The 144,179-nt window shown below is 38.4% G+C and overlaps 4 protein-coding genes, 2 long non-coding RNA genes and 1 pseudogene across 33 annotated transcripts; 5 read left to right on the forward strand and 2 right to left on the reverse strand.

The window, feature by feature from the left end:
- Nucleotides 1-6,646: 6,646 nt before the first annotated feature.
- Nucleotides 6,647-24,296, reverse strand: LOC114316258 (transposon Ty3-I Gag-Pol polyprotein). Of its 18 annotated transcripts, none has more exons than XR_014365492.1 (6): nt 23,944-24,080; nt 23,670-23,818; nt 22,635-22,795; nt 22,386-22,427; nt 21,377-21,478; nt 6,647-12,774 (listed from the first exon to the last, which is right to left on the reverse strand). XR_014365492.1 is itself a non-coding variant. In XM_082922794.1 (6 exons), the coding sequence occupies exons 1-5, from the start codon at nt 24,006-24,008 to the stop codon at nt 12,526-12,528; spliced, it is 666 nt and encodes a 221-aa protein (XP_082778920.1). In that variant the 5' UTR covers nt 24,009-24,080; the 3' UTR covers nt 6,647-12,395; nt 12,493-12,525. The 18 variants fall into 18 exon arrangements, 13 of the variants coding, with proteins under 13 accessions (XP_082778920.1, XP_082778917.1, XP_082778914.1 ...); XR_014365491.1 differs by having other exon boundaries at nt 21,377-21,487; XM_082922794.1 differs by lacking the exon at nt 21,377-21,478 and having other exon boundaries at nt 6,647-12,395; nt 12,493-12,774.
- Nucleotides 24,297-24,822: 526 nt separating this feature from the next.
- LOC114316308 (uncharacterized) lies at nt 24,823-40,118 on the forward strand. Of its 7 annotated transcripts, none has more exons than XR_014365497.1 (7): nt 24,823-25,111; nt 26,690-26,770; nt 27,780-27,889; nt 38,050-38,103; nt 38,279-38,429; nt 38,597-38,610; nt 39,737-40,118. XR_014365497.1 is itself a non-coding variant. In XM_082922801.1 (7 exons), exons 1-5 carry the CDS (start codon nt 24,955-24,957, stop codon nt 38,413-38,415), a joined length of 531 nt encoding a protein of 176 aa, XP_082778927.1. In that variant the 5' UTR covers nt 24,823-24,954; the 3' UTR covers nt 38,416-38,429; nt 38,597-38,610; nt 39,737-40,118. The 7 variants fall into 7 exon arrangements, 5 of the variants coding, with proteins under 5 accessions (XP_082778927.1, XP_082778928.1, XP_082778929.1 ...); XM_082922801.1 differs by having other exon boundaries at nt 27,780-27,881; XR_014365498.1 differs by lacking the exon at nt 38,597-38,610.
- LOC114316257 (Surfeit locus protein 2 (SURF2)) lies at nt 24,846-89,582 on the forward strand. 4 transcript variants are annotated; one of them, XM_082922797.1, is made up of 6 exons: nt 24,846-24,864; nt 83,178-83,428; nt 87,652-87,749; nt 87,969-88,271; nt 89,173-89,221; nt 89,325-89,582. In XM_082922797.1, the coding sequence occupies exons 2-6, from the start codon at nt 83,193-83,195 to the stop codon at nt 89,401-89,403; spliced, it is 765 nt and encodes a 254-aa protein (XP_082778923.1). In that variant the 5' UTR covers nt 24,846-24,864; nt 83,178-83,192; the 3' UTR covers nt 89,404-89,582. The 4 variants fall into 4 exon arrangements, with proteins under 4 accessions (XP_082778923.1, XP_082778924.1, XP_082778926.1 ...); XM_082922798.1 differs by having other exon boundaries at nt 24,850-24,868; XM_082922800.1 differs by having other exon boundaries at nt 24,852-24,858.
- On the forward strand, nt 39,214-41,160 carry LOC114316307 (elongation factor Tu, chloroplastic-like; annotated as a pseudogene).
- Nucleotides 89,583-97,336: 7,754 nt separating the features above from the next.
- LOC145823218 (uncharacterized) lies at nt 97,337-98,441 on the reverse strand. The gene is made up of 2 exons (XR_014365503.1): nt 98,200-98,441; nt 97,337-97,640 (listed from the first exon to the last, which is right to left on the reverse strand). It is a non-coding gene; the product is annotated as an uncharacterized LOC145823218 (long non-coding RNA).
- Nucleotides 98,442-107,401: 8,960 nt separating this feature from the next.
- LOC145823219 (uncharacterized) lies at nt 107,402-109,384 on the forward strand. The gene is made up of 2 exons (XR_014365504.1): nt 107,402-107,536; nt 109,063-109,384. It is a non-coding gene; the product is annotated as an uncharacterized LOC145823219 (long non-coding RNA).
- Nucleotides 109,385-137,829: 28,445 nt separating this feature from the next.
- On the forward strand, nt 137,830-143,271 carry LOC114316256 (E3 ubiquitin-protein ligase RGLG2). 2 transcript variants are annotated; one of them, XM_028262916.2, is made up of 12 exons: nt 137,830-138,291; nt 139,346-139,673; nt 140,421-140,505; nt 140,587-140,727; nt 140,818-140,931; nt 141,042-141,139; nt 141,245-141,324; nt 141,445-141,550; nt 141,665-141,792; nt 141,879-142,062; nt 142,418-142,474; nt 142,737-143,271. In XM_028262916.2, the coding sequence occupies exons 2-12, from the start codon at nt 139,407-139,409 to the stop codon at nt 142,815-142,817; spliced, it is 1,341 nt and encodes a 446-aa protein (XP_028118717.2). In that variant the 5' UTR covers nt 137,830-138,291; nt 139,346-139,406; the 3' UTR covers nt 142,818-143,271. The 2 variants fall into 2 exon arrangements, with proteins under 2 accessions (XP_028118717.2, XP_082778932.1); XM_082922806.1 differs by having other exon boundaries at nt 138,061-138,291; nt 139,207-139,673.
- Nucleotides 143,272-144,179: the final 908 nt, after the last annotated feature.

Genomic DNA, 144,179 nt, shown 5'->3' on the forward strand with positions numbered 1-144,179 from the left:
ACACATAGAATAATTTGGACAATCCAAAATGGCAATGGTCATCAACAACAGACCCATTTATATCAATTCTTTGTGTTCTTTGTAGATCCCATTTATATCAAATCTTGGGTTTATAAAATTATTCCAGAGACCCAGAGACCCAAACACTAGAAGTAGAGCATAGCCCAGAGACCCAAACAATCATTATCCAAAATGGCCATTTTTCCCAAGAACACAAAGAATAATTTTATAATCATCATCAACAACAAACCCAGAAAAAAAGGGGAAAAAAAAAACAGAGAAAGAGAAAGAAGCAAAAACACAAATAATACAAAAAATAAACCCAAGAATTGATATAAATGGCATCTACAAAGAACACAAAGAATAATTTTATAATCATCATCAACAACAGGCCCAGAAAAGAAGGAAAAAAAAAAAAGGAGAGAGAAAGAGAAAGAAACAAAAACACAAAGAGTTGGATCTGGATCTCTTCCCACAACATGGGTTTGTTGGTGTAGATTCAATTTTAATCAACATGGGTCTGCAGCACAAAGAGTTGTCGTTTTGGTATCTCCATTAATCAACACACAGGATCAAAAAACCACACCACAACCCCCCCTAATTTCAACTTCTTTAATTTCAAGTTGAAGAACTAAGCATCTGGAAAGAATTCCTAGAGAGGGAAACTATACCCGAGAGAGAGAGAGAGAGAGAGAGAGAGAGAGAGAGAGAGAGAGAATGCTTCTTGTGGATTGATTGGTGTTTGGGTCTCTGGGCTATGCTCTGCTTCTAGTTTGTGTCGTTAGATAGCCATCTTCTTCCCTATTTCTCTCTGTTTCTGAGTTTGTTTGTTTGTTTTGTTTTTTTGTTTTTTTTTCATGAAAAGTTGTTCCAAAACGACGTCGTTTTGGGGTGCTACAGGAAAGGGCCGCAGATAAGGGCGACGGAGGATCCAGATTCATTGTGTTGGATGATTAGAAAACATAAGGTAACATATTGAATGATTATTGGTTAAAAAATACAGACATGTGGTACTCTGAGAACATTCTATAATTTCTATAATCTTACACATTATTAAAAATAATTTGAGCAAGTGAAATCAATTAATACAAAGTATAATGAAATGAAATGCGTATACATTAGTACTCTAAATAATTTGAGCAAATGAAATCAATTAATGCAAAGTATAATGAAATGAAATGCGTATACATTAGTACTCTAAATAAATTTTTAAGTGATGTTTTGCTCATCTCAAGCATTTTTTTAATATCTAATTCATATGGATGTATATCGGTTTTGAATTAGACCATAACAAAAAAAAAAAAAAAAAAAATTGCAAAAGAAGAGAGAAATATATATATATATATATGTATGTATATTAATCTGCATGTTAAAACTTTAGAACAAGTTTATGCTTTATCTAAACCTCATAAAACATGTCAATTATTTGATGCTCACACAATTAAACGACATTTAAAATCTGGTCACAATTTTATTCATTTAGGATTAATTCAAGTTGAAATCAACCCATTAACTCCACAAGGTAAAAATGTTTTGTTATGTTTACGTGATGTTCGTTTTCTTGATTATAATGATAGTTTAATGAGTATGATGGTAACTGGTCTCCACAAAGGACCCGTTCATTTTAATTATTTTCCTGATTTCACTTTAAGTTTACGTGATCCACATATTTTAGATGCATTAACTTTGAATATTCAATTAAATGGTTCATTTACAAATATGAAAGATAAAGTTCATAATATTGCTTTAATTTATCGTGTTCATTATAAATGTATAAAAACTAATTTAAATGTTCAAGCTTTACATAAAAGTCCAAAGGATAAAACTTTATTAATTCAAAGTAGTAGTAATGATATTAATATTAATACACCCCAAATGATTGAATGGAAAGATATAAATCTCCCTGATCAATGGATTACTACTAATGAAAATTACAAACCTAATCAAAAACAATTTACTAATCAAGATATCCAAGATGTTCAACAATTCACTGATGGTTCAATTCGTATTAAATTTAATCGTAGTCAATCTTCTAGACATAGTACTTCTAATGTACCTACTGATACTAATATTGATGATGACATATTTAATACTTTTTTATTTTGGCAAAATAGTCAAATCAATCTTGGCCAAACTTTTGGTCAGACTTCTCATAGTCAATTAAAAGGAATTGATAACTCTACCACTTCTCAAATTAGTAAACCTGTTTATTCTACTCACACACATGTACCTAAAGATGATGATGAATCTCATGGTTCTCCTACTCAAACTGTTTTTGAAGTTATACCTCCAATAAATCCTCAATTAATGACAATCAAGAAATCCTTTGCTCCTGATCTTGATAGATTACTTATTGAATTTAAATCTATAGAAAATAGAACTAAAAGACATGCTTATCGTTCTAAATATGATTCTGCTCAACAATTCAGAATAACTAGAAAATGGTATGATTTTATGATTGAATATAGTATGGAATTACCTTTCTTTGAATACTTTGAAAATTATTACAAAAAAGTTAATACAATCACAAAACACAAATGGAAAACTTCCCCTAATACTTCTATTAGCTCTAGTCATCCACCCTTATCTAATATAATTATTGAATGTCAAGGTTCTGAAGTCCCAGCCTCTCCTTTTAAGTTGCCAGACACTGACCCTGAAATTAAAAAAGTCATTGAACAAAATAATTATACTAATCAATGTTTAAAAACCATTGGTAAACAACTAGATAAAATAGAAACCAATTTAGATGATTATTCTGCTAACCATACATCTACTAAAACAACCTTAGATCAACCTTTGCTTAATTTACCTACTAATCGCTCCAAACGAACTAGTTTAGTTACCAATGATAATTCTACTATTAAAGCTATTGAACAATTATTTACTAAATTATCTACTACTGAAACAGCCTCTCCATCTAAGGATAAAGGTCTAACTGTTTTAAATTAACAACCTATTACAGATACTATATCTAATCAATCAGAAACTGATACCACCGACAATGAAATAAATCAATTAGCTCAACAATTTCCATCCTCTAATCTTAATAAAATACATTATCCTAAAGTTAATCCTCAAACTACCAAAAATTGGTATTCTTAACCTACTCCGCTTGATCTCCAATATGAAGAAACTAATCTCAACAATTAATTTTCTGTCTCCGTTAAAAAGTTATATGAATGGAATATTGATGGTCTTAGTAAAGATCAAATCCTCCAAAAATTAAATCATTTATCTATGGTCTCGAATAGTTATCTTAGTAATTACCTTGATTATTCTCAACCTAAAATTGTTTCCTTAATCACCTTTGGTTTTACTGGTATGCTCAAATCTTGATGGGAAAAATACCTTACTGAAGATCAAAGAGAATCTATTATTCATGCTAATCAAAAAGATGAACATGATTTATCTATCTTTGATAAAACTATTGGTTATTATCACCCTGATGGGATTAATACATTAATATATACAATAGTTAGACATTTCATTGGTACCCTTACTAATATATATTCTCGCATACATGATCAACTTAGTAACCTTACTTGCCCTACATTAAGTGATTTTCGATGGTATAAAGATGTATTTACCTCTCGAGTAATGTTAAGAGAAGATTGTACTAAATCATTTTGGAAAGAAAAATTTATTAATGGATTACCTAGTCTTTTTGCTCATAAAATTAGAAATGTTCTTAGTCAACCTACTGGTGTTATTGAATATGATAATTTAACTTATGGTAATATAATTAGCACTATTCAAAAAGAATGATTAAAAATGTGTATTGATCTTAAACTTAGTCAAAAAGCTACCAAAGATAAACATAAGACTAAATATGAATTAAAAATTTTCTGTGAACAATATGGTCTACTTTCGGTAGCACCCTCTCGTTGCAAATCACATAAATATTCCAAAAATAAATCATCTTACAAATACTCTAATAAATACAAAAAGAATTATTCTCCTTCCAAATCAAATGATAAATTCTATACTAAACCCAAAAAGAAATATTACAAAAAATCACATCCAAAATCTAAATCTAATAAGCATATAACATGTTATAACTGTGGTCAAAAGGGTCATTATTCTAATAAATGTAAAGAAAAACAAAAATTAAAAGATAAAGTTAATCAACTTCACATCAATGATGAATAAAAAAATCAATTATATGAAATCTTTCAATTAAACCAATCTATTAGTAATTCCTCTTCTGATCATCCTGATACTTCCTCTGATTATCATTCACCCAGTGAAGATTCTGATAATAATATTGAATTAGGTTGTAATGATGTTTGTTGTAAACCTGTTAAACAAATTACTGTTCTTACTAAACAAAATCAAGAAAAATCTGCTCTTATTGAATTGATTAGTCGATTGGATGATCCATAATTAAAAAAGAAATATACTGATAACCTCAAATCCTTATTAATCAATCCTGATAGGAAACCTAAACATGATAAACCAATAATTAGTCTATCCAAAAATTTAGAAAGATTTAAAAATAAACAAAAAGAAATTACATTACAAGATTTACAATATGAAATCAATCAGATTAAACAAACTATTAAAGATTTACAGAATAAAGATAGAGTTTTAGAAGATGAAATTATTACATTAAAACTTAATAAAAGTTTAGAAAATTTCCATGATAACAATAATGAATCTCCTAACGAATCTGAACATGATTCTGATCAAACTAATCCTGATAAACTTCTGTTTGATAATAGATTACACCAATCTCAATCTCCTAATCTTGAAGATAAACGATTAAATCTAATTAATAAAATTCATATTCGAAAATGGTATTCAAAAGTTAAAATTGTTATTCATAATTTTGAATTAGATGTGATTGTTTTAATAGATACTAGTGCTGATTTAAATTGTATTCAAGAAGGATTACTCTCTACTAGGTATTATGAAAAATGTCATAAAAAGTTAACATCTGCTAATGGTAGTAAGATACATATTAAATATAAATGACCCAAAATACATATCTGTCAAGATAATGTTTGTTTTAAAACCTCATTTATTTTAGTCAAAAATATGACTGATAAAGTTGTTTTAGGAACTCCATTTATATTTTTATTATATCCATTTACTACATCTAGTGAAGGAATAACTACTCATGTTTTTGATCAACCTGTTACTTTTAAATTCTTATCTCCTCCTGAAATGTTAGAATTAAATCAATTAAAATATTGTTCTATTTCTCACACTATTAATCGATTAACTCGTCACATACTTTTCCTCAAAGAAGAAATTAATTATAAAAAAATTGATCAACAATTAACTGATCCAGTTATTATTTCTCAGATTAATGAATTTCAATTAAAATTAGAAACAACTGTTTGTTCAACTTTACCTACTGCATTTTGGCATAGGAAAAAACATGTAGTCACATTATCATATATTAAAAATTTTAATGAAAAATAAATTCCTACTAAATCTTGACCTATTCAAATGAATCATGAATTACTTGAAATGTGTAAAAAGGAAATCAATGAATTATTAAAAAATAGAATAATTAGTCCAACTAAATCACCATGGTCTTGTCATGTTTTTTATGTTAATAAAAATGCTGAATTGGAACGAGGTGTCCCTCGCTTAGTCATCAATTATAAACCATTAAATAAAGTGTTAGAATGGATCCGATATCCTATTCCTAATAAAAAAGATTTGATTAAAATACTCAGTCAAGCTATCATTTTTAGTAAATTTGATTTAAAAAGTGATTTTTGGCAAATTCAAATTCATCCTACTGATAGATATTCAAATGGCACTATGATATTTCTGATGATGTTGTTTACCGCCAACATTCTGTTAAATGGTGGGATAAATTCACAGTGCATCGCATTGTTAAAATTGTCCAATCTGAATTCCCAATTAACAAGCATGCTCCTATTCCTGCTATGGTTAAAGCTCAGCAGAACCTAACTGCTTCAATCACTCAAGGAAGCCAACTTCCTACAATCAACCTTGGAAGCCCCTTATCTAGTGGTCCCAAGCCCAAATCATCCAAGTCAAAGAAGAAATCCAAGGCTGCTCCTCCAGTCCAGCCCAAAACTGATAAATCATAATCCAAGGCTAAGTCCAAAGCTCCAACAGTACCGGCTCAGCCCAACGATCAATCCAAATTAACCCGATCAAAGCCCATGGTTAAACCTGGATCATCTAGCGATCAACTGCTGCAAATGGCCCGTCTCTTAATGGATCAGGCCCAAGCCCAATTAAAAGATGAACCGTTTGAAGATGAACCTCCTGCACCGGCCCAAAAGACCAGTTTAGAAGAAAGTTCAGACAGTTCAAACTCCTCTAAAGAATTAACTAATCAAAATCCATATGGACCCGAATTTCAAGATGCACAAGATCCATATGCATAATCACCATTGGATTCCATATAGATATAAATTAGTTTCAATCAATACTCTTTTGAGAAAAGCTGCCAATTTGTATTGATTCCCTGATCACATGTCTCCATCGGAAGTAATGAATAGTAAAAAGTCACTGTTCACTTTTACTGTTCATCAATCAACAAAGTCAAAAGCTACTTCAACTTTTGTCAATCAACCGAAAGCATCCAACATCCTGCTTTTGTCCATGTGCTGCCAGCTGCTCTCATGATCAACCAAATCACATGCTACATAGTTCATTTTCTTTTCTATATAATGTAATCACTTATTCATTTGAAATCAGAGTTGGATTCGAAACTATCTGAGTGAAAACCAACACTTAGTCAAATAATTAATTGATTGAATGTATTTGCAAGCAATCCAGTGTTACTACATATACGCTTGTTAAACAATTGTAAGTTATTTTCTAATAAAATATTTTAAATTAATTTTTGTAAATTAATGTATTTTGTGTGCACATTATTCTGAATTTCCATCTTCATTTCTGTATTTCCATCTCTGCGCTGCTTCCCCTTATATATATATATATATATATTTTTTTTTTTGTGCTTAGAAACGCCCGAAGGCTACAGAGAAACATCAACAGAAAGTAATTCTGAGAGAACAGTAAGGGGATCTACAACCTAATCAAAAGGAAAAACACCATGAAGATAAGCTCTTGATAGCCAGTAAGCTACTCCGTTGGCTTCCCTTGGAATCCAAGCAAATGAGGCTTGTAAGGATAATCCCAAGACCTGAACATCATGGTTAATAGCAGAGCAGTCCCACAGAAGGACAAGCTCAGAAACACACAATGCAATCACTTCTTTGTTGTCACTTTCTACTTGAATATTCGAAAGACCCAGAGATTGGAGGAATAGATAAGCCAAGAGAATAGCATGTGCTTCTCATTGTCTAACCGAAGAAGAGTAGATAGTGGAGACTACTCCATCAACAAGCTTTCCTTGGTCATCCCTTAAAATAACAGTCATTGTCGTTCTGCCATCATAAAGAGAGAAGCTGGTGTCACAATTAATCTTCATAGAGCCAGAAATAGGTCGAACTCAACTGTAATGAGAGTTATCCGAAGGAAAACGTTGTTGAGAAGTCGCTTTAGATTGACGCAGAACATGTTAAACTTCCCACCAAGAAGCACTGGCCCGCCGAACGACCTGCTACGGGTTTACACAACCATGGTTGAACACCCACGCATTTCTGGCTTTCGAAATACACCAACCAACCAAGACAGCTCGACTCACCACCTCCCTTCGATCATGATCATTTGAGCAAGTTTGCATTAAGGAGACGGTCCACTGGAGAGCTGAAACAATTGGGTCACTCCCATTCTGGAGTCCCAGATTACACCCAAACCAAATAGCTCTCGCCCAACTGCACTGGAAAAGAAGGTGTTCAATGGACTCGGTACAATGTTGACAGACAAGGCAACATGGAGAGGGAGCACATTTCCGACGAATAAATTTTCTTTGGTCGCTAGTCGGTTGCTACAAACCTGTTACCACAAGTTTCAAATTTTCGAGGGTATCTTTAAAGATCAAATGAATTTCTAGAAATTCTTAGGAGGAAGCTAAGAGGTAGCTTGCTGCTTGGAGTTTTTTTTTTTGCCACCTGGTAACCACTTTTGACTTCATAAATGCCTTTGCCAATGTAGTGCCATATCAACGTATTATCTTGGCCCGCCACGGAGATGAGAATGGCAGAAATATTCTTAACATCCTCTTTGTTGACAATCCCCATTAGTTTTTCTCTGTCCCAAATATTACGATTTTGAATGATTGCATCCCCAACCCATTGCACTTGGCACCCAACTGGTTTCAAACTTTGAGGAGTAAAATGAATAGAACAAGGAATCCATTAATCTTTCCAAAATCTGATAGACTGACCATTTCCAACTTGCCACCTAAGGCCTTTACGAAGAAGGTCTCTCTCTTGAATAATGCTTGACCAAGCCCAAGAGGCCCTTCTCCTGAGGCCAGCTGAGAGAACATCCGAAGAAGGATAGTAGAGTCCTTTCAGAAATTAAGCACAAAGGGAATTGGGATATTTTAACAATCTCCAAGCTTGTTTTGTTAGAAGAGCTAGATTGAAAGCTTTAAAGTCTCGAAATCCCATTCCCCCTTGGGATTTGGCTAAAGAGAGATGCTCCCAACTCGCCCAGTGGATTCTTCTGTCCTCCAGGTCTCCAACCCACTAGAAATTGCTCGTATAAGAGTTAGAGTAATCGCTAAATTTCTTTAGGAGAACAAAACACGACATGGCATAGGTTGGAATTGCTTGGACCACTGCTTTCATAAGAGTTTCCCTGCCGATTTGTGACAATAAGCTTTGCTTCCACCCTTGCATTTTCTGAACAGCTTTGTCAATGAGAAAGTTATAAGCCTTAGGCTTTGACTTACCCCAACATCAAGGCAAACCTAGGTATTGAGAAATCTGTTGGTTAGGAGAAATACCCAAGAGACCACAAATATCTAGACGTACTGGAACAAGAGTGTTGGAGGAGAAAACAATCCTAGATTTGGCAAAGTTAATGAGTTGACCTGAGGCTAGGCAATACGAATCCAGAATCTGTTTCAAAGCTTGACATTCCGTCACATCCACCTTAGCAAATAAAAGTGCATCATCTGTAAAGAATAAATTGGTTAAAATAGGGCTGCTGTGTTTGATTTTGAGCCCCATGATACGCTGGTCCTAGAGACTTTTGGTCAAAGAAACAGAGAGGGCATCAGCCACCAGTACAAAAAGATACGAGAAAAGAGGGTCACCTTGCCGTAAGCCCCAAGTGGGGAGAAAAGAGGTACGTTTCATACCATTAGTAAAGACAGAGAAGGAAATTATCGTAACAATTGCCATAATCCATTGAATCCATTTTGCATCAAACCCCATCCTGACTAAGAAGGTATATAAAAAATCCCATTGAACTCTATCATATGCCTTATTAAAGTCCAGCTTCATTGCCATTACACCTGCAGCCCCACTCCTCTTAATTTTTAAGTGATGAAACACTTCATGAGATACAATTATATTATCCTGAATCATGCAACCAGGGACGAAAGTCGATTGTTGGGGAGAAACCACTAGTTGAAGGACAGGTTTGAGTCTATTTGCCAAGATCTTAGTAATGATTTTTAAATTAAAGTGCACAGGCTGATGGGGTGGTATTGAGAAAGCGTTACTAGGTTTGGAACTTTAGGTATAAGTACTAAGTTAGTGTGATTCTATTCCCGAAGAAGATATCCATTCTCAAAGAAACTCCGGACTGCTTTGCACACGTCTGCCCCGATGACATCCTAGTACTGGTGGTAGAAAATCCTAGAAAAACCATCCGGACCCGGAGCTTTCAGATGACCCAATTGAAAGGCTGCCTTTTTTATTTCAGAGTCTGACATAGGCATGGTGAGGTTGAAGTTCATTGTAGCTGTAACCGATTGTCTAACCCCTTGCAAAGCAATGTTCATATCCCTTAGAGCCGCACTCTGGAACAGATTAGAGAAATAATCTAAGAGGTAAGTGTTTATCTCCTCATCTGTAGTCAACTAGTGCCCATCATCATTCTGAAGAGTAATTAACTGATTTCACTGCCTTCTTTGAGTAATTGATGCATGAAAAAAAGAAGAATTATGATCACCATATTGTAACCATTGGACTCTGGATCGCTGGTGTAAAAACATCTCTTCTCAAAGCATAGTGTCAGAAAGTTCATCTTGAAGAAAACGCTGGGCATTTGTGTTTTCCTCAGAAAGGGGGGAAGCTTGTATTCTAGCCAATTGCTCTTTTTCAGAGAGAGGATTTTAAGTTTGTTGTTGCCAAATTCACCAAAACTCCAAGCTTTGAGTCCCACTCGGCAAGTCTTGAGTTTTTGACAAAATCAAAACATTGGTGATCTCGAATGAGACATCTGCCAATGGTCTTGAATAACAATTTTGCAATTTAGGGAGCTAGTTCACATTGATTCAAACTTGAAAAGACGAGGAACTCTATTTGGTGGAATACAGGTATTGAGCAAGAGTGGGCAATGGTCCAAGCGAATATAATATCATGGAACACTTGTGCAAATGGGAATAACTCTCTCCAAGCCATAGTGGAGATAACCCGATCAATGCGCTTCCGGATAATACTCGTCCCCATATGATTGTTCGGCTATGTGAAAGAATTACCTTTTAATTCGAGATCCATGAGAGTGCACTCATTCATAACAAATTGAAATTTTTTGATTCTGTGTAGATTTGGCATGGACCCCCATTCTTTCTCCAATATTGAGCCAATCTCATTACCATCTCTTGGAGACTTCTCATGAAAGGTACTAGGGACCTAAGATAGCAAATCTATTGACTCCACCCTTTCAAAGAGCTCATCCCGAATCTCCACATTGAATAGGCCTTAGGGTTCAAGCATACTAGCAGAGTTCCTTTTAGGCTTGGGAGGTCTACCCACTTTACCCTTTCTAGCTTGAGGTTTTCCAACGATAGGCAGAGGGAAAAGAAATGGGGGAGGAAGTTGATTTAAGGGAAGGTTCAGATCTTTAAAAGACTCATGGGCTAGCTTGATAGTTTTTGTGGGGTGTGGGCTAATCAAATCCTCTTCATTGGCCTTTCTTTTTAAAGATAGTCCATGAAAAGCATTAGATAGGAAGTGGGTTGGAAGTCCTTTACACAGGGGTAGGGCTTTTGGTGAAGAAGTTAGGCTAGAGGAAAGGCTGCTATCCAGCAATGGGCTTGGGCATTTAGACACGAGTGAATGTGGGCTGTATAAGGAGTTGGGGCTATCCTTAGAAGGCTCAGTAACGTAATAGGCTGGCCCAGATTGGTTAGGCCCAATCTTAGTGATAATAAAAGGTAGAGGTGGTGGTAAAGATACCTTAGATGGTGACAAAAGATGGAGATTTGTAGGTAGTGGAGCGTGCTCCTTAACCCCAGCTATATCCCCTATTGTTCCACGTGGCGGACATAGTGGCAACTTAGCCTGGACAACCTGTTTTGTAGGAGGAGAGAACGATAGTGGCAATCATGCACCATTACCCGCAGTATTGGTTTGGCCAATCTCCGGCTCTGCCCTCAGGCCCTCCCTGCTCTCCGATTGAGCGTTAGAATTATGTCGGAGTAACGAACATAATCCAATTTGTCACGACCCAAACCTGCCGCTATAACTTTAGTGTCGTAACCAACTACTAATCAAAGATTACTAAAGGCCTAACTAAATAGATTAAATAAACGGGTCTAGCGGATACTAATTATAAAATAAGAGTAACCGTCCAATGAGCTGTGAAAACTTTCATGAGACCAAATGACCAACTCCATATATACATAGATTAACATATACATCAAGTCAGAAGAATCCCCAGTCTCAATACATGCAAAAGCAAAATAAAACTGAACACAACAGAGGAACGATGCGCGAAAGGGTGAATACCGGTCACCTAAAAACTCTGACAGATGGGAACCTTATAGTAAGGCATAGAGGTTAGCTTGACAAAACCAAAGCAAGGTCGACGCCACTATGTCATTTCCTAAACTGGATCACCTACATAATATATCAAAATATGAGCTAGAGCCAAGTGAATAACAATTGCGTAAAGATGTTCTAAATGATGAACATAATGTAAAGCAAATTACATATTGAGCAGGTTCTTATTACATATAGAAAGCATAATATAATACGTGGTACATCCATAAGCAATAAGTACAAGCGGTCTAGAAGACCAAATAGGCGGTCATGAAGACCAAAGATCAGATATGATGGCCATCACTATGGTAAACAGGAGTCCCATGAATTGGAATTGACAGAGATCTTTGTAATCATGTGCACAGATGCTAAGGATGCCAGGATAAACAGTGTAAGCAAAATTAGAATCATCATTCATAAATATAAGAAAACATATCAGAACAAAGCATAATTTTACAGTAGGAAAAAGGTACTTTAAATTAAACATATCTTTATAACAGTGTTACTCACAGTTGGCTTCGTGATGCAGGTGACTGGAACGTGGCTTTTGACCTACATAGACAGATATAAGCGTAGCACACTTAATTCGCCATATAACCAGCTAATTAGTTTTACTACTTAGGAATTGATTGCTCTAAATGTCTTTTACTTTCATTTAATGCCCATGCAGTGTAAATGGACGTCAATTACGGATGCAAATCACGCTAACGGAGGCCTGGGAGTGGGGTAAACAAAGTAGAAAAGTGAAACCGATGCTACCAAACAGTTGCATGTGCAGGACTTTCTCTGCACGTGCGCTGCACGTGTGCCACCAGGTGCTTTCTATGCAGAATGCTCCCTGCACCTCCCCTGTTATCCGCATGTGTGAGCTTGCCCGCCGTACGTGCGGTTCTGGGTGTTCCAGAACCGTATTTCTGTTTTGTTTTATGAGCTTCAAACCACCAAAAATCAAACCCAAATTCAATCAAATCAAAGGCTAAAAGTTAAAAAACATGGTGTATAAACAATTACCAAGTTCAAACGAAAAATAGAACTTTAAATTCAAACTCAAGTTCCACAATCTCACAAACAACTTCAAGGTTAAAGAGAAAACAAAACCTGTGCATATGGAAATTCTATGTTTCAACAAAACCATGGAAATCTAGCTTACAGTCATGTAAGACCAAGTAAATGAGCTTGAGTAATGCCATTCAGGCAAGGATATGGAAGAATTCCTCCTGTTAGGGTTATAACAGAACTTATACTACCCAACTCCTCACTCTCTCCCTCAATTCCATGAATTCAAGATGAAAATTCATTCTCATGCAAGAAATTAGAAAGAACGCTTACCTTAATGAGTAAATTTGATGAAGTTGCTTCAATTTCTCCTCTTCTCCTTTACCTTCCTCTCTTCTCTTCTTGTTTACTCACTCAAACTCTAGAACACTTTTTAACACTCCCAGGTTCTCTCTCTCTCTCTCTCTCTCTCTCTCTCTCTCTCTCTCTTATTGAGTTCAACATATATATATATGAGTAATGATTCATCCCCCCTTTTTCCCCCACCCCCTTTGACCCCCTCTCTCTCTCATTGGTTACCTTTTCTTTTTCTTTTTCTTTTTTTTCCCGCTCCTCCAATCACCCCCTGCCACATAGCAAAGGGGGTGAAGGGGTGACCCCCAAAAGGGGGTCCCAAGCATTATTCTATATACATATCTATATCTAAGTTACTTGACTTGGATTAATTAAATAAGAGCCTCGTTACTTGAATTACCTAGCTAATTAATTAAATTACTACTTGACCTAATTAAGGTGAACTAACTTTATTCACTATTCGTTAATTCATAACCCTACGATTTAACGAATCAGACTGGTCTTTTTCATAAATGAACATATCTGTCAACAAACATGATGCACATAACACATAAATAAGCATAATGCATAGATAAATGTATAATTAAGATTAATCATAAAATTAACGGCTAAGTAAGAGGTGGGAGTTATAGTCTCTCTCCCTTAGAACGTTTGGTCCTCCAAACTCAAGTACCTTCTTCAGTGAAGAGTGCAGGGTCTGATGGAAACAGTTCAAGGTATTTCTCTTGCATATCCACTTCTCTTTCCCAAGTTGCATTTATGCCACTGTGGTTTTGCTAGTCTACCTGTACTTACGAAATGTCTTTATTCCTCAACTTCTTAATACGACGACTAATAATCTGGATGGGCCGTTCTGTATATGTATAGTCATTACTCATAAGTATCTGAGTAGGTTTAATAACTTGTTGAGAGTCTAAAATAGATTCTCTTAACATGGAAATATGGAAAATGTTATGCATGTGTTCCATATCCGGAGGTAGGGCTACTTGGTACACCACTAGACTTAGTTTCTTAATGACCTCATACGGTTCGATGTATCGAGGTGCTAACTTACCGTTAGTTACAAAACGAGTGTGTCCCTTCATTGGCGTAAATTTGATAAAAACATGGTTTCCTCCTTTATATTTTCCTTCTCGTCTACGCACGTCAGCATAACTTTTCTGTCGACTTTGTGTTGTTTTTAATCGCTGCTGGATCAACTTCACTTTCTTTGTAGTCTCTTGCACAAGTTCGGGTCCCAATAACAGTCTATCTCCATCCTCAGCCCAACAGATAGGTGACTGGCATTTCCTGCCATAGAGAGCCTCGCATGGTGCTATGCCAAGACTCGAGTGATAACTATCGTTGTATGCAAATTCAACTAATGGCAAATATGTCTCCAAGTTTCCCTGAAAATCTAGCACACACATATGTAGCATATCCTCTAGTGTTTGTATCGTCCTTTCTGATTGGCCATCTGTTTGCGGATGATATGCGCTACTCAACCTTAATTCTGTTCCCATTATTTTTTGCAAACTTTGCCAAAATCTTGAAGTGAACTTTGGATCTCTATCAGACACAATCGATACGGGCACTCCATGCAATCTCGCAATCTCATTCATATACAGGGTAACCAGTTTATCCACGTTATATGACGTTTTGACAAGCAAGAAATGGGCAGGTTTTGTTAATCGGTCTACAATTACACAAATAGAATCCATACCTTTATTAGAGCGAGGCAAGCCAACCACAAAATCCATTGTGATATGTTCCCATTCCACTCCGGTATTGGTAATAGCTGAAATAATCTTACGGGTCGTTGATGTTCTGCCTTAACTTGCTGGCATTGCAAACACTTGGATACAAATTCAGCAATTTCCTTTTTCATTCCCGGCCACCAAAAATTCTTCTTTAGGTCTTGATACATTTTTGTGTTCCCCGAATGGATAGAGAAATTGGAACTGTGGGCTTTTTGGAGGATCCCTTTTTTCAAATCACTGTTGTTTGGTACACATAACCGTCCTTGAAATTTAAGTGTAGCACTCTCAAAATTGAATCCCGGTCTAGGTTTAAATTCCCATTCATCTACTATTTTCTTGAGGAACTCATCTTGCAATTGTTTCTTTTTGATCTCTTCAACTATTGCCAGCTCATGCAACACTGTTTTCTGTCCAGTGAGTAAACAAGCTAAGTTTCCCATGAATTTTCGGCTAAGGGCATCGGCCACCGTGTTAGCTTTTCCAGGATGATACATATTTTGCAGATCATAATCCTTTATCAGCTCTAGCCATCTACGTTGTCTCATATTTAGCTATTTCTGAGTAAAGAAATATTTCAAACTTTTGTGATCCGTATACACCTCACATGTAGCCCCATACAAGTAGTGACGCCAAATTTTTAATGCAAAAATCACTGCAGCTAGTTCCAGATCACGAGTCGGGTAACTCTTTTCATGCGGTCTTAACTGACGGGAAGTATAGGCAATCACCTTTCCGTTTTGTATCAACACGCATACCAAGCCTATATAAGAGGCATCACTATAAATGGTAAAGCCATTCGTTTCGGAAAGTAAAGTGAGGATCGGCACCGTTACAAGTCTTGTCTTTAACTCTTGAAAAGCTTGCTCTTGTGGTTCTGTCCATTCGAATGATACTCCCTTTTGTGTCAATTGAGTGAGTGGCAAAGCAATTTTTGAGAAATCCTTCACAAATCTGCGATAGTATCCAGTTAGGCCTAAGAAATTGCAAACTTTTGTCACATTCGTTGGTCTCAGCCAATTTACAACAGCCTCTATCTTTTGTGGATCAACAGGGATAACCTCTTTCGTTATCACATGTCCCAGAAACATCGCACTATCCAGCTAAAATTCACATTTCGACCATTTAGCATACAATTTTTTCTCCCTCAATGTTTGAAGAGCAAGTCTTAAGTGGTGTTCATGTTCCTCCTTGCTTTTGGAGTAAATTAGGATGCCATCAATAAAAATCACAATGAATTCATCAAGGAACGGCTTAAAAACTCTGTTCATTAGATCCATAAAAGCAACTGGTGCATTAGTAACCCCAAAAGGCATAACGAGGAATTCATAATGACCGTATCTTGTTTGAAAGGCAGTTTTCTCCACATCTTCAGCTTTAACTTTTAACCGGTGATACCCAAATCACAGGTTAATTTTAGACAATACTTGTGCCCCTTTGTAGTTGGTCAAACAAATCATCAATACGTGGCAACGGGTACTTATTCTTGATTATCACCTTATTTAACTCCCGATAATCAATACAGAGCCTTAGGATTCCATTCTTCTTCTTAACAAATAACACTGGAGCACTCCACGGAGATGTACTAAGCCTGATAAATTTCTTATTCAACAATTCTTGTAACTAAGTTTTTAACTCTTTTAACTTGGTAGTTGACATCCGGTATGGGGTCTTGGAAATTGGTTGCGTACCCTGTGAAGCCCCTGAACTATGTATTCACTTTAATGACCCTAATGTTTGAATTATTTTCTTAAAGCCCTTCGGTTACTTGAATTAATTCGAATCTTGTTGGTTAGCATTACTATTTTTTTTATTTATGACAAAAACAAGAATTTCCCTAGCCGGAATAAGTTCCCTAACCTAATTTAATTCTACATAAGTTACATGTATTTAACTACAAGCCCTCACTCTTTATTTAAATTCAAAACTTACCCCAAACTAATACTTGTACCTTGTACACCTTGAAGTACCATCAATCATGTAATATATATATATATATATGTATACTAGTACCTAAAATGATTAAAATAATAACCCATCACACTCCCCCAAGGTTGGCCACCCTAGAGAATAGAGAAGAGCCAATTTTCAAGATTCATGATGAAGATATTCTAGGAAACCCAAACCTAGTACCATAGACCTAGGTTGCTAATTCCAAAACTAGTTCCATTCTAACTAGTATTGACCTAATCCTTGAGTAAGCCTCCCAAATCATCCCTACTTCCTTTAAAATTTCAAACAAATCCTAACCTTTCCATCCATTTCCAACTAATGGGCTTTTAGGACTTTTCCCCCCCAAAATTGCCTATAAATACCAACCTCCCCTAAGCTTGGCAAGCACAAACACCACACCACACACACACATTCGGTTAGAGAGAGGGAGGAGAGCAAGAGAGAGAAGTCAAGAGGAGAGAAGGAGGAAGAATAGAGCTTTCTTGTGCAAGCTTAGTAGGTAAGCCACAAACACAACCTTCTCTTTCATTTTTCATTTTTTTTTAATACATGTTTCTAAGTGTTCTAAATAATGTTTTCAGATCTTTTATTACTGAGTTCTCATGTTAAAAATGCTAAGGGTTGAGTATTGATTCCATCTCTCTTGTATTTTCCCCATTTTGGCACAAAACCATTTTCTTTTTGTACCAATCTCTCAACTTTTCAAGGGCACTCTTTCAAACAAACTTTATGAGTTAAACATGTGATAGTTAGCATATTTTCTTCACAAAAGAAATGAATCCTTCCCTTGGTAGAACCCATTTTTCATAAATCTTCTTGTTTTGGGCAAAGCGCCCTAGAACCTGTTTTTGCAGCCCACTTCCAGAAATTCTAGGAAAATGTACAAAATTATTCTGGACCTCTATTTTATGTCAAAAACTTCCTTAAGGTGTTATCTTTCAACTAAAATTTGTTTCATCGAAAAACATTAAGCGGTTTGCAAGAAAATCAATTTTTCGTAACGGTCGACGGATCTGGACAGAACCTGGACAGCGCTGGAATATTTTCTAAATAACTTAAAATTTGAAAAAGCAATCCCATTTCCGAAAAATGTTCTAGAAACTAGATCAAATCCTCTACGAGCCATAGGAAGGCCGAGTCCGGTGAAAGGTCTAAAATAGTCTTTACATTTTAATCTTTATGCGATGCTAAATTTGGAAACTGCGATATGTGTGGATGTTTTATGCCCTTGAGTTCATGAGATTGCTTATTAGCTTATGATCATATCTTGGCATGATATTATATGTGTTGTGGTTATGCTATTTACCTTTCTCATCTTAAGAATGCATGCTTATATGGATATTATTGTCTTGTAAGTTGGACTAGGCTTGTTTTAAAACATTTAATTCAAACGGGAAACCTAATGGGGAGGGTAATGGGTTTTCGAGCACTTGAGTAATGAAAAGATGAGAATATGTGATATATGGATTGTTGGGATGTGTTCCCTATTTGAAAGTTAAAGCCTTGCGCAAGTGGTTTTTCGGAACCCTTGAACGGAACGGTTGTATTCGGACCCTAGGTGGTTTGGAGTAAGGAGGGATTCGGGCAAGGCCCTATTTTACCGTCTCTTTTGAGGCCCTGCGGTTGGCGCTACACGGTACATAATCTTTGGTAGGCATCCGAGGTTAGGTCTGCAACAAAGCAGCAAAAGAGGGAGCATACCGAATAATAAGCGTCCGATTCTTGTGGTTGGAAGGACGAAATCTCTTTGGGGAATTTCTAATTTGCTAACATCTAACTTAACCCTTTATTTATTTATCGAAGTATCATGCTTTATTACTTGATGTTATAATTGTGATGTGTATTGGACTGGAAAAAAGGAGTAGGGTGTGTGTGTGTTTACTGGGCATTCAAAGCTCACGGCGTATCATGCCAGGTGACGAAGCGGAACTCATAGCTGGAGACAACGAGCCCGAAACTTTTGAAGACTTTTGGCTATCTTAGAAAAATTAGAAGTTTCTTTTTGGATGTTTTGTAAAGACTCATTTGAAGATTTAAGCTTTCTTTTGGGATGTAATGTACTGGAACCATCTTTTGAATTATATACATATTGTGGTTGTTATGTATTTATATTCTATGTTTGAACCTTACTGTTGCTTATGAGACCTTGTGTCAATACTTTTTAAGATCTGTTAAAAGGGTAGTGCGCTGTCTAAGAAAGCTGAACTTAGAAGGGAGGCTAATTTGACTCCTCCGGCTATTTGGGATTTTACTTGGTTATTGACCATAGGACTCATTAGTGACTCTTCCTTGACTACAACCTATGGTGTAGAATCGGGGCGTCACATACCCGATACTATCTCAATAGTGAACTTAATTTCTCTATCAACTAGATTCCCTGGCAAATCATCTGGAAACACATCTGGGAACTCTTTCACCAGAGGAATGCTATTCATACTAGGTTTAGTTGTAGTTGGTACCATTAACACAGAACGTAAAAATCCTTTACAACCCTTATTAATCAGTCTATTTGCTTTCATGGAGGAAATCAAATATGGAGATATGACACTATCTTCATTAAATGTAAATTCAGGCCTTTCAAGTAAACGAAACACAACTTGTTTAGTTGAGCAATCAATTGTAGCACAATATTTTGCTAACCAATCCATCCCCAAGATTACATCAAAATATGCAATGTCTAAAGGTAACAAATTTACATACAAACTCATGCCTCCAATAATGATCTCACATGCAGGATACATGGATGCACAGATCATAGCTCTTCCCGCCAGAGAGGTTACAACTAATACATATTTCATTGGTTCCAAGGGTCTAAATAATTTTGGAGCAAAAACATAGGACACGAAAGAATATGTAGATCTCGAATCAATTAACACATAAGCATTCTGAGAACAGATAGGAAGAATACCTAACACAACTGTCTTTGTAGTTTGCACATCACCCGGTACCAATGCAAAAACCCATTCTTGCTTTAGAGTTTCCTTCCCCGTAGCTACTTTCGAATTTACTCTTTGTGTTGACACTGATGCAGTTGAGCTAGCCCTAGGCTAGCTTGTGCTTTGGGACACTAAAGGGAAATCCTTGATTATATGGCATGTTTTTCCACACCGGAAACATGCGCCAGAAATCATGTGACAAACTCTCTTATGTCTTTTCCCACACTCTGGGCAGATGGGTGTATCATTTCCTTGGCTTGCGCTAGTAGATGATCCTATATTCTGCCTCTTGTTCGGTGGAGTGTTGAAGTTGTTCCGACCCTTCTTGAAATTAGATCCCGATTTCTTACCCTTCCATTCAATCATCGGTGTCTTTACTTGTCTTAGTGCAGCAACATTCGTCTCAGCTACAATGGCTCCATCCAAAACATTAACATATTTTTCTAACTTGAGTACATTAATTCGATCAAGAACCTCAACATCCAAACTGCCTTCAAACTTTCTGGCTTTCTTATAATCGGTGTCTACCATATGTGGCGCATACTGCCCAAGCTCTATGAATTTGGCTTCATACTTTGCTACTGACATAGTACCCTGCTTTAGCTGCTCAAATTCTATTACTTTGTGGTCTCTCACACATTGTGGAAAATATTTTTCATAAAAAACTTCCTTAAACTGTGCCCAAGTCATGGTAGTTTGTTGATTCCGGACAAGCATCCACCACCTTCTCGCTTCCTCTTACAAAGTAAAAATTACTAACAAGACCTTTTGCTCTTCGGTACATGGGAATACTTCGAATAACTTTTCAATCTCCAAAATCCAAGCTTTAGCTTTCAACGGTTCAAGGCCTCCCAGAAAAATAGGCAGTTTCAGTTTGTTAAACTTCTGTGTTAGGGTAATAATGTCACCATTGTTAGGTAGCTCCACTAGAATTGGTAGCAGAGGTGGGGGTGGAAATGGCTGTCTCTGTTGTTGCCTTAACGTTTCTGTCAATAATTCTCCCATTCGCTCTAGCTGGTCCATTCTTGCATCAGAAGACTCAGATGTCTTTGTAGGTCTTGTTTATTTTATTGGTCTATAGGTAAATAGAGTGATAATAAACATAGGACACATAAAGTTCACACTTGTAGTATTAACACACAAGCACATCACAACATACCACACACACTCACACATGCAGACAACAATGTCCTACTTTCCTTTCTAGGACATTTTTATAACTCATTTGGACGTGTGTGTGCGGTACAACTCGTATCCTGATACCACTCTGTCACGACCCAAACCTGCCCCTATAGGCTTAGTGTCGTAACCAGCCAATAATCTAAGATTACCAAAGGCCTAACTGAACAGATTAAATAAACAGGGCTAGCGGAAGTTAATTATAGAATAAGAATAACCGTCTAATGAGCTATGAAAACTTACATGAGACCAAATGACCAACTCCATATATACATAGATTAACATATACATCAAGTCATAAGAATCCCCAGTCTCAATACATGCAAAAGCAAAATAAAACTGAACACAACAGAGGAACGATGCGTGAAAGGGTGAATACCAGCCACCTCAAAACTCTGACAGATGGGAACCTTATAGTAAGGCACAGAGGTTAGCTTGACAAAACCAAAGCAAGGTCGACGCCACTATGTCCTTTCCTAAACTGGATCACCTACATAATATATCAAAATATGAGCTAGAGCCCAGTGAATAACAGCTGTGTAAAGGGGTTCTAAATGATGATCATAATGTAAAGCAAATTACATACTGAGCAGGTTCTTATTACATATAGAAAACATAATATAATACGTGGTATATCCATAAGCAATAAATACATGCGGTCTAGAAGACCAAATAGGCGGTTATGAAGACCAAAGATCAGATATGATGGCCATCACTATTAGGGGTGTGTACGGTGTGGTTCGGGCGGTTTAAGAGTAAAATTACAAACCGAATGGCGGGTTAGCGGATTGGCGGATTGACAAATTGCGGTTTGGGCGATTTTTGACGGATTGAACAATATTCTAACTAATTATCATACATTTGCATAACATATAACACTAATTTGTATAATATTTTTTAGATATATAACACAAAATAATTTTACATAATATGTTTCATATATATAACCGCTAATTTGTAATAAATTTCATACTTTAAATCTTTTTCACACTCATTTTTACATTGATATTTCATTGAAAGTTAAAAAAATTATATGTATTAACTTTAGCAGAGCGGAGCGGTTCAGTTGGTGGATTATAAATTTTAAAGTTTAAACCGCGGTTAGCAGTTCGAGCGGTGCGGATTGATGCGGATTGGTGCGGTTTTAGCGGATTGGGCGATATTTTGCACAGCCCTAATCACTATGGTAAACAGGAGTCCCATTAATTGGAATTGACAGAGATCTCTGTAATCATGTGCATAGATGCTAAGGATGCCAGGATAAACAGTGTAAGCAGAATTAGAATCATCATTCATAAATATAAGAAAACATATCAGAACAAAGCATAATTTTACAATAGGAAAAAGGTACTTTAAATTAAACATATCTTTATAACAGTGTTACTCACAGTTGGCTCCGTGATGCAGGTGACTGGAACGTGGCGTTTGACCTACATAGACAGATATAAGCGTAGCACACTTAATTCGCCATATAACCAGCTAATTAGTTTTATTACTTAGGAATTGATTGCTCTAAATGTCTTTTACTTTCATTTAATGCCCATGCAGTGTAAATGGACGTCAATTACGGATGCAAATCACACTAACGGAGGCCTGGGAGTAGGGTAAACGAAGCAGAAAAGTGAAACCGACGCTACCAAACAGCCGCATGAGCAGGACTCTCTCTGCACGTGTGCCACCAGGTGCTTTCTATGCAGAATGCTCCCAGCACCTCTCCTGTTGTCCATATGTGTGAGCCTGCCCGCCGCACGTGCGGTTCTGGGTGTTCCAGAATCGAATTTCTGTTTTGTTTTCTGAGCTTCAAACCACCAAAAATCAAACCCAAATTCAATCAAATCAAAGGCTAAAAGTTAAAAACACATGGTGTATAAACAATTACCAAGTTCAAACGAAAAATAGAACTTCAAATTCAAACTCAAGTTCCACAATCTCACAAACAACTTCAAGGTTAAAGAGAAAACAAAACTTGTGCATATGGAAATTCTATGTTTCAACAAAACCATGGAAATCTAGCTTACAATCACGTAAGACCAAGTAAATGAGCTTGAGTAATGCCATTCAGGCAAGGATATGGAAGAATTCCTCCAGTAAGGGTTATAACAGAACTTATACTACCCAACTCCTCACTCTCTCCCTCAATTCCATGAATTCAAGATGAAAATTCATTCTCATGCAAGAAATTAGAAAGAACACTTACCTTAATGAGTGAATTTGATGAAGTTGCTTCAATTTCTCCTTTTCTCCTTTACTTTCCCTTTTCTCTTCTTGTTTACTCACTCAAACTCTAGAACACTCATTAACACTCCCAGGTTCTCTCTCTCTCTCTCTCTCTTTCTCTCTTTCTCTCTCTTATTGAGTTCAACATATATATATATACATATCTATATCTAAGTTACTTGGATTAATTAAATGAGAGTCTCATTTCTTGAATTACCTAGCTAATTAATTAAATTACTACTTGACCTAATTAAGGTGAACCAACTCTACTCACCTAGTCCACTAGTTAATTTATAGCTCTACGATTTAACGAATCAAACAAGTATTTTTCATAAATGAACATATCTATCAACAAACATGTTGCACATAATATTTAAATAAGCATATAATGTATAGATAAATACATAATTAAGATTAATCATAAAATTAACAGCTAAGTAAGAGGCAGGCGTTACATAATTCATTAATCTGATGCCGGTAAAATTCCACTGGTAAACCTATGTTTCTGGCCACCCCAGTTCTCATCTCTAGACCATAACCAGATTGACGACCAGCCTCTCGGGACACAAATTTACACGAGTTTTTGTCATGGCCAATTCTTCCACTGTCATAGCAAAAGTGAGAGAGTCTTTCATACTTGAAGGAGATCGAGATCTCTTTCATCTCTGTTGATCTCTTAATCTGTCTTTGTAACTTAAACCCCCTAGGTAGAGAAAGTGTGATATTTACCTCCACCCAAATTCTGAGAAAACTACGAGAGAGTATAAGGCCATCATTTGGAGCTTCAATCCCATTGAGTTTTCCAATTGATTCCCAATTATCTATCGATTGCGTCTCGTTATTTTATCCATGGGAAGACCATGGACCTGAACCCAAAAGGCACAATAAGTAAACTCCATCTCAACTATTGTTTTATCAACAGTGAGTGGTTAAAGAACCAGAAGGTTACCCATAATAGACCAAGGGGCTGTTTTCAAGATCAAAGCTCTATCATCTTCATTCTGAAAACGAAACAAATAAATGTTATCAACCTAAGAAGAGATGGTCACCTCAGCCTAGTTTTCCAAGCGCCAAGAATAATACGAGAGACCGCTTGCTTGTTGAGAAGTTTTGGGACCAAAATCTTTCCAATCAGACATAGATTCGAGTTGTCAACACTCTCATCCATGCCTTCTTCCAACTCAATGGTGAAGGGATCGATCGGCCATTGTGTGGTGTCCGCCATAAGAAAAAGATAAAATGGAATTAGACTGAAGAGGCCATACAAGGAAGGGTTGAAAAAGAAAAGATAAAATGGAATTAGACTGAAGAGACTATACAAGGAAGGGTTGAAAAAGAAAAGGTAAGTAAATATTGAGCAGACAGAGAGTGAGAAAGGCTGTGAAAGTCGAAGGTAAGAAAAACTCAGAAACATAGGGAAAACCAAGGATAAACCTATAGACTATACTCGTTGGTAGAAAATCTCACATCTAGAGAGAGAATTTGTTTACACATATTGAGAGAAATAATTTAATAATATAAAAGTTTGTGAAAAAAAAGGCGAATGTGAAATTTTATTTACGTAAAATATGAGGGTGTCAAGTACAATTAACTCTACAAGTATGTTGCCCTACTGAATAGAGCGGTGGTGTTGCAGAGACGAGAGAGAGAGAGAGAGAGAGAGAGAGAAGAAGGAAGAAGAAGGAAAGGGAAAGGAAGGGAAAAACATACCGGGGAGGCCGAAATTCAAGAAGCTGGAGAATGGGAGGTTCAAATGCGTGGAGATTGGGCATGAAGTCCCTTCTCACGCCAGGGACTCGTACGCTCAAAGCAAGCGCTGTTGGATTGGACTCATTGACGCCGCTTTGGCTCATAATAAGCCCCCTCTCAACACGTTCCACCAAGACCATCTCGTCCGGTCTGTAAACCCCTCTCTCTCTATCTCTCTCGGTTTATTTAGGGTTTATATATCATCATGCCAAGGTGGATCGTGGCTTCTGTTCAATTAATTTTGGGGTTTTGAGTATTTGTGATTAAAATTTTTTTTTATTCTTTTGTGTGAAGATTGAAGAAGTTTGTATTATTTTGTGAAGAGATGGGTTTATGTTAATTTAGGGGTTTTGGGTATTTGTGATTGAAAAAAAAAATTATGTTTTTGTGTGAAGGTCTGAAGAAGTTTGTATTATTTTGTGAAGAGATGGGTTTATGTTGATTTAGGGGTTTGGGTATTTGTGATTGAAAAAAAAATGATGTTTTTGTGTGAAGGCTTGAAGAAGTTTGTATTATTTTGTGAAGAGATGGGTTATGTTAATTTAGAGGTTTTGAATATTTGTGATTGGAAAAAAAAATTATGTTGTTGTGTGAAGTCTTGAAGAAGTTTGTATTATGTTGTGAAGTGATGGGTTTATGTTAAGTTAGGGTTTCTGGTATTTGTGATTGGCAAAAAAAAAAAAAAAATTATGTTGTTGTGTGAAGCCTTGAAGAAGTTTGTATTATTTTGTGAAGAGATGGGTTTATGTTAATTTAGGGGTTTTGGGTATTTGTGATTGAAAAGAAAATTTGTTTTTGTGTGAAGTCTTGAAGAAGATTGTATTATTTTGTGAAGAGATGGGTTTATGATTGTTTATATTATTTTGATACAGGCCAGATTGATGATTTGAACGAGTTTCTAGGTCTGCTTGTTTGGATGAAAAGAATTTATGATTTTTTTTTTCTTTTTTTCAATGTTGGGGTTGGAGGAAATTCATTATTATGGTATCCATTTGTTTGCAGAGAAAGACAAAGAAAACCTCAAGGAATATGAAACTTTAGAAGAATTTTAGCAAGGTGTTTGGAGCCAAATTCTTTTAGAAATAGGATTGCAAGATGGGCAAGGAATTGAGAAGGAAAACTCTTTTAAGATGATGATGCCCTTGTTAGCTAGTAGGCAAGTTACAAGAAGCGGTGGTTGGGTGGGTAATGGGTTTAGATAAAAAATTTACTAATTCTAGTTCCTGTAAAATCCAACCATTTTTCATGAGTTTTTTTTTTCCCCTCATTCAAATCCCATTATAAATTCCTTTGATTTGAAACATATCAAATTCCATTTTCAAATGCCAATTCCACCACTCAAAACACTCTTTTAAGTTTATTTGCAAGCTTATTTGAGCTAAGACTAGTTATTGCACTAGCCAATTCGGCTTTGTTGGGTTGTGACTTTTTGTCTTCTTGGGTAATGCGTAAATAAAAATTTCTAAGATTTGGTCTTGAGTATGTAATTATTCTTCTATTTTTTTTTAACAATTAAATAGAGTAAATGATATACTTTATTTTAAGAGCTTCAGCATAAAGGCCTATCAAGCAAACGGAGCATAAAAGAAAAAGAGGAAGCCATGACTAGAAAGTGTTTTCTATACAAACATGAAAGGCTATTCAGTATCAGCCTTTTCAGTTTTTTTTTTTTTTTGTTTTTGTTGGGTGCTGATTTTAATCCTTTTTGTGTGGCCTTGTAGCTCAGAGTTGATCTGTACGCTAACAGGAAATATTGTCAATAAGTCTGAGGAGCACATCAATGGAAAACGTTTCCTCAACATGTTAGGTTTGTAATTATTTTCAATTTACCTTCTTTGTGCTCTCTTTTGTTTCACATTTTCATACATTGGAACCCTTGTAATGGATTATGGATGACTTGTGAAATCTATATATATGTTCGTGTATTTGAAGGGTGCCCTTTAAAGATCCAAAATACGGAAAATAGGGCGCCTCTTAGAAATGATTGCCAGAAAACGCAAAGAAAAAGACACTCTAAGCTTGCTGCTGTATCAAAGATATTTTATCTAAAACACTGAGACTGTTATTGTCTCAAATAGCTGTGTGATGAGCAGACACCTTAGGTAGATAGTTCAATTTACTTGTTTTAGGAAATTGACAATTTGCATGTGTTTTTCCCCCCCTTCTTCCTTGAGTTTTTTGTTTTTAAATTTTTTGGATGTCTTTTTTTGTCATCCCCTCCTTCCTTCCTTTCTTCTTCTTCTTCATTTTGCTCTTGCCAAAGGTATTGGTGGGCAACATAGTGGGAGGTAGTTAACTTTGATGGATGATTAGTCATTGTTACTTAAACCATGGCAACACTGTATTACTGTTCTCTGATGTACCTTGTAAATGTTGTTTCTCCTGAGGGCAGTAATGAGGAATCCATCAAGAGAAATTCATATTGGACTTAAATAATCTTTCATTTATGATACTATACGCATGCTAGATGCGCTGATAGCTAATGCAGTGAATATGTATTTTAACATGTGATTGTGTTAGTTCTTTATTTATCAAAAAAAAAAAAAAAAATGTGATTGTGTTAGTTCTCATGTTGCTGTGTTAAACATTAAGCTAACTACTTACATAACCAAGTAAAATGTGGCACAAAAGGAATGGTGTCTGATCTTGATCACTTGTACACATGGCCTAGGTGAAGGAGTGAATGAAATGCACTTTTCATGCCTTAAATTCCAATGCATCCTTGGTGTTGTTCTTTGTGAAGCTTCCATGCTTTAAGCTCATTCTGCTTTCTTTACTCTTGTTTAAGTGTTAAATTAGGTATTATGTTCATGCAGAAGGTAATGAACAGAAAAAGAAACGAATGAAGGCTGATTCAGATATCTCAAGGCCTACTCCATCAGTGCGAAACGACCTAGATGCTCTTGCTAGTCTGAAGGGTGAACAAGTACTTATCAAGTTCTGAAGTGATTTATTTTTTGCATTTGTTGTTCTATATCATGCATCCAATTCAATTTTTTTTACTTGACTTATTCTTTAGGCAGTCCTAGTGTAATCTTTTACGCTGGAGGAACATTACATTTCCCTCCCTAACGTCTACTATATTTCTCAGGTACACTAAAAGAATTTTCACTTTTGGCGACTAAATTTTTAGTCGCCAATAGTCAATTTTTAGTCGCCGAAGGGCTTTAGCGATTAAATTTTTTGGTCGCAAAATTAGTAGCAGAAGAGTAGTCAGGAAAGCTAATTAGCGACTAAAGTTATTTAATTCGCCAAAGTATTCATTTGGCGACTAAATATTTAGTCGCTGAAAAGTTGGACATTAAATTAAATTAGATCCTTTTCGGCGACCAAACTTTTAGTCACCTAAAGTCCCACCTTTTTAGTTACTAAAATTTTAGTCGGCAAAGAGTTTTTTTTTAGCTACTAAAATTTAGTCGCTGAAAGTCCCCATCTTTGGCTACTAAATGTTTAGTCGGCAAAGAATTTCTCTTTTGGCTACTAAATATTTGGTCGCCTAAAGTTCTATATTTTTGGCTACTAAAATTTTAGTCGGCAAAAGTGTTTATAATTTAGTTTTTTGTTTTTAGCTACGCAATATTTTAGTCGCCAAATGTTTGATTTTCTTTTGACTACTAAAATTTTAGTCGCTAAATGTCTTTTTTTTTTGCTACAAAACTTTTAGTCGCTAAATGTCTTTTTTTTTTTTTCTACAAAACTTTTAGTTGTCAAATGTCTTTTTTTTTTTGTTATAAAACTTTTAGTCGCCAAATGTCTTTTCTCAATTTCTTGTTAACTACTAATTGTTTCGTTGCCAAAAATATGATAATATGTTTTATCGCGAAATTATAATTTCTCCACAACCTGTCTATATACAATGCAACCTGTAGTAAGTATAAAAACAAAATGATACATACTATAAATCATTCCACAATCTGCATCCATATACCAAAAATAAATAACATTAAATATCAAAGTCCATACAAATCAACTATTGTGCAAACTAAAATAATAATTCTATACAAAATATATTATATAAAAATCAAAGCCCTCCGTATACAAAAAAATACATTTACTACCAAGCGAAATTACCATTTGGCATGGTACAAATTACCATCATAATCTGTACCACAACAAAAGGTGATATATGTACCACGATAAAAATTTTCTATGGACCATGACAAAATGTCCTATATGTACGCCGACAAATGGTATACATGTATCACGACAGAAGGTGATCTATGTACCATGACAGTCATTATCTGTTGATTGCCAAAAGTTTTCTGTATTAGTAATAAAGAACTACACAAAAGCTGAGGACGACAAAAGTACTATATTAGTTCTACACAAAAGTGAAAATTCTTCTCCATACACCAATATGGATTATCCACAAGTCCACGCAACAAAGCCATCTACCAAGAAAAACAAAAAAAAAAAAATTAGAATTGGTTACAAAATATCAATTCAGTTAGTCATGTGGAACATGTTCTAACATGCATTTAAGGTAGAACAATCGAGAAATGTCTTTTTGGAAATAAAAGAAAGTATATATATATATATATGTATCATGCAATATTTATTCCAACCAACTGCACAAACAATGTAATTTGTAATTTCTTCGTCCTATAAATATATAAAGGCAATTATTAGAATTTGTAGATGTTATTTTAATAAAGTTATTGCTTTTTAAACTAAGTGTTGCAAGTTTTTCGACTAAGCGTAAGGCGTATTCGGGGGGTGTTATGAATTTTTGCCCCTGGAAAGCCCTTTTTCGAGTAAGTTTAGGGCGTATTTGGCTCTAACTCCCAACCTACGGGTCCGAATTACGTTCCGTCAGTTCTCACAAGTCCTATTTGTCATGGGGGAACTGTCCGTGTGAGCCACACGGTGGTTTGGGGGCTGTTATGAATTTTCGCCCCCAGAAAGTCTTTTTTCGACTAAGTTTAGGGCGTATTCGGCTCTAACTCCCAACCTATGGGTCTGAATTACGTTCCGTCAGTTGTCACAAGTCCTAGTTGTCATGGGGGAACTGTCCGTGTGAGCCACACGGTGGTTCGGGAGCTGTTTTGAATTTTTGCCCTCGAAACGCTCTTTTTGGACTAAGTTTAGGGTGTATTCGGCTCTAACTCCCAACTTACGGGTCCGAATTACGTTCCATCAGTTCTCACAAGTCCTATTTGTCATGGCGAAGCTATCCGTGCGAGCCACACGGTCGTTCGCGGGTTGTGTTGAATTTTCGCTCCCAGAAAGTCCTTTTTCGACTAAGTTTAGGAAGTATTCGGCTCTAACTCCCAACCTACGAGTCCGGATTACGTTCCGTCAGTTGTCACAAGTCCTATTTGTCATGGGCGAACTATCTGTGTGAGTCACACGGTGGTCGGGGGTTGTTTTGAATTTTCGCTCCCAAAATGCCATTTTTCGACTAAGTTTACGGCGTATTCGGCTCTAACTCCCAACCTACAGGTCTGAATTACGTTCCGTCAGTTGTCACAAGTCCTATTTGTCATGGCAAAGCTATCCGTGTGCGCCACGCAGTCGTTCGGGGGCTGTGTTGAATTTTCGCCCCCGAAACGCCCTTTTCTGACTAAGTTTAGGGCGTATTCGGCTCTAACTCCCAGCCTACGGGTCCGAATTACGTTCCGTCAGTTCTCACAAGTCCTATTTGTCATGGCGAAGCTATCCGTGTGAGCCACACGGTCGTTTGGGGGCTGTTTTGAATTTTCGCCCCTGAAACGCCTTTTTTCGAGTAAGTTTAGGACGTATTCAGCTCTAACTCCCAACTTACGGGTCTGAATTACGTTTCGTCTGTTGCTACAAGTCCTATTTGTCATGGCAAAGCTATCCGTGTGAGCCACACAGTCGTTCGGCGGCTGTGTTGAATTTTCGCCCTCGAAACGCCATTTTTTGAGTAAGTTTAGGGCGTATTTGGCTCTAACTCCTAACTTACGGGTCCGAATTACGTTCCGTCTGTTGTTACAAGTCCTATTTGTCATGGCAAAGCTATCCGTGCGAGCCACACAGTCGTTCGGCGGCTGTGTTGAATTTTCGCCCCCGGAACGCCCTTTTTCGAGTAAGTTTAGGGCGTATTCGGCTCTAACTCCCATCCTACGGGTCCGAATTATGTTTTGTCATTTCTCACAAGTCCTATTTGTCATGGGGGAACTGTCCGTGTGAGCCACACAGTGGTTCGGGGACTGTTATGAATTTTCGCCCCCGAAAAGTCATTTTTCGACTAAGTTTAGGGCGTATTCGGCTCTAACTCTCAACTTATGGGTCCGAATTATGTTCCGTCAGTTCTCACACGTCTTATTTGTCATGGCGAAGCTATCCGTGTGAGCCACACGGTCGTTCGGGGGCTGTTTTGAATTTTCGCCCCCGAAACGCCCTTTTTCGAGTAAGTTTAGGGCGTATTTGGTTCTAACTCCCAACCTATGGGTCCGAATTACGTTCCGTCAGTTCTTACAAGTCCTATTTGTCATGACGAAGCTATCCGTGTGAGCCACACGGTCGTTCGAGGGCTATTTTGAATTTTTGCCCCCGAAACGCCCTTTTTCGAGGAAAGTTTAGGGCGTATTCGGCTCTAACTCCCAACCTACGGGTCCGAATTATGTTCTGTTAGTTGTCACAAGTCCTATTTGTCATGACGAAGCTATCCGTGCGAGCCACACGGTCGTTCGGGGGCTGTGTTGAATTTTTGCCCCCGAAACGCCCTTTTTTGAGTAAGTTTAGGGCGTATTCGGCTCTAACTCCCAACCTGCAGGTCCGAATTACGTTCCGTCAGTTCTTACAAGTCCTATTTGTCATGGGAGAACTATCCGTGTGAGCCATACGGTGGTTCGGGGGCTATTATGAATTTTCGCTTCCGGAAAGTCCTTTGTTGACTAAGTTTAGGGCGTATTCGGCTCTAACTCCCAACTTATGGGTCCAAATTACGTTCTGTCAGTTCTCATAAGTCCTATTTGTCATGGCGAAGCTATCCATGTGAGCCACACAGTAGTTCGGGGACTGTTTTGAATTTTCGCCGCCGGAAATCCCTTTTCCGACTAAGTTTAGGGCTTATTCGATTCTAACTCCCAACCTACAGGTTCGAATTACATTTCGTCAGTTGTCACAAGTCCTATTTGTCATAGGGAAGTTGTTCGTGAGAGCCACACGGTGGATAAGTGATTTTAGTTCAAATAAGAATCTTAAAGGAATTATAAAAATAACCAAAACTGACCCAAAAACACTAAAGAAAGTTGTCAGAGTAAATAGATAAGTTTGAGTAAAAATTAACACATGCACGTGCACACAGATTAACTACATGGACCAAGCACATGACAAAGTACATAAACTATCTTAAAAGGCTTCAAAATTGCATATGGTTTATGAAAGATTAATCACAAGGACCAAACATGTGACGATGTATCACATAAACTATTTGTGTCTGTGTTGTGATATAAACATTCAAGTATTGAGAAAAATGAAGAAAATGAGGAAGGTGTCCCCACCTTTATGTAGTTTTAGGAGATGCTTTATGAGTTAAGCTTTATGTCCCCACCTTTATGCTTTATGAGATGCTTTAAATCAATATTAATAAATCAGCACATATTGTGATGCTCATCTATCCATTCTCAGCAAATGAGTTAAAACCTACAATAGGAAAAGGGAAGCTGCCTATGGAATGACTTTAACAAATCCAAGGTGAACTTAGGTGAAATGCAATAACAGAGGATCTTAAAACCATCATAAAAATTCTACCCATAATCTAAATCCATTGGAACTTTCAATTTGTCGACATATATTCCAAATGATATTATGAAGCCAATAATGATAAATAAGAACAAGAAAGACCCATATGGCAAATCAGAAGACTACAAAACCTAGGATTTTCATTGAGGATGCAAGGTGACTTCTATTAATTATGTGTAAAATAACAACCAAACACACAGATGAACCAAAATAACAACCAAATCAAAATTCTAATTCAAATGTAAATTATAAGCTAAATTCTAATTCACACCCAATTAACTAAATCACAAAAAACCCAGATATCCAAAAAAGGAAAATCACAACCAGTTGAACTCAACTTAATGGGAACTTAAGCATCTTGAACAAGTGAAATTCAATGACAACACCTATTTTCCTTGAGTGAGAACCATTCTACTAGTGAATTTGCAAATCTGCATGTATAAAATTTGGTATTTGGCCACCTAATTTTCAAACTTATTGACAAGTATAAAACTCCAATTGATGTGTGTCTCTATTCGTAACATGAATGTTCCAAACATGTACCAGAAGGCTCAAAGCATAATGAATGAAGAGCATTACTGAATATTCATTCACACAGTCAATTATTATGCTACTAACAAGAAGCTTATGTTAAGATTAAAGAAGGAATCTAGTGACACAAAGATGAACATAAACTTGGAATAAAAAAGGTGAACCACCACCAAGAGTAACAAATGGACAGCAAGATGAGCAAAAGAATGCTAATTACTTGAGTCTTGAAAAATTGGAAAGAAGATGCTTAAATAGTTTATTTTCAAACACTACTCCTTAATCTTATACATATCCTAACTTCTTTACAATAGCACCTCAAATTTGACAGATGCATAAAGCAAATTTTCTGACAATTTGTAGATATAGATATGTATCGTCAACTAAATAGTTCGACAAGTTCTATGGAAACAAAAGAACATTTATGCACATATGTTATTAAGTTTGAAAGATGTAACATCATCAACCATTATACTGTGTGCGCGCTATAATTACAGCAGTGATTTTAAAATTTATACCATACGGAACCAAAATGTAAACACCATAATCACCGTAGAGTCGCATTCATTAAAAGAACAATGTTTCAGAGAAAAGAAAGAGCATGGAGTTTATAGCCAATTATCTGAATAAGAAAAAGGAGAATCTAAGTCTTTCAGGTAGAAAAATTACTTGAGCACTCACTTTGGAAGCTTCTTAACTCCTTGTGCCTCCCGCGGCCTCAGGGAATCCTGTAAGCATTTAAACTTATGCTTAGATGATTCTAAAGCTGATGCTATAGCCAAATAACTTCGTCCATTGACCTTCTAGAAAATAAAAATCCCAAGGAGATAGAAAAATACTTGTCAAAAAAAAAAAAAAAATCCAATAGTACAAATGAGTAAATGAAACAACTCATGAGTAAATTAACACTCATGAAGAAAAAAAACCAACCTGATAAGAAGAAGAGGCAGTCCCAAAAACAAAACCGTTTGGAAAACTTCCTCTATTGATCTGTTTCTGTTGTGCCAAACATGTCTCTAAGGACCCCAAAACCACCAAAACATACTTAGGTGATCAATTCTAGCAATCCCGATCAAAATTCAACACATAACCGAACAGAACAATTCAAATAACAGAATTGATGAAAGAGGGAAATAATTAACCAATTCAAAATCACGACAGACATCAGGTAAGAGAAGAATTGGTGAATACGTTGATCCAAACCCTAGAAGTAGATTCAAATAATAAAATAAGAAGAAACAAAGAGAGAGGAGATTTGAGAGAGAAATGAGGAGAACAAAGAGATTACCAGATAAAGAAGTTGAGGGAGTTCATACGGTAGTTGGAGGTCTCTTCTTTATGATGAGAGTACTAATAAACAACCATAAAATTCATTAATTTCCAATAAGCATCAAATGATGAGAGTACTAATAAACAACCATAAAATTCATTAATGTCTAGAATATGATTTTAAACATCCAAAAAAATATCTATGAATCAGTCAAAAATTCCAAAATATTGAGAGTACTAATAAACAATTAGTTCAATGAAATAAATTGACTTGGTCAAACAAGCGAACTGATGTCATAAAGCTAGATTCATATAAAGCTGAAGCAAAAGTCTAATAGTTTCAATACTAATGGAGTGACCTTTGAGAACCACTTGCTGGAATAGGAGCTGAAGTGCTTGTACCACCTATAAAGACAACGTGCATCCAGTCCAACTTGAATCGAATCTAAACAATTTCCAGCCCATTAGCACCATTAGCACGAAATTTTTTTTACACTTGAATAAAACCTAACTTCAATCAGATAAAGAAGTGATAGAGGTAGGGGTAGCAATCAACATTTTCCATGCACCACTTCTACCATTCTGAGCTTCACTACTCATTTTGAGAAACAATATATATGCAAGGAATAGTACAAGTATCAGAAAATGAAGAATGAACACAAGTACAGAACCAAAATGATGCACCAGTTTAAGAAGAAAATCACAATCATATTTGCTTATGATTCTAATAAAAGAATTATCACCCTAAAATCCTTATTTCTAGCTAACTACAGATGGGGTATATTAAGAATGACTTCAAATATAGCAAAATATGTAAGCAAGAAATTGATGTGATACTTTTGAATCTCTTGGTCTAACGCCAACTGCTTTGTCAATAAAAGGTTTGACACCAATTAAAAAGAAGATTAGCACATTTACGTTACGTGTGATTGGATGGAAAACATTTTCTGAAAAAAAGGAAAATGTTATACATAAATGCATATTTTATCTCATTTTCTTATTATTGAAATAAAATAACCAAGGAAAGCTATCCTCCAAAGTCCATAGTCAGTCCCTTTGTTTTTCCAAAAAACAAGCCCCAAGTCCAAAATATATATATATATATATATATATTAAGGAAATCTTGACTCTTATCCATCAAATTAAACTTAATGAAATCCATACATTAATACACAATAAATCAAGAATGAAGCCATCTGCCAAGCGACATAACAAACTCCATTGCATATTACTTGGAAAACTTGGCCACTTTGCAATAGAGATGGGTTTGGTGGGGGTTTTGTGGTTTGCCCATTTGAAGCCAATACTAATTTCGCTTCTCGAAGTGTTTTTCTTTTTTCTTTTTTGAATGAACCCCTTCTTGAAGTTGAAAACCTAAAATTCACAACCAAAAAAAAAAAAAAAAAAAATCACACATCAAACAAATTACAATCTAACTTATCATACCTTGAACAAAATTAAACCCTAAGCAACGAAGCATAACATGAAAACAGAATGGGAACCCATGGCTTGCAATCTATCTAATCACTTTAACAGACTGAAATCAACCTTTAATTGAACCACAAAGAGTCCAACAAAATCAAACAATTTACCTGAAAAAATTACATAAATTTGACCATCTTTATAAACACAGAGACACGAGTCTATGGATACATCTATGCAATAGAGAAAAACTTACCCTATAATGTGAAGGAAGATAAAGTCAAAACCCTACGGTGGAGAGATTTAGGGAGAACCAGAGCAGATCAGCAATGAATTGTTCGTCATCACGTCGTTGTTCGTCGATTTGGGGATACAACAAGTGGGAGAGCGATAGTGAGAGCGAGAGAGAGCGCGAGACTGAGAGGAAGAGCGAGAGATAACCTGGTATTGCGGTGGTGGCAGTGGCGATGTGCGACGTCGAATGCTTCCCGGTGGTGAGCGCTGGCGGTAAGGTGAGGTGTGGTGGTGACTGATGTGTGGGAGAGAGAGAAGCATTTTGTATTTCTAAACAGAGGAGAATACCTGGGCAGGCAACAAATATCTCTTTATTTTCCCACCATAATTTTGGCACCTTTGGCGACTAATGTAAAATTTTGTCAGCAAAAATTAAAGTAATAATGACTAAATTATTTAGTAGCCAAACCAATTCTAACAGCGACTAAAATGTTAGTCGTTGAAAGTAGACATTTGGTGACTAGTTTTTTTTGGTCGGACAAAATGAATGTACCGTGACTAAAATTTTTTTTAGTCACCAAAACTTTGTATTTGCCAACCAATTTTTTTGTCGCCAAAGGGTTACTTAACAGCGACGAAAATATTAGTCGCCAAAAGTACTATTTGGCGACTAATTTTAATTTTAGTTGGGAAAAACCAATATTAATGATTAATTTATTTTTTTTTTGGGCCTAAAATTTGGGCTAACAGCGACCAATCAAATTTTTAGTCGTTGAAACTTGAGTTTTTACCGACTAAATTTAAATTTAATAAGCAATATTTATTGATTAAAATATTTTAGTAGAGATATCTTGAACCAATGCCGACAAATATAAATTTTATTCGCCAAAAAATGTACTTTCGGTGACTAAAATTTGATTAGTCACTAAAAATGGTCGCCAAAGGTGCGATTTGTTGTAGTGGTAGCAGCTAGGGTCACACAAGAAAATGCTGAGTATGATGAGTGGTTTGTTGTTAAAGTTATTCATTTTGATAGGGAAACTAGAGAGTAAGTTCACTTTCAGTTCCACCCAACATAAGATTGTGCTTTGGATGCCGTTCATTCTCCTGCACCCCTCCTCTCTCTCACACACATGCACGCACGCCTTATCTTTTTTCTTTTTAAGTTTTTGTTTTTTGGACCAAGGAATATGTTTGAAGTTTAATCTGATAATCTATGAAGCATAAATCAAATTGTTCTGTTGATTTGGCCACCAGACGGGCTGGTCTAATATGTTTTGTTGAGAAAGCAATGACTATTGCTTCTTGTTATTGAAGTGCAAGTCTTTGATGCAAAAATGGGTCAAATCCGTGAATTTATATGGTCAAATTCGTGAGTTTTACACGGGTGGGACCTACAGCATATGGCACAAGCTCCCTTCACATGAGACAGCTCATCCACGTTGGAAGACGAGTGTGTGTGCCATCTTCTAATAGAACCAAAGGCTTTTAAGCTTTAGTGCATTGCTGATGTGGGATAGCATTCATTAGGATGAGGCTTTTATATTGACATGGAAGCCTCACGGAATGGAGTAGCAACAATGTGGAAAGTTTTAAAACAAATTTCTTGCATTTTGCAAATTTGATACTGGATAAGGTTTTTGGGTTCACCATTGATTGTATGTTCCAAATTTGATGCACATATCTTGCTTTGTGGCTTAGGTGGTGAGATGTCCTGTCATGTTTGTATACACCGGAAAATATTATTTGTTGTTATTCTCTACAGCCATCCTCCTATAATAGGTTCTCTGTAGTTTTGTAGGAGGAGAAAGAGCTATAACGTATGTTGGAAGCTTAATTGTGATGGAACAAAATGAAGAACATGACTGTTTTATTTTATCTTAATATCTATTTAATCATTGTCTAATATATCTTTATATACAGATTTGAAGTACTTGATGAGGAGCCTGGTGATGATGAAGAGGGTGGCGGCCAGAGGTAACTTTTGTTGTGACTTCCTGGATTGCTTTAGATTGACTTCTTAAATTCAATAATCAGAAATATTGAGGGTTTAGACAATGCATTTTGTTTCTTACTGTTTACTTGATCAAATGTGGTTTATTACGACATCTGAAAGATGGATTTTAATTCTTTATCGAATTTCTAATTTCAGAATGTACAAGCTGCCTTGGTCACATATTATACCTTTCCCAAAGCGGAATGATCCCTCTGGTGCTCGAGATTTCCCTACTGGGAAACAAGTTTTGGCTGTGTATCCGTCAGCAACTGCATTGTATAAAGCAACTGTAGTTCAACCTCGCAAGGTAAACAGTTTGTCCATGTGTTTCGGATCCAAATTGTGATTTGTTGTTCTTGCATTTGATTCTCCGGCTTCTTTAAAATTTGAACCTGGTGGTGCACGGCCGAACTGACCACTTCTTGCATTTTGCATGCCACATGATGTTCTCGACTATTTTTCATGAATTTTCAGAGGAGGGCTGATGAGTAAGTGGCTTCCTCTTTTCTTTTATTTGAATATTACACACACGGGAATAATGCATTTTTGTGGCATTTGTGAACCAAATAGAAATGCCAGATGATATAATTATTTACAGTTGGTTTGGATTGGGGAATTTGGAAAGAAAAAAATAAATAAATGCATTTCTCTTTGTTCATATCACTTGTGTTTTGGACTAATAAAGAGGAGAGAATTATTGTGAATTGGGAAGAAATAGAAAGAAAACAAATTCTCTTAAAATTCTCATTTTAAATCTCTCCAAAATTGGAGAGGTTGGAGAGAAAAGTAATCGATAGAATACTATTTTTCATAATACCAAAACTGCCCAACATATAGAAGAAATAGAAAAGCTGACACCTATAAAAACATATAAAAGATTATTTTGGTAATATAACATGAAACAATTTATTTTCTTCTCTCATGAGTTTAACCAAAAAGAATTCATTCTCTTTTCTCTCCTAATTGAAGTAATCATTTCTTTTATTTTCTCTTCTGTTCTTCCAAACAAAGTGTAATTGGGTAAAACAGTGAACTATTTTTTATCCCGATAAGTTTTATTTAAACTTTTGTTAATGATAACATGATTTAATATGCTGAATAACAATGGGATCTTGAATGTTTGGAAAACAATTAGTGATATAATTTCCATGTGAGTTGGTATTATTAGGGGTAATGGAGCTAATCCCAGAAATTTTGGGTGTGTTTGGTTTGGTTTTGAGAGAGTTGTTTTTAAAAATTGTTTTGGAGAGAGTTTATAAATTTTTTTGGTTTGTTTGGTTGTGTATTTTGAAAGTAGTTTTAGAGTTTGGGAGTTTGGAATGATTTGATATTTTGTTGTAATTGAGTAGATGTGTGTGAAAGAAAAAGTGATTAACAAGAAGAGATGAAAGAGAAAAAGTGATTGATTAATGTGTAAGAGAGAGAAAATGATTTTGGAAATTGTTTTGGAAAAATTACAAACCAAACAAGTTTTTTAAAAAAAATTTCCCAAAATCACTCTACAAAGCTAAACCAAACATACCCTTCGTCTTCATGATGGATGTTTGTGGGATTTGTAACTTAAAAATGCCTTTGAATATGGTTGTGATCGTAGTTTTCATGTTGTTGTGGCAGTTATGTCTTGGAATTTGATGACGATGAGGAGAAAGATGGATCTTTGCTACAAAGGATTGTACCCTTCCACAGGGTCGTAGGTCTCCCAGAAGGGCATTGCCAGTGAGAATATATATATACATATATGTTGTTCAAATGTATGTGTAAGTTTGAATTTGTTCCACTGTATTGTGCGCCGGACAATTTAGGTGCCCTATGCATTTATTGGTGTACTTTCAAGGATACTTTCATATGTATGTGTAGCACTCGAAAAGTTGCTAGCTTATTGGATATCCCCGAAGGGACAAAAATTACTAGCATATCAATTGCTATGAATATTGTACAAAAAATAATTCCCGGGAAAATATTTTAAAATAAGAACAAATATAAATGTGTTCCTTTCTGTTACTCTTTCAATTTACAAAATAAATAAATAAAATAATATAGAATTGTTTAAATTTTCTCTCGATGAATAGTTTTGAGAAAAGTAGTAATTATGCAAATTAAGGGTTAAGATTAAGGGTAAACTTTAACTACATCAAGAACGTGATCACTGGTGCTGCCCAAATGGACAGTCTGATTCTCGTGGTTTTGGACACCGACAGTCCAATGCCGCAAACGAAGGAACACATTTTGCTTGCGAAAGAGGTCGGTTTAGGGTTCGGAACATTGTTTTTTGGGGTAAACAGGACCAAATTGATGAGAAAGAGCTTCTGGAATTGGTCAAATTGGAGGTACCCAACTTTTATCGTCTTATGAATTTCCTAGAGACGACGTTCCGATTGTTTCTAGTTCTGCATTGTTAGCTTTAGATGCATTAATGGTAAACCCTAATATAAAAAGGGGTGATAATCAATGGATTGATGGAATTTATGAATTAATGGACTCTGTTGATAGTTATATACCAATTCCCCAAAGACAGATTGATTTGCCCTTTCTTCTCGCTATTGAAGATGTGTTTTCAATTACTGGGCGCAGGACAGTGGCTACTGGGAGGGTTGAAAGGGGAAAATTAAAGTTGGGGACAATGCTGCCACTGTTGGGTTGAGAGAGACTAGAACTACAACGGGTTGAGATGTTTCAGAAGATTCTTGATGAAGCACTTGCTGGTGCTAATGATGGGCTTTTGCTTAGGGGTGTACAGAAGGTTGATGTTCGGAGAGGTATGGTGTTGGCTAAGCTGGGGATGATCACGCCGCATACTAAGTTTGTTGCAATTATGTATGTATTGAAAAAGAAACAAGAGAACTACTAATGTTACCGGGAGGATGGCTTCAATTATGAATGACGAGGATGAGGAGTGGAAGATTGTTATGCCTGGGGATCGTGTCAAAATGGTGGTAGAGCTAATTATGCTTGTGGCATGTGAGCAAGGAATGAGATTTGCTATTAGAGAAGGTGGGAAGACTCTGGATGCTGGCGTTATCTAGTCCATTGTAGAGTGATTTTTCTTTCAGCATACAAATTGAGAGTTTCATTTGAGTTTCCCACCTCCATGTTCAGTTACCGTGACAATTCTAACACAAACCTGTTCTGTTTTCTTTTCTTTGTATTCTTGATCTTTATTCTTGGTGATAGTTTTAAATTTAGAAGATACTACTTTCTGTAACAAAATTCTGGTGGCATTTTCGCTTGCTTTTGATATAGTTTTTAAACTGGATAGGTTTCTGAAGTCTTTTTTGTCCATGTTTTCTTCCTTCCAAATTCAAGAAAATAATCTCTATTAACCTACATTATACGAGCTCCAGGTTTTGAATTTGATTAAAATATGCCTGAGGATTTGGTATTGGTGGTTCTGACATGAAACCATTATGAATTTGATTACCAATCCAAAAGTTTGCAGCCCAAGAATAGTTGATACCATCCCAGCTGATGATTGTTGAAGGATTTGAATGTTAAGAGTCTTCGACAATACAACTTCTCAAGTGGATTAATGGTTAAGCTACCTATGCTGACAGGTTTATCACTTTGCTTCTTGTGAGAAACTGTTGGCTTTTTGGCTTTCGAAGGTTACTTTTATAATTTATGAGCGTGCCAGCAAGGATCAATCAGTCCTTACAGAATTGTAATTGCCAAACAATTATTTAGACGATTGTGTTATGGTTCTTTTGGCCTCAATAAAGAGGACTTTTACTAGTGGCTTACTGGTAATTTGACTTCAGAGAACTTGAGCATAAGAACAGTTAAATAAACTGAAGCATTTCATTAGTATGAAAAACTTACAATGATCTTAGTTCCGTAGAGAATTACAGCGGCGATATACTCGAAAACTACTCCTACAAATGAAGTGCAGCGCAGGAACTTAAAGTACAGAAATATAAAGGACAGGAAATAACACTGGAATATGTAAAGTAATTCTTTAGATCTTTCTTCGTCCCTTTCTCTGAAGTCCTTCCTGCTATTTATACTTTCCGAAGATAACCATCGAATTGTACTTCAAACCGTCGAACTGCTTCTCCGTAATCGCTGATCATGCTACCTTATAAGTAGTTCCACTACGCCTTCACTTGCAGTTAGGCTTTCCCCCTATATTCGAATTTGAATGTGAGCAACCGTTGAAGCCACGTCGCCGTACATCTCTTTGTTGATCCGCTACTACTCAGATCTTATAACAACCAATATTAACTGCCATGTGTATGATCAGGATCGAAGACCTACCTGGTCTCCCCATATTACCCTTACTTTGCCACGCGTCGAATTGTCACTGGTTAGCACAAAATGTGTAGCCAACATTACCCCCCGCACTAATATACCCAAGACTTGGTGATATTAGTGGATCAGGGTCCCTTTTCCCACGTCTTAGAATGTGCATGGGTTTTGCATCTTCCCAGAAATGCAACTGTCACTCACCATCTGTATTAATACTCTCGTCTTGATCCTTTAAGTACTTTCACTGTCTTATTATTCGAACAGACTGATACATTTCATGGCCAAATTAATTCTTTCCTCCAGTGATGAAGCATACGAAGAGTCATATGTCGATGCTATTTCTCATCGAAAGCATGCATTTATTAGCCACCTTTACCCACCTTTCTATATTCAGGTCATGGACGCCTTTGCAAATTACCGACCTTTGGATTACGAACACATTGCTCTTAATCCTTCGATTCAGAAGGCTACAAACATAGACATAAGAATTTTCCCCTCTGACCTACCTTTACCGTTCGAACAATCTGCTTTCAAACCTTTGATTCGGAAAATTACAAATATGGATTTGAGCAACTCTTCTTCGCAAATTTCTGTATGGGATAAAGCTGCAACTTCTTCCTCTTCTGGGGGTTCTGACTGGACAAGCTGGTCAGTACCTGAGACTTATGATTTGAAGAAGCGAATCAACCACCATTTTGTTGAGTTCACTCACCCTTTAGAGTTTCCTTCCTATACTCAAGTTCAGTTGTTTATCCCTATGTGCCCATTGACCATCGGCGTAGTCTGGAGGAGAATCTTCTTGTAGCATGGTATACATCTTCCATGCCTACAAAGATAGTGCACGTTGCCCCTCGCCCAGAAGAAGCACAAGGGTATAACCCATCATTCTTAGCCCAGAAGGCGAAGATCTGTTCTTCTGACTGGCTTGATTATATTAATGCCTTTGTTCCTTCTGCTCCCGTATCATCCTCGAAAACAGAAGCGTCCACACCTTCTTCTTCGTCTCCCGAAATTGAAGTATGCATACCTTCTCCCCTACCAATTCTTTCCTGGACAAAGAAATTGAAGATTGCCCTATCCATGGAGAATACTTTCCACCTTATAAACCTCTACCTCCTCCTACCCCAGCTGAGCGGAAACAGGCTCAACTTCTGCTTGCAGCCTTCTCTCACTTGCCTTTTAATGTACTCGAGGACGAAGTCCCTCTCAAGAACCTTCGATGGGCTTGTGATATTCTGACTAGGGGCCATGTCCTTAATCCTCTTGCTCAGGCAGAACTTCATATGTTTCTGGACCAACTTCCATTGCTCCTTTACTGGCATCGAAATTTTGTGGCTACTACAAATCTTTAGACCAACTTTCGTCCCTTCGAATTCATGCTCAGTACGAAGCAGAGAACTTTATTGAAGAATTCAATGATTTCCAGAATAAAGATTCTGCGTATTGGGATGACTTAGACATTGATGAATTGGAACAAGGATTAAGAGAAGTGGCTTTCGAAATAAAGGCTGAAGAGCTCTACTATGAAGTGAGAGCACATCAACTTATGCAGCCAATGCTAGAAAATTTAGAAGATAGAATAAGGAAAGAACAAAAGTTCATTGATCATTGTTGGACTAAATTTCATGATCTTGTTATTTATTCCATTCCTTATTTTTATGAGCTCGAGTTCATACCGAGATAGGGTCAGCTGATATAATCGCTCTGATCTTAATATAAACAAAATTCTTTTTCATTTGTCTTTGTTTGACCCTGTCTTCACTTGTGTTTTCACTTGTGTTTTAAAAGTCAACTCAGAGCTTCGAACTTCGAACAATTTCATCCTTTGAATCTGGACTTAATTGTTTTAAATGAAACACTAAATGAGCCAATTGTAAACCTTTCCAATTTGTGGAATAAAGTTTTGGCTGACTTTCAATTGGAAACAGTGCTTTGAATCTAGCAATCTTACACTTAAAGCCTGTTTTGACCATAGCCAACATCTAGTCATTGTCATTATTGCTTTTGATGTTTCAAACACCAAATCTCATCCTTAAAGAATCTCAAGTTTTGCTTCGAAGGACATTACCTTTGTTAAAAAACCTAAAAACAGGTCTTTAAACTCTTTTAAGTGAAATAAACACTCGAGTATTTTTATATTTTGGGTATGGCAACCTACTTCGAAGCTGGATTCTCTGTTTCGCAGCCGTTTAACTCGGCTTCGAAGCAAAATATCTTACTTCGAAGCTAGTCTTAACAACTGGGCTTTGTTTTTCCCTCTAAAAGCATCAATATTGAAGGAAGCTTTTGTATTCATACTTTTAATACTTAACAGCTCATGTAATATATTTTCAAATGCGAGGGCTTTAAAAACCCTTTTATTTCGTGTTCTGAAATCACTTGCTCTTCTAATCGCACAAACCCCTCTTATTACCGATCGCCGGCTTCTCTCTACTTCCTTTCTCGGTTTCATTGTCGAGAAAAACATACCGTCAATGGCTTCTCCTTCAGTATCAGTCGTAGAGCGTACGAGCCCATCTGTGGCCCTGAAGAGGATTATTGATGCAGAATGCGAAAAGTACAAAGCTGGGGAGAAAAGCGCTATTGATGGACGCATCTTTGTCCCTCGTCGCCATGTGCAGTTAGACTACGTGCTTGGGCCCATATTTAAAGAGGTCCTTACTGAGCTCCCAGCCCTGTATCCCCGACTGGAAAACCAATGTCTTCTCTATGAAGGTGGTCTTGACTGGAGGAACTGGAGGATAAATCGCCCCCACCGATGCTGGCCCACGGTGAGACCAGAGTGGCAAGAATGATATGATCGAGTTATTCCTTCTAGGACCCTGGACCTTCAAGAACTCTGCCTTCTCGATGCTCTCAGACTATCTAGGGTAACTATTTCAGAGGACCCTTTCCTTGTTCCTGTTGCCCTATGTTTTTGGAATCCTGTCTTTAACTTTTTCCAATTTAGATGTGGGATGATGGCCCCTACTGTTCTTGATATTTGCCATTTACTAGGACTATCTCCCATTGGCACCCCTTTTGGACCAAATTATCCTGATTTAGCAGTCCCTTTCTCTCTCCCCTCCCTTAACTCATCTTATAGTGATTTTGCTAGGGCTGAGAATAAAAGAGAGGGCCCTGTGACTGATAGGGAATTCTTTTCTTTCTTACTGTATTGGCTTTGCAAATTCCTCTTTTGCACTTCTTCTCAGAGAATTATGCCTAAATTTGCCCCTCTTGCCAAAGCCTTTGTTTTACAGAAAAAGGTGGCCTTAGCCCCACATGTTCTAGGGCACGTATATAGAGTCTGCTCCATTTTCTGTGAGAAACTCTTAGATGCTAATCAAGGGGGGCCATTCTGGATCCTTCAGTTTTGGCTTTTCGCCTATTTTACTGAATTACAATCCAAATGCCTTAAATTTTCCGAGCCAAACCCTCTTACTCATGGCATAAGGATGGCTAATGCTTCACTTTACCCTTCTACCTTTGCCTTTTACTTCTCTTTCTTTCACCAGCTTCCAGCCTCCCTTTCTACTTACCGCTTTCGTCTCTTCGAACCTTCCATTAGTCCAACTTGGTTGAGGAATTTTTTAAGTGACCAGTCCTGTACTTCACTTATTCACAAGGATATATGGGCTTTCATTCTGATTCCCAGAGAGTTATTTATCGGGACTTTGAACCCGAAGGCCTACAAATGCATTGCTGAACCTTACTGTCCAGCTCAGTTTGCTAGACAATTTGGCCTCACACAAGGGGTCCCAATACCTCTCTGTAGCAACACAAATCTCAGCCTTACCAGAAGGGATCTGAAAGTCCGGAAATCCAGGCTAGAAGAGGCAACTTTGAAATTTGTAGATGACCTAGCCAACTTTGAGTACACCCCTTTCATTCCTCAAGGTACCGTGTTGAAGAGGTACCAAAACTGGTGGGTGACTAACATGGAGATTTATTTGGCCATTTCACCTTTAAACCTACTAACGGTGTTAGATGTGACCAAGCCCAAAGAAACTGGGGTTGTCACTTCTTCCACTGTTTCAGATATAGCACATGCTGCTCCTACTGCTTCAATTTCTCCCAGAGTCACTCGGGCTGCCTCGAAGAAAGGTATACCCTTGTCTCTTCTCCGTTTGTCTTTCATAATGCATTTTGCCTTATCTTTAATTCTTCTTTTGTGGAGGTGGTCAATCACAAAAGAAAAGGAGGCTCTTTGAACTCGAGAAGGGAACATCCAATATTCAAGAGGAAGAAAAGGAAGAAACAGATGAAGAGGAAGAGTTATTTTTGAAAAGAAAGAAGAAAGCGATCGTCTTTTCATCCGACTCGGTTAGGGATGAGACAACTGCCAGAGAGTCGGAAGATGAATTCATCTATTTGGAATCCAGATCGCAGCTTGCAGAACTTGAGGGAAAAGTTGAGAAAGAAATTGAGAAAGAGCAGACCCTGCCAATACAGAGGAAAAGGAAAAGAAAGATGACTGTCTCTCCTTCTGATATGGTCGAAGACTCTGATTCTGAGACAATTTCCAAAGCCATAGAGAAGAGAAAAAAGATGTCTGCTTCCGCTCCTGTCTCAGTTGAAGATACCATCCATGAAGCAGCCGTCAAGACAATAGAGCAAGAACATCCTAAAGCCATGATTGTCTTCGAGAGAGCTGAGAAGAGACGGCAGCAACAATTTCTGAGAGATGAATCTGCCGCTGCTGACATACTATAAAGGGAAACTGTAAGAAGGCAACAGACTGCCAGAGATTACCCCCTTCGTAGTTCCCTCATTATCGCCGATACTTCTGGAGCAGGTAATTTTTATGCTTCTGTGATTTTTCCTCTGTTAGCCTTTGGTATCGAGGTTTAACATTGCCTTACATTTCTTCCCCTTGCAGCGACAACTTCTGAGTTCATCTTTCCGATGAGACCTCTCTCAGTTTCACTCGAGGTAGATCAGATGCAGGATGTAAGGACTACTCAGACCATACTTCCATTTTTAGGGTCTACATTTTCTACACTTTTCTTGAGGCCAAGCATTCCTGCACCTCTTCCTCTTGGTTTGACTCCCTATCTTTCTTACTTGACTCTTAACTTTCCTCAATTTACTTCTTTACCGAGTCTTGCTCCTCTTTCTCCTTCCAAGGAGATTCTAACTACTAACTTGTCTTTGATGGGTACTGACAGCTCTCCAATTCGTGACTTACCACCTTTACCTAGCTCCAGCCCTCCTTCTCTTGATTCATTGGTGACTACGACCATGGAGACCATTAAAGATGCTCCACCCATTTCTCCTATCGCTATGCAATCTTTTGTGTCTCCCATGGCAACTCTCTCTGCGCCCCTCATGTTTACTGATGAGATTGATATTTTTGAAGCAAGATTAACTAGTCTTTTTGACATCACTTCTACTTCTCCGACATTCGATGAGGAGGCTGAGCCATTAGTTTTAGCTGATTCTTTGCTGAAAATTTTTGAGAGCTCTCCTTCCTCCAGCAACCAACCTTCTGTGCCTTTGATAGACTTGGACACCTGTCTGGACCTGCTAATTTCTTTTTCGAGGATTCCCTTCGAGGCTCTACAAAGGCCTATAATTAAAAACGGGTTTCTTCAATGCTGCAAACTTGCTGAGCAGTCTGGTATGGATGTCTCTAACCACCTATCCCAGGCAGCAGCTACCATCGATTTTTACATATGCATCTGTCATGCTGCCAAGGCCGCAGATGAGAAATTGGTTAGAGATCAAAGTTTTGTTTCTCAAGTGCATACTGAAGTATCGACGCTTAAGGAACAACACTCCTCTGCCTCTCACTTCCGAACTCAACTGCTGGAGAGGAAAGCTCAACTCGAAGAGGAGCTTTCTGCAGTGAATCAAGCCTTACTCCGAACTGACCTCAAACTGCAAATCACCAATCAAGGACTGGCTGATCAAAAGAAAGATATGGCTGCAGCTATTCAACTGTTTTCGTCGTTTACCAATAGGAAATCTGTTGTACAAAAACAGCTAAAACATTGTAATAAGTTTTGGGCCAACTTGTGGCACAATGTACTTGACTCTTTATAAAACATTTCCTTGTTTACTATTTTATGTTCTTGTACTCAGCGTTTATTTTATTCCCTGTGTTTCCCAAATAGTTGGAAAATAAGGTTTTAAATATCAGCCATTAATCTTTTGGGGATGCACATAACCACTCAAATCTTTCAAATGGTATGCCCCAAAAGGCAAAACTCTATGAATTTGATATGGTTCTTCCCAGTTAGGTGACCATTTGCCAAATCTATGGCTTCTAATCCCTATTGGGAGTATTGTCTTCCACACCAAATCACCTTCATCGAAGCCAATGTGTTTGACTTTCTTGTTGTAATTTTTGGCTGCTTTCTTCTTCTGAAAGAGAATGCTATTTAATGCCAAAATTCTAGCTTCATCTATATCTTCTAACTCCAAGCACATACTCTGATAGTACTGCTCAGGATCCAACTGGTCTTGGCATCTTACCCTTAAGGATTTAACATTGATCTCCACTGGTAACACTGCATCATGCCCATAAACTAAGGCATAAGGAGTGACTCCTGTGCTTGACCTTGGGGAAGTTCTATAAGCCCACAATACATCTAACAATAAGTTGTGCCAATCTCTAGGATTATCTTCCACAACCTTTTGTATTCCCTTTTTTAAGGACTTGTTAGATGACTCAGCTTGACCATTGGCTTGTGCGTAATATGGGGTGGAATTCACAAGGCTAATCCCAAACTCAGCCACAAAAGACTTTACCATTTTCCCATAAAAAACAGTCCCATTATCGACCGTTATCGTTTGTGGGATGCCAAATCTATGGATCAAATCTTTAATGAACCCAATAACCTCCGTCTGATCTATAGCTTTATATGGTTTGGCTTCGACCCATTTGGTGAAATAATCAGTAGCTACCAAAATAAAACAATGATGCTTCGAAGATGGAGGGTGTATTTTCCCCATCATATCCATGGCCCATCCTCTAAATGGCCAAGGCTTTACTACTGCATGTAGATCGGTTATGGGCACATGCCTTATTGTACCATGCTTTTGACATGCCTGGCAGCCCTTTGCATATTCTATGCAATCTTTAAGGATAGTCGGCCAATAATAGGAATGTCTTCGAAGCAGCCATCTCATTTTTACACCAGGCTGATGTGCACCACAGATACCGTCGTGAACTTCAGCCATAGCTATTAATGTTTCTTTTGGCCCTAAACATTCTAACAATAGACCATCTCCCCCTCTTTTGTAGAGATCATTGTTGTATAAGATGTATTGCACAGATTGCAATTTAACTCTTCTGCTGGCTTTTGAGGATGGGCCAACCAAGTATTGTATTATTGGATGTCTCCAATCCTGTTCCTGCAGATCATTATAATTGATTTCTAGGACCATGTTCCTCTTACTTAAAGGTGGTATAGGTTTTTGGTATGTCGTTTGGCTTACATCCCAATGGGTACCATTTTTACTCTTGAAATTCGAAACTTTCTGCGCCACATCGTTAGCTCTATTATTCAAGAATCTCGGAACATAAGTTACATTTACTATTTCAAATTAAGAGAGTAAATGTAATGCGACGACATAATATGGCAGCATACTTATACTTTGACACTTGAAAATCTCTTTTATTTGGTTAACGACCAATTGAGAATCTCCAAATATGTCAACTGCATGTACTTGTAATCCAATAAGAATTTCCAATCCCACTATCAAAGCTTCATATTCAGCTTGATTATTAGAACAAGCAGTTTCATCTATTCTGAAACCATGTGTGGTTTCTATTCCTTGTGGTGACTTGATTACTATACCAATTCCAATTAGGCCATTGGCTTTCGATCCATTGAACCACATTTGCCATGGCTCGACACTAGCCATACTGAGTTCCATTATTTCTTGACTCTCTGTTTGAGATGGATGGTCTGCCAAAAAATTGGCTAAAACTTGTCCTTTCACTGCTTTTTGGGGCACATATTCTAAGTGAAATTCTGACAAGGCTAATACCCATTTGCCAATTCTTCCCCTCAACATAGGTCTAGATAACATGTATTTAACCAAATCTGTGGTTGCAATTACCAAGACAGTTGTAGGCAAAAGGTAATATCTTAATTTCATTACAGCAAAATACAGCGCAAGGCAAAGCTTTTCTACAGCTGAATATTTACATTCGCAAGAATTTAAAAACCTACTAAGGTAATAAACAGCTTGCTCCTTGCCTTTCTCATTGTCTTGGGCCAAGAAAGCTCCTAATGAATCTTCTGCTGCGGCTATGTACAACTTCAAAGGCTTAACGCCATTTGGTGGCATCAGTACTAGAGGGTTGGCCAAGTAGGCTTTGATTCCATCGAAAGCACTTTGATGCTCCGTTGTCCACACAAATTCCTCTTCATCTTTCAGCCTTAATAAAGAAGAAAAAATTTTAGTTTTCCCTGCAGTGTTAGAAATGAATCTTCGAAGGAAATTAACCTGACGAAGGAACTTTTGTAATTCTTTCTTACTTGATGGAAGTCTGGCTTCAATGATGGCTTTGGCTTTATTCTGGTCGATCTGTATTCCTTTCTTGTGTACTACATAGCCCAAGAAGTTTTCAGATGATACGCCAAAAGCACACTTAAGAGGATTAAGTTTCAATTTGAACCTTCTCATTCTTTCAAAGGCTGCCTCTAGGTGAAACAAATGTTCCTCCATGGATTAGGATTTAACCACAATGTCGTCAATATAACATTCTAAATACCCACCAATAAGGTCATGAAAGATAGTGTTCATAGCCCTCTGATATGTGGCCCCGGCATTCTTTAGGCCAAACGGCATTTTAACCCATTCGAAGGTCCCAATATTCCCAGGGCATCTAAATGCTATCTTGTGAACATCTTCCTCCGTAATGCAGATTTGGTTATAGCCTGAGTGCCCATCCATCATTGATAAAATGTGATGTCCTGCTGAGCTATCCACCAACAGATCTACTATAGGCATAGGATATTCATCTTTTGGAGTTGCCAGATTTAGGTTTCTAAAATTGATGCATACCCTCATTTTGCCATTTTTCTTGACTACAGGTACAATATTAGATAGCCACTCAACATACCTGGCTGTTCTGATAAAGCCTGCCTTGAGTAGTCTAAGAATTTCTTCCTTGACTTTCTGGATCACCTCTGAACCCATTCTTCTTGGTTTTTGTTTGTATGGCTTGAAGTCAGGCTTCATGGGAAGCCTATGTTCCACTAATGACCTATCCAATCTTGGTAGTTCATTGTATGACCATGCAAAACAATCTTTATATCTTCTCAGAATAACCAATAACTGGTCCCTATCAAGAGAACTCAACCAAGCACTTATATAAATGGGTTGTTGTACAGAATTTTCCCCTAAATTTATTTCTTCTAAGGGGTCTTGTATCTGAGTACTTACTGGAACTCCTTCTTTGATCTTCTCTGACTTCGCAGAAATCTCCTTGCTGTGTTCTGCTTCCAGGCTCTTTGATTCCTCCTCTTTATCTCCTCCTCATAGACAAAGTCTGTCCACAAGGTTTCTTCTTCCTGTATTTCTTGGACTTTTGTTTCTATGTCCAATGCACAGTATTTATCAAGGATCAAAACTCTGGCTTGTTGCTGCTCCCGCTTGCAGCCAATCGTCATGACTTCTGTCTCTTGCTCTCGAACTTTCTGGACTATTGACTTTATATCCAATATTGAAAACTTGATTAAAGCCAAAGACCTGGCTTCTGGTGCTTCATCTTGCTGCCTATAACCAGGCATCATTGTCATCTTTAACCACTAGCTCTTCACCAGCACTCTTCTGGACTAAATGCTTCAGGTGTGCTACTTCCTTATCAGCCGTTACTTCGGCTGAGCCATCGAATTCCATCAGTATACTGAGCGGTGCCGCGCCATCAATATACAACTTGGCTTCTGCGAAATCTGCACAGGCTATGAAAGGTTGAGGATCTGCATTAATTTCCTCCGTCTTCCCATTGCCTAGAGCTATTATCATTTTCTGATGCAAAGAGGAAGACACACATTTATTAGTGTGGATCCAATCTCTACCAAGTAAAGCATTGTACTTCGCATTACTATCGATGACGAAAAACGCCGTCATGCAGTCCTTGGTTCCCACACTCAGGTTGATGGGTAGAATTCCTTGGGCCATCTGCTTGTCTCCAGCAAAACCAGCGATGGTTGTACTGGTTGGGATCAACCTGGGATTCCTCTTCCCTAATTTCTTCAAGGAGGATTTCGATAATAAGTTCACCGCCGCTCCATTATCCACCAAGACTCGGTTTAACTGAACCCCATCGAAGAAGGCCTTAATGTACAAAGGCTTAACATGCTGCGTCATGGAATTCGAGGGATATTCGAATGGATATGAGAGGTTAATGCTTACCACTTCCTCGCTCTCATATTCAGCTTCCATTGGGGTAACCATTTCGAAATTATCTTGTACCATACTCGCTTGTGAATCTTCACTAGAGATCGGAATTGGATCAGCTTCCTACCCCTCTTGATTCTCATCTCCAGCTTGGAATTCCTATGGTAGTATGTGTACCATGTTCACTGATACTGAGGGAAACGAGCCAAACTGGATGGCTGGCTGTACCTGTTTCCCCTCTTGGTCACCTTGGTCAATTACCTCAGAAACATCCTGCATGATGCATTCTGGTATTTCATTGCTAACGGGTCCCTTCGAATGATTTTCCTCGGCTGGTTTTCCAACCAGAAATGTTTGCTCGGCCATGAAAGTTTCGAACATTTCTTCTTCCACCATTTCTTTCTTCTGGCTTACGCCAATATCTTCTTCCGTTTCGCTACCACTCTCCATCAGAGCTTTCTCCAACCCTGCTAGACTTTCCTTCTCTCTGACTTTTAGTTCAGAATGAACCTTGGCCAACTGTTCTCTGCTGCGATCCACCTCGTTTTGTGTAACTGGCTTTGAATTATGGTCTGACTTTCGATTCTTCTTTTCTCCAGTCTGGATCAATGATGAACTCTCTCCACTTTCTTTCAGGTCTCTCTGGTATTGGGTGTACCTACGCTGAATTTTCCTCCTTTGTGATCTGGAAATAACGGGGACCATATCTGGTTCCCTCGTTCTTGGGTGTTTCAGCAATACCTAGTTGTTGGGGGGCCACTAAAGGAGGCTTAACCATCCTACTTTGATTTCCAAAATTCCTTTGGGTAGGCATTTCCCTAGGTTTGTTTTGCATCACAAACCAATCTGGGACTCCAAGTACCCACGAACTTACTGACCCAGACGTTGAACTGCCTCTTTCTTCTTTCGAGGTCACCTTCGAGGCTGGCTGTGAAGACAATTGTTTGGCCCTGTCTCCAAGCTTTGAGCCTGATTCAGGTTCTCGATGATGGTGATCATTTTCTGTCCTTCGTGAAGCTGGCCCAAGGGGCCAATTCCTGGCTTTGATCCCAAAACCGGAACTCTTCTCCAGTCTTCTTTCAGAATGACTACTCTCCAACCTGTAATAGTTAGGTGATCTGGACTCATATAAGGGCCTCTTGCCTTTAGCATGCATTCTATCAACTGCAGGCTCAACCACTAATGGCTGCCGCCTAACATTAGCCGGATACGACCTTTTATTATAAGCATTGGTTGGTTTGGGACGCCTCTGCACATCCCTATAATACTGCTTCCCATCGACTGAAAGGCCTTTCAACCACTTATAACTCAGTCTGAACCTGGGACACATTCATTGCATTATGGCTGCCTCTAAGGAGTCATCATCCAGTGCTTCTTCATCAGAGTCTTCCCTCTGATGTGAGAAATCTCGTCCCATAGCTGGTGGACTTCTAAGGTCTTTTTTGGTTGCTGTCTGGTTGGCCACATGCATCTGTACATTGACTTCCTCCAATTCTTTCAAAGACAGGTTCTGAAAGTCTGACATAATGACATTGGCTGCCACCTCTCCAATTTCTGGAAATGGATTGCTATCGATTCCCATGGCTTTTTCAGCTTTGGCTGGGAACTTCAAACTCCCTTTCCGAATTTGTTCTTGGATCCTGTCTCGAAAAACAACACAGTTTTTAGTCGAGTGAGACCAAGAATTATGCCATTTACAATATATTTTTCCTTTAAGTTCATCAAGAGATGGAATTTTAACACCTTTTGGTAACTTAAGGAAGTTGGCCGCAAGCAAATGATCAAAAATGTCATCTGCCTTAGTTAAATCGAAAGAATATTTTCTGTGGAGATCTTTCTTTTTAAACTGCTGGTCAATTGTCATATCTTTATGAATTAATGCTTCACAGATCATAGGCTCTTTTCCCACAATCTCTGCTGCATCAATCTCATAATTAAGATCTTTGTAGTATGACCTATATGATGCATTATTTCGATCTTGTTCCTCTTCTAGTAATGCTTCATATCTAGATACTTTATAAGTCAGTTCCACTAAATCTCTAAACTCTGTTGAATCAAACTTCTTTCGAAGCCTGAACTCTAGGCCATTTTGAGCCAATCTTACGAATTTCGTTTCTGGCAAGATTACTCTACATTTATTTCGAGCCCTCTTAAATCTAGAAATAAACTGAGTAGCCTTCTCTTCAGGCCTTTGACTCAATCTTGCCAAGTCTGCCATGGAAACTTCTGGCTTAGATTGGAAGAATTGGGCATGAAATGCCTCTTCCATTTGCTGCCAAGTCTGGATGGAGCCAGGTGGAAGATTAATGTACCATACAAACGCTCCCCCAGTTAAAGAATTCGGGAATAGTCTCAATTTCATATAGTCATGATTGGTAAATTCACCACATTGAGCGGCAAACCTAACAATATGCTCTACTGTTGATTGGTTTCCGTTCCCATGAAAGAGGACAAAATCTGGTACCCTGAAACCTCTTGGATATTCATGTACCCTATCGACCCATTCTGGGTATGGTTTTCTATACACAGGAGTTTGGACCCCCTGAGCCATTGGCCCACACAACTCCCTAACTATCTCAGTAATTTGGTCCCTAGGGACCATATTTTGTGCCTGCTGAACCACTACTGGGGGAACAAACACAGGATTTGGCGGACAAACTTGTACTTGTGGTCCGCTTGGTCCATAAGGTGGTACATTCGGGACTGGCTGTCCCTGTGGTACAGGCTGCTGTTGGGGGTGTAAGTAACCTCTTTGAGCCTGTCCTACGAAAGGACCCACGAAAGGTGCTGGAACAGGTATTGTATCCCTTCCACTTGTAGGGAAACCTTCCAACCCCCCGTGTATAAATTCGAATAAGGGATTATTGTACCCCCTAGTACCAGGTAGGGCTTCGAATGTTGGATTTGGAACCATTCTTATGCCATTTTTTTGTACTGGGCCAGATCCACCAATTTGCATGGCTTCACTGTTAAATATTGAAGCATTCTGGCCTGCCGCAGGCCTCGAAATGGGTTCGTACCAAGACTGAGGTGGTAATCTTTCATGAGTCTGATTACTGGTTTGACCATTGGAATGTCCATTAGCTTGCATAGGCTGTCTAGCCAATCTTTGTTGAGGGACATTTACTTCCTCCATGTGTCTTACATTTGTTGGTTGGTGGTTATTCATTCGATCTAAAAAGGATACTGCCCACCTTTCCATTGTGTTTATTAATTGCTGTCCCATAGCATCTACTAAGCCACCCCACGAGTTGACTGGCTGGGTAGATGGGACACTAGATGGTCCAACTCTTTGGTCTTGTCCACTATTACGAACAAATGGTATTTGCTCTGAAGTATTGGTCTGTTCGACCATGGGTTCCGATAAAATAGGAGTCTCCACAGGATGTGTTATCACATTATCCTCTGGATTGGATGTCTCCACTTCTCCTTCCACGCCTTCTTCCAATCGTTCGTTCTCTCCTTGTCTCCTACGTTTAGCCATTTTTTAAAGGGTCCCACCGGGCGTGCCAAAAATATATGTTGGCTTTTTGGCTTTCGAAGGTTACTTTTGTAATTTATGAGCGTGCCAGCAAGGATCAATCAGTCCTTACAGAATTGTAATTGCCAAACAATTATTCAGACGATTGTGTTATGGTTCTTTTGGCCTTAATAAAGAGGACTTTTACTGGTGGCTTACTAGTAATTTGACTTCAGAGAACTTGAGCATAAGAACAGTTAAATAAACTGAAGCATTTCATTAGTATGAAAAACTTACAATGATCTTAGTTCCGTAGAGAATTACAGCGGCGATATACTCGAAAACTACTCCTACAAATGAAGTACAGCGCAGGAACTTAAAGTACAGAAATATAAAGGACAGGAAATAACACTGGAATATGTAAAGTAATTCTTTAGATCTTTCTTCGTCCCTTTCTCTGAAGTCCTTCCTGTTATTTATACTTTCCGAAGATAACCATCGAATTGTACTTCAAACCGTCGAACTGCTCCTCCGTAATCGCTGATCATGCTACCTTATAAGTAGTTCCACTACGCCTTTACTTGCAGTTAGGCTTCCCCCCTATATTCGAATTTGAATGTGAGCAACCGTTGAAGCCACGTCACTGTACATCTCTTTGTTGATCCGCTGCTACTCAGATCTTATAACAACCAATATTAACTGCCACGTGTATGATCAGGATCGAAGACCTACCTGGCCTCCCCATATTACCCTTACTTTGCCACGCGTCGAATTGTCACTGGCTAACACAAAATGTGTAGCCAACAAAAACGTAAGGTACGAATCACAACTCGAAGGTTTTGGAGTTCACTTCACTACCCAAGATGTTTTATCTATATGTGGAGTGTCAATTTTATTATATTTGGTGCATAGAGAAGTTGCACCAAATTTCTAACACAAATTTTCAAAATTAAATTAAAAAAATTATGAATTTCAATAGTTGTACCAAACAGAGTAAATATAATTCTCTTTATATTTATAAATATTTTTTTACATATTGTTGACCACAAATTTGTAATTTTATTATTTTTTATTTATATAATTGCAGAACATGTGACACTTTCCTACTCATTTGGAGGTTATTAGAAGTTATGAAATGTGGAAAGATGATTGAGAGGGTAATTTATGATCTGGAATTGAGAGGGTAATTTATGATCTGGAGTTGGGCCGAGGTAACGGCCGAGCAGGTTGAGGGCCCAACGGTGCATGGGGCCGAGCTGATCAACTATCCGCCCGGAAAGGGGCTGCCAGAACTTGGGCCGGGCAGAGTTTGGACTGTGTGCCACCCCGGACCGTACAGAAACTGCTCGGCCAGGAAGTGACCGATCGGACCAGGCTGCTCGGTCCGAGGATGGTCGAAGCCAGACAGACCGAGTGACCGGCGCCCGGAAAGGCGTGGTCAGCCGAGGTAGTTGTTTGACCGGCAGGAAGGCCAATCAAAGTAAGTATCCAGGCTAGGCTCGGCCGGGATGCCGCTTAGCCCGGTCCTCCGTGTGTTTATCCGGTTAGGCGCTTGAAGTATGAAGCATGGTATGACCGAGGTAGGGCAGCTCGGCTGCCGAGCTCCAGCTGTGATGACAGGCAGTTGAGATTAGGTGATGAATGGCATGGTTTATGCTAACAGATGGGATAGCAGAGCCACGTGTCAGGAGATGGCAGGGAGTGGATATGGGGCTCAGTGGGTATATAAACATGTCTGCGCCCCCCATACGTGACACACGAACATCTCTGTAAGGAATTCTTACACTCAAACACTCTCTCCCTTCTCTCTACTCCTCTTAAGGTGTGTGCTAACTTGACCGTCGGAGGGTTTTTCCGGCCACACACCGCCGGGTAGCTCACCATTACTTGCTCACAGGTGATTGGACATCGACGGAGCTCGGAAGAAAGGAATACGGGCTTGCCGGAATATTTGCTCCCCGTACAATTGGCGCCGTCTGTGGGAAGCATTCAGGCAAAACCTTGTCTTCCAGGCTCGTCTGATCGCCGTCCATGGCGAACAACGACGAGTTTCCGTTGTCCGCCATCGACGGAGCCACCCCGGAGTATACTCGAAGGAGAGAGGGACCTCCTGCCGTCCATCCAATGGCTGACTTGGGGACGCCCACTGGAGGACAGTCAGGAGACGCGCGGGATAAGCGTGGAAGGAGTCATGGTCATTCACGGAGTCCAGACGGTCACCGGCGGAGGAGAGACTCGCACGCCAGGCGACTGGAAAACAAGTTAAGGGACCAAGACGCTTTCATTAGGCGGATGGCGGCGGAGATGGAGGATCTTAAGCGGCATGTCAAAGGGAAAGGTGTAGCTGGAGTGGGAGACCACAGTGAGCGCACCCCATCCCGCCGGTCAGGCGATCAGAGTCAGCGACGTACCCAGTCCATTTCCATCACCAGGAGTTACCAGGTTGGTGATTCCGACATGCATGCAGAAAAGTCTAGCGCGCAAGACAGCACCTACAAACTCTCACGTCCGGCGACGACGTCGAGGTACTCTTATTCTGCTCAGTCAGAGGACCTACGGGCAGTGTTAAGGGAGCGGGCTCGCCGGCGCGAAGCCCAGAGAATACCAGCTTTCCAGCGGCTCTCCTACGGGGTTCACGCCAGCGAGGAGGTCGGAATGCCTCCACCCCGCCAAGCAGTGCCAATATTTGAAGATACAGACCTGGCCAGGCTAAGTGCCATCCCTTTTTCCCTGGAAATAGAAACAACACCGCTTCCGGCAGGCTTCCACCAGCCTAAGTTCACGCTCTACAACGGCAAAACCGATCCTTATATGCATGTGAGCCACTTCCGACAGGTCATGGTCGGACATAGGCGAAATGACGGACTTATGTGCCTAATCTTCCCGTCCAGTTTAGGTGAGCTGGGCTTAAAGTGGTTTGAGAGGTTGCCGGAAGGGAGCATACAACGGTGGCATCAGTTGGCCGAAGCGTTTGTTACGCGCTTCAAAACCAACACAAAAACACCAAAGGAAGTCGATCACTTGCTGAGTGTCAAGATGGAACCGTGCGACACACTGAAGGCATACAATTCAAGGTATTGGGAAACCTTCAACGAGATCCTGGATTGCCCGGTCAACCTTGCAATCACGCAATATAAGCGTGGTCTCCCGGTCGGACATAGACTGCGGGACTCGCTTACCATGCACCAGCTGACCTCCATGGGCCAGCTTATGCAGCGCATCAATGAGCACATCCGAGTAGAGGATGATGCGTCAGCTTCCACCGTGAAGGCCAGTCCGGTCGGAACAGACAAGAAGACAGCAGACAAAGTGCACGCAGTTGGGCAAGAGTCCAGCCGCTCAAATGACCGAGCAGAGGAATCAGACCGAGGTTCAAATCGTAAAAACCGGGGTAGAGGACGTCGGAATGACCGGGATGATTACCCCCGAGATGACGTTGAGGACGCAAACAGAAGAATGAAGGCGAGGACCGGCATAACCACGGTCTTCAAGATTCCAATCTATCGCATACTTAGTGAAATCCGAGACGAGGAGTATGTCCGGTTTCCTGCTAAGTTGGGCGATGGACAAAAGGGCTACAATCCGCGGTATCGTTGTACGTTTCACCGGGAGAGGGGCCACCGGACTGAGGATTGTTTGCCTTTGCGATAACACTTGAAAGAACTGGTTGCGGCCGGGCATCTGGACCTTTACATTGATGGCGGCGTGAAACCGAACCAGGCTCCGGTCGATCCCAGGGGAGAGGATGACCGAGATGCACCACCACAAGGAGTTATTAATGTCATCCACGGCATCGTGGAACCGGAGCGTGTTTGCGAACTCCGGGGCATGATCAAGAAGGCAGAGCATATGAGGGAAGTTTTGTCAGTACATCCTGCCATCAAAAGGGGGAAGACAGAAGAGAAAGACGTGATTAGTTTCACCTCAAGGGATTTAGAGCGTATCCAGACGCCGCACAATGATGCTCTTGTAGTAACACTACGCGTCAAAGAATTTGATGTTAGACGGATCTTGATCGATCAGGGAAGCTCGGTCGAGATCATGTATTATGATGCGTTCAAACAGCTCAAACTCCGTGAGACAGACTTGGCTCCGGCCACTTCGCCACTAGTTGGATTTAACTCGCAGCCGGAGTGGCCATTGGGAAAGATTATCTTGCCGGTCAAAGCGGGATCCGTGGTCAAGCAAGTGGAGTTTTGGCTGCTACAAGTGCCTTCAACGTACAACCTTATCCTTGGAAGAGGATGGCTTCACGCCATGCAAGCCGTAGCATCGACCTACCACCAGGTGATGAGATTCCCCTCGGCTATGGAGGCAATCGAGGAGATTTGGGGTGATCAGGTCATGTCCAAGCAATGCTTCGTGGCGGTCAACGGGAGCCGGGCTGCCAAAGGATTCGTTCAAATGATCGAGGGACCGGAGGACCGGAGTGTCTTGGATGATGTTGGCACCAAAGCCGAAGACAAGGCTGTTGAAGAATTGGTTGAGGTGCGGATTGATGCCGAGCAGCCGGACAGATTCTTCTTGCTCGGTTCAAGTCTCTCGGCCATGGAGAGAACCGAGATGATTGAGTTTTTGATGGCGAATATCGAAGTCTTTGCATGGTCGCCCTACGACATGCCTGGCATTGACCCAAGCTGTAGGAACCCACATTTTATGTTCTCATCATGTTCATGAGCATCTGTGTGATTATGATTTGTTAAGTTTGCATGTGTGTGTTGTGATTTGTTTCGCTTGAGTTAATGTGATCCATGCCTTGTTTTGAGGCCTTGTGATTTGTCTAAGTGTAGTATGCTTGTCTTGTTCCTTCCTTGATGTGAAACTTAGGTCACGCTTTGCCTGAGTTATACTAGCCGATGTTTTTCCAAGCCGAGGTCATCCTTAGTCTAGTAGTAGTATCTTGGAACCCCTTGTCGACCTCCGTCCTTGCCTCGACCACATTAGCCGAGATGTTACCTTGCACCCAAGTGATCTCGTCCTGGAGTGGTCTGACCTAGGCCGAGGTGTGGCGCATCTAGGCCAAGATGTGGCACAGCTTAGTCAAGTGTTGTCCTTCCTAGCCGAGGTCATTGTCACCTTAGTTGCCGAGGTCCTTTGTTAGCCGATGTCACCCCTTGCCGGTGTGCCATTCCGTATAGCTTGTTAGATACGCCTTGTTGTTAGCCGATGTCATAGCCCGTCAGAGAGCCCATACCGCTTTGCTTGTTAAACACCCTTCCATCATGCTTTGTCTGGCCTGTCAGCCACCTTTTCAGGTAGAACCCAACCAGTCGCTGCCACGTGTCTCAGCAGAGGGTTAACCCCAGAACCGGGTATAGAAAACTATCATTTGGTGTCATAACCTTGTCTTGTAGAGAGAGAAGCTCTAGGAGGAAGAAAGAGTTTTAGAGTGAGGAAGTAGATCTTCAAGCTTGATTCCTAGAAATCGAACCGTTAAATCCGTGTTCTGAGGTTAGATTCTTGATCTGCTCATGATGTTCTCTATGTTCATGTTGTTGCATTGCATGATCGGATATGATTTGTAAGCCATGCATCGTTTTGAAGCTCGATTTTAGAAAGAGAAAATGACATTCATGTGTTCTTCAAGAAAAGTCTTGTTTTGATCCGAAAGCTTGCATAAATAATCATGTTTTTTGTGTTTGTTTCCGCAAGAATTCCAAGTACGGGTACCCAGGTCCATGTTTTCAAACTCATAGCACGAAAACCCCAGATTTGTGATGACAGATTATGATTGAACATCCATATTTTTCATGTTTTCACACTCATGTTCTTCACGTTCATCAGCAGAGGGATACCCAGAGTTTCCCGACCTCTTTTCCTTGCATGAGGCCCTCGGGAACACACCTCGGCGAGGAGGTGTGGAACCTCGGCCTAGACCTGGTTGGTGCCCAGCATGTCTTCCGAAATCATTTGTGTACATACGAAACTTGTTGAAGGTGCATTCAATAGGCTTTGCCATGTGTTTGTAGGACTTGGGCTTGTCTCGACCCCGACGTTTGAAGAAACTATGTGAGTGGTATTTTTAATAAAGTTATGTTATAAAGTTTTGACAAAGCCTTGCTTCGTTTTAGAAAAGTATTTGATTTGGCATGAATGACTATCCCTATTTGTATATCAAATACTATCTTGTTTTGATGACATTTCTTGAAAGTCCTTAGTTGCAGGGGACTATAATGCAACTGCACTCTTGTCTTGAAAGTCCTTAGTTGCAGGGGACTATAATGCAACTGCACTCTTGTCTTGAAAGTCCTTAGCTGCAGGGGACTATAATGCAACTGCACTCTTGTCTTGAAAGTCCTTAGCTGCAGGGGACTATAATGCAACTGCACTCTTGTCTTGAAAGTTCTTAGCTGCAGGGGACTATAATACAATTGCACTCTTGTCTTGGAATTGTCATCACCCCCTTGTATTAAGTAGATGTAATAACATCCAAAGAACTTGAAAGGCCGGCAATGAACTTGATTTCCCTCTTGAATGTAAAGTATGCTATGTATTGTTTTGAAAGAAATCTTGGATATCAATCATGCAAAACCTTTATTTCTAATATCATTCACTGAGTATCCAAGCTCACCCTCTCTATATATATATGTAGGTGACGAACAAGAAGGCATTGAGGCCTAGACGTGATGCCGATGTGTTTTTTTGGGTGCATTGCCGACATGTTTTGGATTATCATTTTGTACCGTCTTGAAGATCATGCTTCTCGGCTTGTTTTTCATTTGTACTTGTATACGTCGGCTTGAGAAGCCTTTTGGTCAAGATGGGTTTTATATCTCATTTCCTTATTGTATTTAAGTTGTAAGACTTTATAAAGATGTATGTCATTTCATCGGACTTATGCACAGCTCTCATGGACTATTTAGATTCTGTATATATATATATATTGCTTCCGCACTTGTAAGCCCCATATCTTATACTCTGATTGTGTGTGATTCTTGTAAGTCGGCCTTCGGTAATCTCGGATTACTGGCCATCACGGCACCAAACTACTAGGGGCGGTTTGGGGGCGTGACAGAATGGTATCAGAGCACATGTTCCTCGGTATACGTTATTCACACACTTTGAGTCCTAAAGAGCATAGGATGTCCCTTAGAAGAATGTTAGGATTGCATCATGTTGCTTGCTACTTGAAAAGGTGTGCATCATCTCGGCATGAGCATTTTGTTACATCGGCATGATCATGTTCACTTGCATGCACGTTCACTTGTTCATTTTGTTCTAAGTGTCACATCCTCCACACCCCAGCACCATGAGGAGAGGTAGACCTCCAGTTGGCCGAGATCATTCCGAGGATAGGTTGGAGAGACTGGAAAGGTTAGTCGAAGGCTTAGTTCATGAACTGAGACAACCGAGGCCACAGGATACTGGTACCACCTCTACCCAGGCCGAGCAGACCAATGGCCGATATGCAGCTCCGCCTCCACCTCCTCCAGTACCACAAGTGCCTCCGCAGCAAGCTTTGTATGGGAACGACACGATAACCCTGATCAGAGAGTTCAAGAAAATGAAACCGCCAAGATTCCAAGGGGGCATAGAACCAATGAAAGCCGAGGCGTGGGTTTTAGAAATGGAGAAGCTGTTTGAAATTTTCCCCAGTACAGACGCTCAGAAGGTATCTCTGGCAGCGTTCACGTTAGACGACGACGCCCGCAGGTGGTGGATGATGGTTCGAGAAAGTAATCCGGGTTTGACTTGGGCCAGATTCCTGGAGTTATTCTACAACAAACATTTTCCCCTTAGCGTCCGAGACCGAAAGACCACGGAGTTCCAGAATCTGACACAGGGGAACAAGACAGTGGCAGAGTATGATCGTGCCTTTACCGAATTGGCGAGATATGCACCCCATATGGTTGACGACGAATACCGAAAAGCGAGAAAGTTCGAAAGTGGGTTACGTGGACCGATACAAGACAGGGTCAATATGCTCAATATGCCGACATACGCTGGAGTACTGGACAAGGCCATCCTGGCTGAAGCTAATTTAAACCGATACCAGAGTTCAAGTGAGGGTCAGAGGAAGAGACAGAATTATGATAATCGCCGAGTTCCGTTCAATGCCAAGAAGAGAATGAGCACAGACAGTTCCAGCAACTCAAATCAGGAAGGTAACGCCAAGCCGATGTGCGCGAGTTGTGGAAAGCTACATTTCGGGGTTTGTCGTTGGGCAACAGGAGCTTGCTATGAGTGCGGCGAGATAGGTCATCGTGTGAAGGACTGCCCGAAGGCAGGGACCGACAATGGAAAGAGGAATGGAAGCACCTCGGGCTCTGCACAGAACAACAACGTCGGGAGAACACAGGCAAGACAAGGCAGAGTTTTTGCATTGGTACCCGGAGACGCCTAGAATGCCGAAGCAGTAGTGTCAGGTACCCTTTCAATTTGTTCTCAAGATGCATACGTATTGATTGATTCGGGTTCTACGCATTCATTTGTGTCCACTATATTCGCCGAGAAGTTGAATAGAGAATTAGCACCCCTTGATTACGTATTGTCTGTGTCTACTCCATCTGGGAGAAATATGATTGTTACATCCATTTATAGGGCGTGTATTGTTATGATTGAGAGTGTAGAGTTGTTAGTTGATTTGATGCCATTAAACATGACTCACTTCGATGTTATATTGGGAATGGATTGGTTAGTGGCGAATCATGCATCCATTAATTGTGTTACTAAGAGCGTCACATTGAAGACCCCAAGTCAAGCTGAGGTCATTTTCCAAGGTAAAGGAGTAGTACCCCCACCTTACTTAATCTCATCCATGAAGGCCTACAAGTTGATCCAAAAAGGATGTAAGGGTTATTTATGCAGTATACTAAGTGATTTGAATGGAAATATTGAGTTAGCCGACATACCCGTTGTTGAGGAATTCCCCGATGTCTTTCCGAATGAGTTGCCTGGCCACCTTGTCGACAGGGAAATAGAGTTTACCGTGGACATCCTGTCAGGAACACAACCCATCTCCAAAATACCCTACAGAATGGCCCCAGCCGAACTTAGAGAACTGAAATCACAGTTACAAGAATTGTTGGACAAAGGATTTGTTAGGCCGAGCACTTCACCGTGGGGAGCACCCGTGCTATTTGTTAAGAAAAAGGATGGCACACTTCGTCTTTGCATTGACTACAGAGAACTTAATAAGGTGACCATCAAGAACAAGTACCCATTGCCTAGAATTGACGATTTGCTTGATCAACTACGAGGAGCACGAGTCTTTTCCAAGATTGACCTTAGGTCAGGCTACCACCAGTTGAAGGTTAAAGCCGAGGACATCGAGAAAACTGCTTTTCGGACAAGATATGGCAACTACGAATTTTTGGTAATGCCCTTCGGAGTAACCAATGCCCCAGCAGCATTTATGGACTTGATGAACAGAGTCTTTAAGCCGTACCTGGATGAGTTTATCATTATTTTTATCGACGACATATTGATCTATTCCGGGAGTACGAGCGAGCACGAGAATCATCTGAGACTTGCCCTGCAGACCTTGAGAGATAAAAGGTTGTACGCCAAGTTAAGTAAATGCGAGTTTTGGCTTTCCAGCATTTCATTCCTAGGGCATGTGATTAATGAAGACGGTATATCAGTTGACCCCAGTAAAATTGAAGCCATTGTGAATTGGCCGACGCCGACTAACGTGTCCGAGGTTCGTAGTTTTCTGGGTTTGGCAGGTTATTACAGAAAGTTTGTGAAGGATTTCTCGAGGATTGCAGTGCCATTGACACAACTAACCAAGAAGGGAGCAGCTTATGAATGGACCGATGAAAGAGAATCGGCTTTTCAGGAGCTGAAAACGAGGTTAGTCACAGTACCAGTTCTGGTACTACCATCGGCTAATGAGGAATTTCAGATTTACAGTGATGCTTCACATAAAGGTTTGGGTTGCGTGTTAATGCAAGAAGGTAAAGTCATAGCGTACGCGTCTTGTCAGTTGAAGCCCAATGAAAAGAATTATCCCACCCATGATCTGGAACTAGCTGCCGTGGTTTTTGCTTTGAAGATATGGCGCCATTACTTGTATGGAACATCTTGCCAAGTTTTCACCGACCACAAGAGTCTGAAGTACCTGTTCACTCAGAAAGAGTTAAATATGAGGCAGAGAAGATGGCTCGAGCTACTGAAGGATTATGACATACAGATTCAGTATCACCCAGGTAAGGCAAATTCCGTAGCCGACGCATTGAGCAGGAAGTTAGTTGGAAGTTTGGCGTGCCTGACAGCGGTTTCGGTGGAACCGACCATCATTGAGGAAGTGAAGACCAGACAGAGGGAGGATAAATTCCTCAAGAAGGTAATTGATGAATTCGTCACCAAGCCGAGACCGGGATACACTATGGAGAATCAAGTGCTTAAGTTTGAAGGAAGATTGTGCGTGGCCGACGTACCGGAGTTAAAAAGGAAGATTTTGCAAGAGGCCCATAGTTCCAAGTTTGCCATTCATCCAGGGAGCACCAAGATGTATCAGGACGTAAAGCGGACCTTTTGGTGGCCAAACATGAAAAGAGAGATAGTCGAGTTTGTATTTCAGTGTCTGTGTTGTCAACAAGTGAAGGCAGAACACCAGAGACCGGCAGGACTTCTTCAACCCTTGTCAATTCCTGAGTGGAAATGGGAGCACATCTCCATGGATTTCGTAGTGGGTTTGCCGAGGACGCAGAGAGGTATGGATTCCATTTGGGTTATAGTCGACAGGTTTACTAAGTCAGCTCACTTTCTGCCTGTCAAGACTACGTTCAATGCCGACAGACTTGCCGAATTGTACATGAATGAGATCGTTAGGCTTCATGGTGTGCCAATCTCCATTGTGTCAGACCGAGATCCGAAGTTCGTTTCTAGATTTTGGCAAAGTCTACAAGGAGCCTTGGGAACAGAGTTGAGATTTAGCACAGCCTTTCACCCCCAGACCGACGGACAGACAGAAAGAACGATTCAAACACTCGAAGACATGCTCAGACTGTGCGTGTTGGATTTCCGGGGAAGTTGGGAATCGCATTTGCCATTAGTAGAGTTCGCGTACAACAACAGTTATCAAGCCAGCATAGGCATGGCGCCGTATGAAGCTTTGTATGGAAGGGAGTGTAGATCGCCGATATGTTGGACTGAAGTAGGAGACAAAGCTCTAATTGGCCCCGAGTTGGTTCAGGTGACAACTGAAAAGATCAAACTCATTCAGCAGAGGATTAAAACTGCACAGAGTCGACAGAAGTGTTATGCCGACCAAAGAAGGAGGGAGTTAGAATTTGAAATTGGGGACCATGTGTTTTTGAAGGTCTCGCCGATGACAGGAGTTTCGAGATTTGGGAAGAAGGGTAAACTTGCACCCCGATACATTGGGCCATTTGAAATTCTTGAGAGAGTTAACACCGTAGCTTACAGACTCGCTTTGCCGCCAGATTTGAGCCAAGTCCACAGTGTGTTCCATGTTTCAATGCTGAGAAAATACATCCGAGACCCACTGCATGTAATAGATTACTCCGGAGTTGTAGTTAATGAAGACTTGGGCTACGAAGAGAAGCCGATGAGAATTATCGACAGACAAGTGAGGCAGCTGAGGAACAAGTCGATATCAATGGTGAAAATCGAATGGGAGAAACATTATGGCGAGGAGGCCACATGGGAAAAGGAAGAGGAGATGAAAATCCGTTACCCGGAGTTATTCGTAGGACAAGGTGACTTAAGTTTGGGGACCAAACTTCCTTAAGGAGGGTAGACTGTAGGAACCCACATTTTATGTTCTCATCATGTTCATGAGCATCTGTGTGATTATGATTTGTTAAGTTTGCATGTGTGTGTTGTGATTTGTTTCGCTTGAGTTAATGTGATCCATGCCTTGTTTTGAGGCCTTGTGATTTGTCTAAGTGTAGTATGCTTGTCTTGTTCCTTCCTTGATGTGAAACTTAGGTCACGCCTTGCCTGAGTTATACTAGCCGATGTTATTCCAAGCCGAGGTCATCCTTAGTCTAGTAGTAGTATCTTGGAACCCCTTGTCGACCTCCGTCCTTGCCTCGACCACATTAGCCGAGATGTTACCTTGCACCCAAGTGATCTCGTTCTGGAGTGGTCTGACCTAGGCCGAGGTGTGGCGCATCTAGGCTAAGATGTGGCACAGCTTAGTCAAGTGTTGTCCTTCCTAGCCGAGGTCATTGTCACCTTAGTTGCCGAGGTCCTTTGTTAGCCGATGTCACCCCTTGCCGGTGTGCCATTCCGTATAGCTTGTTAGATACGCCTTGTTGTTAGCCGATGTCATAGCCCGTCAGAGAGCTCATACCGCTTTGCTTGTTGAACACCCTTCCATCATGCTTTGTCTGGCCTGTCAGCCACCTTTTCAGGTAGAACCCAACCAGTCGCTGCCACGTGTCTCAGCAGAGGGTTAACCCCAGAACAGGGTATAGAAAACTATCATTTGGTGTCATAACCTTGTCTTGTAGAGAGAGAAGCTCTAGGAGGAAGAAAGAGTTTTAGAGTGAGGAAGTAGATCTTCAAGCTTGATTCCTAGAAATCGAACCGTTAAATCCGTGTTCTGAGGTTAGATTCTTGATCTGCTCATGATGTTCTCTATGTTCATGTTGTTGCATTGCATGATCGGATATGATTTATAAGCCATGCATCGTTTTGAAGCTCGATTTTAGAAAGAGAAAATGACATTCATGTATTCTTCAAGAAAAGTCTTGTTTTGATCCGAAAGCTTGCATAAAGAATCATGTTTTTTGTGTTTGTTTCCGCAAGAATTCCAAGTACGGGTACCCAGGTCCATGTTTTCAAACTCATAGCACGAAAACCCCAGATTTATGATGACAGATTATGATTGAACATCCATATTTTTCATGTCTTCACACTCATGTTCTTCACGTTCATCAGCAGAGGGATACCCAGAGTTTCCCGACCTCTTTTCCTTGCATGAGGCCCTCGGGAACACACCTCGGCGAGGAGGTGTGGAACCTCGGCCTAGACCTGGTTGGTGCCCAGCATGTCTTCCGAAATCATTTGTGTACATACGAAACTTGTTGAAGGTGCATTCAATAGGCTTTGCCATGTGTTTGTAGGACTTGGGCTTGTCTCGACCCCGACGTTTGAAGAAACTATGTGAGTGGTATTTTTAATAAAGTTATGTTATAAAGTTTTGACAAAGCCTTGTTTCGTTTTAGAAAAGTATTTGATCTGGCATGAATGACTATCCCTATTTGTATATCAAATACTATCTTGTTTTGATGACATTTCTTGAAAGTCCTTAGTTGCAGGGGACTATAATGCAACTGCACTCTTGTCTTGAAAGTCCTTAGCTGCAGGGGACTATAATGCAACTGCACTCTTGTCTTGAAAGTCCTTAGCTGCAGGGGACTATAATGCAACTGCACTCTTGTCTTGAAAGTCCTTAGCTGCAAGGGACTATAATACAACTGCACTCTTGTCTTGGAATTGTCATCACCCCCTTGTATTAAGTAGATGTAATAACATCCAAAGAACTTGAAAGGCCGGCAATGAACTTGATTTCCCTCTTGATTGTAAAGTATGCTATGTATTGTTTTGAAAGAAATCTTGGATATCAATCATGCAAAACCTTTATTTCTAATATCATTCACTGAGTATCCAAGCTCACCCTCTCTATATATATATGTAGGTGACGAACAAGAAGGCATTGAGGCCTAGACGTGATGCCGATGTGTTTTTTTGGGTGCATTGCCGACATGTTTTGGATTATCATTTTGTACCGTCTTAAAGATCATGCTTCTCGGCTTGTTTTTCATTTGTACTTGTATACGTCGGCTTGAGAAGCCTTTTGGTCAAGATGGGTTTTGTATCTCATTTCCTTATTGTATTTAAGTTGTAAGACTTTATAAAGATGTATGTCATTTCATCGGACTTATGCACGGCTCTCATGGACTATTTAGATTTTGTATATATATATATTGCTTCCGCACTTGTAAGCCCCATATCTTATACTCTGATTGTGTGTGATTCTTGTAAGTCGGCCTTCGGTAATCTCGGATTACTGGCCATCACGGCACCAAACTACTAGGGGCGGTTTGGGGGCGTGACACAAGCTTTATCTGCCATCACCTCAATGTCTTCCCTGGAGCAAAGCCAGTCATCCAGCGAACAAGGAGATCGGCGCTGCATCACGCCGAGGTAGTAGCAGAGGAGGTAAAGAACTTGCTTGAGGCACGAGCAATACAGGAAGTGCACTACCCTCGGTGGATTTCCAACACGGTAGTGGTGCCTAAGAAGAATGGAAAGTGGCGAGTTTGTGTCGACTACAAGACAGTCAACCGAGCTTGTCCAAAAGACAGCTTCCCTTTGCCGCGCATTGACCAGCTAGTGGATTTGACGGCTGGACACAATCGGCTCAGTTTCTTGGATGCGTACCGCGGCTATCACCAGATTGCCATGCATGGGCCTGACCAAGAGATCACCTCTTTCACGACTCCAAGGGGACTCTTCTGCTATCGAGTTATGCCCTTTGGTTTGAAAAACGCCGGAGCAACCTTTCAGAGGATGGTGACCAAAATGTTTGCTCCTTTGCTCGGCCGGACAATGGAGGCTTACATCGATGATATGGTGGTAAAGAGCCGACATGAGGCAAACCATTTGTCCGACTTAGCCGAGATGTTCGCCATTCTGAAGAAGCACAAGCTGCGCTTGAACGCCTCGAAGTGTGCCTTTGGCGTGGGATCCGGGAAATTTTTGGGATTCTTAGTCACGAACCGAGGCATCGAAGCAGACCCTACTCAGATCAGAGCCGTGCAAGAGTTGAAGCAGCCCAGCTCGGCTAAGGACGTGCAGCATCTGGCCGGGATGGCCGCCGCGCTTAATCGATTTATAAGCCGGTCATCAGATCGCTGCCGCCCTTTCTTTCAAGCATTGAAGTCAAAGTTCTCATGGGATGACGAGTGTGACCGAGCTTTGGCCGAACTCAAGGATTATTTGTCTTCTCTGCCGCTGCTGGTTACACCAGAGCCAGGTGAGGAACTCTACCTTTACCTTGCCGTCTCCCAGCACGCAGTAAGTGCGGTGTTAGTCCGGGCTGAAGGAATCAAGCACCTCCCAATTTTTTACGTAAGTAAGACCTTGCTGCCGGCTGAGACGAGGTACTTGCCGCTGGAAAAGCTTGCGTTGGCACTGATGATGGCTTCGAGGAAATTGGCACATTATTTTCACGCCCATACCATCGTCGTACTGACCGAGTTTCCCCTCAAGGCCTTGTTTGAACGCGCAGACTTTTCAGGCCGAATTTTAAAATGGGCGGTTGAGTTGGGACAGTTCGATGTGAAGTTCCAGCCGCGCACCGCAATCAAAGCCCAAACCTTGGCCGATTTTGTTCCCGAGTTCTCACCTGGCATTCATCCGGTATGCCCGGTCGACATTGCCGAGACAGATGATGAGACGCACGCAATGCCAACCGAGGAACAACCAGTTGAAGAAGGAAGCGCCGCGGAGTTAGTGCGCACCATCGAAGTTCCCTCAGTTTGCACGGTCATACCACCCGGCGATGCGATGATGGAGTTGTGTATCACCAACCCATCCACTCTGTCCGGTACCGCATCACCAAGGAGGGAAGGAATGGTTCCACACAGCTCAGACATTGATGATTCGCCTACGGACTTGGGCATTCTGAACCAACTTGCTGAGTCCGGTGCCGAATCATCAAGGGGGGAAGGAATGGTTCCCGACAACTCAGAACCTGCGGTCGGCTTCATACCGCAACCTGATGATTCGCCTACGGACTTGAGCATTACAGACCAACTTGCTGAGTCCGGTGTCGAATCACCAAGGGGCACTGAATTTGAACCGGTCAACACCAAACTTGACACCGCACAGCCGAGCAGTTGTGATCCCATTGCCCTTCGCAACTCTCAGGACCCATCTGACTGCTGGAAGCTTTTTGTGGGGGACATGTGGAAGCTTTTTGTTGATGGAGCGTCCAACCGCCATGGTGCCGGCCTAGGTATCGTTCTTATATCCCCGGACGGCCTAACCATTGAGCATTCTATCACACTTGGCTTCCCGGCGTCTAACAACGAGGCTGAGTACGAGGCGCTTCTCGCCGGGCTCAAGAGCGCAATTCAAATGAAGGCTGCCGAGCTGCTGGTATACAGTGATTCCCAGCTTGTGGTTAACCAAGTTTCGGGGATTTATGAAGCGAAGGACGACAGGATGACGAAGTACCAAGCTCTGGTCAGGGACCATATCAAGCAGTTTGAGGCAATCAGAGTCCAACGGATTGGCCGGGAAGAAAACAGCCGAGCTGATGAACTCGCCGGCCTCGCTTCCATGGTAGATAGTACGTCTCCAAACCCCCTGTTAATTGACTTTCTTCCGCGGCCGAGCATTGAAAACGCCGGGCAGACGGATGTACTCTGCGCCGAGTTAGGTCCTTCATGGATGGACCCCTTGATCTTGTTCCTCAGAGACCGGACTCTTCCAACAGACAAGAAAGAAGCACACAAAATCCGGGTGAAGTCAGAGCGGTTTTGGCTCTCTCCATCTGGCGCGTTGTATAAGAAGTCCTTCACCGGTCCTTATCTCAAGTGCGTGCACCCGAATAGTGTGGAGGCCTTCTTGTTTGAAATTCATGAAGGCATTTGTGGCAGCCACATAGGGGGCAGGTCCTTGGCCTACCGAGCTATTTCGCAGGGATACTGGTGGCCGTGCATGCAGGCCGACGCGCAAAAATATGTCCACAAGTGCGAAAAATGCCAGAAATTCGCCCATCAGATCCACCAGCCTGCCAGGGAACTTCTTCCCCTCACCAGTCCTTGGCCTTTCGCCATGTGGGGGCTAGATATAGTGGGACCACTGCCAACAGCACCAGGCAACCGGAAATTCTTCATCGCGGCCATAGATTACTTCACAAAGTGGGTTGAAGCTGAGCCCTTGGTAACCATCAAAGAGAAAGACGTGAAGCGATTTGTCTGGCAGAACGTGGTCACGCGGTTTGGCGTCCCCAAGATTTTGATCTCTGACAACGGCACCCAGTTTGACGGTCGCCTATTCAGAGGATTTTGTGAAGATTTGAAGATAGAATTCTACAACTCCACCCCGGCCTACCCGCAGTCCAATGGTCAAGCCGAAGCATCAAACAAGACTATACTAGATGGGTTGAAGAAACGGCTGGAAAAGGCTAAGGGCAAATGGGCTGAAGAATTACCTAGCGTCCTTTGGGCATACTGAACAACCCCGCGACGTTCGACCGGGGAAACTCCATTTGCTTTGGCTTATGGTATGGAGGCGGTCATACCTTTGGAAGTTGGAATGCCCACCCTTAGAAGCGAAAGTTTCGAGCCCGAGCTAAATACCGAGGCTATTGCCTTGGAGCTCGACCTAGCGGAAGAGCGCTGGGAGAAAGCCCTCATCCATGTGGCCGCCTACCAACAAGAGCTCTCCAAGAAGTATAACAAGACAGTGCACCCCAGACCGTTCAAAGTTGGAGATTGGGTTTTGAGGAAGATTATGGGCAACACCCTGGTGCCAGGAGAAGGCAAACTAGGGGCAAATTGGGAAGGACCCTACAAGATCACTGGTCTGGCTGGCAAGGGGGCTTACCACTTGGAGGATCTAGAGGGAAGAGCCATACCCCGGCCATGGAATGCGGCCAACTTGAAATTGTATTATTTTTAAGCTTTTACTTTCCTCTTTCTGTAAAGAAATTTTTTGGCTTGCAAAGCAGAATGTAATTCTTTTTGTCAAATTATAGAAGTAATTTTGCTTTAGCACTTGGATTATTGTTTTAATGTTACGGACCGAGATGATGTACCCCGGTTGGAAGAGTTGGTGTCTTGCCCAACTTAGGATTCCCAACCGAGATGATGTACTCCGGTTGGAAGAGTTGGTGTCTTGTCGAGATGATGTACTCCGGTTGGAAGAGTTGGTGTCTTGCCCAACTTAGGATTCCCAACCGAGATGATGTACTCCGGTTGGAAGAGTTGGTGTCTTGCCCAACTTAGGATTCTCAACCGAGATGATGTACTCCGGATCGAAAGAGTTGGTGTCTTGCCCAACTTAGGATTCCCAACCGAGATGATGTACTCCGGATTGGAAGAGTTGGTGTCTTGCCCAACTTAGGATTCCCAACCGAGATGATGTACTCCGGATTGGAAGAGTTGGTGTCTTGCCCAACTTAGGATTCCCAACCGAGATGATGTACTCCGGTTGGAAGAGTTGGTGTCTTGCCCAACTTAGGATTCCCAACCGAGATGATGTACCCCGGTTGGAAGAGTTGGTGTCTTGTCCAACTTAGGATTCCCAACCGAGATGATGTACTCCGGTTGGAAGAGTTGGTGTCTTGTCCAACTTTGGATTCCCAACCGAGATGATGTACTCCGGTTGGAAGAGTTGATTTGTTTGACTTTGTTACAGCCGAAGTGGCTATTTCGGTTCATGAATTTGTCTTGTTCTGCTGAAGTGCTTAGACCGTGTTATGTATTCCGGTCGACAAAGTGTTCAAACGATGAGTTATACCGAGATGTTTTGCTGAAGACAGAACTGATTATAACCGTGCATACACTTGCAAAAATTTGAATTTTCATTGATAAGAAATTCAGTACAAAGGTGGGGACAGAGCCCGGTTACATCAAAAGTGTTGAAAGCAAAAATACAAAAAAAAGAACAAGAGAACTAAACTAGGGGGGAGAGATTGGTGAACTCGTCCTCGCCAGCATCTAGGTTGATGGTAGGACTGACGTCTTCGACACCGGGCTCAGCATTGCCGGGCTGCTCTTGCACCTCGGCCTCCTCTGCCTCAGAATCTGTGTCACCCTCTCCGTCCTCAAGTCCTTCCTCGGCCTCCGCTTGCAGGGCGCTGAATACGTCGTTTGCATAAGGCACAAGGTAGACCGGTAGCGAAGCTGGAGGAGGGTTGGCAAATACGTCGGTGTCGTAGCCTTGGCCGAGGTGTTCACAGGCGGACTTCCAGCCGGCCTTGAAGTAGATGTCTTGAGTAGCGAAGACTTGCTTTTTATAGCTCTGCTCGGCCTCGTTAAAATCGGCGTTGTTAGCAGCCCGGCAAGCTTTCTTCTCTGACTTCTTGAGGGTGTCCACCTCGGTCTGGAGCTCACTTTGTTTCTTCTCGGCTGCATTCAGCTGACCGAGCAGCCTATTATTATCCGCATTGGCCATCTCGAGAGAAGCTTTAGCCCGGCCGAGCTCGGCTTGAAGGCTTTCAACCTGGCTGGCAGTGTCGTTGGCTTTCTGCCTAAGCCGGTGGATGCGCTCCAAAACCAAGTGTTGTTTTTGAATGGCCTGCACAAAGAAGCAAAGTTGATCAGAAAGGAGACCGAGCAGAAAGGAAACCGAACAAACACTTATGAAATTTTTCAAAGCAACATCCACTTACCCCTGGCCATGGACTTCACCGACGATTTGACCAACCGGGTGTCTGGGACGTGGTCGCTGCCGACCACGTCGCTCGGTAGCAGCAGGGCCTTGGTCAGATCAAAGGCGAGCAAATGCTCTTTGTCAGCTTTGATAGAAGCCGTTGCCGGGATGTCCTGACCCCGGTGCTTCAAATGTGGGCGCCAGGCCGGCACTGGGGCGGGGGCGTCCGTTGGGTGCTCGGTGGTAAGCTCGGTGACTAGCTCGGCGGACGGGTCTGCCCGAGCTCTTTTTCCGACCCGACGTGCAGGGGCTTCTCGGCTGGATTGCCCGGCTGATTGAGTGGCAAGGGCGACCACGGCGCCACTGGATTGACCGGCGGCTGGCGACCGAGTTACCACGCTCGGCACCTCGGCGGATGTGGCGGTGAGCAGGTTTTTGATTCGACTTCTTTTGGCCATCTCTTGCTCGTCTGTCAGCCGGATTAGCGGGACGTCGGGTAGGGTTGGATCTGGAGGTGGCGAAGGAGCTCTGAGGAAGTCGGTTACTCTACTCCGGTGCGGGGCAGAATACCTATACGTCGGGGTATAGCCGAGTAAATCGTTGCAATCCCGGTGACGGTACCTAAGCACGGCCCGAATTGCTTCGACGTTGGGGAATTGGTAGTTGGCTTGCAAGGCTTGGATAGCTGCAAAAGAAACAGGGAAACCGGTTAGTTAAAAACTAAAGAATTAAGTTCACCGAGCAAGTTTGAGTGGCTTACATGAAGAACCGAAGTCCTTGCTTATGAACCAGCCTGGCACCTCGGCTGTTTCGTAATTGCCGGACACCCAGAAAAAATCGTCGTCGTGCATATCTTTATCCGGGGTGCCGGTTACGACTTTTTCCTTGCCCGGTCTTATTTTCAAGTAGTAAGCTAGGCCGTCACCGGTGTGGCCCATTGTGTATTGCCTCAATATCTCGGCTAGGCCTAAGTTAGTGCCTAGCCGTTTGTTCAATTCGTGAACGCCGTTGATTATTCTATAAGTGTTGGTGGACACCTGTGTGGGTGCCAGCCCGGTGCGGCGGAGGAACTCGGTTATAAGAGGGTTGAGCGGGAAACGGAGGCCCCCCTCGATTATGGACAGCACGGTGAAGGGGCACTCCTCCCTATCCCAAGGTGTGGTCTCCTCTTCTGCGAGATCCAGATGGACATCGGCCGGGACGCCGTACTCCTCCCTGAACGCAGCCAGCGCAGCCGGAGTATCCACTAGGAACCGGAATTTCCCCATTTCTGGCCGGCTTGGTATAGCCCGGTTGAGTGGTTTGGCAATGGTAATAGGTTGCTGCTCGCTTCTGAGAGACTCAGGAACGACAGCGGTCCCCTTGGACTCTGCAGGAAAAGGATGGCAATTTTAAGTGTGAGCGCGGCCGCGCAAAAGGAGCTTGATTTTAGCTCGGTCATTAAGAGTGCCAAACCACCCCAGTTGTCTACTCTATCTAAGGAGCCCGGTCGCCCAAGCAGACCAGATGTTAGCCCGGATGAGCGACCAAGTCCTTTTGTTATCTCGGTTTTTGCTAGGGTTGAGATAAACTTGTTATTTGCTCGGTCTCGTTGGTTTTTTAGATCAAAGGAAGACCAAGAGCCCGGTTCGCCCCAGTTCTTCAATGTTCTTCAGGAAGACGAAGAACACCAAGAACAGCGGAAGGTTTGGGACGGATTCTATGGTCTTTTCCCTAAATGCTACGTTTTTGTACCCTAATGTATGTAAAATAAAAGAAAATAGCAACGTAAGAGGGATTGAGTATCTTACCTGTGAAGGGCTGAAGGTGTTCTTCCTAAACACGAAGAATGGCAGAATGGCAGAAGAGGTGAGGTCGAGAGTGCTGGAGCTCTAAGGTTGAATATCGAAGTGGCAGTAGGAGTTGGAGTTTGGGGGAGGTCTTGTATGTATAGGCAGGAAGGAGTCCGCCTAAATTCAAAATCTGACAAAAACGGCGGGTTGGCTTCTCGATGACCAATGGGAGCTCGCCACGTGTCACCATTTATGGCTACGTCAGGACTGAAGCGACGGGTTGAAGAGACGAAGAGCCAACCGAGCTACTTTTGACGAAAAGGCTGTAAGCCGAGGAACATGACCGGGGAAGGATTGCAGATTAGCTCGATGAAGCTTTGGCATCTTGGGAACCGGGGAAACGTCATCTCGGTCGAAGTGAGTAATCCCAGTCACGCTTTCGCGGACGGAATTAAGGGGCAATTGAGAGGGTAATTTATGATCTGGAGTTGGGCCGAGGTAACGGCCGAGCAGGTTGAGGGCCCAACGGTGCATGGGGCCGAGCTGATCAACTATCCGCCCGGAAAGGGGCTGCCAGAACTTGGGCCGGGCAGAGTTTGGACTGTGTGCCACCCCGGACCGTACAGAAACTGCTCGGCCAGGAAGTGACCGATCGGACCAGGCTGCTCGGTCCGAGGATGGTCGAAGCCAGACAGACCGAGTGACCGGCGCCCGGAAAGGCGTGGTCAGCCGAGGTAGTTGTTTGACCGGCAGGAAGGCCGATCAAAGTAAGTATCCGGGCTAGGCTCGGCCGGGATGTCGCTTAGCCCGGTCCTCCGTGTGTTTATCCGGTTAGGCGCTTGAAGTATGAAGCATGGTATGACCGAGGTAGGGCAGCTCGGCTGCCGAGCTCCAGCTGTGATGACAGGCAGTTGAGATTAGGTGATGAATGACATGGTTTATGCTGACAGATGGGATAGCAGAGCCACGTGTCAGGAGATGGCAGGGAGTGGATATGGGGCTCAGTGGGTATATAAGCATGTCTGTGCCCCCCATACGTGACACACGAACATCTCTGTAAGGAATTCTTACACTCAAACACTCTCTCCCTTCTCTCTACTCCTCTTAAGGTGTGTGCTAACTTGACCGTCGGAGGGTTTTTCCGGCCACACACCGCCGGGTAGCTCACCATTACTTGCTCACAGGTGATTGGACATCGACGGAGCTCGGAAGAAAGGAATACGGGCTTGCCGGAATATTTGCTCCCCGTACAATGATGGAGAACAATGATCATGAAGTGGAGGTTGAAGAAAATTATGGAAGATCATGGAGTATGGAATGAAGGAGGTGGAAGAGTGGGTAGTTTTATGTTGTTTTTTTCCTACAAATGTTTGCATATAAATAGCTATTTCATGGCTACATTGTAAAGGACCTCATCAAACTCAAATCAAAGACAATTGAATTTTATCTTTCTTGTCATTTATATTTCTTACACTTAATTTTTTGTACTTTATTTTATACACTTCTTTTCGAAACATAGGAGTAGAGGTAAATTAATGGTTAGTTTAAAGGGCACTTATCAATCAGTCCTATTAACTATACTTATATATTTACAAGTCCTAATTGATAAATTTATCACTACAAAAACAAGAGATTGATAAATTTATCACTATAAATTTATTCATAAAAATAAGAGATTGATTGGTAATAAGTCTCAAAAGTAGGACCTATTGGTAATTTTTCCTTAGTTTAATTGCTCATTCAATCACCCTAATTGTTCACTTAATCATCTTTCTCCGTCTCCCTCTTTTCTTTTAATTTTTCTTTTCTCTACACTTGGCAATTTTGAAGTCATCTTCTTTGAAGCAAAAGAATCGTTAATACAATCGCTTGATAATTGGCTTGAGTTTAATCTGTAAGGATTTTTCAATCTTTACTGGCACGCTCGTATTTATGGTATTTTCCTTTATAAGAAAAATAAGCCAACACATATTAACAATATATATATATACACAATTTTTATTACTAACCATTTAGACATGACAATTTTATACAAAGCCTCTGTTTGGGAAGATGAGTTGGGTTGGATTTAGGTCTATTTTAGTTATAAAAAGACAAATAGGCTTTTTAGCTCAATAAGATAAAACATCATATCCAACCCATAATCATTACATTCTTTCTTTCACAAAAAATCAAAAAAAATCATTTCCAAACGAGACTTTTTAGCCACATTCTAAAATAGCCAAAAAGTCAATTTACTTCCCAAACAAACCCAAAGTAATATACAATTTGTGAAGAGTGTTGTGAGTCATATAATCATTTTCTACCCTTATTTACAATAGGAGTGAGACCACATAATCATAAGAGGTGAGTTTTAATTCTCATTATGAGTTGAAGGTAAAAAAATGTATGGCTATAATCTTACCCATTATTAAGGGTTGTTTGGGGTATCCTAAATAAGTACACTTTTTGACTTTTTTGACTAAAAAGTTGAGGAAAAAAAGATGGTTATTTGGGTTAACTTTTTGACTTTTTACGAAAAAATGTGTATTAAAAAATTGTATAAATTAGTGTATAGGAAAAGATAAGGACAATAGGCAGTAGGTCGTACCGTCTAGGGAAGTGAATTGATAATAAGAAATGGTTACTTACTTTTCGGACATTGCATTGACGGTGCTGTTTGGTCCGTGGAGGCCATCACGGGTTCCGTTTTGATTATCTGAACCATGCAATATGTAGAACTCGTCGAGTATTGTATGCTTGTAAAAAATCACGTTGATCGGATATCGATAGCTATCTGATCGAATTTGTCTTTTTTTAACCGTTAACTATAATACCATCTATTTTTTTATACAAAACTAATTTAATTATGTAGTTAGCGATATCCGATCAATGTGATTTTTTTACAGACATATAGTACTTAACGAATTTTACATATTGATCGGTTTAGATTATCAAAACGGGACCCGTGATGGGTTCCCACGGGCTAAACAACACTGTGTTGTTTGTGCACCCCGCCTGTGCAATTTTTTCCAAATCATTTCAGCAACTCAGCAATAGTCTGTGGGATGGTTCAAACTAAGTTATAATTATTTGTGTGTAAAATTAATTTTTTTTTTGTGAATAATGATAACTTTTTAACTTTTTGAATAACTTTTTGACTTTTTAAGTTTTTTTAGGTATCCCAAATCAGCCCTAAAAGTAATTTGAACAAGTGAAATCAATTAATACAAAGTATAATGCAATGACATATATAATAAAATACAAAGTATAATGAAATGAAATGCATATACATTAGACGTCGTTTGGCAAGTGGCTTTTTTAACCAAAAAGTCAAAAAGTCACTAAAAAAATTAAAAAGTCAACAACCCATATAAAAAAGTCAAAAATTTCATTTTCTCTCTACTTTTTGCATATTTTTTCGTAAAAAGTCAAAAAATCATCCCAAACATACTAGTTTTTTTTACATCACATTTTAGCAAAACAAAGTCAAAAAATTACTAAAAAAACGTATTCCCAAACGAGGCCTCAGTACTCTAAATAAATTTTTAAGTGATGTTTTACTCATCTCAAGCATTTTTGTAAAATCTAAAATCATATTCATATGGATGAAGTTAGAGAAATAATTTAAGAATATAAAAATTTGTGATAAAAGGGATTTTTTAATATTTTTTATTTATTTTTTATTTTTTTATGTTTAACAATTATGTCGTATCCTCGTATTATAGGCATAGACACATAATATTTTTTTTAATAAATTATAGGACAAACTTCATTTTACTTTCTTAGGCCTCGTTTGTTTTGAGAGATAGAATGGAGGAGATTGATAATGAGGGGATTAATAGTGAGGGGATTGTTAGTGAGGGGATTGATAGTGAGGAATTGTTAAATTATTTTTATATAAAATAATAAAACAAATAAAAAAATATAAAAAATTAAACATTATATTTAAAAAAAAATTCCCAATATATAAAAAATAAAAAAATTTCTAATCCCCTCACTATTTTCTAATACCATATCTACCTCCTCCTTACCAATCCCCTTTCCAAGGATATTAGCAATACCAAGGGACTAATAGTCCCAAGGCTTTCTCTGCAAATAAACATGGGCTTTAGTAATACCTTGGTATTACTAGTTCCAATACCCTCCCTATAGCCCAAAACAAACGGGGCCTTATGGTTTGGGTCGAGTGCGGATTACCTCACTGACATTCAGAAATCACTACATAACCCCTATATGGTTTGTGAACTAAAATGCACAATAACTTTTATTAGCATAACGTATAAATTTACTTTTATGCCCATGTATTTTTCCTATTCTCTCTTTTAAATTAAACTTTCAAATACATATATATATACACACACACACCTATTTTCTTTCTTTCTTCTTTCTTTTGAATTGAACCTCCATCTATATATAGATATATACACATATATTTTCTTTTTTCTGCCAACTCTAACAAATTTCAACTTCAAAATTTTTTATGTGGTTTGTGAATTAAAACGCACAATAACTTTTATTAACATAACGTGTAAATTTACTTTTATGCCCCTGTCTTTTTTCTATTCTCTCTTTTAAATTAAACCTGCAAATATACATATACACACACACACCTATTTTTTCTCTTTCTTCTTTTTTTTTGAATTGAACCTACATATATATATATAAATATATGCACATATATTTTCTTTTTTCTGCCAACTCTAACAAATTTCAACTTCAAAAAATTTTGATTGATGCAAAACACTAGAAAAACCCAGCATTTTTCACATATTACATTATATATATACATATATAATCTATCAGATTGAATTTGACCCAAATATATACATATTTATATATATTATGAATCTGACCAAAATTTGGCCCAAATTTTAATAACCCAATTTCAATCAGATTGAATTTAGGTCTACAGTTTGCCATGGCTGCGGCTGCGGCGGCGGCGGTTTCACCGGAATAGCAACAGCCGAGGCTTTGGCAATGAAATTTCGAGTCGAAACTGAAGAATTGTAGGTGGTGTAGGTCTTGGTGATGGACTTAAATGTGAAGCTTGTTCTAATATATGGGTTTGTGATTAGTGAGTGTCGTTTTCAGTGGTTTCTTTGATTTTGAGTGTTGGATTTGAGATTGAGAGTTGGTGATGATGATGATGACAATGACTTTGAAGATCGAGTTCTATATGTGGGTAGAGATCGAAAACCCAGATTGACAGAAGAGGTGAGAGGTAAAGACGTCATCATTGTGGTGGCATTGTTATAGAGATCGAAAACTATAGCTATATGTATATATCAATGTAAAACCTCTTAAAGACTCGCTCTGATTTCCTACTTTCTTCATTGTCACAATTTTCTCCTTAAACACTCACATTTTCCCAAATTACAAGCTTTCAAACCCTCATTTTCAACCCATCATAGAGAGAGAAACAGTAAAGAAATAAGGAAGAAGAATTATATATTTTGTAAATTTGAAGGTGAATGAGAGGTAATTTAGTCTTAAAAATCAACTTACTCTCCTCTAGGGCGTAAGCCTCACATTCCATTAATTTAGATGAAAAAGTTGACGGTGTACTTTGGTTCATAAATCACATGGGAGTTATATAGTGATTTCCAAATATCAGGAAATAAACCGCACCTGACCCAAATTAGAGGAGAGTAAAATGAAGTTTGCCCTAAATTATATGCTCAGATCTTTATATTTTACATAAAATTTTACTTCAACCCCTCAGTTTTTAATTTCAACAATTAATCTATCATGGCTTTAATCACATGATAATAGAACCCGAACTTTAATAAATTTATAGAAACTTAAGATTGCATTACATTGATTACAACTTTAAAGGCAAATGTGAAATTTTATGTAAAATATGAGCGTGTTAAGTGCAATTAACTCTACAAGTATGTTGCCCTACTGAGGGTCTCTCTCCTCTAGAATAGAGCGGTGGTGTTGCAGAGACGAGAGAGAGAGAGAGATGGTGAAGAAGGAAGAAGAAGGAAAGGGAAAGGAAGGGAAAAACCTACTGGGGAGGCCGAAATTCAAGAAGCTGGATAATGGGAGGTTCAAATGCGTGGAGACTGGGCATGAAGTCCCTTCTCACGCCAAGGACTCGTACGCTCAGAGCAAGCACTGTCGGATTGGACTCATTGACGCCGCTTTGGCTCGTAATAAGCCCCCTCTCAACATGTTCCACCAAGACCCTCTCGTCCGGTCTGTAAACCTCTCTCTCTCTCTCTCTCTCTCTCTCTCTCTCTCTCTCTCTCTCGGTTTATTTAGGGTTTATATATCTTCATGCTCAAGGTGGATCGTGGCTTCTTTTCAATTAATTTAGGGGTTTTGGGTATTTGTGATTAAAAAAAAATTATTTTCTTGTGTGAAGATTGAAGAAGTTTGTATTATTTTGTGAAGAGACGAGTTTATGTTAATTTAGGGGTTTTGGGTATTTGTGATTGAATTTTTTTTTTATGTTTTTTGTGTGAAAGCTTGAAGAAGTTTGTATTATTTTGTGAAGAGATGGGTTTATGTTAATTTAGGGGTTTTGGATATCTGTGATTGAAAAAAAAAATAATGTTTTTGTGTGAAGGCTTGAAGAAGTTTATGTTATTTTGTGAAGAGATGGGTTATGTTAATTAGAGGTTTTGGGTATTTGTGATTGGGGAAAAAAAATTTATGTTGTTGTGTGAAGTCTTGAAGAAGTTTGTATTATTTTGTGAAGTGATGGGTTTATGGTTTTGGGTATTTGTGATTGGCAAAAAAAATTTATGTTGAAGTATTGAAGAAGTTTATATTATTTTGTGAAAAGATGGGTTTATGTTAATTTAGGGGTTTTGGGTATTTGTGATTGAAAAAAAAAAATTTGTTTTTGTGTGAAGTCTTGAAGAAGTTTGTATTATTTTGTGAAGAGATGGGTTTATGTTTGTTTTTAGATTATTTTGATACAGGCCAGATTGATGATTTGAACGAGTTTCTAGGTCTTCTTGTTTGGATGAAAATAATTTATGATTTTTTTCTTTTTTTCAATGTTGGGGTAGGAGGAAATTCATTATTATGGTATCCATTTGTTTGCAGAGAAAGACAAGGGAAACCTCAAGGATTTTAGCAAGGTGTTTGGAGCCAAATTCTTTTAGAAATAGGATTGCAAAATGGGCAAGGAATTGAGAAGGAAAACTCTTTTAAGATGACGATGCCCTTATTAGCTAGTAGGCAAGTTACAAGAAGTGGTGGTTGGGTGGGTAATGGGTTTAGATAAAAAATTTACTAGTTCCTATAAAATCCAACCATTTTTCATGAGTTTTTTCCCCTCTTTCAAATCCCATTATAAATTCCTTTGTTTCGAAACATATCAAATTCCATTTTCAAATGCCAATTCCACCATTCAAAACACACTTTTAAATTTATTTGCAAGCTTATTTGAGCTAAGACTAGTTATTGCACTAGCCAATTCGGCTTTGTTGGGTTGTGACTTTTTGTCTTATTGGGTAATGTGTAAATAAAAATTTCTAAGATTTGGTCTTGAGTAATGTAATTATTCTTCCATTTTTTTCTTAACAATTAAATAGAGTAAATGATATACTTTATTTTAAGAGCTTCAGCATAAAAGCCTATCAAGGAAATGGAGCATAAAAGAAAAAGAGGAAGCCATGACTAGAAGGCGTTTTCTATATAAACATGAAAAGCTATTCCGTATCTGTCACGACCCCAAACCGCCCCTAGTAGGATGGTGCAGTGATAGCCAGTAATCCGAGATTACCGAAGGCCAACTTTTAAAAATTCACACACAATCAGAGTATTACATATGGGGCTAACAAGTGCGGAAGCAATAATTTACAATACAAATGGTCCATAAGAGCAGTGCGTAGATCAAATGAAATGGCATACATCTTTACATAGTTTTACAACTTGAATACAACCAAAATAAAATACATATTACATCTTTATAAAAGGCTTCTCGAGCCGACATGTTCAAAATACATAAGTTGCAAATTTGCCGACATCCTCACTGTCGACATAACATGCATGCAAAACACACATCTCGGCGTAGTCGACTTCTTACTTGTTACCTACATATATACATAGGGAGGGTGAGCTTGGATACTCAGTGAATGGTATAAGTAATAAAGGGGTTAAATGAATGATACTCGAGATCTTTGCAAAAATATACATATCATATCTTGTACAAAACGTGGGATGTATCTAGTTCATCAACTTGATCTTACAAAACTAACTTACTTACTTACTTTGGATGTTAATAGCATCTACATAATACAAGGGATGACATTCCGGACTTACAAGACTCACGCGGTAAACCGTCAGTGGCAAAACAAGACAAAATAAGGGAATAATCGACCCGGAATCGATTAGACAAACCCACCCGCACAAGGCAGTCAGTGGCAAGGGAGATATCTCAAACAAGGGTGCTACAAAAGTTTAGAGTCCTCTAGCACAAAGGACCTATGTTACAAAGGCCCGTAGCCCCCTAACACGAGAGTACTGTGAAAGTTTAGAGTCTTCCAGCACAAGGGACTTTCAAAACAAGATGTGCAGTTGCATTATAGTCCCCTGGCACTAAGGATTTTCAAAACAAGATGTGCAATTGCATTATAGTTCCCTGGCACTAAGGACTTTCTGAGAATGTCATCAAAACAAAACTTACTTGATACATAAAAATAGAGGTAATCATTCATGCTTGATCAAATGCTTTTATCAAAACGAAACAAGGCTTTATCAAATCTTTATAACATAATTTTATTAAAAATACCACTCACATAGCTCTTGGGACGTCGGGATCAAGGCAAGGGTCCAAGTCCTACAAACACATGGTAAAGCCTATTGAATGCACTCTTAAAAACAAGCTTCACATGAATGGAAAACATTTAGGGAAAACATGCTGGAAAACATCTAGGGAAAACATGCTGGGAGTCAAAACATTGTTTTACATGTCAGGAAGACATGTTGGGTACCAACCAAGTCTTTGCCGAGGTCCCACACCTCCTGACCGAGGTGTGGCTACCTAGGCTTTGGCGTGCGGCTGCATGCCGAGGTGCGCACAAGACAAACTAAAAGTGTAAGTGATCATGCAAGATAGGCCAAGGTGAGATACGACGCTTGGCCTAAGTGTGAGGTCTAGGTAAGAGTGATTTCGGCGACTACACTTAGGGAAGTGAGGTCTGGAGATCTGGGTTTCCACCCGTGAAGAACATGAAGAACATGAACATGAAGATCATGAAGAATATGAATGCTAAAATCATAACTTCTTTATTTACAAAATCTGGGATTTCATGCTATGAGTTCGAAAACATGGACCTGGGTACCCATACTTGAAAATCATATGAAAACAAACACAAAAACATGGATCTTGGCATGAACTTTCGGATCAAAACATGACTTTTCTTGAAGAACACATGAATATTATTTTCTCTTTCTAAAATCGAACTTCAAAGCATGGCTTACAAATCATATTCAATCATGCAATGCAATAACATGAACATAAAGAACAACATGAGCAGATCAAGAATCTAACCTTAAAACACGGATCTAACGGTTCGATCTATAGGGATCAAGCTTGGAAATCTACTCTCCCTCAAGAACTCCTCTTCTTCTCCTAGAGCTTCTCTCTCTCTTCAAAACAAGGATATAACAAATGATAGGTTTCTCTCTCTGCCGGCTGACTTAACACTCAGCTCGGACACGTGGCAACGGCTGGTTGGTTCTCCTCAAAAAGGTGATAGATTGACATGACAAGACAAGACAAGACTATGACAAAGTGTATCTAACAAGCTACCCGGTAAGGCACTCCGGTAAGTGATGATATCAGCTAAGGACAAAGCTTCGGCAACTAAGGTGACAATGACCTCGGCTAGGAAGGACAACACTTGACTAAACTGTGTCACACCTTGGCCTAGATGTGCCACACCTTGGTCTAGGTCATACCACTCCCGGACAAGATCACTTAGGTGCAAAAGTAACATCTCGGCCTAGATAATACACATCTCGGCCTTGGTGATGAACACCTCGGCCTAGATAATGACATCTCGGCCAATATGTCAGAGCGAAGGTGGAGGTCAAACAAAGGGGTTCCAAGATAAATTTTAGACTGAAGATGACCTCGGCTTGGAATGATCTAGGCTTAACATAACTTAGGCTTGGCATGACCTAGGCTTAACATAACTTAGGCTTGGCATGACCTAGGCTTAACATAACTTAGGCTTGGCATGACCTAGGCTTAACATAGCAGGGAAGGGACAAAGCATGCAAGCAACACTTAAGCAAAACAAGACAAGATTCATGAATGCAAACTTAACATGGCAAAACATATAAATGCATGCAAACATGACTAGGACATGAATGTGGGTTGTTACAGTATCTGCTTTTTCAGTGTTTTTTTTTTGTTTTTGTTGGGTGCTGATTTTAATCTTTTTTGTGTGGCCTTGTAGCTCAAAATTGATCTGTAAGCTAACAGGAGATATCGTCAATAAGTCTGAGGAGCATATATGGAAGCACATCAATGGAAAACGTTTCCTCAACATGTTAGGTTTGTAATTATTTTCAATTTACCTTCTTTGTGCTCTCTTTAGTTTCACATTTTCATTCATTGGAACCCTTGTAATGGATTATGAATGACTTGTGAAATCTATATAAATGTTTGTGTATTTGAAGGGTGCCGTTTAAAGATCCAAAATACGGGAAATAGGGTGCCTCTTATATATCTGAACAATTAGCTTTTTACAGAAATGTGGTCTTATGTGAACAGAGAAAAAGGAAGCTGAGAAGGAAACGCCAAATGGATTTGCAGAGCCGGATGAGCAGCCACCAGAGAAAATATCACAGCCAAAAGCAGATAGTACGAAGAAAAAGAAAAAGAAAAAGAAGCCGGAGGAGGATGTCGCTGAAGTTATCTCTGAAGTAAAAAACTCTTCTGATAAGGTCAACGGTACTGAAGAAGTTGACTTCTGGATGCCTCCAGTCAGAGAACGTTGGGACTTTGATGATGGAGGGGATCGATGGGCTTCTGATTCAGAGTCAGGGTCAGAAACTGAAGATGCTAATGGAGCAGGTGTGTTTTCTTCTTCAGGACTTTGTATGATGCTTTCTTTTTCATCTTCTGAATCATTGGCTGATTTAAATTTGATTTTGTAATTATGCTGTTGAGAATATAATTGACTCGATAAATAATTATGGTTGAGATATTTAATTTTCTTAGTCCGCCAGTGCCCATGCTTGTTTCTCACTCAAATTATTAGCCTTCTAGTTTTCTTGGGATGAAAAGATCTTCAATTGATACCAGAAGTGGATATATGTATAGAGTGAATGTCATATCAAACGCATATGAAGTTCACTTCATTACAACTTGAAAATTTGGTTTTATTACATGTGAAAGTTGGTGTGGCTGCATGCCTACTCTGAGTTAACCTTCTTTGGTTTTGTCTTTCCTTCTCCATTTTATTTGTGAAAAATACTATGCAGTAATCGTCTCTCACCATTTAAACAAGAATTGTTTTCTTAGCAAGGATATCTGTAATATTTAAAAAATTCCCAATAATGTATTTGTTACCATTTAAAAAGGGAGTGTTTCAGAAAATCAATCCCAAGATAAGAACGCTGATAATATTCTGCATGCCTAATTTACCATTATATTTTTATGATAACACCCACAATAACTTTATTGCCTACAATTATACCACTTGGAAAGATGGTGATGAAAGTTGTCAAACATTTTGATCCGGTTTTCCTCTTGCCCCTACCCACTTGTTCGGGAAATAATCTTCAAATGTAGTAGTTTCAAACCAACCTACAAATGCAGTAAATATGTTTTCTTTTCAACTGTCTTGATTATTATGTTCTAAAACATCAGCATTTAGACTATTCTCTTCTGGTTTCTAGTTGATAGAGTTAATCATACATGACTGGTCTAAAATTGGATCTCTGAAACATCAATGATCTTTTCTTTCACCCAGATGCTGCTACTGAAGAGGGTAAAGATGATGCAATGGAGATATCTAAAAGGTGTTTTGCTTCTTTGTGCTGATCTACCTATCCCTTTTCCTTGGATAAACATTGAATTCATGTCATTGGGGTGGCTATTTTAAATGGTTTGTTTGCTTTGCAGGACTAAGCGAATGTCTATAGAAATTGGACCTAGTAACTATGCCTCCAGGAAGAAGAAAAATAAGACCAAGTCCACATGATAAAAACGCAGTGATTGAGCTTCAAAGTTCAAAGGTGAAAGAGTTTTGGGAAAGTCTTTACATTTCTAGGAATGAATTTTTTTTCACTGTGCACATAATGGAATTTGTTATTTCTTTCATTTCCTGTACTGCACTCAAAGGTGTTTTAAGTTAATAGACTAGCCCCATGTTCTTGTTTATTTTATGGTTGCAGTATTTATATTTTGCTTTGTGTTTTTGGTCACGATGATGTTTGGTGCTTTGTCCCCGATTAATTTTCTTGAGTTTATGTGACAGACACCTTGTCTCGTATATACTGGTAGACAAGCCATTGATCCATCTCTTAGAGGTTCAAATCCACGACTTTTCATGTGTAGGGTTGCAAATGAGTCAAGTTGAATTTTACTGAGTTCGAGCTCGGCTCGATAAGTAATTAGGCTTGAGCTGGGCTTGGCTAGATTTTTTTTAATATTATTTAAATAAAAGATATTATTTATATTATTTAATATATAAATAATATATTTATTATATAATTTAAATAAAGATGTACGAGCTGAATTTATTTGAATTCGATTTAGTCGAGTCTTTAAGAGTCAAACAGAGGTGAGCCTATTCGCGCACAGTTTAGTTCATTTGTAATTTTAGTTATAGACTCGCGGTTTAAATCTGATTTTAGTTATGGTACCTTTGTCTCGTCTCTGGACATGCTCTTAAGATGCGATTATTTTGTCATGAGTTGGAAAAAGATATAATATATTTATAAGGGTAAATTATATTGACACCCCTTGAGGTTTGGTTCAATTATTACTCACCTCTTGATGTATTAGAAATTATATTCTCTCTTCTGTGATTAATAATCTTATTTCACAAACCCCTCTATTTATATAAAAGGTAACAATTCTTAGTAGAAAAATAAAGAAAATTATATTTAAAAAAAAAACTAAAGGAAATGAGGAAAAAAAAGAGAAAGTAAAACAAAGCAAAAAGAGAGAGTTTGAGTTCAGTGTCTTCATTCCGTCTAAATAATTACAATGATAGGGAATTAGTGTAATTTCGCAAACGTCAGGAGATGATATGTATTAAATCAAAATCTCAAGGGATATAAGTGTAATTTATCCTATTTATAATCATCATTATATAAATATGGTATTTGTTTTAATTATTACTATGTAGTATTATTATTTAAACAATACAAATGAATAAGTATATTATTCTCTGCTTCAATTTTTCTCTAAACTTTTGGAAGTGCTTGACTGTTTTTTTTTTTTTTTTTTTTTTTTTTTTTTTTTTTTTTTTTTTTTGGAGAACATGGAAAACATTATATTAATAAAAAACAATAATAGTACAAAATCAAAAGATCAAAGGGCCATCCCAATTAAACAACAAAACAAAAAATAAACAAACAACAGACAAAAACAAATAATAAATTTTTTTTTTGCCAAAAATAACAGTTACAATTCAGGGAAATTGCTAATTGTTGAAATTGCTGATTTACTTTTACTTGTAATGATCGTGAAACAATTGTCTATGGTAGCACATTTAAAATGTTTTATATTGATGCAGACAAACGACTTTAATATAATGAGATTAGCAACATCAGGAGGGGTTTAGTTTTATTAAGCTCCTTATTTGATCAATTTGTTAATCTTATGAACTATGAATCCCAAATTTTTTATTAGAATAAAAGCTTAATAGAAGCTTTATGAGAAAAAAATTAATATGAATCTCATATAGACTTACATATGTTTTCTAATTGACTTTTTTGTTTTTTAATCAAAAGTTCCTCAACTATGCTCTATTATGTGAGAGGTCTGGAGTAAAAAATTTAAAATAAAAAATTATTTGAATGTGTTTTTTTCTTTTTTTTATAATAGTAAAATTTTACTATCTGCAAAGTAAAATTTCACTATATTTTTCAAATATCAATCTAAAATTAAAATAAATAAATAAACTAATTGAAATTTCACATTAACAATAAAATTCATGAATTTTGGATAGATTTTTTTTTGTAATATGCCAAGTAGTTTTTGGCTATGATCGTAGTAGTGGTTGTGGTTGTGATAATATGATGATGGAGAGAGTTGTTAAAGGTGATGTTTAGAATAAATTGTTGAAGGAGAAGAGTTATTAAAGAAAAGTGAGAGTGTTGATGAAATATAATCATTACATATCTTCACTTAAAAACAGTTGTCAAAGAGTAACCGACTGTTAATCATGGTCGCTAGCTAGTGGTGATTGATATAGGGCCAATTTGGGAATATGGTTAAAAGTCAATTTTTGACTTTTAATTTATTTTGAGTTATATTACCTTTCTATTTTTTTACATATGTTTTTTAAAAAAAATTTTTTTAAAAAAAACTAACTTTTAGCTAATTTTTCAAAACAACTTATAGGTGATGGTGATGGTGATGATGAGGGAAGAGTCTAATGAAATTTCTTTCTTTCTGTTTTTTTTTTTTTTAAATTTTTTATTCAACTAATGAAATTTCGCTTATATATATTTTAATCATATTTTGCACTTTATATCTATATTCTATAATGAATTTCTGCCAAGTATGGCCGTATACGACATGGCAGTGGCTTTGGTCCAGTCCAAGGTTGGATTAGACGGTGCTGTTAGACCCATAGGGGCCACCACGGAACCAAAGTCACTGTCATTTTGATAATCCGAACCGTTCAATATGTAGAAATCGTCGAGTACTATATGCTTGTAAAAAATCACGTTGATCGGATATCGATAGCTATGTGAACAAAACAGTTTTTTATCAACCGTTAATTGTTTCACCGTTTATTTTTTTTTATATAAAATTGATTTGATCACATAGCTATTGATATCCGATCAACGTGATTTTTAACAGACATGTAGTACTTGACGAGTTCTACACATTGAACGGTTCGGATTATCAAAACAAGCCCAAAAAATAAGCCCCATGAACTAAACTGGACGGATCAAATCTTGACCTCAACTTGAGACAAGCTGGACCCATACGACATAGGCCATGTGGTGAGACGTGGGAGACAGCAAGGATTTCAATCTCCTCTCAGGCCTTCCACGTTCAATTTGAACCTCTTTGTAGGTTCACATGAATCATATATATAAATCAAATAAATCCAATAATAATGCCAACCTAACACTGCCTTAAAAACGTGAAGCATGTCCTTTGACGTGTGAGTCAGCACAAGAGACCCACTTGCTCATGCCATGTAATAATTCAAATGATAATCTCCGACTTAAAAATGACTTGGTGCATGAGTCTTTTTCTTTATCTTAAAAGTCAAGTCATTGGTTAATAACATTATTTTATTAAAAAATAACCAGTTTTAAAAAATTCATTTTTTATCAAAAAAAAATTCATTTTAAAAATGACTCGGTGCCTGGGTCTTTTTCTATATCTTAAAAGTCAAATCATTGGTTAAAAACATTATTTTATTTAGGACAAATTACACTGACACCCTATGAAATTTATGTTTATTATAATTTCCCTCTTCAACTTTTGAAAATTACATCTCCTTCTCTGAGGTTTAAAAGTTTTATTACAGATTCTCCCTTCAGCAATTTAATTTTTTTTAAATATCAATTTTGCTTTCACTAGGTAAATTACATTGACACCCCATACATTTTAAAAATTACAATCCCTACCAAAGGTTTAAAGTAACATTACCAATTGCACCCTCGATTAGTATTAGTCAGAAAAAAAAAATTATTGGAAAAAAAATTAATTGAAAAAAAAAAATTGTTAGTAAATTTTTTAAATTTCTGTTTAAAAACCAACGTAAAATCATTTTTTAAATTTACGTTTTTTCTCAAATTTACAAACTGAGACAACAATTATAAATTAAAAAAATTATCAAACAAGTTTTTATGACAATATTTTAAATTTTGCAAATATAAATTGAAAATTGAAAACGAAATAGTTACTGAACAGGTTTCAGATGGTAAAAATGTCGTAAAATTAACAAATAATTAAATAAGTTACCAACGTAAGAAATGACTTATTAAGAGATTCTTAGGTTATGTACGGTTTGATTTTTAAAATTTTTTTTTAAAAAATTAAAAATTAATTTGGTTCAGAAGTAAAAAATAATTATCATTTAAAGGTAAAAAATAATTATCATTTTAACTTTTGGGCAGGTAATATACATATGTATGACTGTTTCAATTTAATTTGTAAAAACTTATTTCTAGCCACTCGAAAGATAAAAGTTATATAAAAATGATAATTATTTTTTTATTTTTTATTTCTTAAACAAATAAATTTTAAATTTCTTTTCCTAAAAATCAAACCATACATAGCCTATGAATCTTTTGATAAGCTATTTTTTACGTTGGTAACTTATTTAATTATTTGTTAATTTTACGATATTTTTACCATATGAGGCCTGTTTGGTAACCATTTCGTTTTTAATTTTCAATTTATATTTAAATTTTTTTAAAAAAATTGTCATAAAAACTTATTTGATAATTTTTTTGGTTTATAAATGGTTGTCTTAGTTTGTAAATTTGAGGAAAAAACGTAAATTCAAAAAATGAGTTTACGTTGGTTTTTAAACAGAAATTTTAAAATTTTACTAACAATTTTTTTTTTCAATTAATTTTTTTTTCAAATATATTTTTTTCAATTAATTTTTTTTTCAATAATTTTTTTTTTCCAACTAATACTAACCGAGGGGGCAATTGGTAATGTTACTTTAAACCTTAGGGAAGGGATTGTAATTTCTAAAATGTGAGGGGTGTCAATGTAATTTACTTAGTGAGGGCAAAATTGACATTTTAAAAAAAATAAATTGCTGAGGGGAGAATCTGTAATAAAGTTTTAAATCTCAGGGAGGGAGATGTAATTTTCAAAAGGTGAGGGGGGAAACTGTAATACATATAAATCCCAGGGGGTGTCAGTGTAATTTGCCCTTTTATTTAAAAACAAGAAGTTTAAAAGATTCATTTTTTATCAAAAAAATCTCATTTTAGTTAGGGTGACTACTAATAAGGGGTGTTTTGAGAAGATGGGTTAAAAATTGACTTTTTAACTTTTTTTAGTTTTTTTTTTTTTGAAAAAACGTGTAAAAAATGTGAGAGGTTATATGATTTAACATAGGTTAAAAGTCAAAAAATAACTTATAATTGTGTTCCAAAACACCCCTTAATAGTTAGATTTAATTTCCATCAAATTCTATTGAAAATAAGTCATAGTAAAATTATAATTAAAAATAATTTTCTTTGATAGGTTTTTACATATATTGCTAAAAATTGACAATTAATGATTTTTTTTATCACCATTTTTATAAATTGTCTTTACAACTTACAATTAGTAATTTTTTTATGACGAATTTTTTAAATGGTCGCTAAAAATTAAAAATTAATGACTTTTGTCGTGACAATTTTTTTAAACTGTAGTTCAACTTATAATGACATTTTTTGCGACCAAATTTTTAAACTGTTACTGAAAATAAACAATTAGTGACTTTTTTAATAGTATTTGATTAAAACACCATTAATTATAATAGAACCTATTAGACAATAAGTCCACGTACATTTAGTTTCCCTTTTAGTTATTATAAAAATAATTTTAAAAAAGTCAAAAAAAACATTAAAAATATGTCAAACAATTTTTTTGTATTAATTTTTTAAAACTTATTTTAATTAATAAAGAAATTTTTAGCTAACTAGGAAAGGAAACTTAAAGGTTGCTATGATTTAACAATTGTTTATTAATATTTTTTTTTTTCTTCATGTTTTTATACAATAAAATTGTTCAAAAAATTAATGCATTTAATAAATACTATTTTTTTATTGAAAATTTGAGTGGCTCGTAGTTTTTTTATTTTTTATTATTGATAGTCAAAAAGTGACTTTTTTTTTAATAAAAACAAACAGAGGCTAAGGTTAAAGAAAAGGGAAAATCGGTTTAAGGTCCCTATCCAACTTTTAGTAATGGATTAGGTCCACAATGTGTTCTTTTGTAGCCTAAGGTCCCTCAATGTTATTTTAGAGTGTAAAATACCTGTCTTACCCTTGTTTATAATATACGTTGTTTTCAATTTGGCAGCTAAAGATCATATTGATATTTTGTGGGAGATTACGTGAGGATGAATTTGACGATTCAGATTTTTGTGGAGATTTTCTAGGGTTTTGTAGGTGTTGAAATCCTGTTCGTTGTTTGTAGGTGTTGAAATCCTGTACGAGTTGAAATCATGTTCGTTGTTTGTAGGTGTTGATTGATTGTGTAGGAGTTGAAATCTGGTTCATTGTGTTTGATTTGATTTCATGTGGAGTTGAAATAGATAAGTTTTCAATTTTTGATTTGATTTGATCGTGTAGGTGTTGAATTAGGTTTTTGTTTTTAGTTTTGATCAATGTGAGAGAGACGAACTCAGTGTTGTTCTTTTTGATTTTTGAAGTTAATTTTTCATTATCTATTATTGATGAATTTTCGATGGAGTTGATTTTGATTTTTGGAGTTGCTTTTTCATTCTCTGTCAACATGGTTATGAGTTCCTTTTTGGTGCTCTGTTTTTTTGCGTTTTGTGCTCTGTTTTTTGTTCACTTTGCATTTTTTGTGTAGTGCAGAGAAAATTGCAGGTTTGTTACTATAATTGAACTCAAATCACAGAGAAAATTGTAAACTTGTAGTGCAGTGAAAATCACAGAGAAAATTGTAAGTAGGCAGAGAAATTTACAGACGTAGTAATAGAGCAGTAAATGTTTTGTTTTTTTTTAAAATTTTTTTTGAATTAAGTGTTTTGTGAACATAACAGATTTTCTCTGTGATTTTTTTATGTGCTTGTGTTTAATATATTTTTGTCTCTTGATGTTAATGTGTTTTTGTTTTTGTTATATTGAAAGTGAATATAAGTTCACAAATTTCTCTGGACTTTTCTTTGTAGTCCAGAGAAAATCATATGATTGTATTACAAATGATAAGTATTACAAATTTCTCTGGACTTATATGTTGTGTTTTTATATGTTTGCACTTTTCAAAGTTTTCTGATATGTTTTCTTTGCACTTTTCATTTTTTTTTTTTTTTGCACTATTCATGGTTCTGGACTTTTCTTTGTAGTATAGAGAAAATCATAGGTTTGTTATTATAATCCAATGAAAATGACAGAGAAAATGTTAAGCTTGTAGTTGAGTGAAAATCACCCTTGAAGTTGGTGTCTTGATCTTGATGCTTATTGGTTCTTCAAGGTAGCAACAGAGAAAATTACAGAGAAAATTACCTTGACAGAGAAAATTACCTTGTAATCCCAGAGAAAATTACAAGGTAGCAATGATTACACAACAGAGAAAATTACAAGGTAGCAACATAAACATGACAGAGAAAATTACACGACAGAGAAATTTTGAGGAAATGGTGCATTGAACAAAATAAATATGCCATAGAAAATTAGACACAAGACATAAACATAAGTTCACAAATTTCTCTGGACTTTTCTTTGTAGTCCAGAGAAAATCATATGATTGTATTACAAATGATAAGTATTACAAATTTCTCTGGACTTATATGTTGTGTTTTTATATGTTTGCACTTTTCAAAGTTTTCTGATATGTTTTCTTTGCACTTTTCATTTTTTTTTTTTGCACTATTCATGTTTCTGGACTTTTCTTTGTAGTATAGAGAAAATCATAGGTTTGTTATTATAATCCAATGAAAATGACAGAGAAAATGTTAAGCTTGTAGTTGAGTGAAAATCACCCTTGAAGTTGGTGTCTTGATCTTGATGCTTATTGGTTCTTCAAGGTAGCAACAGAGAAAATTACAGAGAAAATTACCTTGACAGAGAAAATTACCTTGTAATCCCAGAGAAAATTACAAGGTAGCATTGAACAAAATAAATATGCCATAGAAAATTAGACACAAGACATAAACATAATGTGGCCAGAGAAAATTATAAATGCTGCCAAAGAAAATTAGACACACAAGTAAGAAAAGTAATTTGGCCAGAGAAAATTATAAATGCCAGAGAAAATTAGCCACACCAATAGAGTAGTAGCAAGCCAGAGAAATTTACAAAAACAAGAACACAAGAAGCTTCAATAAGAAGCCCCAAATGTACAGAAAGCAGTTCAATTTTGACAGTTGGAAGGAAAGCAACCCATCATCAGTTGGAAGCAAAGAAATTCTGGACTTCGCAGGAATTTCTCTGGATTCAACCCAGAGAAATTTCAAATTTCTCTGGTCCAGAATTTCTCTGGAACGATAAAACTCTGATTTTATCAATTTGTCATTGGTTTTGCTGCTGCTGATTCAATCACAATTTCCTGCACAAACAAATTAATAGTTCTTCTATGAGTTTGTGATAGATTTTCTTTAAACTTAATGGTATGAATTTCTCTGGGTTGAATCCAGAGAAAATTCAAATTTCTCTGGATTACTTTAAGCCTTCCTCTACTGCTGCCTCTTCCTCAAGCTTCTTTTTCCAATATTCTTCAAGTAGGGGTCCAAATATTGCTTTTCCAGAAAAAACTCCAATTCTACTAAACCCAAAAAATCAAAAGACGTTATATTCAACACTCAGAGAAATTTTGAACCTGAAGATGTTATATTCAACACTGGATATATATATATATATATATGCTGACATTGTATATATATATATGTATGTATCATATATATATATATATATGTTTGCAACCATAGATAAGATAACCAAGAGTGACTGTTTGATTATGGTTGCAAATGGTCTTAATTGATTAATTATCATATATATACTAGTCAAGACAGTAAGTAACAAATTGTATATATATATATATATATGTATGTATCATATATATATACATCTATTAAATTTTTTTGAAAAGAAAAAATAATAATGCATACATGTCGAAGAAGATCTGGAGTCGAGAATCGAAGCTCTGATCAATGACTTGAGACCAATACTCGTAAAGCTCATCTCTGCTGATCTTGTCAACATTCAACTCATTTGAAGATGAACAGACGTAGGGTATTTTGGTCCAAGAAATTGATAAAATGCGTGGGTATTTTGGTTAGGGACCTGAGGCAGTATTACATTTTTTAATGTCCTTTATGCAGAAAATTGTTATTATTAGGGAGCTTAAAAAAAAAACCCCTAAAGAAAAAGGGCAAACAAAGCCAAAATTCTAGGCTTTTATTGGCTCTTTTAAACTAAACAATGGAAAAATAAAAAAAGTTGGGTGACCCATTGTTTTAAGTGATTTTCCAAATCTTAATCCACTTTGTTTGGTAATCCGGATTTCAAAATCAAAATTTTAATTTGTATTTTTAAATTTTTAATGATTTTTTTAATATTTTGATCAATTTTTTTAGATGTATCTAATCTATTTGTACTTACAAAAATAAAATATTTGTGAAGAAACTTTTAAAAAAATCAATAAATACTACAAAATAAATAAATAAATCAGTATATTTTCATATTTTTTTTGTGTATTTAGTGATTTTTTAAATATATATATATATATATATAAATATTTTACTTTTGATGAAAGAAATTACTTAAATAGAAAAACCAATTTTCTTGGTTTCAATTTTCTCTTTTATTATTATTTTTAAATTTAATTCAGCTATTATTTGTTTTTTTAAAATTTTAAATTCGCAAAAATAATAAAATAAAAAAGGGACAATTAGTGGGGATTGGAGAATTATTCTACAAATCAATGGAATCTTTTTGTAATTACAGGACGAACGAATGAAACAATTTTAATTACAAAGGCAGGGAAATTGTTCTCACGCGCCACTCACCACCCTTTTCTTCCTTTCATTTCTTTCACAGCAGGGATATGTGATGCTCCGGTGAGAGATTTTTCTGAGTCTTTTTCAATAATTTGAACTGTCTATATTGTAAAATTTATCAAATATATCATTTATATAAAAAATTAAGTTAAGTAGAATTCCAAAACCCCATGATCAGAATTAAATTATTTTGCAAAAATTATCAAGATAATGTTACATGTTTATTATTTAAAAACAAATATGTTCTTGTTATAAAATTATAAATTTTTAATTAATTTAATTTTTTACATAGATGATCTATTCAATAAACCCTATAATATAAACAATTCAATTTATCGAAAAAAGACTTGAAAGCCTCCACCAAAGCTCATAGATTACTGCTGTGACTTACGGGTTGTGTGGAATGACTTATATAAATACACTTTTTATCTTTTTATAAAAAAATTACAAAAAAATAAAAAAATAATATAATAAATAAATAAATTATTTTTGAATCGCCGAACTTAACCTTAGACTGCTGCATCCCTTGGTCCGCCCTCTCTCTTCATTCCTTTCGTCCTGTGTACTTTTTTACTTTCTCTCTCTGTTTCTTCTTTTTTTTCCTTGTTCTTTTATTTTCATTCATTTAAAAAAAATATGTATAATTTTTAATAAATTTAATTTTCATGAAATTAATATCATTAAAAAAATATTAATGATATCTTTAAAATTAGACTAATATTAACTACAATATATAGTTTACAATTTAAAATAAATAAAAAAATACACTATTTTAAAAAATTACATAATTAAAATATAATTAATAACAATCTAAAATTAATTAAATAAAAAATATTATTTAAGTCTCTAAGTAAAAATGTAACAATTAAAACAACAAAATTATGATGAGAATGATCACAAAAAAAACACACTCTATTTTGTTATGTCTTCAAAATATATATTTTAAAAATATTTGTAAACTAGTTTGGTGAAAATAACAGAAAAAATATTAACTCATATTATACAATTAAAAGTAAAAATAAATTTATTCAAACATACAAATATTAAAAAAAATTGTTTAAAAAAAGATAGAATCAAAAATTCAACCAAATATTTATATTTCAACTTTAAAAATAGTTACAAAAATTAGTTTAAAAAATTTAATTACACAATATATTTGAACTTGATAAATAGTTAAAAAAAATAGCAAAAATTAGTCCAAAAAAGAAGAGAAAAATTCACATAGTATGTTACAATTTTAAAAATATTTGTGCCAAGTACAAGTTCAATCGGTGTCTGAGTGCAAGTATAATCTGTATAGGGGTGCAAGTCGAATCTGTTGCACCTTATTGTACACATATTAGACTTGCGTCTCACACAAATTCGACATGCACCCCATACAGACTAGACTTGCACTTCTCCATACAAATTGAGCTTGCACTTAAACACACTTGCACCCTGCACAACTCTTTTTAAAGCTAAAATATACCATCTGAATTCTTATTTTTTTCTATTTTTATAACTATCTACAAAATTAAAATATATTCTTCGATCAATTCTTTTAAACTAATTTTTGTAACTATTTTTAAAGTTGAAATATAAAATATTTAGTTGAATTTTTGAATTTTATCTTCTATTTTTTTCTTAAAAAAATAAAAATAGTATGATAAAAAAAATTATTTTCATTTTCATATGATTCTATCTTTTTTGAACAAAAATATTTTTTCAAATATTTGTACTTTTGAATATATTTTTTAAAATTGTATAATTTGGGTTAATATTTTTTCTATTTATTTTTATCAAAGTAGTTTATATATCTATTTTTATAACATATATTTTGAAAACATAAGAAAACAGAGTGTGTTATTTTTATTTATTTATTTATTTTATCATTTGCACTTAGTATAACTGTATTGTTTTAATTTTTTAAGATCTCTGGTATTAAGATTTTATAGCATAAAGGACATTCAATATTTTAATAATGTCTAAGATCCTTCAAATTGATCTAGAGAAAATTCGATCCAGAGAATTTGTCTAAACTTCACAGAGAAAATCTCACCAAGAATTTCTCTGAACTTTCCAGAGAAATTCACTTCAACCCAGAGAAATTCTCTCAAAATTAGAGAAATTCCCCTCTCAAACCCAAAGAAATTCACTCAAAACCAGAGAAATTCCCCTTCAAACCCAAAGAAATTCACTCAAACCAAAGAAATTCCTCCTTTCCAACCCACAGAAATTTCATTTTCTGTAATTTTTCACTTTGAGGCTCGTTTTTGTCTTGATAGTGATTCTCTTTGAAATAGATTGGGAACTTGAGATGGATAGAGCAACAGTATAGGGGAGGAAGGAGAAGGAGAAGGAGAAGGAGAAGGGTCGGCGAGGGTGAGACGCCAGAGATAGAGGGGAATTTCTCCATTTCTCTGATTGAGAGAATTACACACATATATATGGCTAATGAAGGCCTTGAATTCTCTCCCAAAGATGTAGAATTGAATAAAGAAATGGCCGAAATATTGTTCCGATAAGGTGATTCTGCTTATGTATCCCTTGCTTCGGCGGTTGAACAAATCAATGACGGTGAGAGTGCAGTGGTGGTAGAGAATGAGGACGAAGGAAAGGAAAAGGAGAGGTGATGGGATCGGGAGATCAACGCTCTGAAGAAGCTTCAAGAGTGGTCGATCGTTGTTGGGCCATGGTGGAAGACCTTCATACGATGGTTCAATCGAAGCAAGAGTGGCGAAGGAGGAGCAAGGCAATGGAAATTCCAGTACGATCCTCTCAGTTACGTTCTTAACTTCGATGATGGCCAAGTGCAGAATGGTGATTCGGACGAAATATTTTGGGAGCTTTTCGTCGCGGTACGCTTCAATTTCGATATCAGTGGAATCATCCATGGATAACGATGCTTTGAGTTTCGCTTGACAGAAGAGAGAGAGTTGGAGAAAACGATGACAACGATAAACTGCGGCGATGGAGGTGGAGTTCATCGAAGAAAGAAGAGAAGAGCACAGAGAGAAGAAGAGAGAGAGAGGGAAGTTTGATTTGAGGGGATCAAATTTCTATGTGATATGTGGGTGTTAGGGGTTGAGGGACTTTAGACATCACAAAATAATATTGTGGATCTCTGCCATTACTAAAAATGAGAGAGGGATCTTAAACTAATTTTCTCGTGTTTTAATTGTTACATTTTTACTTAGAGACTTAAATAATCTTTTTTATTTTAGTAATTTTAGATAGTCTTATTATTCATATCAACTTTAATTATATTTTAGCTATGTAATTATTAAAAATAATTTATTTTAAAGTTTAAAATTATATATTTAATATTAGTTTCATTTTAAATATATCATTAATATCTTTTCAATGATATTAATTTTATAAAAATTATAGAAAAATTTAGTCTTACCTTTCTCTCCAACTTTTAGTAATGAGAGAAGTTCACAATTTTTTTTTTTTAAATAGCCTAAGGTCCTCCATCTACAATATGAGTTCTCCTGACAACGACAATGAAAATCAAAGGCAGTGAGGTTTTCCTCGACGAAAGTGATATCCTCCACAAAATATCTGTTGACGACAAAGGTCCTCCCTTTTCCGTTCCTCTCTCTTTCTGCCTCTCACTTTATATATATATGTGTGTGTGTGTGTGTGTGTGTGTGTAAGTAGAATTTGGGTTCATCTGAGCCTTTAATTGCGGAGTTGAAGCAAAAATTCTTCAATTGCATCTCTCATCAGTGCTCTCTCTCTCTCTCTCTTTCTCCACTGTACAATATATATATATATATATACACACAAACATGCACTATAAGGCAAAAAAAAGGTCAAATCCATTTAATGAAAAGAAATCTAAAGACTTGTACATCAATTAATAGCAGCAAGTAAAACACTTTTGTTATCAACATACAAAAAAGAGATTTGATTTTTGAAAACAATGAACTCATCATCAATTTTGTAGTTCAATTTTCTTTGGTTTGATCAAAATACAGAGAAAATTGGTCAAAACTCAGAGAAATTTGAATCAAGATACATTTCAAAACATGAAGAAAATTAGAGAAATTGAGGAAAATGGATTGGAATTTCTCTGGAAAAATATTAAGGGACCCCAACCACTACGAAAATATTGCATATCTTTTATCTTATAAAATTTAAATATTAGGAACCTTAAATTTTTTTTTTCTAAAATTAAATTTACATATTAAAAGTTATACATATTTTAGAAAAAATAAATGAAGACAATATAAAAAAAGGGAAAAAAAGAAAAAGAAAGAGAGACAAAGTAAGAACGGGTCGCAGGAAGAAAGAAATGAAGAAAGACACAGAGAGAGCCCTTCTTTTTTTTTTTTTTGAACAGAGAGAGAAAAATTGTTTCGTAGCTCGAAAGTGGTGGCTCAAACATGGCCCGAAAAACAATATTTTCTCTCTCCTCCCTATCTGTGTCTATAAGCTCAAAACGAAATGAAATACACTCTATCTCTCATCTCTGTGAATCTCTCTCGTTATCCTTCTCATCTTTGTCATCCCTCTCATCTGTGTAAAAACCTTCTGTTCGGTCGGTGATAGAAGAAAACGACGGTGAATCGCAACGGATAGATGAGAATGACGGACTAATGTAGACACCCCATTTTTGACCGTCCTCAAGACTTGGACGTCACCGTTTGAACACACGGTGATCCTCCATGTTTGTGTTCGTTTGGAGTTCCCGGAGGTCTCGGCTCGCGCGCCTTGCCTCAGGATCCCCGAATTCGACCGTTTAGTGTCTGGTTTTGCACCAAACACTTGCATCTTGCCTTTGAGAGGCAGGGTGGGGCTTGTAGACCATCCCCACCCATCACCGGCAGTGGCTAGATGCCACCGGCTGGTTTTTGCTGCCACTGGCAATATAGTTTGCCGACCGGCACTATTTGTTGCCGGTCAGCACTTTTTGTTGCCGACCGGCACTCTTTTTGGCCAAGATGGCATTTTTTGCCGGCCGATTGCTGTTCATTTGCTTTTGCAGATATTTTTAGACAGCTGTATTGCTTTTGCTCCCCTCCATACACGTGTATGGAGGGATCTCCCTCTTGCAAGGCTTGTCTTGTAAGCTTTACAAGAGGGATATAGAGGGAGGCTCTCTCTAAGGCAAAAAGAGGCTTTAGACATTTTTGAGAGAGAAAAAATACAGAGGAGAGCTCTGGTTTTCTAGGGTTAGGGTTAGACATACACAACCTATCTCTCTTTCCCTCTCATTTTGTTCACTAGGTGTTTTGTGTCTCACTATTGCACACAAACACCTAGTGTTTCACCTTCCTCTTGGAGCTGAGGTTCTAAAGAGTGTGTTTTGAAGTTTTGGTGTTAGATTCAAGCTCAAAGAGGCCATTGGAGCACCATTGTTGAAGAGGACTACAAGGGTGAGAAACTAGTCCCTTTTTCCCCCATTTTTGCATTGATTTTCTACTAGTCTTAGAGCTGTTTTTGTGATTATTGTATAACATAAAAAAGTTCTGTTTTTAAGCCCTCTTTGTTTTTTATTAAGAGTGTTTTGTTGTTTGAGGGTTGTTGACCACCCTTAGGCCTCAAAAGGCCTCATTTTGAGCCATTTTGTGCTAGCTCCGGGATTTTGGTGTTGAGGTCTCTTCACCACTGAAATCTTGAGGGATTTCAGTGGTGAAGATGATGCTTTGAAGTCCCAAGAAGGAGAGGGCCACCCCCTCTCCTTGTTGTCCTTGGAAAGGGCATATTTTGACCTCTTAAGGAGGCCTATGTTTGAGTGTGTGTTGAGCATGTTTGGTTTGTTTTTCATGCTTATATATCTATAATATAACATGATTTCAAGTTGGTTTTGGAACTTCATGCATGTTTAGCATAGTTGCCATGTAATGCCTTATTTGTGCCTTAACATGTTCTAGGTTGTTAGCCTTTGTTGGAGCATGTTTTAGGCTTGCATTTGTGAAGTTTATGTGCTTATTTTGCCATGTTTTAGCTCTGTCCATAATCGTTTGGGTTGATCTTTGCATGCATTATATAGCTACTTTGTATTTGGGCTTGTTGGCCTTGAGTATGTGCATGTGTAGCATGCCATCTTTGCATTGTTTTGGTGATTTGGAATCATCCTACATGCTATTTCAGTCCCATTTCCATGCTTGTTTGATTGCCTTGCATGCCTCTTTAATGCTTTGAAAGCATGTGTTGCAATGCTCCATGTTTTGGCCATGGTGTATGCCTTTGAATTTGGGCCACTTAGATGCCATCTAAGGAGTCCTTTGGCCTTGTTTTAACATGCTAAAAATCTGTTTTTAGTTGTTTAATGCATGCCATGTTTGGTCTTGTTAAAGTGTAGTTCAATGCCTCATTGATTTGCTTTGAACATTTAGGCCTTTTGGTGCATGCTTGGCTTGATTTGTTGCTTGGTTTGGCACCATGTGTTAGCATGATTTTAGAGCTTATAATGCATGCTAATTTGTCCATGTTTCCTTCTTTCAAGTGTGCTTGAATGTTGTTTGATTTATGCTTAAGTGTTGGTCCTTATGTGCATGTGTGTGTGCATGCCATTTAGCCCTCACCTTTTAGCACAATGGCTACTGTTTTAGGCCTATTTTAGAGTCGCCTAATTCATGTTTAAGTCCATCTTTGCCATCCATTTGCATTGCCATATGTATGCTTGCATGATTGCATAAGTGCTTTGCCATGCCATGTTGCATCCTTAGCTTTTATGCCTAGGTTGCATTGCATCTTGCATGCATTCCTTGTCCCTTGACTTGGGTGATAGGGATTGGGAGTTTTGTTTGATTGGTTTGCATTGCATTTGAAACCAAAGTTGCATACTTGGTTCTTTGGGCCATCATGCATAGAAATGCGTGATTGGTGGTCCGAGAACCGAGGCACATGTCCTTTTGAGTTATCACAATGATAAGAGACATGGTTGATGCATACATGCCTTGAAATATGCTGTCATGCCTTGTTTTGCCCTCTGTTGCTGTGAGTTGCAGGTTCTGCAGGAATACTCTGCCGACCGGCAGTGTAATGTGCCGACCGGCACCATTTTCTCTGCCGACAGCTTCAACTTTGTGCCGATGGCCATACAACACTGCCGGTGGAAATTTCATCTAGCCGGTGATGATCCCCTCTGTCCAAGGATGTAGTCCTGAGGTTTTGACAACCTCCAGAGGAGGAAAGGGAGGAAAACAGAGGCAGCTTGCGCATGGCGGCGCGCTTCTCGAGACGTTTTACTGTTTTCCTAAATTAGTTAATTTGTTAATTAATTAATTTGTAATATTTAATTAGCTTGCATGGTTAATTAATTTGTAATATTTATTCGGTCCCTCCGAGCGAGGGCAAATCTGTAATAAGTGTGTGTGGGTGGTGTGTATGTCTTCCAACCTCCCTTTTTCTTCCCTTTTACTTACCCGCTTTAATGGTTAGTATTAGGGCACGTTTAATTTAGCATACCTTATGCTATGCATGTGTGCATCCATGCATTTGTATTACATGCATTAGGCTCGGTACATCACGCTAACTGCATCAGTACTTCAATTCCGAACTGAATACGTGATAATTGTGCATTTTCACATGACATGTTTAGGATAGCCGAGCCTATTCTAGCAATATTTTGTATGCGATGCATTAGGCACTTAACATGGACTTGGATCATGCATGTTTGCTAACAAGTTCTTTGTTTTGGCACGGAGTACTATGTAAGTATTTCCGCTTCAGCATATCACATGAGTGTGAATGTTACCATGACAGCATGCTTAACATGTGGCTAGATGCTTATGTGTTATAATTGCTTGAATGCCTGTGGGTGAAGGCTGGATTGTTTGAGTTGGAAAAACTCGTTGAAATCCGCATTTTAGCCTACTTGCGAGTAGAAAATTCCAAAGCATTTTCAAACCAAACGGATATGCAATGTTTATTTCCAAATTAAGCAATCTAGTCTATACTTGTTTGCCGCGCACATAACATAGTAATTCTAGGCTAACAATTGGTTTAAGAACACATAAAGTTTTCAAAAACGGATATCACGGTTAGTAGAGGCCGGTCTTCGGACCGGGCGAAAGGGGGTGCTCATAGCTGACCTTCCCCGATCGTACCCAAGCTCCCGAGCCGAGACAACTCCGGTGATGACGGACATGTGGCCTTCGGCACCGAGTCAGGGTTTCCTAAATTCTCCCATAAAAAAATATTTAGGTGGCGACTTTGTATCTGGCAAAGCAGTCCATGTTTGGCACTACTTTTTTCAAAAATCTGTTTCTCAAAACGATTTGCCAAATTTGGACTCTTTGGTTCAGATTAAGAACCGTGACACAAATCGAGTCCGAACTGTAACGAGGTCCCACGCGGGCGCGCTGTTACAACTAAGGAGAATGAACCACGACGGAGGACGAACGACGGACAACGACAGTGAACGACAGACGGCGATTTACAGATTTCAACAACTCGTCACCAACCACCGCCGGAAAATTGTCATTATCTACAAAAAGAAAAGGGGTTAGAGGTAAACCTAAAATCAGAGGTAAAACTAGGGAATGATAGGTTGGAGTTCAGTTTCTATAGAATTTAGTCGATTGTGACTGTTTGGGTTTGAATGTTACTTTCAATTTGTGTTAGATTTTGTGATTTGCCTTCAATTTGTGATTTGTGTTAGACTTCATGGTTTGTTTTTTTTTTTTTAGTGTGTAAATGTGAATAAAATTCAACATAAAACAATTATATTATGAATTACACCACCTATATTTTCTTGAATTTGCTACTTTTGAACTACTATTTAACTACCAAAATCCTTCACCAAATTTGAACATGCTCACATATCGTTCATTGAAATGCTCCAAACAGATTTGTGGATATATTTCTTTTATTATTGTATTCAATTGAAATGTTGTTCCTTTCTTTTCAATTTGTTTATTAGATGCAATGTGAGGAATGTGGAGGCTTGTACATGCTTACTAATGTTTCTGTTGTCATCTTTAAAGTATCCATGAAACTGGTTTGAAATTTTTGTTGACATCTGGAATTTTGGGTTTTCAGTTCATACATTGAAATGTTTAAACTATTTAGACAAAACTATGGAATTTTATGGCTTAGAAAGTCTAACAATTTAGACGAAATTATTAATCTATAATGGTTCTAATCTAAATGAGCTTTGTACTTTTTGCATTTTTTACTCTTTTTATGGATTTATAAATCGAAAGCCATTTTAAACATTTGAAACTGATTTTGGTTTAGTTTTTTAAATTTTCTTGGGGAGGGTTTTCTTGTATTAACATCTGCAATCTGTATGTGGCAGGGTTTTCTTGTATTGACATCTTCAATCTGTATATGGCGAATTGTTTAACTTGTTTTGCTCTCACTAACATAAATTTTGGACTTTGTTCTATGAATAAATGATTAATGGGTAGTAACCATAGAACACGATATGACAAACGATGGGAAACCTATGTTGGGGATTCTAGATAATTTGTTGAGAGTGGATTTTCCATTTTGGTTGAAATCAAAAGTTCAGTTATGTATTTGACCTCTGGAAAGAAAGAGTCCTAGTATAGTGTTTTCCATTTGACCTTTGGAAATGAAGAATTGTAAATAGCATTAAAGTTTTATAATTTTTAACTAATTGTTTTATAATGTTTAAACTATTTAGATGAAACTATGACATTTTATGGCTTAGAAAGTCTAACAATTTAAATGAAATTATTAATCTAGAAAATGTATGCATTTTATGGCTTAGAAAGCGTAACAATTTAGACGAAACTATGGCTTTGAAATGCATTTTGTATTATGTATGCAGATTAGAGAACTATGGCTTCTTTTTCGACTAATAATAGCAATATAAGATTAAAACCAAGATTGTGTGATTGTGGGAGAACTGTAACAATCTATATTGTACGCACGAATGAAAATGGAAACCAAGGATGTTTGTTCTTTGTTTGCCCATTGAAATATGTAAGTATCTATTATACAATTAGATCTTTTACTGTGTACATAGGTATTTCTGTGATTTGATTAACTAATTGTTCAAATTTGCAGATGAGGATAATGATGACACTAGCTCGACAATTCGTCCCAATGTTGGACCTCGGAAAGCTATAAGAACAGAAGAATTAAACGATCTAAGAACAAAGCTTTGTGAGATGGAGAATGAATTTGATAAGCATGATAGAAGGCTTCAAAGGATGGAAAAGAACTTCAAGGCAATGATTTATGTCATTGTTTTTTGTGTCATTTGGCACTTTATCATGTAAATGACTGTCTTTTGTATCTTTTTGTGCTTAATAATGTTTGTGTTGAATGTAATCAAATACTGTATATTTTGTGTTGTTTATGTGGATGAGTTTGGATTGTCAGTTTTCATAGTCTACTAACAAATGTGGTTTGGGAATTGATTAAATGTTATCAATAAGTTTGGATGGTTTATGTAGTATTTTGGGATTATATTTTGTTTTTATTCAATTTTTTATGTTTTTGAAATTCTACATAGGCAAATTCTTGCTTGACACAAAATGAACTCCAGTGCTCTCATTCCCAACAAAACATCACAAAAAATGAAGTCAAGCAACATAAATTACAGCCATAACTCAACAAATGAACTCTGCATAGCACCAGAACCTGTACACCACATATCGATACAACATCTACAATCACAAAAAACTTAACACTGAATAAAGGTAGATTTTATTATATAGTAACCATGCAAGTGCATCTCCTAGTGAAGCCACAAGCTTTGACCCAGTGTCAGCCTCATAAATTACAACCATAACTGAACCATATCCATGTTGATAATATACTAGTATGGGAAGAGAAAGTACCCAACACAGTTAATCAAGCAACATATTTTCAAGTGCTGTAATTGAAACAAAAAATGAACTACTCTCAAACATTGCCACAACATGAAGCCAACACAAACATTGTCACAAAATGTATCCAAACAAAATAAAACCAAACTATCCAAACTTTACATACGAATGTCATACAATTACTAGTGCGAATTTTAAAAAAAAACATAGGGCATGTGGATCCATATCTATATTCAAGTCAACAAATTTTGATGCTACTGTTAAACTTTGACTGCTTATATTGTTGACCATTCTTAATTAAGCATGAGATGTACTTCCAATATTGTCCGCCATTTGCATTGTGCTAACCCGTGCCTATAAAAATAAAGTAAATATTATTTGGTACTGTCCACAAACATATTCACCAATCTAAAATTTAATTCATCAATAAAAAACATTGCCACTCATATATTGAACACGTACCGGTACATACATACTGTCTTGTGTGCCATCCATGCAAGGAAAATAATAAGGTTGATTTTGCCGCACCTTAACATCATATAGTAACAAAATTTCATTACTAATTTCAAGCATTAAAATAAAAAGCCACAGCAAACAAAGTTCAATATACTAAGTCCTTTGAACACATACCAGTACGTACATACTATCTTGTGTGCCATCCAAAGAAGGAAACTAGTAAGGTTGATTTTGTGGCACCTTATGATCAAATAGTAACACAATTTCATTAGTAATTTGCAGGATTAAAATAAAAATCCACAAAAATCATACAACACAACCTTTATATTTTAACACGTACCATTTCATACATAGTGTGTTGCTCGCCTCTCGTACAAGGAAAGTTTAACTTACGAGGTTCACCTTGACGCACCTTGAGATCGTAAAGTAACAGACATTGGTGAATATTTTAAGATTAACAAATTTTGAAATTAACATATCTAGTGCGAAATTTAAAATTTACCTGTACAACAGTACCTTTTTTATTCTTTCCTTTCAACCGATTCACTATTGCATCAACCTTGCTAACCTTCCGTTTCGTACATGGATGGCCTCTTCGGCGAGCAACCAAAGGACTGAGTACCTTGCGAGTGATGCCTTCTTTTGTAGTATTGCGGCTAGGAGGACTTTTTGGTGAAGTATGGGAAGCTGGTAAAGTACTAGAAGAAGCTGGTACAGTACTAGTACATGGGACATTACTCGCACTACCCGATTGAACTGTTCTCACTCGATCCTTGATTGCCATCAACCCAAGTTGAATCACTTCATGTTTACCATCATCATTGGTAGCAAGTTCTAGGATCTCATCCAAGATCTTGTGATAGTTATCATGCAACTTTGGATTTAGAGCAACTCCAAATTTAGTATATGTGGCTGGAATGCATGTGTACCCTCTTTCCACGTCTTTTCTCCATCTCGAAACAATGTATTTATTTGGCACCTCATATATGGACCTCTCAATGAGCACGCAAAGTGAATAGGCACACATAATACCTCTAAACTCAAACAACCGACACATACCTTGGGGTTCACATTCAGTTGAATTGCAGTATACAACAAATTCCACTTTCTTCATCCCTTCACCCAGAAGAACTACCTCCCTCACATGATAGGTACAAATTGCTCCCTCCTCATTAATAAGATTCGCACGATAGTACACCAGACGCTTCAATTCTGCTTGAACTTCTTTAAATTTTGAATTAGTGTAAGCTGCACGAAATTACTTCTCAAAACGATACACCGTTAAGCAATCATATAATTTGTTACGAGACTAAAAATCTACTTTTGTCTCCTTCTCTACCTTACTTCTCAAGCCATTGTCATACTGCTCAACAAATAGCTTTAAGGTTGTCTTGGAGTTCACATATCCATCAAAAAATGCATTCATGCTCTCACTTCGTTGTGTAGCTGACATGTCACCCCAAAATATGTCTTTAATATAGGCAGGAATCCACTTATATCGCTCACGGTATAACACCCCCAACCACTCATTATTATTCAGATTGAATTTTGTAATCATTGCTTCCTAGTATTCATCAAATTCATCTTTTGTGAATGAATCATAAATTGCATTACTCAAAGCAACCTTGATAGATTCATATTGCAAATATCCTCTCAATTTCTCTAGAATTTTCTTCATTATGTGCCATAAACACCAACGATGTCGAGAATATGGGAAGACAATTTCTATGGAATTTTGCATAGCTCTGCACTTGTCAGTTATTATAGCTTTTGAGGGAGCATCTGACATGTAACTTAACCATTCTTTGAATAGCCAAACAAATGTCTCAGTGTTCTTATTACATAACAACCCACAACCAAACAAAATTGACTATCTATGGTGATTAACTCCTACAAATGGAGCAAACGGCATATCATATTTGTTTGTCAAATAGGTTGTGTCAAAGGAGACAACATCCCCAAATGCTTTATAAGCCGTCCTACTCCTTGCATCCGCCCAAAACAAGTTTCACATGTGACCATCTTCATCAAGGTTAATTGCTGAATAAAAGTTCGAATTTTGTTGTTGCATTTTATGAAAATAAAGTGTAACTAATTCGGCGTCTCCTACCCGAAGTCTCGATCTTCTAGCATTCTGAATATAATTCCTTGCATCTCGTTCATCAAACGTTAATGCCTCATATCCCCCGCTTCAACACCTATGGAATAAAAATTCCTAGCCACCTTAATTTCTGTTGTATCGTTAACTTCTAGTCTCCTCTTCACCGGAGTAAGAATTCTCTTATTCATTGCAAAATGTCGTGAGTTAGTAGGAATCAAATCACGAGTGTCCTCAAGCACAACTGTGGTTAACTTATATCTTCTATCCTTTTGTAGGCTAACTCTTACCTTTCCTTTATAATTAATTTTTGATGACAAAGATGGTTCCAGGGGATTTACTTCTGATCTTTTTGTTTTATTCCATTCCCGAGTACATTCAATTCCAAAGTACTTCACTTCCCCATCCGTTGTTACATTTTGTGTTCTATAAGCTATAGCAAATCCAAGCTGTTTTGCATATTTTGCATAAAATACATACACTTTTTGCTTTGAGGTGAAATACATCCCCTTCTTCGGTTTTTTAACTCCCTTACTCTCATTAAATTCAAGATTGTTATCTTGTTCTTCAACTTCCTCACTCACATTGAATGAATTATTATTTGACTCAATATCCATTGTAGTTTCAAAGTGAAATAGAATAGACATTCAGAGAGAAACTCAATTTAAGTTTAACAGTACAAACACAAATTCTTCAAACCAACAATAACAACACAAAGAAACTCAATTTACTGGTATGAATGATTATGATACATTTACTTGAAACAATAAACAAAGAAAATTCAATTCAAATTCAACATCATGTTGTGACTGTTCATTTTCAAATGTGGGTCTGTTTTAAATCAATGTCAATGTTTAAATGTCGGTCCAAAACACTTATTTCCAGCCAAATTCTACAAAATTCACTCAAATATTCACATATGTTTCTAAGCATATTGTTCCTTACAATATTGTTTCTAAGCATATTCTACAGAATTCCTTAGAGACAAACAGAGTTAATACTCAATATTGTTCCTTACAATACTCAATACTTGTTCATAATTGCCCATATTGTTCCTTACAATACTCAATACTTGTTCATAAACAAGTAATCAAATCATAAACATAAACAGTGAACAGAGTTAATCAATTAAAAAGGTAAACAACTTTAAACAAGACTCAATACTTGTTCATTGTTTTTCTAAGCAAACAGAGTTAATCAAATCAACTTTTAACGAGACTCAATACTTGTGCACTTTTTTTCTAAGCAAAATCAAATCAAAACAAACCCTACATTAAAAACAAAACCAACTAAGATCAGGGACAGCACACCCACCTATAAGAACAGCGACAACACCCTTCGGACACAGCAGTAGCAGCGGCGCACCCTTTGCCACACACAGCAGCAGCGACAACACTCGTCGACACACATAGTAGCAGCGGAAGCACCCGTCGACACACAAAGAAGCAGCACCAGCCTCGTTGGCCGCACCAGCACCCGTCGGTCGGCTCCTCTCTATACTTTCTAAACACTTCAATTGCTGATAACGAGTCTCCTCTCTCTCTCTCTACTCTGTTCTTTTGTTCTTCTTTTTTTTACTTCAAATGAAATGTGTGTGTTAAACTGAGATGCGTTGTACAAATAAATGAAGGTGTACAAAGAAATGGGGGTGTATATAGAACTTGGGCCATTCGAGCCATGTGAGTTTCGAGCTACGAATCGATATTGAAGAGAGAGAGCCCTCGTCTGGCAATGTGCTAACATGAGGTTGGTGATTTTTTTAACCAAAAAAATAAAATAAGTTAAAAAATTAATAAGATAACCAGTGTTTGGCAAGGGCTTTTTCAGGCTTTTTTGGCTATTTTAGCCACAAAAAACAAAATAGGCTATTTTAGTCATAACAAACAAAACATCACATCCAACCTATAATCATTACATTCTTCTCTCACAAAAAAAGCCAAAAAGCCCTTCCCAAACCAAGCTTTTTAGCCCAGGCTAAAATAGCCAAAAAAGCCAAGAAACCAAAAAGCCAACCCACTTCCCAAACGGAGGCAAAATGTTATATACAAATTATAATTATTTTATTTTTTCACTTAAAAATTAAAACATTTAAAAAATTAACATAAATAAAATTTTTAATCCCAAATTAAAATAGCTAAAAAACCAATCCACTATGACAAGTGAGAGAGGACTGACAGAAAAAGTGAAAGAAATAAAAAGAAGAAAAGTGTGGTGAGTGGCGCGTGAGAACAATTTTCACACTCTTGTAATTAAATTGTTTCATTTATTTGTGTGGTAATTAAAAAAAAAGAATCCACTTCTCAAGGATTAATTACATTTTACCTTATTATAATTTTCTTCAAAAACATTTTTAATTTAGAAATGTACTTATAAACCACTTGTAATTTGAAATTCAACTCTCTAACAGTTTTTACAAAAAAGTATAAATCGCCCTTATATTTTTCTCTAATTTTCTGGTCTATGCCATCCCAACATTAGAACAGAACTCTCTCACTCTAACCAGTATCAGTCTCTCCATTTTCTTTCTTTCTCTTGCCATTCCTTAACTTCTTAACTTTCCCTATCATCTTTTCCCTACCTCACGAGCAACCCTAGCCACTTCCAAGTTTGGCTGCTACAACCTCTTTTTTACTTTTCCTTTTCTTTTTCTTCTCCCATTTCTTCCTCTTCCTGTAGTAACAACTAGCAACTGCTTCGATTCTGGAAATGTGTACTTTATAGTGTTGGGATTAGTAACATAACCTAGTAGTAGGTTGTATAGAGGTCTTGAAAATGTGTGCTGCAATGTATGGTGACTAATATTGCATGTACACTTGATATATAATTTAATTAAGTACATTTGTCATATTATAAATTATTAAAAGAAACTTTTGTTTTACCCACCATAGTTGTACATTTTAATTGTTAAATACTGATAACGTAATAACTTCGATGGTGGATGGGTCGGACTGATCCACGCTTCCAACGGGTCAGCTGACTTTTGTGTCCTCAAAGCGAGCCTGCAAAAAGGTCCAAAGGAGGAGGTAATCCCCCGACGGACACTCCGACGATCAAGTTAGGTTAGGGGAGATTGATTATAAAGAGAGAGAGAGAGGCAAGGGATGAAAAACTTAATCTTTAACGTATCTCGAAAGCTTCCTTATATCATTTTTTCATCATTTTCTTGTCCATTCCAGACTGTCTTGTTGGCCGAAAGTCTATAGTCTAGCTCACATCGTTCATGGTGAGCCTGCTTCTTCCGGCGTGAAGGGCTTGCCGCATTTAATGTTGCGAGGGCCTCATTAAATGGCCGATGTGTGAGTGCAATAACTTTGTAGGATCTTTGTCTGCTTATGTGGCTAATTTCTTGCCTGTGTTCGAATGCTATTGGTCTTGGGCCAACATTGGCTTTTCAAAGTTATTGGGCTTTAACACCTGGGCCGTGAGCTGGGCCCCGAACCGTGGGCTAGGCCCCCTTTGGGTGCTTGTGGCTTGCTTTTCATGCTCTTTTTGGATTTGACTAGCCCCACAGTTCGGATTCCTATGATTCTGAATCTGATTTCACAAAGTGCAATGTGAAACAGTGAAAACACAAAAGAATCCAAATCTGGCAATTCTTTTAGAAAATCGATGTTTGAATCAAATGCCAAAAATAGACTACTTTGCTAGATTTCAGAGTCGCCACCTAAATATTTTTCAAAAATTTAAGAAACCCGTGACTCGTGCCAAAGGCCACTTATCCGTCATCAGCAAAGTATCTCGGCTCGGGAACTTAGGTACAAGAGGGGAAGGTCATGAATTGAGCACCCCACTCGTCTGATCAAAGATCTGCCTCTATTAATCATGATGTGATTTGTATTTACATTATATGCTCTTGTTCCGATTATTAGCTATTTTTATTATGTGACTCACATAATTATAGACTAATTTGCAAAAGTTGGAACGTTTTGATTTCATGTTTGTTTTGAAAATTGTTTTTGATACTCGTCACTTGAAAATGTGAGTCTGTATATTAATCAATTTGTCCCAATTTTGGCAATTAGCCTCCATCCATAGATATTCAAATAGGTATATCATTTAAGCAATTAGCCTCATGGAAATATGCTTGGCATAGCAACACAAACATTCGATGTAAGATGCTAAAGCTTAAAATTGCTCACCTAGTACTCCAAGCCAAAACAAAACGAAATAGTTAGAAAATATACATGCTCCTAACTAATGCAATATGACTAAATGCAACGCACACATTATGTAATTTATAGGCTCGACTATGAGCATGGCATATGATTCCATTCAAGACATGTGATAAAGCACGTACTCAAGAAATGAATTTGAACATTGATATTAGGTTAGTATGATGAGCCGAACCTTGAATGCATACGAGGTAATGGATGCAAAGCATAAGAATGGTAATTTGAGAAATGATGTTCTATACTAACCATCGTAAGCAAGTAAGTAAAAAGAAGAAAGATGTAGGGTTAGAAGACATACAACTTATTACATGTTGGCTCTCACATAAGAGGGTTCGAATCAAAGTCTGAAAGTCTGAATTAAACTAATTATTACAAAATCGAATGAATAAATAAGCAAAGAATTAACTAGCTAGCTACTTTACTACAACGAGGATAATAATAAGAAATAAACTATCTATCTATCTAAGTTAATTAGCTATAACAATTACAAATAAACAATAATAATAATAATAATAATAATAATAATAATAATAATAATAATAATAATAATAATTACAACAATAATCAGAGCATTAATTTACAACATTGATGCAAGCAAGGATGCACAAGGGTTGCATCCACAGTGTCTAAGAACTGCTTTATCTGCCTAGACCTGCTCTGTTTCACCTTCAACCACTACTCTCTGTTTTCTGTAAAACATATTGCTGACCAAACATTGATGGCCGGCCGGCCCCCAATAAAGCCCAGCGGGGCCTAAATAAGGCTGGCTGTGCCTTAATTTTATGCAAAATCTTGTTTTGTGCTTTGAAGTGAAAACAGTGCAGACAGAGTTATTCTGAACTCTGTTTGTTCCTCGCACACTTCTTTGTCATGAGAAAGCCTCAAGAGAAGGTTAGAATCATTTCCAAAACCATCAATGAGCAATTTGTTTGCTTGATGATTTTAGTCAAAATTTGGACGAAATTCAATGAGTGCATTGAATAACAACCATCCCTTCCTTTTATCATGGGATGAGCTCAAAAGAGGGGAGTAAAGATGCTTCAAGGGTCGTCAAAACACCATGAATTGATATGTGACGACTCTTGACACAATGGACTCGGCATAACATTCAGCCGAGCCCAAGTAATATAACTTATTTTCTTTATGTGAGTTGGTTCATTTTAAGCTAAATTCATTAGTCTTTGCCGTTCTTTAACCCATTTGTCCAAGATGATTGTTATGTCCACTAAAGATTATGTCCACTAAGTGAGAAATATGTCAAACAGGAAGTAATTCTTAACATGAAAAAGAGACTATGCCGTTGACAATGAACCTCCGTAGAGATTAAGCCATTAAACATAGATCTCTAGTTCATGTTTTGAATAACCATCAACTGATTGAAGCAACTCTCAAATGAAAGGAATGAATAGTAAGCTGATTATTAAAATGAGACTCTTAAACAAGGAAATTAGACAAGGAAAGGCCTAGAACAATATGTAACAAGCTATGTATAAGGCCTTGTGAGACAACAAGCAAACTAATCAAAACATGAATTAATTAAACAATCTAGGATAGCCCTAAAACAACCTCTAATAGGTGAAAAACAGTGGCTCAAAGTGCATGAAAAGTGCCTAAAGAGCTAAACAACAAAGAAAGAAAATAAGGCTAGTAAGCAAGAACAAGGAAGGATGGCTAATCCCTCAACTTTTGAAACCTCAAAGCATGATTTTTAGCCTCTTTTGAACTCTGAAAATCAATTTAGAAAACAAAGAAAAAGGGTGTAAAAACAAGGGTTTGAGCTATAGGTGAAGGTGTAAGAAAGAGTGTTAACTTTCTCTACCCTTTGGTAGCTCTCCAAACCCAAGCTTAAACACTTAAAGAAAGATCAAAACAATACAAGAATATAAGAACTTGATAGTAAATGATAGAAAAGAGAGCAAAATGAGAGATAATAAGCTTATACCTCTCAAGAAAGGTAAGCTCTTTGTTGTAAATCAAACTAAGTCCAAACACACTCTCAAGCTTGAATTGTGATGTTCAAGGGTCAACCAAGGTTCCTAGGCTAAGGTGTAAAGGTGTATATAGTGCATGGATATAGGTTCAAGGTGGTAAGCTTGCTCAAAGGTTGCTTGCAAAAGAGAAAGGCGTATAGGCTTTTTAGAAATTCTTCAACCCTCAAAACAGAGATACAACTTCATTTTTATAGAATTTGAGCAAGAGGGGTCATAAATATCTTCAAAAATGGATAGATGGTGGGCTCTCGCCCAGAACAATGTTTCTTGCTACTAAGGCAAGGAAAAAATGAACAAGTTTATACATTGTATGGCAAGAAAAAAATGAACAAGTGTTCCGACCAGCAAAGTGAACCATAAAGCAATTGGAACATACAAAAAGCAAAAAAGGCTATTTTATTAGAAATATCGCTTCAAGTGCTCGGCATTCCACGGATGAGGGAGGTCTTTGCCCGCCATATCTTGGAGACGGCAAGTGCCTGGGCGGGGTCTAGTTTTGACGATGTAAGGTCCTTCCCACTTAGCGGCTAGCTTGCCTACGGTTGGGTTGGGTCTAGGTCTTTCACTGCGAATTCTCAGGGTCTGACCCTATAGTTATAATGTTTCCCCATTATCTATTGATAAAAGGCCAGCTTGACAGTAGCTAACTCTCGTAGTTCTTTAATCAAGTCTGGCTCGGCCCATTGCAACTCGTTGTAGTTCTATGTTCGGGTGTATCATCTGAGGGGTTGGAAGATCGATTTCCACGGGGATGACCGCTTCGGCACCGTATGTTAGGCGGAAAAGCGTTTCTCCGGTGGGAGTTCTTATTGTCATTCGGTAGGCCCAGAGCACATTTGGAGTTCGTCTGCCCAGAGTCCTTTGGTGGCTTCCAACTTGGTCTTGATTATTTTTAACAGAGAGCAATTGGTGACTTCAACCTGCCCGTTAGCTTGGGGGTGGCCAGGAGAGAAGAAACTAGTCCTGATGTTAAGCTTAGCGCAGAATTCTCTGAATTTGGCGTTGTCGAACTGCTTGTCGTTGTCAGAGACGATGGCTTGAGGGATTCTGAAATGGCACACAATGGACTGCCAAATGAACTTGGTGGTATTCCGCTTGGTAATCTTAGCAAGAGGCTCTGCTTCTACCCACTTGGTGAAGTAATCGATGGCGACCACAGTGAACTTTACTTGGCCTCTGCCAGTTGGCGATGGACCAACAAGCTCGATGCCCCACTTGGCGAAAGGATAGGGGCTGCTGAGCGTAATCAGTTCTGTTGGAGGGGCGTGGGGGATATTGGCAAACCGTTGGCATTTGTCACACTTGAGTACAAAGTCGGTCGCATCCTGGTGGAGCGTCGGCCAAAAGTCGCCTGTACGAAGGATTTTATGAGCTAAGGACCGTCCTCTAGAATGGTTACTGCAAACCTCTTCATGGATTTCTCTCATTACATAGGTAGCTTGGTCAGCATTTAGACATTTGAGAAACGGGTGTGAGAATCCCCGTTTGTATAAGATGCCATCAATAATTAAATAGTTAGACGACTGAGCTCTGATCTTGTCGATCTCCAGTTTATTCTCTGGTAGGATGTCCTGTTCCAAGAATGGGATGATGTCTTGGGCCCATGGGATAGGCTCATCTTGGACCAGGTGAACCTCTTGTTGAGTTGGTGAAACTACTAGGTGGGTCAGGTATTTAATGCGGACACCATAGTTGAGGTTAGATTGGTCTGCTAAGGCTAACTGGGCCATTTCATCTGCTTGAGAATTCTCTGACCTGGGGACGTGCTTGATATGAAAACTATTAAAGAGACGGGTGAGAGAAAGAGCGATGTCCCTGTACGACCGCATTGTTTCCTCCTTTGCATTGAATTCGCCTATTATCTGTCCGACGACCAACCGAGAATCACTAGACACACAGAGATGGTCGACCCCAATGTCCCTGGCTAGTCGAAGACCTGCTATTAGGGCCTCATATTTGGCCTCGTTGTTACTTGTAGGGAACAAAAATCGGAGAGCACACTTGAATGATTCGCCCTCGAGGGTGGTAAGGATCAAGATAGCTCCACTACCTTCTTTGTGGGATGAACCATCAACGCTAAGAGCCCAAGAATTGGGGTCTTCTGCGTTAGGAATGACGTTTGCTGATGTCAGGGATACGTGTAGCTCAGCTTTTTCGAGCCCCCTTTCGGAAGCTTGAAAAGAAGCCTTACAGTTCGGACTCCCGTGGTTCTGAATCTAATCTCACAAGTGCAATGTGAAACTGATAAACACCAAAGAGTCCAAATCCGGCAAATCGTTTTGAAAAATTGATTTTGAATCAAAAACGCCAAAATTGGATTGCTTTGCCAGATACAGAGTCGCAACCTAAATGTTTTATTTTTGGGAAAATTTAGGAAACCCATGACTTGTGCTAAAGGCCACGTGTCCGTCATCACCAAAGTTGCCTCGACTCGGGAACTTAGGTACGAGAAGGAAAGGTCATGAATTGAGCACCCCCGCTCGCCCGATCAAAGATCGGCCTCTACTAATCATGATATGCTTTTTTATAAACATTACGTGTTCTTGTTCCGGTTGTTTAAGCTAACTTTACTATGTGATACGCATAAGCAAGTATAGACCACTTTGCTTAATTTGGAACAATTCAACTCATGTTTGTTTGTGAAAATAGCTTGAATTTTCCAGCACAAGTGGGCTTAAAGTTTGCGAATTTTGCCACCAAACATAACGGGCTTAAAACTGATTTGCCACTTAACAAAGTGGGCTTAAAACGCACATTCGTTGAATCGTTTTAATTCAAGCAACAAGCCTTCATCCACTGGCATTCAAGTAGTTTAGCAAATAAGCATTTAGCCTCATGGCAAGCATACTAGACATGGAAACATTCACATTCATGCAAGTATGCTAAAGCATCAAAACTCACCTAGTACTCCAAGCTAAGAATATATGAGTTAGAAAACTATGCATGATTCCTAACTATACAAGATGCCTAATGAAACAGATGCGATATGCAATTAATAGGCTCGGCTACTAATATGGCATACGAAACAATTTAAATAACATGCAGTTAAACACGTATTCAAAGATTATTGAAATGACAATACAGTTTGAATGATGCGTCGAGACTCGGTGCATGCAATATGAATGAATGGATGCAAACATAAGGTATGCTAATTGAAATATGATGCTCCTAAACTAACCATCAAAAGCGGTTAAGTAAAAGAGAGAAAGACGTGGGGTTGGAAAACATACACGCACGCACACACACTTATTATAACATTACGCCCTCGCGAAGGAGGGTCCGAATGAAACTAGCTAAGCTACTCTACTTAACTAACTATTACAACACTTGAAATGAATCAACTATTCCAAGCTAATTAATTATTACAAAGCAAACTAATTGGCTAAATATTTAACTAATTAATTACAAAGAAACTAAGCTAATTAATTACAACATGAATTCATTAACTAATCTACTTAAATAATTACAACATTTGCATGAATTAGCTACAACTAATTAACTAAGAAAATTAACTAAATGGCCTCGGAAAACAAGGGATGTATGCATGCTCGATTTTTTCACCCGAAGAATATCCACTGTCTGCCACTAATTGCCTCTGTTGCACAACACTTACACTGTTTCCCTTCTCCAGATCAACACTGCTCTGCTTCAGAAGCACAATACTAATTTTTTCACTGATGGCCGAACGGCCACAGATGAGGGTTTACCGACCAACACTGAGGGGTTGCCAACCATTGGAGGCGGCCTGTCGGCCACTGATGAGGGTTTGCCAGCCATTGGAGACAAGTCTTTCCTTGCTGCAACAGAGGACAAAACAGAGCAAGAAAATGGTGGCCTCATAGGTCGTTTGTATCATGTATCACCCCTTATCATCAACACAAGCTCAAAGAAGTGATACATTTGGCCTTTAAACCATCAATTAAGCAATTTCCATGCATGATGGCTAAAGGACTAATTTGTACAAGTTAAATGAATGCAAAACAAGACTCAAATACCATCACCCTATCATGCATGATCAAGGGCAACGGAGACCTAGGAAAGTGGCACATTTCATCACTTTTGAGTATGAAATGTCCCATTTTCCTTGTATTCAAATTAATGTCCGATTTGAACACATGCAATGCAATACAAAGAAATGCTTATCTTGCCACTTTTACTTGCCAATTTTGTTTACACATTTTAGTTACCAAATCATTCTTTAATCAATTTATCCATTGCTGAGCGTCCTCTAAGATGAAAGAAGTGTCAACCAAGGGACAATGGAAGGCAAGAGAGAGACCATGCTGTTGATAATGAACCCTCAAAGAGGTTTAAACCATTAAGCATGACCTCAATCTCAAACATAAAGGATCCTAAGCTTGAAACAACCCTCAAAAGCAAATGAAATAGTGAAGCAAAGAGGGAGGTTGCAGAGTTTATAGTGCTGAAATGGAGTGAAAAACAACACTAAAAGATGCTATCAACTCAAACAACAGGTGTCTAAGACTTTAAAACACCAACTTGTGAGGACTATTACACCACAACCATGCAAAACAAGATTCAAATGAACTAACCAGCCCAAAACAGAGCTAAAGCAGGCTATTTCAGAGGCTAAAACATGCTAGACTTGAGCTAAGTTAAGCTAGAAAAACATGTTAACATATAGAGTTAATTAGGCATGTAAACAAGACACAAGGAGATGAGGCTAACCCCTCCAAATTTGGACTTCAAAATGAGTTTTTTGTCATTGAAAAACCTCTTAAATTCAGTGGTTAAAAGGCCCAAAAAAGTTAGTTTGAAAGTGGTGAACAAAGGTATAAAAGCTTTACAAACAAAGAAGTAAGAAGGGTGAACCATCCCCTAACTGAAAATGGCCTCAAACCACCTCCTTTAGGCCACAAAAACAAAGTTTTTTATAGTTCAAAATCAGCCCCAAAACAGCCCAAAAACAGTAAAAGAAAGTGGCAAAGCAAGTATGTAAAAAAAGCTAACAAAGCAAGTGTTATACCTCTTGAAGCCAAGGCACAAATTAGGCAACAAAGCAAGCCACAACCACCTTCTAAAGCTCAAAGAGGGGCTCAAGTAACCTCAACCCAAAGAGAAGCAACTTTGGTAGTGTAGAGACACTAAGCAACTAAACTAAACCAAACCAAACAAAGCCTTAAGTCCCATCAAATGGGGTCGGCTACATAAATCCTTTTTCTCCACGCGGCCCTATCAAAGGCCATTTCATTAGTCAAATTAAGGAGATTCATATATCTATTTATAACACTAGCCAATGTTAATCTAGGCCTACCCCATCCCCTAACACTTCCATCTACCGTTACAGCATCGCATCTATTCACTACTGCCTCTGTTGGTCTCTGTTGAATATGACCAAACCATCTTAATCGATTTTCTCTCAACTTATCTTCTATCGGTGCTACTCCTACCTATTCCCAAATACACTCATTCCTAATTCTATCTTATCTAGTCTTACCACACATCCACCTTAGCATCCTTCTCTTAGCTACACTCATTTTATCTCCATGTTGTTTCTTGGTTGCCCAACACTCCGTCCCATATAACATAGTTGGTCTAATAGCTGTTCTATAGAACTTACCTTTTAGTCTAGTGGGTATTCGTTTATCGCACAATACCCCAGACGCACTTCTCCACGTACACCATCCCATCTTAATCCTATGGGCCACATCTACATCAATCTCTCCCGTTGTTGTGATAATCGACCCTAAATAACGAAAATGTTCTCTCTTAGACAGTTCTTGGTTCTCAATTTTCACTTCTCCTCTGCTTTCATTGTTACTGTTACTAAATTTACACTCCATGTACTCTGTTTTAGTTCTGCTTATCCGGAATCCTTTAGATTCAAGAGCTGTTCTCCGAATCTCCAACTTTGTGTTAACTCCTTCTCTAGTCTCATCCACTAGCACAATATTGTCTGCAAAAAGCATACATCATGGCACGTCATCCTGAATATTTCTCGTCAACTCGTCCATAACTAAAGAAAAAAGATAAGGACTTAAGGTAGATCCTTGGTGTAACCCTACAGTGATAGGAAATTCATTTGTCTCTCTAGCTGGCGATCTAATAGTGGTCACCACCCCTTCATACATGTCCCTAATCACGTCAATGTAACATTTTGTCACCCCTTTCTTCTCTAACACCCACCATATTATATCCCGGGACACTCTATTATATGCTTTCTCAAGGTCGATAAACACCATATGAATGTCTCTTTTCTTTTCTTTATACTTTTCTATTACTCTCATCAAAAGATAGATCACTTCCATTGTTGACTTACCATGCATAAACCCAAATTGATTCTCTGACACCTCTGTTATTTCTCGCAATCGGCGTTCCATCACCCTCTCCCACACTTTCATTATATGACACATTAGCTTAATTCCTCTATAGTTGTTGCAATTCTAGACATCACCTTTATTCTTATAGATTGGCACTATAATATTCTTCCTCCACACATCTGGCATGTTCCTAGTCAACAAAATTTTGCTAAACAACCTAGTCAACCAAGCAACTCCCTTTTTACCCAAACACTTCCAAGCTTCAATAGGGATATCGTCAGGTCCTAAAGCCTTATTGGATTTCATCTTCTTAAGTGCAATCTCCACTTCAAAATTCCTAATCCTGCGATAGAACCTATAGTCTTGGTTTATCGTATTACTGGCTATTTCTTCCCCTATTGTCGTACCTCTATGTTCCTCGTTTAATAGTTTCTCAAAATAATTCTTCCATTTTTCCTTCATCTCTTCATCCTTCACCAATACCTTAGAATCCTCACTCTTGATGCACTTTACTTGATTAAAATCTCTTGTTTTCCTCTCCCGTATCTTAGCAAGTTTGTATACCCTCTTCTCTCCCTCCTTACTATGTAATCTAGTGTATAGGTCATCATAGGCTTTCAACTTAGTCTCTCTCACTACTTTCTTGACCTCTTTATTGGCCAATCTATAGCTCTAAAGGTTTTTCTCAGTTCTATCATTCTGCCACTTTTTAAAACACTTTTTTTTTGCCTTAACTACCGCTTGAACCTCTTCCCTCCACCACTAAGTTTCCCTAGAGTTGGGTCTCATTCCTTTCGACTTTCCAAGCACTTCTCTTGAGATTCTCCTCATACAATTGGCCATCGAGTTCCACATAGTGTTAGCATCACCTTCTAAATCCCAAGTACCTTCTTTATCCATTCGATTCTTAAATATTTCTTGTTTAGCCCCTTTTAGGTCCCATCATCTCGTCCTACGACGCCTACAGTAAACGCGCCCCAGGAACTCTTCGATATCCGTGCTGCGAGGGCGCGAATCTTGTTTTGTTCTCTAGCTACTACAGTTCGGACTCAATGTCACGGTTCTGAATCTAATCTCACAAAGTGCAATGCAAGACCGATAAATCACCAAAGAGTCCAAATCCGGCAAATCGTTTTGGAAAACTGATTTTTATAAAGAAGTGCCAAACATGGACTGCTTTGCCAAATACAGAGTCGCCACCTAAATATTTTATTTTGGGGGGAATTTAGGAAACCCTGACTCGTGCCTAAGGCCACGTGTCTGTCATCACCAAAGTTGCATCGGCTCGGGAACTTGGGTACGAGAGGGGAAGGTCATGCAATGAGCACCCCTGCTCGCCCGATCAAAGATCAGCCTGTACTAAGCATGATATTTTGTTTTTGAAAACACATGTGCTCTTATTCCGGTTAATTAGCTAATCTTACTATGTGATGCGCACAGCATACAAGTATAGACTAGATCGCCTAATTTAGAACAAAACATTGCATGTTCATTTGTGAAAATGATTTGAAGTTTGCTACTCGCAAGTAGACTAAATCGTGTTTTGATGAATTGTTCCAATTCAGGTAATCCAACCTTCACCCACAGGCATTCAGGAAGTTAATCAAATAAGCAATTAACCTCATGGCAAGCATGCTTAACATGGCAGTCAATAACACACATGTAGTATGCTAAAGCGTAAACACTCACAGTGTACTCCGAGCCAAAACAAAGAACTAGTTAGAAATCATGCATGATCGTAGTTCATGTTAAGATGGCTAATGCCACACATACAAGAATGCAACTAAAATAGGCTTGACTATTCTAGAATGTCATGTGAAATGCAACTTGATAACATGATGTTGAACACGTATTCAAGTAAATGTATTGAAAATACAATGCAGTTAGTATGATGCGCCGAGCCCGGTGCATGCAATACAGATGAATGGATGCACGCATGCAAGCATAAGGTATGCTAATCGAAATATGCCCTTAAAACTAATCATCGTAAGCGGTTAAGTAAAAGGGAGAAAGAAATGGGGGTTGGAAGACATGCATCACACACACGCACGCTTATTACAACAATACGCCCTCTCGCAGGAGGGTCCGAATAAGAAGCTAACTAGCTAATCTAAGCTAATTAAACTAATTATTACAAATCAGAACTAGCTAACTAACAAGCTAACTAATTAAGCTATTACAGCACAAATTGAATAATTAACGTATTAATTAATTAGGTACAAAACCAAAACATAAACTAGCTAAGGAAAGCAATAAACAGAGGTCCTCGGGAAAAGGAGTGCATGCATTCCCGGTTGCCTCGTTCGGAAATCCAATGCGATGCCTCGATTTGCCTATGTTTTCATTTGTTCTCAGAAACATGCACCAAGCTCCAGAAGGCTTCAACTCTACCTTGGGAACTTGAGGGAGGGTGGTCGACCACCTAGGGATGTTGCTAGCCACTGCCGACCACCTATCTTTGCAAGAAACCAGAAAAAGTGGTCGGCCAGCTAGTTTTTCTGGCTGGCCGACCAGTTATTGCTGCCAAACTCCAATTTTCTACAACAGAGAGCAAGAAGGGGCATGGCAATGAATTTTCAAGATATGTGTGCGCAACCACCCTCCCTATCATTTCATAAGCTCAAGGGAGTGTAGCTCTCGACCCTCGGGCCACCAATCGCGTATTTTAATGCATGATGGCCACAATTCAATATGAAAATGAATGCACACATAAACACATAAGGCCTAAAACTCTATCATGTATGATCAAGAGTGTCGGCGATCGAGAATTGAGGCATGTTTCATCACTTTAAGTATGAAACGTCCCTCGTTTCTCGTATTTGGACTAACACCTATTCCAAACACAATGCAACACAAGCATGGCATACACAATGCGACACGAGCATGCAAACATGCAATACAATGAAATAAGCATGCGAACAACATGCAAGGGACAAGCATGCGAACAACATGCAAGGGACGAATGTGCAAACCTGCAATGCAATGTAACATAGCATACTCAATGCTAATGGCATGCACACTTAAAGCAAAGCAACAAAATGGCATACACAATAACATGGCATTCACAATGCAAGGCAACATGGCATACTCAATGCGATGAACTACATGGCATACATAATGCTTAATGGACTTAAACCAAAATGGATAGACCTCGGCCATGCCTAAATTAGTGGCCATAACACCAAAACAAAGGCATAAAAGACAAGGTATGCATACACAATACATTGGCCTATCAACTAGGCCTAAGAGCACAACTCTCAAGAAGGCTCAAGGAGTGACAAATGCGAAAGTGTAACAACACTAAATGCACTGAACTTAAGTAAGAAATGATGCCAAATCATTTAATCAAACACAAGTATAGCATGCAAAGGTCCTAAAGCATGAAAGCTAATAAAGAGGACTACAAAGGAGGCATGTAATACATGGAAAATATGCATGAACCAACCACAGACAGAGCTAATTAGGTCTAAACAAAGACCGAAACATGCTAAGATGGAGGCTCAAATACCTAGGCAAGATGGCATACATGCTAGGCCACAAACTAGGCAACAATGCACAACACTCAAAGGCACTTAAAGAGTGAATGAAGTGGGAACAAGGAGAAACTAAATTCTCTAAAATGCCATGATAAATTATGCCAAATCATCTAAATAACTCAAAGATAGCATGCATGAGTTATCAAAACACAAAGCTAGCAGGGCCAATTGCACTACAGCTATACAAAGCATGAAGCATATGGCAAAGGCAACCCAAAACAGTCCTAGAACATGTCAAAATGATACTAAAACATGTATGGAAGGATGCCAAAACAAGCTAACATGAAGGGCATAAGGCATAATACATACAAGGCAAATAAGGTGGATTAAACTACACCTATTAAGACCAAGCATGAGATGACTTAATTAATAAAAAGCAGAGTTATACCATGACAAAATAACCCCAAAAGCACATTGAAATGATAGCTCGCAAGCTTAGGCATGAAGGCATACGCAATGATTCATGTTAAGGCATAAAGGGGCAAACCCTCCAACGCATTGAATGAGTGATAAATGCAAGTGCATGACCATGAAACATGGAATGAAATCACATAATAAATGATGCCAAATCATTCAAATAGGTCAAGCAATGCATGCTAGTGGACTTGATACACAAAGCTAACACGATAGATTGAACCACGGCTATACAAAGCAAGTCATGCATGGCCAAAACAACACAAATCAGAGCTAGAGCATGCTAAAACATGGACAAAAGCTTCTTGAAGTTAAGCCTAAAGCATGCTAGAATGATATGTTAAAGCATGATGCATGTTAGGCTATTTCATGGAATTGCACTACAAGTGCATGAGGCATGCAAGAGGTGACCAAACCAAACCCTAACAGAGGTATGATATGGCAAAACATCACCAAAAACATTCTAAAATGAAAACAAAACAAGTTAGAATGACATGCTACTTCATGAAGCATACAAGACTAGTTTATGAGATTTACACTTCAAGTGTATTAGGCATGCATGAAGTGACAAAACCAAGTAAAAATAGTGGCATGCCATGCTAAAATAAGCCCAAATACAAGCTAAGATATGGCCAACATAAGCTTAACAAACATGCTCACACATGAGGCAAAATAAGCAAGTATTTAAGACACAAGGAGAGGGGATGACCCTCTCCTTTTTGGGACCTCAAAACACCCTTCCCACCACTGAAATTCCTCTGAGCTTCAGTGGTGAGAAGGCCAAAACAAGGTGATCCCAAAGGCTTAAAAAGAAGGCACAAAAGCAAGGCCAAACAAGGCCTAAGAGGGGGTAAACAACCCCTAACACAAAAGTGACCTTAAACAAAGATCTTAAGCATACAAAAATAGAACTTTTTGTAGTTTAGAGTTAAGCTTAAAACAATATGCAAGTAAGGCTAAAAGCTTAAGCAAGAATGGGGGCTTAAGGAGTTAAAGGCTCACCATTGAAGACCACCTTCAAAACCACAATTTCAGCAGGTTTTTCAAGCTTAAACCAAACCAAAAACTCCAAAACTAGCTCCTAAGCACCTCAGCAACAAAGGGATGGTGTTTGAGTGTGTGTTTGTGTGTTAAAGTATGAAGAATATGCACTTTTGAACACAAAAATGAAGAACAAGAGCAAGATAGATACAAAGGTGTATGTATATCTCTCAAGGCAATTTTTCTGAACCTAGAAGAGGGAGAAGGAGGTTCTCTTATATAGAGAACAAAAGTGTAAGCTTCTTGAAGAAGCTAAGGGTTCAAGACCATCCCTCCATACACGTGTATGGAGAATGGTTCTGGTGCCTTCCAACTGTGCCAGCTGGAAGAAAATATCTCCAGGAATGAGCTGGAAAGTGGCCGACCAGTTGAAGTGGTCGGCCAGCTACTTCTACTGGTCAGCCGACCAGTGGAAGTGGCCGGCCAGTAGAAAAAGTGGTCGGCCACTGTGCAAAGGTGGTCTACACATTGAAAGCAAGGTGGTGGTGTGGTGGCCGACCAGAAAAGGTGGCTCGAAGACCAAGAAAACCAGTTGTCTGACCAGAAAACTGGTTGGTGGGAAGAAAAGTGGTCTCCAAGGGGAAATACTAGTCTCCCACCCTTGCATCACTTTCCAAATAAGGAACACAAGGTTTGTACCAAAAACAAACCAAAACGGATGCAAGACGAAAGTTCGAGAGGCAAAGCGTGCAGCCGGAAGTCTCGAAAACTAGTCTACCGGCACCAAAAGTGGTCTATGGCCACAAAAGTGGTCTCCCGGACCACAGTGTCCCTCTAGGCGGAGGCAACAAGGCATGGTTCAAAAACCAAGCCAAACGGAGAACGTTAAACGGTCCCGAGATAAGGCACGCGGCCGAAGGCTCCGAAAATTAGAAACTAGTCTCCAAATGAGAAAAACGGCCTACGACCACGAAAAATGGTCTACGACCACAAAGAGGTGGTCCACTGACCATCTCCCTCCCTCATGCAAGAAAAACAAAGTTTGGTCCGCAAATCGAGCCAAAGCACAAAGAGTTCAGAGGCCCGGAGGCAAGGCATTTAGCCGAAAACTCTGAAACCTCGAAACGAGCACAACATACGCAATCACCGAGCACTCAATCGATGACGTCTGAGTCTTAAGGTCGGTCAAAAATGGGGTGTCTACACCTACCATCCTTCCTAGCTTGGTATTGCCCTCTAAAATATAAATCTAGTACCAAAATCCTATGTTGAGAGATTAGGCTCTCTCCAGGAATCACCTTACAATCATTGCATTTTAGGCGGTCCACTTTTCTTACTAAGAAGTAATCTATTTGGCTCTTAACTAATCCACTCTCAAAGGTTATCAAATGCTCCTCCCTCTTCTTATACATAGTATTGGCCACCACTAGGCCAGAAGCCAACGCAAAATCTAAAATACTCTCTCCAGCCTCATTTCTGTCAATAAAACCGCATCCACCATGCACCCTTTCGTAGCCTAGTTTATCTATGCCCACATGGCCATTAAAATCTCCACCTATAACTAGGTTCTCTCCTACGGGTATCTCCTGTAAGATCTCATCCATTTGCTCCCAAAAATCCCTCTTAGTCTGATCATCTAATCCTACTTGAGGGGCGTATGTGCTAATAACATTCACTATATTCCCTCTAATAACTAATTTAACTAGCATAATCCTATCCCCTTTCCTAGTGACAGCCACTACACTCTCCACAAGACCCTTGGCAATTATGATTCCTACCTCTTTCCTGCGTCTATCCTTACCACTATAATATAGTTTAAAATCGGTATTCTCAATTTCCCTAGCTTTCTCTCCCGTCCACTTAGTTTCTTATATGCAAGCTATACTAACTCTTCTCCTAATCATAACATCTACCAATTCCATCGTCTTACTAGTTAAGGTTCCTATGTTCCAAGTGGCTACCCTAAACCTATAGTCATGGACTATCTTCTTTACCAGCGCTCGCCCAGAAAAATGCGGAAACCTTTGCCCATTTTTCATCGCACCCAGGCGTCGATGCGGCGCCTCTTGCTCATTTTTTGAAACACACGGAGGCAGGCGCAACGCGTCACTTGAGGGGAACGACTTAGCATTTAAACAATTCAAAGTAGGATTCATTTTCATAAGGGATTCGAGTGACTTTTTTACGTGTTGGTTGTCGGCTACCTAACACACAACCCTCCTCCTTAACCCGGGCTTGGGACCGGCGGAGTTGTTAACAACCCCGACGGAGTTTAGAGATACTAAGCAACCAAGCACAAAATTTCAAGAGAGAGAGAATGTTGCTCCAAAATTTTATAACCTTTTACAATGGGGGAAAAGGTCCCATATTTATAGAAAAACAAGCTTTCAGCTGAGTTATATCCATCTATACACATGTATGGTGATCAAGACCATTGTGCCAATAGCTGGAACAGCTGTTAAGAAAATATCTGCAAAAAGACATCAATGGCCATCAGGCCACTAATGTGGCCAATCGGCCACCAGTGATGGCCAGCAGGCTCAATTGGTGGCCGACAACCACCAAGGGTTACAGGCTTGAAGATTTTGGTCCAAAACAAGGCATAGAATGGATGGGGTTTGAAGGCTCAAAGATAGGGCATTCCGCCGAGGACTTCGGACACCAAAACAAGCACAAATAGTCACAATCATCGAGTGTACAAACAATGACATCCAAGTCTTGAAGACGGTCAAAAATAAGGTGTCTACAGTATATTGAAAGTGAGGTTAGTGAATTCGAAGATAAAATCTACAACAGCTTGGCCTTTGATGGCTGTTCGGGATCGGTAGGAGATCTCATATTGACTTAGTTTAACGGACCATTGCATGAGCCTGCTTGATGACTCTGGTTGTTGCATAACCTTTTTCAAAGGTTGGTCTGTGAGGACCGCGATAGAGTGGGCTTGGAAGTAGGGTCAGAGGCGTCTGGAGGCGATGACCAGAGCTAGGGCATCTTTTCTAACAAGGGGTAGTTCTGTTCTGCCCCCCGAATTGCGCGGCTAATGTAGTAAAATGGGCATTGGACTGAGTCTTATTCTCTGATGAAGGTAGCACTGACCGTAGTGTTAGAGACAACTAAGTAGAGGAAGAGGGTTGAGAGAGGAGAGAGGGGTTAGTCGTGCACTGTTTTAGTTGTTAGAAGGCCTCCTCGGATTCGGTGTTCTATTTAAAAGCCTACAAAAGAACTTTGAAGAATAGAAGATACTTGTCGGTCGCTCGTGAAATGAAGTGGTTGAGGGCGGCAACTCTGCCAATGAGCCGTTGGACTTCCTTAAACGTTCGGGGGGATTGTATTTCGATTAAGGTCTTGATCTTCTATGTATTGGCCTCACTACTTCTATAGCTGACCATGAACCCCAAAAACTTACCATATCCAATGCCAAAGGGGCACTTTTCTAGGTTCAGCTTCATCTTATACTTGCGCAGAGCTGGAAGGTTTGCCGTAGGTTGGCCAGGTGATCAAAAGAGAGTTTTCTTTTGACGAGCATGTTGTCGACGTAGACTTTCATATTCCTACCTATCTGGCCTTTAAAAATGGCGTTGTCCAGGAATTGGTAAGTGGCCCCCACTTTCTTCAAACCGAATAACATCACATGGTATTGATAAGTTCCTCTGTCAGTAATGAAAGAGGTGTGCTCCTAGTTAGATGCATGCATTAAGATCTAATTATAGCCTAAGAAAGCATCCATGAAGCTAAGCATCTGGTGTCTTGCCGTGGCGTTAACCAATAAATCGATCTTGGGTAGTGGGTAGCTATTCTTAGGACAGGCTGGATTGAGGTCGGAGTAATCGACGCAAAGTCTTCACTTGCCATTGTTTTTGCTAACCAAGACCATATTGGATAGCCATTTGGGATAGTCTACATTTCTAATGAAGTGTGCCTTCAACAGCTTTTTTACTTCAGCAGCGATGAGATTGTTACACTTTGGATGGAAAATGCACTGCCATTGGCGAAAATGGCCAAAATTGGGGCTCAATACTGAGGTGATGAGTAATGAAAGAAGGGTCGATACCTGGCATGTCGAAGTGAGTCGAAGCAAAGACATCGTTATGCTCGGCTAAGAGGGCTGTAAGGTTGGCTTTGGCTAGGGGGCAACTGGCAACAAATTTTGACCATCTTCATCAGCTTGGTGGGGTCAATAGGTACTTCCACTAGTTCTTCCACTGGTTCCCTTCTGATTAACTCCTTTTCGTCTCTGACATCAAGGCCTTCTATGATCATGGTCTCCTTCAATCTAACCTCCTTTAATAAGGAGACATAGCATTCTCTGGCCACCATTTGTTCACCCCTCACCGTGCCGACCCCTTGATTGGTCAAAAATTTCATGGCCAAACGGTACGTGAAGGTTACAGCTTGGAGGGCGTTGAGAGCTGTGCGTCCAAGTATGATGTTGTAGGCGAAAGGGCAATCGACGACGAAGAAGGTGAATAGTTTTGTGGACTGCCATAGATACTCTCTAATGGTGATTGGAAGGTTGATGGAGCTTATGGACGTCACCCAATCTCCAGTAAAGCCGACCAGAGGGGTTTGTAGAGGAGACAACTTTTCTTTCCCAACTTTGAGTTGTCCGAGGGTGTTAAGGAATATGATGTCTGAGGAGTTGCCATTGTCGACAAGTACTCATATGATTTTGTAGTTTAATAAGAGAGCAGAGATGACTAGAGGGTCGTCATGGGTGTAACGAACGCCTATGCAGTTCGCCTCCATAAAGGTGATCGGTTCAGATCGTTACTTGGGCTATTTGTAGGGGCGGTCCACTGTCTTAACGACCTTATCGGAGCCTTGCCTAATTTTGCGGAGCTCAGCTCGCTGTGCCGACCGAGAAGGTTCACCGCACGCGAGCCCTCTGGCGATGACCCTGATTTGGCTTACCGGAGGGGTAGGAGCGCCTTGTGCGTGGGGGTGTTGTGGAGCCCGGTCATCATGCCATCTAGGTTGTTCAGGCTGTCTAGGAGGAGTGTGTCGGTCGTTGTGACTCAGGAGGTCAACCTTAGGCCTTTCATGGGGGCGAGCTGCTGTGAACCAGTTGAGGCGCCCTTAGCGAATTAAACCCTCGACTTGGTTTTTGAGGTTAACACATTCTTCAGTGGTATGGCTGTGGTAACGATGGAAACGACAGTACCTGGACTGGTCCCGCCTGGTGGAGGGGAATTTCGATGGTTAGGGCCACTTGAGGTCGTAGTCACGCTGGATTTGGTGCAAGACTTGCTCTATAGGTGAGTTGAGAGGTGTGTATCGTTCGAACTAACTAGTTGGTGGGGTAAGAGCTAGTCGGTCGGAGCATAGGGGTTAATTTGTATGCTGTGAAGGTCAGTGAGTGTATTGCAAGTACCTGGGTTCAGGTTCTTTTTTTCTTTTCCCCGGACTGCAAAGCTTTGAATGTGGAGTCTTGGCGAGCCGCCAGGGAGTCTTCAGCATTCATGTATTTCTGGGCTTTGGCGAGAAGGGTGGCCATTACAATCAGGGGGTTTTTGCAGAGGGAAAAGAGAAAATCTGACAGGCACAAATCGGCCATGAAGGCTGTGAGAATGACCTTGTCATCATTTTCTTCCACTTGTAAGGCCTCTGCATTGAAGTGGGTTACAAAGCTACGCAGCGATTCCCCCTCGGTCTACCGGATGTTTAGCAGTTGAGTCGTTGGGTATCGTTGGCGCTGTACACCGATGAAATGGCTCAGGAAAGACTCATTGAGCTGGTGAAAGGAAATGACAGAGTCTGAGGGAAGTTGGCTGAACTAAAGTTGCGCTGACCCCTTCAACTTGACGGGGAAAGCGCGACACATGATTTCGTTTGGAAAAGCGTAGAGGATCATAAGTGTCCAATATGTTTCCACGTGGTCGATCGGATCAGTGGTACCATCAAAGGTGTCAATCGATGGCATTTTGAACTTAGAGAGTAGAGCTTTATTTCTGATGGAAGCAATAAAAGGGGAGTTGATGGTGGAAGAAGGTTTATGCTGCATGTTTTGCATGACCCCTTGTAACTGAAGCTTCATAGCCCGTAATTCTTCGTCCCAAACGAGGGCATTATCTCCATAAGCATGAGCTGGGGGTTGAACATTACTAGCCTCGCCTTTACGAACGGCAGTATAGTGCAATGGAAGGTGGTTATGGAACAGCAGTGGTCCCTCCTGATGGGGCTACGAGCTTGGAGAAGGGACGCGTAGATTATCGGGGTTCGACGCGCCGTGGGACAAAGGGAGGAAATATTTCTTGGGACACATGTGGTGGGAATTGGTGATGATTGTGGGCTTGTTCCAGGTCAATGGGGATTATTTACGATGGAGGAAGAGGGGTATGCAAGTCACCCTGGAACAAAGCGTTGATCAGGGCTTGGTTTTGTTCGGTCAGCTGGTTGATGCTGTTGGTGAGTTCTGCGAAATACAGAGATAGGTTATTTGGGTTGGAGAACTCGACTTCCAGGTTACTAGCATTGTATTATGAAGCCATGGACCTGGTCGTGACCATCCACCCTGATGTAGGAGATGGGTGTTAACAGGATTCCCTCTGGCGACAATGAACACAACTGACGACTATAGGAGTTTTTCCATAGACGGCGCCAACTAATAATGCAGTAACTTGAATGGTGGATGGGTTGGACCGATCCACGCTTCCAAAGGGGTGCTGACCTTTGTGTCCTTAAAGCGAGCCTGCAAAAAGGTCCAAAGGAGGAGATAATCCTTCGACGGACACTCCGATGATCAAGTTAGGTTATGAGAGATTGATTATAGAGAGAAAGAGAGGCAAGAGATGAAAAACTTAACCTTTAACATATCTCGAAAGCTTCCTTATATCCTTTTTTCATCATTTCCTTATCCATTCTAGACCGTCTTGTTAGCCGAAAGTTTATAGTCTAGCTCACATCGTTCATGGTGAGTCTGCTTCTTCTGGCATGAAAGACTTGCCGCATTTAATGTTGCGAGGGCCTCAGTAAATGGCTAATGTGTGTGTGCAATAATTTTGTAGGATCTTTGTCTGCTTACGTGGCTAATTTCCTGCCTGTGTTCGAATGCTATTGGTCTTAGGCTAGCATTGGTTTTCAAGGTTATTGGGCTTTAACACCTGGGCCATGAGCTGGGCCCTGAGTCGTGGGTTGGGCCCCTTTTGGATGTCCATTAGTATAAAATACAACTCTACTTTTTGGGAACACCAAAACCACAGCACCATCATCTGGTAAAAACTCAAACCTAGTAACGCTCTGCAAATCTCTAGCCATTACCCATGGCTTCCTTTAACAAACCCAAACTCCCTCTCCCTTTCATTTTCACCTAATAATACTCCACCTGTACATATACACTTCTTTTCAATTAGAGGTTATTGTAAGGAAGAGAGTGATGTTGGTGGTCATTGGTAGTAGTTATTTGTGTATTCTATTGGTGGGTCACTGGTGGTGATGGGTTGGGATCTCCATATGATGGGAAGATGCACAGTAAATTGGAGATGGATTGCAAGAAAGGATTGAAGAAGAAAATGGCATTATTTACTCTGTTTCATTTTAGTTTTTTAAAAAAATTTATTTTTTTATTTTTCATATTTTTTTATTGAATTTTTTTAATTTTTAAACACATCTAACATAAATACACTTAAAAAGTATAATATTATTTATTAAGTTTTTAAAAATAATATATATATATATATATATGAAAATTCAATATATTTTTTTTGTATTTTTGTGTATTTATTAAATTTTTAAAATATTTTTTACAAATACTTTATTATTTAGATACATTTTTGTAATGTGCATTTAAAAAAATAAAAAAATAATTTAAATTTTTTAAAATATTCACTAAATATATATATATATATATAATATAATATTTAATTTTTAAAAACTGAATTTAAAAAATTAAAATTTTTACTCCCAAATTTTATCTTAACAATGTCACCAGGCATCCCAGCCAAAGATTTGCAACACGCGCTCTTATATATAATAACAGTTGTCTGTTGGATTTTCACTTCACTCCGGGTTAAAGGGGGTTATGAATATATTTCTAAATTAGAAGGACTAAATTATAAAGAAGTAAAATGTAATTAACCCATTCTCCAACCCCCACTAATTGTACCATAAGAAAATGTCGAGAGACTTCAATCATATGCATCTACCAACCATTTTTATGGTAATATTATAAATAATAGAATAAAAATTTAGGAGTTTTAATTTTAAAATATTAAACAGAGTTTTAATAATGTGTGAGGGGGTGATTTTATATGTGACGTGGTTTATGTATTTATAAAATATTTTTTTTTTTTACCATAATATCATTAGAGCTTTCGTTATAACTCGACCATTGTTATAAATAATAAGATTATCATCAAAGTACCCAAAAAAAATTAAAATTGAAAAAAGAAAAAGAAAAAGAAAAAGAAAAAAAAACAGAGACGACTTTCTTGCTGAAGTAGAACATTCGATCCAACATAGAAATTCTGCCAAAGTAGAACAAGTGTGAACACAAAGGTCTCTGAGAAAGATGCAAAGATTCTTTGTCTTCATGCAGGTTTGTCTCTCACTCTCCTCAATCGAATCAGTCTCCGTAATTACTTCAATTGATGAAATTTTAGATAAATTTTAGGGTTTTTTTTTCTTTTTTCTTTTTGAAGTGAAGATTGACTTAACTACAATTTTTTTTGGTTGCTATATTTAATGATTCTGCTATATTTACTCCGTTGTTGATAGTTTAAGAGAACATGTAGGACACATGTTTGGTTGTTCTGTTTTCATTTTTAGTGTTTTTGGAAACAAATTAATAAAGAGATCAAAACCATCCATTGTTTTTCATGATATATTCATTGTGTAAAAACAGTTTTTGGAAATACAAATCAACTTCACTAGTGTTTCCTAAAAAGTAGCATTCTGTTTGGTTGAGTTTTCAGATTTTGTTTCTAAAAATTTTGAAAAACAATTACAAACTAATTTGACAACAGTAAACACCTAAAACTTTAATTTTGAATTTTCTAAAATTGTTTTCATCCCCCCCCAAAAGAGAAAATCATATATTAACAATTATGAATTTATTATTATTATTTTTTTTTTTCACCATACTAGTTTTTGAAAACAGATTCAGAAAACAAAAGTTTCCCATAACTATTTCGCACCAAATATTTTGACTGAAATTGTTGGTTTGCTCACTTCCCTTTTTTTTTATTATTTTATTTTATTTTCATATTTTGTATGTAAATACATTAATGTGGCGTGTGTTGAAATCTTGCTTGACCATTTGGCACCAACTTGTAGCATAATTATGCAATCTTGTAAAATATATTGCAAATGATATTAATTGATGCAGTTATGAAGCAATTTGAATTTTTTAGTAAATAATATTAATTGCTGTGGTTATGAAGCAATGTATATCTTAGTTGATAAGGCTATCTTGGCAGTCGGTTATCATTTTTGTTTTTTTTCTCTTTGGAAGGTTTCTCTAGCCTCTTTTTGGGGTGCTTTCATTCCAAGAATTGAAACCAGGGTTTGTTTTGGGGAATTTTTCTGGGATTCTGTTTTCAAGTGATTGATTTTGATGGTTTTTGGTTGAATTGGATTGTGCTATTGTATAGGAAACAAGTTATGTTTGTTCAAAATTGTGAAATCTGTATAGAGTATATAGTATTGAGTTGAATGGGGGGAAGAAATTCAAGGGATGGAAGTTGGCGTCAGTCTTCTCCGGTTCGGCCTTCTTCGTCTTCTACGGGTCCATATGAATATAATCAACCATCCTATCCCCAAGAAAGCCAAAGTTATGCTCCCCAGATGGCTTATCCTGCGTATCCACCACAACAATACCATGCACCTCCTCAAAACTATGGGGGTCGGCCTCAAGAACCACAGAGGAAGCTTGACCGGAGGTATTCGAGGATTGCTGATAATTACAATTCCTTGGAGCAGGTAAGATTGTATTCAATAGTTCTTTCAAGTCTCGTAATTTCCTTATGATGAATAATCATATCTCAATTATATCTTGAATACATATGTATGATTGATTGTATATATCAAAATCATTTTAGTTTTGTACTCCACTGATTCAAAAACCTAACAATTGATATGAAGTTTTTGGGGCATACCTCATTGAGATTAATTATAGATGCATTTACGACTTTACCAAATGCGTCTTACTTTCAAGTGAGAGAGACTTGACTTCACACTTTGAATGTTGATTGTGCTTATTGAAATGTAGTTTTTATTTTCATTTTCATTTTCATTCTTAAATATTTTATCATTAGAAATCTAATACTAAAAATTTTCAATACCCAGATTTTATTTTTATTTATTTCCAACAGTATTTATCCAACATGATAGTGAAACTAGCATTTTCTGCAAAATAGTTTGTTTTTGTTCCACTGGTTATTTGTTGACAGTTGAGTCATTGGCAATGAACTGCCAAGATTGAAATCATGCTACGCCAAATAGAGGCTAGTCAAATTTTTAGCATTGTTGAGTTAATAAAGATATTGGTTTCTGGTACAGCGATGTTTTATCGTTAAAAAATAATTGCTTTTATGTTACTGGGTTTGGCATATATATATATATATATATATATATTTATTTTCCTCCTTTTATTGCCTGAAAAATTATGTGAATTTCTTATAAATTCCGATGCTACCGAGTCTAAATGAGATGTTACTTTCTTTACAGGTGACTGAGGCTCTTGCCCGTGCTGGCCTTGAGTCTTCTAATCTCATTGTTGGTATAGACTTCACAAAGAGCAATGAGTGGACAGGTTGAATTTTTATGCTAAGTTGAATGTTTTAAGCGTTATTATCAGTTACCGGAAACATGCTGATCTTGGACTGGTAAATAGGTGCAAGGTCATTCAACAGAAGAAGCTTACATTACATTGGAAGTGGTTTAAATCCATATGAACAAGCCATTTCTATTATTGGGAAAACCTTGGCAGCTTTTGATGAGGATAATTTGATTCCTTGTTATGGATTTGGAGATGGTAATTTCTTTGAGCCAGAGATGATACTTTCCGAGATCAATTTTTTTGAATATTGGCAATAATCAATACTTTCTGTTTCCATTTTGGCAGCATCAACACATGATCAAGATGTCTTCAGCTTTTATCCAGATGACAGGTTTTGTAATGGATTTGAGGAAGTGTTGAGTCAGTACCGGGAAATAGTTCCTCATCTACGTTTAGCAGGTTTGAATTCTACAAACTAAACTATACTTTTCCTACCCTAGTAGTACTTGAACTCCAGAATAATTTGTTCTTATAGGTTACGCTTCTCTGTTCTTTGTCAATTGCTGCAGGGCCGACATCATTTGGCCCAATTATTGAAATGGCCATGACAATTGTTGAGAAGAGTGGTGGCCAGTACCATGTTTTGTTAATAATTGCAGACGGACAGGTAATCTTGCGTTGTTAATTAAACCTTTAAAATCCTGTGGTGCCCAGCACCATTCTTTGTTAATTGAACCTTCAAACTCACCTAGCCATTTGGGTGTTGCCATAGGTTACTAGAAGTGTTGATACTGAGCATGGTCAGTTGAGTCCACAGGAGAAGAAAACAGTCGAAGCAATTGTAACAGCAAGGTTATTGGGTGTAACTTCTTGTTCTTCAATTGTTGTCTCGCTGCACCATTCTCTTTTCTATTGCTCTTTTTATAATTTATTTTGTCAACTTTTTTATGAAATGTGGCTACATTTGTACAGCAAGTTACCCTTGTCCATTATATTAGTTGGGGTTGGAGATGGACCCTGGGACATGATGAGGGAGTTTGATGACAACATCCCTGCTCGGGCCTTCGATAATTTCCAAGTAAGTGATGTACTAGCATTATAAGGTTTATTTTGCCTTCTGATTTGCCACTACTATTGGATGCATATTACTGTTGACAATGCTTAATAGGGGACAACTATTTTTTTTCTTTAGTTCGTCAATTTCACAGAAATTATGTCAAAGAATGTGGCCCAATCCCGAAAAGAGACAGAATTCGCTCTTGCAGCGTTGATGGAAATTCCTTCTCAATATAAGGCAACAATAGAGCTCAATGTATTAGGGTAATTGATGGTTAACTTGAATATTTAGGTTTTAATTGCCTCAATTTCACGTATGATCTCATTGTCTTCTCTTTGCTTGGGTACAGTGGCCGGAAAGGGAATGTTCCTGAGAGGGTTCCCCTCCCACCACCTGTATATAGTGCACCTTCGTTTAGCAGCTCGAAATCTTCATGTTCATCTAATTTCCAGCAGAGCCCGGCTCCTTATCATGGCCACAGCAGTCCTGTTAGCACAGCTCCACCTGCTTCAAGTTCTACTTTTGATAACCAGGTACTTGGTCCAATTCAAAAATAACAATTCCCGGTGCTGGTAAAGGGTCTATTTGAACAGAGTGTTGTCTTTAATCCTTTGAAAAAAATTTCATTGTACACTTTGCGTGCGTGATTCTTCTTGTTTGGTGCAATTTATAACTGAAAGTTGATAATGTCCCTTTCCATGCTTCCCAATATTCAACTTATTCAAGTTATTTATGCCTCATAAGTTATAAGCAGAAGTTAACCCAACGACTCTGCAACAGACTCTAAGAGACAACTAGAAAAAATAAGCTATAAGCAGCTCCAGAAGCTACACCTAACAGGGTCTTCATGTGGTTTCAATAGCTGGTGCTAATATTTTTCATTTACAGCTTTGTCCCATTTGCCTCAGTAATGCGAAGGACATGGCCTTTGGTTGTGGGCATCAGGTAAATCTGTTACATTGTGTTTGATTGGGAGATTGGGAAAGGAATTTGGTAAGAGAAAGGGAAAAGGTAAGTGAAATGTGAATAAAATATACGTACATTTCACCTAATTTTACATATCTTTTTCTCTTTTCCTTTCCCTTTTCAAATCTCTTCTCAAATTCCTCAACCAAATACAACATTAATCAATCTCTTCAACTATTTGGACCGAAAAAATGGCAGGTGAAATATTAACATGCAAAAATTTCTCTTTTCTCTTGGACAGACATGTTGGGATTGTGGACAAGACCTTCAACTATGCCCAATTTGTCGGAATCCAATCCAAACCAAAATAAAGCTCTACTAAGCAGCTCGTTGCACTTGGGATTTCTGTTAGCTACTGTCTGAATTCTCCATAATCTGTTTCTTGATGAAAAATCAAGAAGCGTGGTTGAATTCAGTTTTTGATGTCTCTGACCTGTATTGGAGAAAGGAGGATTCAAGTCCTAAGGTTCTGTACATTTCTGTGCTTGGTTTGTTCATTTTCTATTGTCGTCTTTGGGGCTGCTTGTGAATATGTCAAGTGGAAGTTTGATTGGTTTGGTTGTCTACTTGTTCAAAGATAATACAACCTATTAGCGAAGAAGTTCTTTAATAGGTTTGTTGGGACTAAAACCAAACAAAGCTGGGGGGTTTGTTGATGAGTTTGATATGGTGGTTAAGTTGTTTATTTATTTTATTTTATTTTATTTTTGAGCTCATTTGATTGTGTTTTCTTGAATGTACATTCAATCTTAGTTTAATAAATGTTGATTGAAATATGACCCAGAGCAATGGAGCTTATATCGCATTCGCAATAGTATGTTGCGTTACAATTACTTTTTTGCAACATTAGTTTTTACACCCCGTTTTGTCACTGTTAATGTTGTCACAAAATGTATTTGCAACGGTCTTTATATAATAAGATTTTGATCATATGATATTATTATGTATTGATATATTGACGGATATGATTTCATATTGGTGAATTTAAAAGTCTGTTTATATAGTAGGACAAAAAGAAGACTGGTGATTAATGTCTGACCCTGGCCATCTCTAACGTTATATCAAACCCATCACGAAATTCAATTTTGGTGAAAAAGTTTGTCTTTTTATGTTCCAATGGTTTCATCAAACATGTATCAAATTGAGAATATAATAAATGTTTCATCAAATTAAGAATATCGTGCACTTTTCAGCAATTTACTGTGCATAACCGTTGAGTATTGACCTACCGAACGATCAGCCGGATATCTCCGAATGACTACCTCAAGGCAAAATTTGTAAAAAATTTACACTGACGGGTCGACTGACCGATCAACTCCTGATGACCATTTTTGCCCCTGTTCTTCAAGATCATCAAATGTTCCAGAAATATGGAGGAAGATATAACCATACAATCCAGTTTTGGAGTTGGCACATATTTTTTTTGACAATTACTATCAAATTATCTGAACGCAGTATAGATATACATTGCCACTGAAACATAATTTTGAGAGCGACTCTCTCTGCTCATGCTAAGGAGACTGTTGTAATTAAATTTGCTATGAAAAACCGAATTAAACCAAAAATCAGTTGACAAGACTCAGATACAAGCAACCAACATATCAATATAACTAAATAGTTCACAAATAGCCAAAGCTTTCAATACAATTCGGCTAAAATGTGCCAGAGTTCTCCTTTTGTTTTA

Source organism: Camellia sinensis, chromosome 4 (assembly GCF_055761805.1).
Source record: "Camellia sinensis isolate YWXY chromosome 4, ASM5576180v1, whole genome shotgun sequence".
Classification (NCBI taxonomy): Eukaryota; Viridiplantae; Streptophyta; class Magnoliopsida; order Ericales; family Theaceae; genus Camellia; species Camellia sinensis.

Coding starts and splice junctions, on each gene's coding strand:
- LOC114316258 (XM_082922790.1), bottom strand. CDS start 14,932: ATGGATTTTGTGGTTGGCTTGCCTCGCTCTAATAAAGGTATGGATTCT.
- LOC114316308 (XM_082922801.1), top strand. CDS start 24,955: ATGGGAGGTTCAAATGCGTGGAGATTGGGCATGAAGTCCCTTCTCACG. Junction 27,882..38,049: donor TGCTCTTGCTAGTCTGAAGG/GTGAACAAGTAC, acceptor CTTTATATACAG/ATTTGAAGTACTTGATGAGG. Junction 38,104..38,278: donor GAAGAGGGTGGCGGCCAGAG/GTAACTTTTGTT, acceptor TTCTAATTTCAG/AATGTACAAGCTGCCTTGGT.
- LOC114316257 (XM_082922797.1), top strand. CDS start 83,193: ATGGTGAAGAAGGAAGAAGAAGGAAAGGGAAAGGAAGGGAAAAACCTA. Junction 87,750..87,968: donor ACGTTTCCTCAACATGTTAG/GTTTGTAATTAT, acceptor TTATGTGAACAG/AGAAAAAGGAAGCTGAGAAG. Junction 89,222..89,324: donor GCAATGGAGATATCTAAAAG/GTGTTTTGCTTC, acceptor TTTGCTTTGCAG/GACTAAGCGAATGTCTATAG.
- LOC114316256 (XM_028262916.2), top strand. CDS start 139,407: ATGGGGGGAAGAAATTCAAGGGATGGAAGTTGGCGTCAGTCTTCTCCG. Junction 141,140..141,244: donor TAATAATTGCAGACGGACAG/GTAATCTTGCGT, acceptor GTGTTGCCATAG/GTTACTAGAAGTGTTGATAC. Junction 142,475..142,736: donor CCTTTGGTTGTGGGCATCAG/GTAAATCTGTTA, acceptor TCTCTTGGACAG/ACATGTTGGGATTGTGGACA.